The sequence below is a fragment of the Gadus chalcogrammus genome, chromosome 14 (genome assembly GCF_026213295.1).
Source record: "Gadus chalcogrammus isolate NIFS_2021 chromosome 14, NIFS_Gcha_1.0, whole genome shotgun sequence".
Lineage (NCBI taxonomy): Eukaryota > Metazoa > Chordata > Actinopteri > Gadiformes > Gadidae > Gadus > Gadus chalcogrammus.
This window is the reverse complement of record NC_079425.1, coordinates 10,638,138-10,782,316: the sequence shown is the minus strand read 5'-3', so window position 1 is coordinate 10,782,316 and position 144,179 is coordinate 10,638,138. Positions and strand designations below refer to the sequence as shown.

General features: G+C 43.1%; 4 protein-coding genes across 12 annotated transcripts in view; 1 reads left to right on the top strand and 3 right to left on the bottom strand.

Annotated features, from left to right (window-relative positions):
- The window catches only part of sox6 (SRY-box transcription factor 6), a 136,242-nt gene extending 100,261 nt beyond the window's left edge, over positions 1-35,981 (bottom strand). For 5 of the 7 annotated variants that reach the window (XM_056607953.1, XM_056607955.1, XM_056607957.1 and 2 more), the window contains exons 1-4: positions 35,614-35,981; positions 33,022-33,113; positions 15,758-15,828; positions 7,761-7,811 (exon numbers count right to left, since the gene is read on the bottom strand). In XM_056607953.1, coding sequence (XP_056463928.1) covers positions 7,761-7,795 — 35 coding nt within the window. In that variant the 5' untranslated portion in view covers positions 7,796-7,811; positions 15,758-15,828; positions 33,022-33,113; positions 35,614-35,981. The other 2 variants (XM_056607954.1, XM_056607956.1) reach the window with 2 other exon arrangements.
- A 10,360-nt stretch (positions 35,982-46,341) lies between these two features.
- plekha7b (pleckstrin homology domain containing, family A member 7b) lies at positions 46,342-114,640 on the bottom strand. 2 transcript variants are annotated; one of them, XM_056608346.1, is made up of 26 exons: positions 114,292-114,640; positions 114,112-114,188; positions 113,962-114,019; positions 83,274-83,357; positions 78,817-78,928; positions 77,504-77,614; positions 75,720-75,792; positions 75,156-75,256; positions 70,610-70,788; positions 67,875-68,321; positions 67,104-67,701; positions 64,036-64,110; positions 62,205-62,258; positions 60,423-60,491; positions 59,029-59,109; positions 58,604-58,753; positions 58,075-58,176; positions 57,401-57,569; positions 56,641-56,831; positions 55,383-55,574; positions 55,064-55,181; positions 54,621-54,712; positions 52,890-53,141; positions 49,916-50,188; positions 49,299-49,432; positions 46,342-48,270 (listed from the first exon to the last, which is right to left on the bottom strand). In XM_056608346.1, exons 1-26 carry the CDS (start codon positions 114,372-114,374, stop codon positions 48,033-48,035), a joined length of 4,113 nt encoding a protein of 1,370 aa, XP_056464321.1. In that variant the 5' UTR covers positions 114,375-114,640; the 3' UTR covers positions 46,342-48,032. The 2 variants fall into 2 exon arrangements, with proteins under 2 accessions (XP_056464321.1, XP_056464323.1); XM_056608348.1 differs by having other exon boundaries at positions 77,504-77,608; positions 114,292-114,639.
- A 3,418-nt stretch (positions 114,641-118,058) lies between these two features.
- On the top strand, positions 118,059-124,488 carry nucb2a (nucleobindin 2a). Of its 2 annotated transcripts, XM_056608350.1 has the most exons (13): positions 118,059-118,167; positions 118,492-118,632; positions 119,803-119,910; positions 120,025-120,157; positions 120,492-120,595; positions 121,197-121,382; positions 121,628-121,718; positions 122,553-122,611; positions 122,702-122,794; positions 122,904-122,993; positions 123,156-123,326; positions 123,427-123,487; positions 123,600-124,488. In XM_056608350.1, exons 1-13 carry the CDS (start codon positions 118,147-118,149, stop codon positions 123,824-123,826), a joined length of 1,485 nt encoding a protein of 494 aa, XP_056464325.1. In that variant the 5' UTR covers positions 118,059-118,146; the 3' UTR covers positions 123,827-124,488. The 2 variants fall into 2 exon arrangements, with proteins under 2 accessions (XP_056464325.1, XP_056464326.1); XM_056608351.1 differs by lacking the exon at positions 118,059-118,167 and having other exon boundaries at positions 118,369-118,632.
- A 2,206-nt stretch (positions 124,489-126,694) lies between these two features.
- On the bottom strand, positions 126,695-136,685 carry caprin1a (cell cycle associated protein 1a). Its single transcript, XM_056608349.1, has 17 exons — positions 136,528-136,685; positions 134,998-135,132; positions 134,607-134,669; positions 134,284-134,370; positions 133,793-134,034; positions 133,162-133,244; positions 132,862-133,029; positions 131,668-131,717; positions 131,445-131,528; positions 131,182-131,343; positions 130,315-130,423; positions 129,160-129,221; positions 128,536-128,667; positions 127,709-127,868; positions 127,309-127,500; positions 127,098-127,198; positions 126,695-126,873 (listed from the first exon to the last, which is right to left on the bottom strand). Exons 2-17 carry the CDS (start codon positions 135,130-135,132, stop codon positions 126,787-126,789), a joined length of 1,917 nt encoding a protein of 638 aa, XP_056464324.1. The 5' UTR covers positions 136,528-136,685; the 3' UTR covers positions 126,695-126,786.
- Between the last annotated feature and the right edge of the window lie 7,494 nt (positions 136,686-144,179).

Genomic DNA, 144,179 nt, shown 5'->3' with positions numbered 1-144,179 from the left:
TCAGCCCCCTTTCTGTACTGTCCTCCCAGGCTGGACAACATGTGAACTCCGGGAGAGCTGGTGGGAGCAGATGTGGCGTTTCACAGCCAGGCCACCGTCTAACCAACACACACTCCAAACAATAGCTGGGACTCAACAGTCATAACAGTTGATTTAAAGTAGCATGAGTCACTGAGTACCACAGACCAAGGCTCATTGGTCAAACGTCAAGCGCCATAACGGAGAGCCAGTGCAGCACCTGTCGAGGAGTTCTTTCTTATGTACGGTATATTGATGCTTAGATGCAAGTCCCGGCGCTCCAGAGTGATCCGGTCAGTAAACCCATTACATTACTTCAGACTAACTCCTCGGACTGCTGTCGAGCCAACCATGGGTATAAACATACACCATCCTATCAACCCTGATTACATGCAGGGAACAGTTGCGATGGGGAAACGTGTCAAGCCATAGTGCCGTTAACTACACTGCCGGGGAATCACACACCCGCTCACTCTGCCTCGGTCCACAGACAGACAGAGGTGTCCTTCCCATGAAAACAGGCTTCAACTGGAGGACACATAAGCCATGACGTTACTGTTGCTTTTGTCTCAATGTAATTTACAAGCAAGTCAACGCATTGGAATCTAGCAGCTAGAATACAAGTTCATAAATAAAAACAGTGTTTCAATTACCAAACTCTACACCCTAGATGTTTATAGACTGAACGCGCGCTAGCTGTAACTGTAATCCGAGCTTATTTAGATGATGCAATCCAAAACACTTAGGAAAACAGGGAAACAGAACGTAAAGAAGCAGCTCATGCTGCTCTTATGCCGAGTGCAATTACATATGACTGCAATTTGAGGATTAATTTCAATATGGTGTTATATTAAAAAACGAACTACTATAAACTCCCCTGGTCTTTGGCAGTTGGCTCTATATATGTGTCTGTGTTTGTGTGTTGTCGCCGAGGGTGTGTGCGTGCAGGCTGGGGGAAGGGTGTGTGGGGGCTGAGGAGTTGGGACAGTCAATAACCTCCGTGCTTGGCGCAGCAGAGTGGCAGCCCAGCACCACGCCGGGATATCGGCTATAAATGGCAACTGCATCACTTCACTAAAAATACAACTCCCTTCCTTCTTTTCCCTCCATTCTCAATTGTGTCTCGGATTGGACCAAATTGGGCCCAAAATACCCTCTCCACGTCAAGGGCAATAAGTACAAAAGATGTAAACAAAGAGGCTAATGATGGCCGCAGGTAAAGCCATCCGGGTGTACATGTCAAGGAATGGCTAACAAATCCAATTTCCTGCATTTCAAGTCAGTGGGTAAAAGCAACACACGCCATACATTGTATTATTTAATTGGCCTTGATGTACCGTTTTCCCCTGGCACTGGAAAAATAACTTTTCAGAATCCTGTACAAATGCTGCCACTCAAAAACATTCAGAATTTCCCACATCGCTCTCACAGTGGGCGTGCCTGCGAAGAGCTTCGGTCTCTTCCATGAAGCCCTCTGGGGGATTGCATCATGGGACAGGGTGTGAGACTATGGTAGCAACATAGGGTAACATGGGGGGAAATACCTCATGTTGAATGATTCATAAACACCCTGCACATCGGCCAGTTTGTCAACCAGCAGGGACTGCCCGGTTCTGGTTGCTATGGTGGAGCTGGCTGTGCCCATTGCCAAAGCCTCATACACACACACACACACTCACTCACACACACACACACACACACACACACACACACACACACACACACACACACACACACACACACACACACACACACACACACACACACACACACACACACACACACACACACACACAAACACACACACTTACACACGCATGCTCACACATGAACACGCACACACATACTCACATACACACAAGCGCACACACAAACACACACTCACAGACACACAAGCGCACACACAAACACACACTCACACACACACGCTCACACTCATAACCCCACACACACACACACACACACACTCACCCTACAAACACCACACACTGGACTGAGTTCTGTGAACAAGCTAAGGAGAGGTTAAGGAGAATTATGTCTCAGCCACACCACACGTGCACATACAAAGAGCACAAACACAGATTATAGAGCAGTGTGTAGTTATCGTGTTTTAATTGAGTCTCAGCCATTGCGGTGTCTGTTATCCCTGAGTGGGAGCATACATTGGCCCTCTCATTATCGAGCTGGCTCTTTATCAGGGGTGCTTGTTTGATACAGTTAGAGTTAATTCGTTAAGACTCACACACCCAGAGTAAGCACCGATCTGCATATCCAATAACTTCCGTAATTATGTGCACAATTCATCAGATGGGATGTGATTGCAGGGGGAAGAGAGTAATAGAGAAGAGCATCGAGGTCTGATTCCTTGAAGACAGAAGTCTAATCACAATGCTAACATGATAATTGAATTGTAAATTGAAAGGCTTAGCTCTTGGGGAAATGATAGGAGCGCTGGAGTGCTGAGGGGAGGCCCACCATTGAGACCCTACATACTGAGAAAAACATGGCACATTCCCTCATAGAAACATGAGGAAATGTTTAATTTGGAAATGTTAACAAATGTTAACATTTGAATTGAAGAAAATGGGCACTACAAAACAATTTTGCTTAACAAACTGTGCCAACAGCATGAGTTATAGAGACCTTTTTTTCAGATACAGTCTTAGAACCTGACACTTTTACACACCAGAATCAACTCCTAGAATCATCCTAGTCTCACACTGAGTCTGATCCATTCTCTTCTTCGCACCTTCTGCTATCTATCCCCATCACAGGATTCCTATTCAGCTGTCTGTAACTATTAATTAGTTATGCCACAATCATTAACCTGTGCTGCTGTTCCGTTGGCCTGGGCCATAACTTAGCTTAACAGACATATTGCTGCTGTAATAAGGGACATAAAATCAAAAGAGAAACACTGCACTGCCGTAGATCATCGTAGCCCTGCAAAGCCTCTTAGGCACAGCATCAGAGTTTAAACATGACCTAAATGTAGGAACACCATGATGTTTCGTCTTGTTGGTGTCCAAATCCACTGTATTGGGCAATGAGCTGCATCAGAAATCTCTTGTTTGATGCAGTATTTCATTGAAATGGATGAGGAATAACTGCACAAATATACTATGAAGATTAAAAGGTAAGGCCTAGTTTTATCCACCCGTGTATCTTGACTGAGGCCAATGCCAGTGTATTTACGCTCATGTCTCAGTAAAACAGAAGCAAGCGGCAGTCTAAGCAGCTCCGAGCAGCTCCTAATTGGCAGGTTATTCTCCTTCCAAACCTCTGTTTATTTAGCTAGCAGAGGAGCAAGTATGTTACCCCGGCTGTGCTTCTCCCCCTTGGTACGTCTAAAATGGCTGAACCACAGGTTTTGTGTTTGAAGCAGACAAATGGAGGCAAGAACAAACAAAAAGGGGGAAAAAAAAGCATGGTTGACCTTTACTGTCCTTGGATTACACGTTGACTTTTTTCTCTCCACTATCCCCCAGTGATCTCGCCTAACAACTCCTTACCAAAGAGCCTATTAGGCCTGGATCCCACTTTGTTGTTAAGAAAGGGTCTTGTCCTTTCAGAGCACTCTCTTTTCTTGCCATCCATTTTTTCAAGCCTAGGTGGTGGAAGAACACAAGCTCATTGTTCCCTCGCAGATGGAAGTTGGAGTTACTACGGTAACAGCTCTAATCCCTCCATTTACCACTTTTCTTCATATTGTTGGTCTATCGAGTGCTACCTTTTAAGTTGCAGCAACTGCTCTAACTCACTTTGAATTAGCTATTATTTTATTTGCCAAAAGACAACATGATGAATAAATCGAAATTTGCGAAATAATGACGTGCTGCGGGCAACCATGTCTTTTCTCCTGAGGCCTGCTTCAAGAATAACAATAATGAGCCCATTATTGAGGATCACACTTTAAAATGCCTGCCCTGCCACCAAAACAGAGGGCATAATTGTTCTGGTGTTTTCCATACAATCAACAACCCATTGTTGGTGACTTGAGAACTAAGGGAGCAAAGAATGGATGCCATAATGATTGCTCTGTATTGCCATGAAGACCTTGCACAAAATCATCTGCTGCAGAAGAGCCCTGACAGACTACTGATTTGTTTGAAAAGGACTGTGGATGAAGACAACTGTCTGGCTTTTGAGAAAAATGTGCTTTCTCCTCTTTTGTCTCTCTTGCCGCTTAAATAGCCCCCAAGCCGCATTAGAGAGGAGTCTTTTATACGCTGAAAGGCTGGGAGTCACACAGGCTCATGTGAAGGGGCCACAGAGTTGCTGCAAAAAAGAGACATTTACATAACCTTCATCTATCTCCGGCTGCATTTAGCACGTTACAAGGTGAAAGTATGTGTGCCTGTGATTGTTTTTAATCATTCGACAGACCACAACCATTGCGCCCATAGAGGATATATTCATTTATTTTCTGTTATAACGCTGCTGCCATCGATACATTAGATACAAATTTCGATGTTTATTTTAGAGAACTGAGCTTTATCTAAGATGTCAGGGCGATTTGATTAGATTACAGAATATCCATGGAATGAGGGTTATTGCATTAGCTATGAAGCCCGGGACGTGAACAATCCCATCCAGAATATAATATGCTGACAACTGGTGGAATAAGATCGAATGCTAAAGAGGAGAAGGTTCCTGGTCTAAACCTGGTGCAGTGGGGTTGTCTACATGTGGCGCTGTACCTATGAACTGTGTGCTATTGTAAGGTAGTAGAAGAGCAGAGGATGGGAGGGGGGCGGGATTGCTAAGTGGGCCCCTTAGCCTAGTCAACCTTCAGTGGTTTCATTTATCTTCGTCTTGTTAGGCTAAATTAATTAACAATCTCAATGTTGTACACTTTCTCCTTTCATTACGTCAAATAATGGCAGCAATGTAGGAGGAGGTGCTGTCCACTGGGATTAGACAGACACTGCTAGAGACGTCTCTCTCTCTCCTTCCCCATCTCTCTCTCTCTCTCTCTCTCTCTCTCTCTCTCTCTCTCTCTCTCTCTCTCTCTCTCTCTCTCTCTCTCTCTCTCTCTCTCTCTCTCTCTCTCTCTCTCTCTCTCTCTCTCTCTCTCTCTCTCTCTCTCTCTCTCTCTCTCTCCTTCTGTCACCCTACACTCTACATTCTTGTTGAATCGAAACTATAGGCTAATAATTATATGACAAAAGCCAAACAGTTTGAGGTGAGCATATTTGTATAAAGGCTCTGCTGAAATACAATTTGCCTACTTTAGAATTCAGAAAACACTCTGCTACAGTTAGGAATATATTGCTTGTCATGAACTGGAAGTCCCAAACAGCTCAGTCACTTCATATCAGGATTCAGTGCGTAAATAATGAGCCCACCTGGTTCATTCTCCCTCTGAGGAGCTTGATGTCTTTCTCACAATGACTATGACCGAGTCATTTTAAATTATTCACATTTCTCAAAACTTTGAGAGTATCACTTCTCCAACTTGCCAGCAAAGTGTGTGTGTGTGTGTGTATGTGTATGTGTATGTGTATGTGTGTGTGTGTGTGTGTGTGTGTGTGTGTGTGTGTGTGTGTGTGTGTGTGTGTGTGTGTGACTCAAAACCATAACGGCTGCTTTATTAGAATAACGTTGGTCTGCCCAGTCTGTTCCTATAGACATATGCTCATGGGACTAGAAGAAGTTAAGTCCCGTTAGCTGAACACCATAATACTCATCCTGGATTAACATGATAACATGTGCCTTTTGAGAGCTACACAAAAATACATGTAACAATTAAAACACAAGCTTGACTTCATGTCATACGTCACTGCCATGGCACTAAAATAACTCCTTTTGACCCAATTCAACTTATTTTTCTCTTGTTTTTTCTGCCACCAAGTCTACTCGCCCTATCCATCCATCATCCATGTATCAACATCTTGTTGCTATTGTCTCTGTTTTTAACCCCACTTGTCCCCCCACCCCCACCACCACCGTATCTTCACCAGGCCCTCCCTAAAGGACACCAGACTCAACCAAGTGGAAAAAGGGCTAGCCCTAAAGTAAAGCCTGCCTTTAATCTTCGCCTGATTTTTGAGATGCCCATCCTCCAGTCAGCACTCAGTGCGACAGAACATCATTCAGCTGTCCCTCGTTGCATTGAAACAGACATTGACAGAGGGATGTGGATTAGGAACTGTGTTAAGTCAAGAGTCATCACTATGTTGCCTGTTGTAATGTTGGATATTTTAGGTTGTCTCTTGGTTAATCTTTTCTTGTCTTGTAAGAATATGCAAGAAAAAAAGTAATCATGACATTCTATGCTGCTGTTATGATACACGCCTAGGACAATCTCCAGGAAGTAGCATTTGTAAATACAGGTACATGTTTTTCAATGGAGTACCCTACCCAATATAGGACTGCATCAATCAAATCCAGGAAAATCCTATAAGGTATGGTATAATGCTTAACTAATAGAGAAGGGTTGTATGATACATATATGGATTGTTTTTTTTTAAACACAATTCTTATGAGACATGCCTTTGCTTACCCAAACGTTTTACATGGATCATTAATTGAAAAACGTCAATGTTAAGGTCATGGTCAATTTATTTTTGTTCTATTTGGGATCCCCTGAAATTACCTTATGCAGCGTGCTATTAAGATGACGCAACAGGCTATTTTCTGATTGGGGGTCTTTCCTATTTGTATTAAACTGTCTTTTCTTATTAAAATGCCCCCAACAGTTCAGAGGGGGAAAAAAAAAACGGGTTAATTTAATCAAATAAGTGACCTTTTGAAAAAGAAATCAAAGCAGATTCATTAGCTTTAGTAAAGTTTGGCTGACAACAGCTTTGAAAGGCAGATGCTGCTGCGGTGGCTTCTAATGAGCAAGGCCTAATTAGGGAGCGATGCTGGAGGTGGCTCCCCAGCTCACACACACACACAAACACACCAATTGTAAATACACTCATATTGACTTCCTCTTTTTGTGACAGCACACATACTTAATTAGTATCACTGGGTATGGGGTAAAGACAACACCAAAATGGTAATCTCTCTGGTAGGTTTTAATACAAACACAGCACAGGAGGAATTAAGAGCCCACATCCCGTGGCTGGTAGCCCGGCCACGCCCTTAACCCCCACACTCCCCCCATGTAGATAGTCAGTCATCCAGAGCAGACAGAGAAGTAGATGTTAGACAAAGGCATGCAGGGACGAGACGCAAAATAAGCAATATATTGGACTAAGCTGTGGAGAGCATAAGCAAACATGAAATATAAGCCTTGATCTGAGCTAGGAGTGAGCCGAGATGCACTCTGAAGCTGACTGTAGGAGTGTAAGCATGCTGCTTGTAACACACACAACAGACAAGGTAGTATCCCCTTCACTTCCGTCTCAACTACACACATGCATGCATGCGCACACACACACACACACACACACACACACACACACACACACACACACACACACACACACACACACACACACACACACACAGAGACACACACACACACACACACACACACACACACACACACACACACACACACGCAGAGACACACACACACACACACACACACACACACACACACACACACACACACACACACACACACACACACACACACACAGAGACACACACACACACAGACAGACACACAGGAGAAGCTCTGAATAAACGATGGGGGTGTCGGCTACTGTTGGTAACCGGCCCTGTGGTTCCATCCCCTGTCCTACCCGACCCTTGATCCGATAGGGGACAACAGAAAGGAAACTAACCTCAGTAAATAGCTGCTACGAAGAAAGCCCTCCATGTCAGCGCGTGGGGTTCTGCGGCAGGAGAGATACACAGAATAACCGTTTAAACTACGGTGACATTGTCAGAAGGAGAGAGATAAAGAAGAGGCTAAGACGGAAAAGCATGGAAGTAAGAGAGCAGTAAAAGTAAGAACGAGAATAATGTAGAACGTACGCTCGGGCTTGTCTCTAATTAAAGCGGTGCCAGCACACAAGAACAGAATCTTTCCTTTTTATTTATTTTTTCATGAAACTGACATCATTAATTATACCTCTCCCCATCCAGGGAGTGGATTTGCATACAACGTTGGTTTGAATTGAGAGGTTAATGATATGTCTGCATTAAATAAACTCTTTCTACGGATCTCCATATAGCCTTCCTCCAGCGCCGTGCACAACAATATCTGTATGTTTGTGGCCACAGAAGCCAGGGCAGCAGCCCTATTCTGCTCAGATTAGGTCCTACGGTGGTCCAGCTGCAACCCATGTGTGGCAAGGGAAATGTGGCTTCTGGGAGCCCAGCCACAAGGGACTCGAGCTGGGACGGGGAGGGCCAATCAGGCAGAGGGATGTGGTCATGATGTCATCACTTGCAGGGGTCGTTCAGAAGCCTCACCCTCAATTTATGTTAGTGGAGGCACATGGGTAAAAATGATTTCCAACAGGTTTCCATTAGCCTGTTATTAGTCTGTAGATATACGCAGTTATGTTGTTGAAAACGAGCTAGGAATTGATTTGGTGCTGCTCTTCCGCTACCATCTTCAGTGTTTCGAAGTAAGGCTTCACAATCTAGCATGAGATGTGTTTTGATTATGGTCAATAGACGTGATTTCTGGGAAATGATATCAACGCAAAATTACAGTGTAATGGCAGAAAGTGTTATCATATTGTATATTTTTAAGTGTTACAAAATGCATCTTTTTGTAAAATGTGCAATGCTATAAGAAGAGAAAAAAAACAGCAGCAGGATCATTCTCCTGAAGGTATAAAACCCAAGATGACATCATGCGACAACAGAGTCCTTCCTGAACACCTTTCATTCGGGTGACATGAGCAATTTGGCATTTTCTGTGTGTTCTCCACTGGCTCTTGAGACAAAGCCCGCGAGAGAATGAATAGAATGAGGCCGGCCCAAGGACACTGTGCCTTTCAGACTGGCCCGCGTTTAGTCAGGCAATGGAACCACAGGGCCCAGAGGGCTCGCCTGAGACTTTTCTCACAATAAAGTGTCTTGGGGAGGGGGGGGGGGGGGGGGGTAGCGGAGGGGGGAGGGCCGCTATGGGGCTCTCCCCCCCCCCCCCCCCCCCACCACTCAGGAGAGCCCAGTGCACAGAACGCCATCAGCACCAGCGCAGCACAGCACAGTGCCGGTGACAACGTGCGAAAACCACCGTCAAACAGCGCACGGCATAGTGCCCCGCAAATAAAGCCTGGTGCCTCCATTCTCCGAGTGTGAAAAGCATATACAAACACTGCGGCAGGCAGACACACACACACACACACACACACACACACACACACACACACGCACACACACACACGTAGATTAAATGCAGAAGCACACATCGATGCACGCACATCTCAAAATGAAAAAAAAAAGAAATGTCTACGGGCTTGGCCTGATGCTAGCTAATTACATGATGGCATTTGAGGCAGAACCTCCAACGTTGCAGGGTAACGAAGGGGACAGAAACACTAGAAGACACCCAGAGGATTTGGTAGAATCACAGAAGCACACCAGTTTAAGGGAAGGAAGTGAGTCAGTCTCTATTTCGATCTTTGTTTATGTTCTGAAACCTCTCTATCAGTCCTTCTTATATCTGCCATTTACGTCTCTCGCTCTTTCTTTTTTTTCTTTCTATTTTCCTTCTGTGCCAGTGTTTCCTCAGCTGGACCTGCTGTCTTGTGGTCATGGAGACAACTGAAGTTAGCCTATGGAAGCAGAGGTGCGGTTTGGAGACCAAACTCAGGAAAAAGTGACTGAGCCGCATTGTAGTTGCTCTTCTGTACGCATCTAAAAAAGAAAAAAGGAAAAAAAGAAAAAAAGGCGAGCATGGGTTTTTAAATTAAGACCAGGCCACAATCCAAGGGCAGTGTTTTTGGTGAAGGAGGAGAGACATCAATGTTAAAAGACACAGAGCTGGCCCAGGATTGGTCAGAACAGCACGGCAGCCCTTGCGAAGAACGTGCCTCTGCCAAAAAAGCGCTCGCTCTGCCTAACCAAGCCCTCTTCACCATCTGCAACAAATGAGCTTTATTAAAGCTGTACCATATGGACAACAAGCTAGCCATTAACACTGCCTCAGCGCATCCCCTTAACCTAGTGCACGTTTTGGACTTCCAGTCAGGTTGACTGCTGATTTAATGTGCTAGCGGCAGCCATGCGGGTCTTGGCATGAGGCATTCATCTGTGCCTCCACTCTCCCAGAGAACAGATCGCAAGACACGACACACGGCCTTGTGTTATTCTAAGTTGAAACACCAAATATCACTTATTCTAACATTTCAAACAGGCCCTGGGGTAAGCGATGGATGGACAAGACCAATCAGGCGATTAAGTCTCCAAAGCAGAAACGCAAAGCTCAAAACCTGTGTGCCTAAGCTGTGGAGCTTCCCCAGCAGTGGTCTGACGAGTGGTTTTGTTTCTCACTTCTTCCACAATGATGGAGAGAGCAATTGTATCCTCTGCATGGAGCCAAGATGGCAGTGATTAACCCTGTGGGGTGTGGAGGAGGGGGGGAGAGAAGGACTTTAATCCCTGTAGGCCGGGCGGCCATGTCGACGCCTCTCCACTCTCATGAGTCATGGGGGCACCCACCCACTGCTCACAAAGGTCTGCTCTCTTCTCCACGACCATGACCACAAGGGTTACGATGAGCCACGATGAGCCTACATGTGCTCTGATCCAGACACAAAACATCCACAAATGATGCCACAGGCACACAACAATCATTTATGTAAAGTAAAGACAAAAACTTGCAGGCCAATAATCAACAGGCCAATCATCATTTTCTAATACGGCAACATGGACAAATAAAATAAAGCTTTTGAACTTTGATCTTCTAAAAATCATTACAATATTGTCGCTTCAGTGGAACAAATTTTGTAATTTCATGAATCTGAATCTTTATAGTACTTAGGACTAACTAAAGGCTCCTATTTGGAAAATGGTTATGTGTCACTCTTTGTGGTAAGAAATAAATAATCATTTTCTAACGTTATTTTCTATAACTGCATCATTTCCAGGAGCCTCTTTGTTTTCATTTACTAGCCAAATTAAAGGCATTTGTTAGGAAAAGATAGAATATTTGCTTATGCACGTCGCCCAAAAAGGTGCCTGCGACTGAATTACAGTTGGATAATTGTCTTTGATCAATTTAATAGGGATTTATGCGTCACATGCTGCTGTCAAAGATACGTTTATCCATACAGAAATCTTAACATGTCCATTAGGCTGTGTGGCTGGACAAATGCCTATTCAAGTACACATTTTAAAGTACTGGTGCAAATCATTATTTCTTTTAAATATATCACTTTACTGGCTGTAGCCGTAAGGTGTACCACAACAAGTGCTCACCCTTGGACACATGCCACTTTGTTGCTTCCCTATGCAGATTTCCAGTGATGTGGTAGAGACTAGCTGATGACAGTGTAATTAAATAGGATTCTGGGAGCTCCCAGTGGTGCAGGAAACATGTGTGAAAGGTACCATTAGAATAAGAGAAGAGAGATCCAGGGAAAAATACTGTCCAAGCTATTCCCATATCCCTCCCACCACCTCAACACAAATCACACACACACACACACACACACACACACACACACACGCACACACGCACACACACACACACACACCTTAACTAGTGGCAACAGTGAGCCTTCAGCCCTTCCCCATATCCAAACACACGCACACTTCCACACACACACACACACACACACACACAAACACACACGTCACGTCAGAGCTGCCAGATAAGTAGTGAATTAATTTGTGTGCGCCACTCCAACATTAGGAAGGTGTGTTGAAAGGTGTCTGCTCATGTTTCAAATTAAACGCACTGCTGGTCAGCATTAGCACCTCGCCACCCGTCGCCAACTGACACTTAGGGGGGGGGGGGGGGGGGGGGGGCACCGTTCACACTGGAATAATTAGAACATGTCAGGAAGAATTAATTTCCTCATTTTTCAAAAGGATACACAGAAATTACCATGTTATTATATGACAGGGTCCCTGGGAGGATTGGATTAAATTTGATTTCTTGCGCAGCCCACACAACAAATTAAAGTCATAAATAAGATGGAAAGAAGCAGGGCACAGAGCATATGTTTATGGCAATGAGGGAAGCCAGGGGACCAGAAACAACTATCTTCATTTCATTTGGTGTAAATCGGGCGGACACTGTGTGTCTGAATGACAGTGCTGGCTAATGGCTGCGGATTAGAGGCTCCTTGGTAGGAGCGCAGAGATCTGCCCACTTAGCTATAGGAGCAACATGAGGTGCTCTGGGTACGACACTGGGTCTGTTCCAGGCAGAAGGCGCATCAGAGGTGGCAAATTAGCGCATGTACAAAATTACGCCCAAACTGATCCAATAATTCAATAAATACATAATTGCAGAGATTATACTCATTGGTAAAAAACAGTGATTTGATTTTTTTCATTCATCATTCTTGAACATATGGGCTAGTAATTTCAACCTGGATTTTGATCCCGCATGCTGTTTTGAAGTCATTTGATTTCTGTTATAGCCTTAGAATATGAAGCCATAGTCCAGAGTTAAATTGTATTTGCATCGGACAACGGCCACATTGCTAGTTACTTGGTAACTAAAAACCTGGCAGCAGCATCGTTGGACTATAAAAAACGACACTAGAAATGAGGTCTGTCCTCGACCAAGATTTCACATTGTTGAATCTCAATTGTCAGGCCAGACCCATTGGCTACTGAGCATCGAATCCTTTATCATATATTTTTTCATGTATTACTTTACTTTTGTGTGGTAAAAACGCTTGAAAATAATCAATTGGCTTCAGGGTTTCCCACAGCTGTCAATAGGCGCCGATCAAAGGTTTGAATCGTGGAAGATTCGAGGTCACCCCTGCTTGAAATACTATCTACTATCGCTAATGTATAAATCGTTAGGGTAAGAATAGTATGTGCAGATATGTATAAAATTGTCTGCATGTAAAGTGGGCTGCCGACCTACCAAGGCTGGTTTCCTGGTGATATAACATGTGGCATTTAGATGTTTAAGGAATCTAGATTCATAACTGATTCACAAGAATGAAACAGCCCTGTTCCTCAGCCATTCTGTATAAGTTCAAATTCAAAATCTAAAGTCAAATACAAATGCAGCGGTCAATTGCTAGAAATTAAATGCTCATCTTAAACAACTGTGTTTTCTGTCTAAGATTAGACTTGTTAGCATATTATCACATTTGAATAGAGGCTTCCCAGGGAATAGTTTATTCAACTCTGTGGAAACGGGCTGTCATTACAGCCTAGCACTCCCCTGGGCACCACAAACTTTAAATAATTTGCGAATCAATTAACTGGCTACTCTCAACGCAACAGGGATTTCACACTCCAGGGTCACAAAGCATTATCAGCTGAAAGACGATTCATGGCGTTTTGGGAGAAAAGTTCATGGTTGAAATCATTAATTAATTTTACCGGACTTTTAGTTATGCATTACTTTCCGCAGCTGGGGTAGCAAGAAGATTAATGGCATATTATTTGGTGCTGTTTTTTTTTTTTGCCGTATATCGCTTGTAGGTGAGACGCTGTCCTCCCGTGCGAGGAGTGTACCTTAAAATGCAGGAAAGCAGCCAAGTCCATATTAGGTTTTTATTCTCTAGCGAATGAAATAAAGCCCATGAAGACATTCCCCCCCCCCCCCCCCAAAAAAAAATGGAAAATCAATCTTATAAATCGCAGAGAATATAGTGCCTAACTTGAAAACATCACAGAACGTGTTCAATTATATCCCTTTAGGGCCACATATTAAGAAGATTAGGCTATTGTGTTTGAGCAGTCTGTGCAGTAGTAGCCTGATTTATTTCAAATAATTATGCCTTATCGTCCAATTGAAATCTTGCCATCTATTTGTTTCTTTGCTTGATACTCAGAATGGTCATTGCACTAAACGATTAATAAATAATACACATAAACTTTCTAACGGTTACCATTGGAATTATGCAGTAAAGGGATAAGCATTTATATTTTCACAAAATGGTTCCTTTTCACCGCTCACATCAGGTTTTGCCATCATTGCACAGAGCTGCTGTGTGAAGCCGCGGTCCCATCGCTTATTAGACAAATGCCACACACTAACAAAGCGTGCATTTCTCCTTTTCAGACACTCCAACATATCCCCAGGTGTTTCCAAATGGGATCGCAAAAGAGTGATTAAACATGTCCCACGGGTGCACCGTACACAAACAGAATCACTCTCTGCCTCATTTTATGATTAATTAATCATGTAGATTAAAGTTGCACAGGACCTAGATTCATGGTTGACTGTGGTCTGGCTGATGGAACTGCACAGGAGACGGGGATGCTTCTGCTCGGAAGAGGAAGTCAGCTTAGGCAGGAATAAAATGTGAAGGCCGGCCTCAAGGTACCCACGCCAACGTTGCCGCTTCCAACTAACGCACATCAATGTAGAACGACAACACAAGGAGGGTGATTTCATCGTACCAAAGATGTCAGTGGTAAATAAGTGCCTTTCATCTTCACACAGATACAATGCTCATGGTGAAATCTGAGCAAATAAAAATAAATGTTGGATTTGAGCAGGGAAGAAGTCAACAAGAAAGACCTGAGACATTAGGAGTGCAGAAAAAAGACAACAAAGACCAGAACAAAGACACACATGCTTTCAGCTGACACACCATGACCACAGAAGTTCAAAAAATTTAAGTTAAAAGACATATTTCACAGCTCAATAAGTTTGTTTCATGTCTACGCTTGGAACCATTGTTGACTATTTCTGTTTCATGCTTTCTCTCCTCTGCGGTGCGCAGTATGTTGTTGAGTTGAAAACAGTGCTTTTGAGGCATAAGTGTGCCTCATTGATTAGAGACCTCGAGTTATAGTCATAAAAGCCTGCGAGATGTCAACACCCTGGCTAACGGACATACCTGCTACACAAATACAAAAGATTTCTTTTTCTTTTTTTTTTTTTTATATTACCTCACTGTTCCCGAAGATCAATTGAGCAATTCATGGCAAACTTTGCAACATTGTTGGACTACGCCGATGGAAGTCCACACAGAACACACAGGTGAATATTCATGAGAGCTGAAGAATGTTAAGGTCATAAATTTAAGAGATAAGAAAATGACAGATCCTTTCATCAACAGCATTATTATCACCTGGTCCTTTCTACTGATATATTCCTGAGCTGACATTTAAAGAGAATATTAATATCACCTTACTAGGTAGGCTTTGTGTGCCTAATATGACCACAGCTATGATCTTTATTAAAGAGTTCACAGGAACAGCATCAGAAAATAGGCTGTTGAAGAAAAAGATAGTAGGAGGAATATTCACTGAGCTCTGTTCTGCTTTATAGGCCAAAAACACTGCATTGTAAGACTGCAATATGTTCTAATGAACTTTATCTTTTGCAATTTGTGAAAGGATCTGCAAAGTGACGGCTTGTGAGTATCGCCAAAGATAGATTCTGGCACATCTCCAGAACTCTTTAGAAAAATAGTGGTTTATAATGAAGCACGAAATAACAATAACAAGTGTTGCTCTCAGAAAGGAAGTGAAACGTGTACCAGTTGATGCTAAAGGTGTGATTTCTGTCACTAACCCTACCACATAGTCCTGTGTAATTGTGCATACATTGTGTGACTGATATCCAATTGTCCAGCTCATTGGGTGCAGGTGTTTAATGTGTATGGAAAACACCAGGTGTGAATGACACGTGGCTGAAAAGCAACAACTGAAGAGGCAAATTGATACTTACAAAAACTAAAGGACTCAATCCCCAGCTCCCAGTTATCACTGGTTGGTTGACTTGGAACTTGTGAAATTGACCTGAAACGTAACAACAAAAAGAGAGAAAAAAATACATTTAATTTTGTGAATTTCTATATTAGACTTAAAGCAAGAATTTTCTTTAAAATGGTATGAAAGACTTAAAAACAACAATATAATATAATCAGTAATCAGGAATTAAATAATGAGAATATAAAAGATTATGCAAGATAGAGAAGAGAGCAGTATCAAAAGTATCAAATGTTTGAACAGTCTGAACATTCGAGACACTCTGAACAGTCTGAACATTCTCAACAGTCTCAACAGTCTATGCTACTTTGCTGAGGACTGTATTTTGGTCCACAGTGCTCTGACCCTCAGGGATTAAGTTAGGCCGTTGTTTAAAATGCACGTCTCTGCTACCTCATTAATCTGTCCCAGCGTCTGTGAATTTCTCTCATAAACATCTTTCATATAAAGTGGTTTGTTTTATTTAATTTTTCCCCCCCCCCCCCCAACAGTGCTTTCCCTGCTAATGATTTATTTGGTGGCATGCTCTGCTCGTTGCGCCACGTCTCTTGAAGTCCCGCAACCAAGAACAAACATGGAGAAACGGTCGCATGGGCCATTCTGGCGTAGGCTATTCCAACCCAAATACCACACAAATTATTTTTCTTCAACAAAGTAGAAGGAATAACAAAGTATAGAAAAAATAATTATGCAAATACAGTTCGTTATCTTCTATCCTTTCTACTCGTACAATTGATAGAGATCTCATTACCCCCTCATTTATACAATTAGCCTGCCTCATAACTGCCAATTAAATAAGGACAGAGGTTTAGAAGGTTATGCTTAATTGAACCCTCACTAATTTACATTGCTGTACTGGGTTTCCTGTGACTCGGGCCAAAAAGCCACCGACAACAAGACCAGATAAACTACCATTTTTGGCATGTGCAGAGCATGGCATTGCAATGGAGAGAAAAAAACTGATAAAGGCAGATGCCGTAGCCTCAAGGTTTGTTAAAGACAACAGAGGAGAGGGAACCCAGTGACCTGGGTGGCTGAATTAATTCAACTTCAATTCAATTAAATTCTATGTTGTGTTGTTGAATCAAAGACCCAACACCAAGGCAGTGCATGCAGGACATGCATTCAAAACACAGAAATAAACTCAACACACACACACACACACACACACACACACACACACACACACACACACACACACACACACACACACACACACACACACACACACACACACACACACACACACACTCATTATGACCTCATATTAGTGCCTGTGATATGCATTCAACAAATACTGCCTGCTGAATACAGCGTTTTATACATTATGCTAAAAACTTGTCATTTTTTATCAGTTGGTACAATCAACAAGCCTTTGAATGTATAAAGTGATGCTAATTGATAACAATGAGATGAATAGAAAATGTAGAGTATATTCTTACTGCCTTATTGTTTAAATTAGTCTAATCATACACCCCATGATGATAGGAATATTTAATTGTAAATAATGAACGATTCCACAATTCGATTGCGATAAAACAAGTGTCGTGTTCCCAAGGGTGCCTGCTCTGAATTAGGCGGAGAGTCAGGAAAGACAAATATTTCCCTTACTTAATGTAATCACATGACTAAGTAACAGAAATATTAGCAATTAATCGTACTTATGTAGTTCAATTTATTTAACTAGTGCTTCTGCATGAGATATAGACACACAGACAATATGTGGTTGGTAAATAATAAGCCATTGTGATGCAGTTGATTGATTATGGGAGAAAAATGTGGTCTATTAACTACATTATGGCATGAAAGAATGTAAGATAACCGACGCCCCCCCCCCCCATCAAACACACAAACACACATGCCCGCGAACACACACGCGCAAATCAAGACATAAGCATGCTCTTAGGTCCAAAGAGGCACTCTAAAATTAAATGACGGGTCAAATTCAAGGCATGTGTTCATTGACAGTATGGAGTATACTTTATTTGATTAGCCCTGCTGAACAGAGTGTTGTGTCTTCCACCATCATATGACAGTGGATCAGTATCAATCGTTTGAACAAACCTCCAATGTAGTCATAGCCAAAAGTGCCCTAAAGAGGGAACATGAACTATTGCTGAGAATAATATGTGACAATAAATGTATTTCTAACATGAAGTTATTTCTAACATTTCAGAGTTGTCAAATATGTTGGTGTGATGTTATTTTCATGTTGATAAACGTACATATGTGACATTGTCATATATGCATGTGTGCACGGACATTGTTTGTCCGTGCACACATGCATGCCTGTGTGCACGTGCCATGTGCCATGTGTTGTCTGGATATCTCCAAAGCAGGCCAAAACTTGCACTTGAACTTGACTATTTGGAATTCATCCATATCTGGAACAACATATTATAAAATGCGCTCCCAATTCTCAATTCCATATCCTCTCTCGTTCTCCATTCATCTCTCTCTCTCATTCTCCATTCCTCTCTCTCTCTCTCTCTCTCTCTCTCTCTCTCTCTCTCTCTCTCTCTCTCTCTCTCTCTCTCCCTCTCTCCCTCTCTCCCTCTCTCTCTCTCTCTCTCTCTCTCTCTCTCTCTCTCTCTCTCTCTCTCTCTCATAAACACTCTGAAGTAGGAAATTTGTCGATGCAGTTATTTTGACAATGGGGGTAATCTAGGCCATCAGCAGGTTGGCCCCCCACCTGCCCGCTGTCTGGTTATCTCTGTGGAAGCAGGAGCCCCATATAACCAAGCCTTGGGACCTGGGCTGCGGGGGTAGTTTAGGATGCAGGGAGTTGGATCTATATGAGGGAGCACCAGGGTAAGAAATGCTAAAGAGGGAGGAGGTACAGTTGTGGGAGGAGTTGGGGTGGGGTGGGATGGGGTGGGATGGGGCTGGATGGGTTTGGCCTGGGTGTGGAAGTGTGGAACATCCCGGCACGAAAAATGTCTAATGCCCCATTTCAACACAAGCGATTGTCCGATTCAATAGCCAATTCCACAAAGTCAACCCTCCCTGCAATTCCATCAGCTGTGAAATACCAAATGACAGTTGCCTTGGATTGAATAGATACCAGAGGTCTTGGTTGTTTGAAGGACGGGGAAGGCTCTATCGCTGGGCAAGGTAGGCCTGCTTAGTGGGGGCATCTTTGGGGGAGGCAACCAGAGTGTTTGTGTAAGCAAAGCCTGATCATAACCTCATTAACCCAGGGCTCGGGGTGCCTGCCTGTATGCTGAACTACACACAGGCACACACAAAAGCATGTGGCTCCAGTGCAGTGTCAGAAAGACAAGCTTTATTTCTACTCAAATCCACCATGTAATTAAGTTACTGGGTGCTGGAAGGCAGCCAATCACATGCAAACAGCTGTTCTTCGCTGCTGCACACCGTTACCTGTCATGGCCTCTCTTCATCTCCACTCTTTTTCATCTTGCTCTTTTCTATTTCCCTTTATCTTTCAACCTCCTTCCCTGACACACACCGTCACACACACCTCCACACATGCGCACACACAATATTGTACACATACACATAGGTGCATGAACGCAAACAAACGTATCAAGGTTTATTTTTCGCGCGGCTGCAAGCTGTTTGTCGTGACACTGAATATACAGTGGACCGGCTGCAAGAGAATTCACAAAGTGTCCGGCACCCGTGTGTCAGCCATTACTAACTAGGTGACACTAAAGTCAAAATATCTCCTTGGAGAGGGCCTGAAAACAGTGACAGGCATTTTGACTATTGCCAATGCTTAAGTGCAATCGTGTCGGATAAAGTGAAAAGAAATGGGTAATTGAGCATCCGTCTTTCTGCCCCGTTTTTTTGTTACAAGAGACGGCCTGACTTGGTGCTGGGGCTGAACAGGGCTTTCATGCTGCAAATACATTATGTGTCATTTCCTCTGCCTCAAATAACAAGAAGAAAAGTCCATTTACTGAGCATCTGGGCAGGGGTGGGGGGAGACGGAGAGAAAGGGCGAGCGAATAGAATGTTTTCCTTCACGGTGGGTAACCATTCAGGTGCTTAACGCCAAGGCACACAACCAACCTATCAATTCCCTTTGATTCTTGCACAAATAGTCTTCTCTCAAAAAAGATCATACGAAAGATCACGCAATCGTACGACCCTAATCCATTTCATTTAGGTCTTAAATCAGATTGCATGAAATCCCGTTCATTTCCCCTTATTTTGAAATTATTAATATTGAAGGATATTTAATTATTTCTACCTTTGTTTGTTTGTGTGGCTCTTTCCTTGGTTCTTTCTTTCTTTGTGTCCGTGGCCGCTCGTGTGCGTTCCAGTGAGTTTAGGGTGTATGAATCTATCCTAGTCTCTCCACTCCAGGTAATGTGTTTATTTTACAGAAGCCATCTTCTAGTTTACTGGGTGATGGTGTTTCTCCCTCTTATCGCCCGGTCCTCGCGGGGCACTTTAGCCTCTCAAATCCTGTTCACCACATACTGCTTTTTAGAATCTGTGAAATGAGTGCCAGAGAAGCGTGGCCACAATGTCTGCCTGTGTTGCCACCGGACTCCAATGGGCTCTGTGCTTTTTTTGTCCAGGGAAATGCATAAATGGACGTTTTTAACACCTCAAAAGGAGGCAGGGCCTTTGTGTGGCCACACTAGAGCCGGCTGCCGGTCTCCTGAGGAGGCCGACATGCTGAGTGCTGGGGGACAAAGAGCTGGAGGAGCAGGAGCAGCGAGGGCATCACTCTGTGTTGGGCAGCAGTGGCGCCACACACTGAAATACACAAGGTGGTTGAAACGCACGTATGCTTTTCCGGGGGGGGGGGGGGGAAGAGTTTAAACATACATTGGCAGTAAAAAAAAAACATTGAACCCTAATGGGGTAGTCAAACCATATCAATTGCCTACATACACATAGTCAAATGTAGGTTACATATAATGCACTAAAAGGTAATAATGTATTTTGTATTATATATATATAGAAATATTTGCATTATAAGCCTTAGATGCTACATACAGTTGACTACTCTGTGTATGCTGGCAATTTATATGGTTCGACTTCCCTATAAGGGTTAAATGTTTTTTCATATATATTTGTGCAGTAAGAAAAAGCAGAAAGAGTCACAGAAGGAAAATTATTGTGGTATCAGCAAAGTAACACTATGAATGCTAAATTTAAATATAATGACTCTTGTTCTATAACCAACCATGAAAACAATTGTTGTTAATACATTCATGCCTAATCGAACCCCCAACACATTCAATAGACACTAGACAGTGGCCAGTGCAACAAACTCTGCCATTTCCGACTTATTGATTTCAGCTCCACAATTTGAAAATAATTTCCTAATTTCCATGCCAGTTTCTACCTCATTTGAAGTTTCTTTCTTTTTCCCATGGACAATTCAACCCCCAGCCATTTACAATCAGTGTTTATGCAGTTTAGATGCCTACAATAAGCATTTAAATGCAAATATCTGTGGCTTGTACAAAAGAGTTACAACTTTGTCTGTAGCGACATAATCAACCTGCAATAGTCTCCTGCCTAAGTGGTTTCCAGTGACAGGGCCTTGCGGCATCTGTATTCAAATGACCTCCCTATTTTCGGTCTCTGCATAGCGTCTGTATGTTTCCTGCAGTTCGGATCTAAAAATCAATCCCATGGTGAATTAAACCAGAAAGGAAACAACTGATCCATACATGATCAGGTTAAAACAAGACATTGGTCTCGGCAAATGATCTACTGTTGTCATTTAATCGAGAAAAAAAATGGCATTTGTTGTTGAAAAGTAGAACTTATCCGGCTGACACTGAATCGTACCAGTTATATCGGCATAACAAGATGGGCTACAATTTAAGCAGCTAACATGTTACTAGTCTTTGTTTTTGTCTCAGTAAGGTTGAGATAGTATATATATATATATATACATGTTATTTACATTGAAATCCCTAAAGAGCTGACTTCTGTGGCCCGTGTAAGATTACAACTTCCTTGTGGCGCAAAGCTCAATGGAATCCACCTACTATTGTGGTGATGCTAGTTTGAGTAACAGTACTAAATGGCCTGACAAAGACAAGCAGAAGAACAGAAGTCCTCCATTGGTTTGAGCTCATTGACTCACATACTGAGAAAAACCAAAGGTCAAATAAACAGAATAACATAACACACGCACATCGTGCCATTGTGTAAATGGGGAACTGATTGGTGCATATGCTCTGCTCGGGCTCGGGTGGCATTTGTGGTTTGTTTTTCACAATTAACATTAGAACTGGTGCCTTTGTTTGCATTTGTATTTACAGGTCCAAAGATCGTTTGTCTTTTATGAAACCTGACGTTTTTTCAACCAATTCCAGTCAAGTCCTTTTAGGAGGAGGGCAAAATGATCGGTTTGAGAATATTTCTGCCTTCTTAATCTTCTAAAGAGGGAAATGATTTAAAGGGAGGACACAAATCTCCTGTGACATGGCAGGCAACTGTAGGCCAGCCCCCCCCCCCCCATCCCCCTTTCTCCACTTACTCACCCCGCGCCTCACCCCCACACAGCCACACACACACACACACACACACACACACACACACACACACACACACACACACACACACACACACACACACACACACACACACACACACACACACACACACACACACACACACACACAGATCAGCATTTCCCTCTCCTCTAATTTCCCACACCCCCTCCTTGTTCTGCAGGCCTGGGAGAGCGGGGAGAGGGAGAGACAAGGGTCTGAGAGCAGGCGTCTGGTCGGGCTTGTCCCTTTAGAGGAAACAAATGCAGTGTTTCAGTCACTGATCACTGGTGTAATTGAGTCTAACACTCTTTTTCTCTGGGTTGAAATAAAGAGCCTTTGAAACGAGAAGGTCAATTTACCTCCACCGTCAGGCAATAAATAAGTCAAACAAGGTAAGGGGCTCCTGCCGGCATATTTCACTGGTAAATTCAATTAGTGGCAAAACTGGAGATGTGTGGTTTTCTATTGGACTCCCATCCTCCCCCCTCTCTCCCTCCAATCCCCCCTCCCTCTCTGCCTCCCATCCTCCCCCACTCTCTCCCTCCCATCCTCCCCCACTCTCTCCCTCCCATCCTCCCTCCCTCTCTCCCTCACCCTCCCTCCCTCCCTCTCTCCCTCCCTCCCTCCCTCTTCAGAACGTTGCACAAGAGGGTTGGCTGGTGGTGTCAGGGCAGACTGACCAACCCTAGATCCCACCTGGAAGAGGGTGACTGGGGGACGACTCCCCCCCTCCCCCCCGCCACCACCACTCAATTAGGGATACATAATTGGAATTTAAGACCAAATGTTCCAGTGATAGTACAGCCAAGACATGCCTCTTAGGTAGTGCATTAGAATCAATGTTTTGATACCACTTACTGCCACTAACTGATAAATTCCAAACCTAATATTTTAACGTTATCAAGATGCCCACATTGAGTTTGCACATAATGTAATTCAGCCAAAGCAAATACCTTGGGGAGAAACGTTAGGGAGTGGAACACTCAGTGACTTCTATGCTCACACATATAAATATGTCTTGAGGTTTTTTATGCCATTATGCATGGCATCCTATAGAGCCATTGTGCATTGATTCTAGTTCACGGAAAGGAAATGGGCATGAATCAAAGCTGTAGCCTGGCCCGGTTGCACAGAAGGTGGTCACAAAATGCATGGGACAAGAGAGAGAGACAGAGAGACAGAGAGACAGAGAGACGGAGAGAGGGAGAGAGAGAGAAGGAGAGAGAGACATACTCTGAAACCAACTTGTTACAATGTGGCCTTTGTGACATAATGCAGTCTGCGTTGCAGATTTTTTGGAAAATAATCCAACATTTCCTTGTATGCATATCCAGCAATAACATCTGACATCACATCTCGTACTATATATTCCATGGTCCGTGGACACATTTTACATGTAGCGTAGGGTGGCAGGGGAGAGGAGGGGGTAGAGAAAACATAGTGAAACTGTTATAATATACTGCCCGTGCCACGGTGGAAGCCAATTACACCGTGGCACAGGCTACGGTAAAGATGAGAAACCTAGCAAGCTAGAGCCAGCGCGTGCGTGGCGTTCGCGCACACTTTAGCATAATAATAACACAAACCAAGTGCCGGGGTACTTCAAACAAACTGCTCTTGCGTACGTCTGCTCTGTATCTATATCTACGTGTTATTTTCTTGGCTGCTGTGTGAAAAGCTAAACATTAGCCGTGGCGATAAGGGTGTTGAATGTGTTTTAAACAAACAGGCCCAGCTGCTGTAGCCGGGCCCCCTGAAGCAGAACAAAGAATAAGAGGAGTGGAAAAGCATCTCTGGGTATCTGTATCAGAGTGACGGCCAAATAGTTACATGTGGTTGGTGTTCACATTATTGAAAGCACAACAGGTGGGTCCTGTGACACACTAGACATTCTTGCAGCCAGTTAAACACATGCTTCCCATTATTTTAGGAGGAAAACTGTCAACGCTCCAAGGGAAAGGGTGAGGGCTTTACTGACCGCAGCCATTCATCGCAGAGTGAAATCTATCAAATATAACACATGGACATACATCGTAATACAGCGTGTGATTTCAACAACACGTTACGATGATGAAATTGTGCCTTTGTTTAACAAATGAGACATTGGAATGGGGCTAGTGTAGAGGTGAGGGAAGAGGTTGTAAGTTTGCTCAGAAAGACACCTTTTTGATGATATTTTGGCCTCCTGCACCTGATCTCACTCAGCCACAGTGAACACTTGGAGGCAATCAGCGTTTTGCAGAACATGTATCCAGCCGAAGAAAGAAAAAGTTAATCATTTAGTGGATGGATCATTTAGAAACATGTTCTGTTCAATGTTGAACTGTCTACAGCATACAGCCAGAACAGAAACATCGAACAATTGATGCTACAATTAACGGACATAAATATAGCACTAGCAACACTAGAAACACTAGCATGTATATTCTAACAGTGTGATTGTGTTGAAATCGAAGGTAAAGAATCACAAAAGGTGAAAAAGTATGTGTGTGTGTGTGTGTGTGTGAGCAAAAACATGTTGAGTGCATGTTGAATGCATGCATGTGTCCACAAAGCCATGCGTGTGCCTGTGCTCAGAAACAGCTCCCTTTAAGTTGGTTTAGCAGTGGCCTGACCGAAAAAACTCAGAAATCGAAAAAAAGAAATGCCATTTTGTTTTCTGAATAGCCTTGAGATAAGCAGTATCCAGCAAAAGAGTGAGAAGTTTGAGGGTATTACAAATACCTCTTAGAGCGCAGAAGCCTATACTGTACAAATCAATGGGGCAATAGCCACGTACAGCAGTGTCATTTTAAGAAGGAAGTCAGATGTGAAATTGTAAAATCGCAAAGCCCTTCTGACTATGTCCTGGCCCCATAACATTCACACAAAAATAATTTATAAATGGCGATGGCTATCGCATGCTTCACACCCTATACGTTCATTGTGGTGAGAAGAAAATAAAAGACATATTTATTTGCACTTTTAATTTACACAGAAAAAATTATAGTAAAATGGGCCCATTTATAGATTAGTTTAAATATTGCAAACGTTACAGCTCATCACAAGGTGTGATTCTTTGGAAGAGCTAGCCAAGGTAAACCAGCTTTAGCTGCACGCTTCATGTGTTTTTCCTGTTCAATTGGCTGTGAATGCATTCGCATTACTCTTGCATGCCAAACTTATACCCTACCAAAACAAGAGACATGTCGGGAACATCGATATGCATTAATATCAATATGTTGTTTCTGTTCAGACCTCTGTTTGTTTTCTGTAATCAATGAGGGCCGCAAATCACTGAAGAAGGGTTATCAGATTTAGTAGATTAAACAAGAGAAATATAATACATTTAAATTAGTCAGGTGAAATTCTATATAAAGGACATGAAATACATTTCTTCATCAGTCAAAGAATCAACCACATTAATCTTGTTCCATATACAAACAGACATACATCCATAAATACACATATGCTTTGTCTCATCCTGAAACAATCTCTCTCTCTCTCTCTCTCTCTCTCTCTCTCTCACACACTCTGTCTCTCTCCCTTCCCACACGCACATTCACACACACACTCACACACAGACACAGACACAAACACAGACATAGACACACACACACACACACACACACACTCATGGTTCTGCTTGTCTATTCTCTGAATATTCATCCCATTTTTCCCCATCATCCGCAGCCCTACTAATCACAGTCACTTCCCCTTTAATCACAGGGCTCTAATTAGGTCCTAATAAACCATTTTGCCATCCTCTCTGAGCGCCTCAGTGTCACTCACACATCAAACCATGAAATACTGCATTAAGGAGGCCGTCAGCCTCAAAGAACAACCGCCTCCAGTGGTACTGATACGGATACTGCAGGCCCACCCTCTTACACTAATTGAAATTATCGAAAAGCTCCTTGCACATGTAACACTTGGCCATGCCTGAAACCGTGGCTTGAAGTACGGCAGTCAAAAAAAAAACAGAGGGAAAAGACGATGACTATTCCAGAATGGAGGCTCTGCTGGGCTCTGTGATATTGTGTAATTGTTTAAACCTGAGTGGATATGGCATCAGGCCTTGCGCATGCCAGGTTCTGCCAAAAAGAAGAAGGAAAAAATTGAAAAAAGAAACAGGAGGCTGCTCCCTCCTCCATCGCTGCTTTCTCCTCCGTTCTAATTCAGTCCAGCAACACTGGCTCAGAGGAAAGCCTCAATGGTTGCATGTTCCTCCTGGTGCTCCAGTGTTGGGGATGAGGATCACTGACCACAAGTTGATAATGATGACTGTTTAATTAGAAGCCTTTCTCTGGGCCGCAGCCCAGCTCCTCCACCCTGCAGATGGTGACCAATGCATTTAGCTCTGGTGCTGAGGACGAGGAGGGCGGACGCACCTCCCAGCTCCACCCTTTTAACCAGCGACATAAAGCCTGCTCCCCTGGCTGCCACCAAACCGCAACCATATGCCTCTGCCTGCATATATATATGCACGCCACTCTTTGACGGACATATGTTTCAGTACACTGGTTACTGTGTAAGGGTATCTTTGTGTAGCACGTGTTGAATTTGTATTGATATTAAAAAGACGATATGAAGACGTATCCAAATCCTGTAAAAACATCACCATCTTAAACATGGATGTCTTTATAGGTTTATGAAATTCACTATATCTTCAAGATGTCTGGGGATTTAAAACTGTGCCAGATATTTTTTTGTTTCTTGTCTGTAGTGCAGAGGATCTCACCCGTCTCTCCAGATATTAAGGGGCAGCTGTCTTTTAACGGCATAAATCACTCTGCCAATCATACCTCCTCACAGGGGTGTGTGTGTGTGTGTGTGTGCGAATGCGTGCGTATAGGGGTGTGTGTGTGTGTGTGTGTGTGTGTGTGTGTGTGTGTGTGTGTGTGTGTGTGTGTGTGTGTGTGTGTGTGTGTGTGTGTGTGAGTGAGGGAGCATGTGTGTGTTTGTGCATGCTTTACTTGAGTGTATCTTAGCATGTGTTCCTGTATATGTGTGTGAGCATATGTGTGCGCTTGTGTGTGCATGTGTATGCATGTGTGCATGTGTGCGCGCGCGTGTGTGTGTGCGTGTGTGTGTGTGTGTGTGTGTGTGTGTGTGTGTGTGTGTGTGTGTGTGTGTGTGTGTGTGTGTGTGTGTGTGTGTGTGTGTGTGTGTGTGTGTGTGTGTGTGTGTGTGTGTGTGTGTGTGTGTGTGTGTGTGTGTGTGTGTGTGTGCATATGGTTATCATGTGGTGGGTGGCGTGTGCCAGGGTGGCTGTCCCGTAGAATTGTCAAAGAGGCTCATGGGAGATCCCTGACGGAGCCAAACCACAAGCCCTCTCTATCATTTCAGCCGTTCGTCCTTTTTTGGGCTCATTCAAAAAAAATAAAAATACTGTAGACCATACGCTTGTGGGTTTCTCTTGGGTTTATTTTATTCTGTCTTTTTGATGCTGATGTTGTTGATTATCTGTTATCTACATATTTCTTTTGTTTACAAATGATAGAACTAGCAACTCGCAGAATTTAGTGCATTTCCATGCACGGCATTATAGAAATAATTGTCCTTTGAAACACTTTAGCGTTTATTGAGGGAAATGCGCTCATGTGTCAGATTAAATTGTCGTTGCACCAATGCCGCCTTAAGACCAATACTTCTCACTCTAAGATACAGAACAACAAAGAAGAACACTGATACAAACAAAGAGTCTTGCAAATGATGAAAACAAACTTCTGGATTCATTCTGCTAAATAAATGTTTTACAATGACGTGAAGCGAGGTTACCAATCCAAGTGATGTTTTCTATAAAATACATACATGTATTGATGGAAAATACCTGGTTTTGGTTTAATTCATCAGAGTTCTAACCACACAATTCTTTTGCTCACTTTGACTTATTTGGCAAAGCCCATTTTCCACACAAAAACTGTTGAGAGCCGAATTTTTGGCTGAACACAACCTTTCCTTTCCATTTAATTTCCCTGCCTGATGCAGACGTCACAGCAGCTGTTCCATAATGCTAGCACATGAACTATCCACGTTTCCATTGCACTGGACTAATGCTAAATAACTAGCGGTTAGCATACTGGAAGAATGTTTCAAATAAATAAATGCGTAATGCTACTTGCTAATACTTAGTGTGACAATCCGTGATAGTGTAAAATGTCTGGTGGAACCTTTGTCGTCATAAATCGTAGTGCGGCATTATGTTAGAATCTTCACTGAACCCAATGGCTCTTTGATAATGATGTCACGACATTCAAAAAGCCTTCCAATCAACACAAAAACAACACCAGAATTGCTTGCACATATTCCCTGATCCTGCATGCATACACACCGGCGTGTAGACGCTAACACTCAGTTTGATGTGAGCACAAGGAACACACACACACACACACACATCGCAAACACACACACACTTAGTCGCCATATCTAATCTGCTAAAAGTAATTTGCCAACCAAGCGGCTTCCGGCTGGACGGAGAGGTGAGGAGGAGCCCAGATTGTCTGGCGGAGTCACAGCCATGGAACATATTTTACATCTCATGTCAGATCAGGCTGGCAGATACCAGGCGAGCTGTCAGCCTCTACCAACTGGCTAATGTCTAATTGTTGGGCGTCCACGGTGAATGGGGACGTATGAAAGGGCGCTGGGAAATGGCTCTGCTCTGCTCTGGAATTCACAGAGGCACCGTGAAGAATTTCTGCTTCAATAACAAATTTAAGCGCTGAATTTATATCATATTTGCCGGCGACCTTTGAAGCTGTTTGGTTTAACGGCATTGGCTTGTGATCATCTGCGTTGCAACCAAAATCATTAATTCTAGCTTGACGCATTAATTCAAAACTAAATAGATATGCTTTCTTCTATGAGATGGAATCAATTCGAATACAAACAAAGCTATTTTTAAACAAATGGAAATGCCCTCCATTTACTTTATGACTATGTGTATCACATTGTTGTGTATGCTATATACATGTAATACGTGTTGTAATACATGTGTGATGGCTAGAGATCACTCACACTCTACTGCCAATGTAAATCCAAATGTGTTATTTCATGGAATCCCTTTGTGCTTCCCCCCAAGCCGGCTGGCCCATGGGAAGTCTGATCCAATAACAATTGGGGGAATCACAAGGAAAGGGTTGTTCTGCAGCCTTTTGTGTGAGGGGAGCAAAACGGCCCACATTACACTAATCTCTTTTCCCTCGTTTGCTCACAAGACACAGAGTCAGATCTTCAGAGCTTCTCCAACTCCACGAGGACGACATCACAAAGGGCCATCCTACAATCCAATAAGGAGCCGTTGACCTCGGCCTCCGGCTTCGTAATGTGGTTAGTTGACAACAAGGTCGCTTAGGGAGAAATACATGGAATGTGCATCAGGAAAATGTGCACTTTCCCATCGGTTCGTGCCCTGGTTAAGTGAGGTGGTGTGGGTAGATAAATAGTCAAACTGGGAAAATATTAACACAGTTTTTGATCAGGTTGAGGTTAAGAGAAACGGATTGCCACGTACACTTGCTGTCCTTGAAATGGGTTTGATAGACTTGCAAAGGCCATGCAAACGAGAATTATCTATTGGTATGTGTGTGTCTACGGTAAATGTTATGCGTGGGATGTGTGTGTGAGCAAAAGTGTCTGCGTGCGTGCGTGCGTGCGTGCGTGCGTGCATGTGTGTGTATGAGGATGTGTGCTTTTTTGTGTGTTTGTGACATGAGCGTGTGTGTCATGAGCATTTGTGCATGTGCATGCGTGTGCATGTGCATGTGCATGTGCGCGCGCGTGTGTGTGTGTGTGTGTGTGTGTGTGTGTGTGTGTGTGTGTGTGTGTGTGTGTGTATGAACATGTGAAAGAACTCAAAAATCCACCACATTTTAATTACTGCCCGGCTTTACTGTGAGGTCCTTTGATATGGAAATAGGGGCAACCATCTTCACACGGGCATGGTACAAATCTTCATTTGATTCATAAAAACAATGAGCCCGACTAATTCATCCACCTGATTACAGTTGCAGACCTGTGTCAAACGCACGCGGCCACCAAGACCCTGCCAATTAATTCTACATATAAATGTGTGATCTCAAAAAAAAAAAGGGAAAGAAAAAGAATTCAATAGAGGCTATTTACCATATCCAGGACTGTTGCATTTTGAAGTCCAACTTAATTATGCACAACTATGCTATGGACTAAAGAAAATGACCAATTATTCTGAGAAAAACATATTTAGTGGGCGAGTGAATGGTACAGATCAAAATGGACCACTTACGGCGACGTGTGCAATTATAATTTTTCAATGAAGAAATGCATATTCAAATGTGAGTGTGCTTCTTATCTTCTAACGACTTAATGTCAGCAGTACTGATAAAGCAGACGGACAGAAGGAGGTCGACCTCACAGTAAAACAATCCTCTTATAAAACACATACGGAACTGTTCCCTAATCCATTACAGTAGATTAACCAAAGGAAAAATAATTACGAAAGGAAAATTGGTAAATATTAAATGTGCCTTTGAATCAAATGGCATCAAATGAAACACTCAAAGCATAACTAAATGTATGGTGTGAATACGGACCTCATGCACAAACCCTGATAATCCTCAAATCCAATTGATTCCTTCATGTCCCTGACAAACGGAGGGGGGGGGGGGGGTCAGGGTGGAGGCTGCTAGGATGGGAACAGAGCAGAGGCAGAGTGGAGGTGCTCTGGATTTCCCATTGTCTGACACTGATGCCTGACTGAGACTTTCCTTCAATACTTTTAATGATGCTCATCTATTGATATGTGTTTTTTTCCTCTGACGAGATGGCTGCATTCAAAGGAGCAGGAAGGTTGTTTTTTATTTCACACAAGGTTCTTCTCAGAGACTGTGTGTGGAACGACATTCATGCTTCCACGATATGACGCATTTCCAAGTGAAGACAGATACCAAGGAGGGAATTTAGAAAGGAGGGATCTGAGAGAGGTTTATTGATCCTTTTGGGATTGGATTCGCGACGGCAGGAGAACTAAGACGACGGTCCAAAATGCATGTCTGCTGTGCTCGGTACCACACACAAACACACACATGCTCGCACGCTCACATACACTTCTTTTTTTTGAGGCAGACACACACTCAAACACTGTGTGTTAAGTCAAACACGCACACACACACACAAACAATCTCACTGTCATTCACAGACACACACATTCACAAACACAGAGGACATGAACTGTCAAAATAAAGAGTCCATGTCTGTTTCAGGTTAGAGAATGTCATCAATTGGGAGATTGTATGACGTCTTGATATGATGAAACGTTTTCTCTCGGAAAAACTCTCTCTCGCACTTGCTCACTTGAAAACACAATTGGTCTTATATACTACAACATCGTATCGGATAAAAATAAAAAAGAACTACAGATTCCTCGTCCAGGACCATAAAACAGTTCAAACACTCGAATGGCAAGAGTGCAGGATCGCCAAATTAGGGATTCAGTGACGACAAGGCTGCGTTCCCAGCTGATCATTGTTCCAATGGGCCGTTATCTCAAACGACGTAACACTTAACAAAGACAGATGCCAAGACATGTGCTTCCACATTTAGTATCTCCGTCATTCCCCCTCCCCCCTCCCCCCAGCACCTTAACCAGACCTGCTATTGTTTACCTCCTCGCGTCTTGTTGATCATGAGGTCTGCTCTTACTGCTCCACATGCCCCCACTGGCTGGAGGAGACCGGGAGGCTTGCCTGGTACCTCAGCCCCCTCCGGCCCCCCTATTCACTGTTGCTCTTTGCCTGCCTGCCTGCCAGGGGGAGGGGATAGTGGTGGGGGTGGGGGGGTCTGAGGAATAACTACATGATAGACTGAGGCGGCTGAAGAGATCTAATACATGTCCGGGACCACCTCTTTTGATTTTGACATTTTTTCAATCAAAGCAGACGCCAGGGACAATACGCTATTCCCAACAAGGCACTTACAAAAGCATACACAAAAACACACACCCACACCCACACCCACACCCACACCCACCGTTGCAACCGTTTTCCGGAAAATATATAATTTGATGGTATGTAGCATGGTATATTTGTAGTAGGTTCAGAATATTCTAATTATTTTCATGAGAATAATTATTTTGAGTATGTTTTTTTAATATATTTATAAATGTCCAACATGATATCTAACTGTGAGATACATTTTCAGAGCCAGAAGAATATCATAACACACTCCTCTGTTGTAGGTTTTACTATAGCAGAACAAAAAAGTATTTCACTGCACAAATCAAAACGTTCACGTTCTATATAGGCCTATATAAAAAAAAATATTCAAACAAATCTCTTTATGATTTTTTCTTTAGTTACTACAAATCTGTATGTATCTGTATGCACGTCTGCAGTCTGACCTTGATTAAACCTTCAAATAAATTTCAAAGAATTTTTGTGGGCTATCTTGTGTTGTTTCATGAAAAATTATTAATCATCTTTCTTGACAGAAAAGAATATTGAATCGGCATAGTGAAAACTATGGGGTTCATTGCAAACGCATAGCTTTACGTTTAAAAGTATACGTTTAGATGGGTTTTAATGGATACCTATAGGCTACGCTGCGTGATTTGACAAGGAAACCTAAAATCATCTCACTTCAAAAACCGCAACTGATTTCACAATTGTAAATAATAAGCGCAGTAAATGGGGACACGTGGCTGGTTATTTTCTCAAGCGGAGTCTGACCACAGTCAACGAGATGAGGCGTAATGATAAATACTTGAACTTACTGGCACATGCGTCCGCAAGCCTCTCTATTCAGGTCCAATCCGGAACTTTGCTCAGCTGCAAAAGTCACCACGAGATCCACTTGCAGAGAATCCTAAAAAAAAAGGGTACAATAATTGTTAGGTCAGATGTAAAGTAACTGTCTTAATCCAAACACTCTAGGAAAAAAATCACGGAGCTAAGCTCAAAAAAGCACAGTGCATATAAAATAAAAACGTAAGGATTACATTTTCATTCATGAAGCCTCAATACGAAAAGGTGGAGAGTCGCTAAAAGCGACATGTCCCTAATAAATGAGCAGGGTTTCAATCGAGGACGGCAGTGGGTGTATGATATATATAGCGATCAAATGCTTCAAACACTTTCAGTTAAACTCTAAAGTGGTCGAAGAAATGATGGAAAAACCAAAACATTTTTTATTTTTTTGATTAATGATTGTTCAAACGGGCTTTGAAACATGCAAGTCACAGCGTGTGCAGTCGCGTCATCAATAGTCGGGTCATCATCAATAGACATAATTGCCAATTTTCCCCTCTTACTTTTTTTTAACAGTGGCGTGCTGCGCTGCGCCGCCAGAGACGCGCTCCTATAGAGCGGGACAGGGCGAGCGTCCCTGTATAGCAGCCGGGACAATGTGCTGAATGGACAGTCTAATTATACATGTGCCATTTAGACTTCCATCGGTCTCCAGTACCACCTTACCTTATGAGGGAACTTGCGCTCACAGCTAACAGCAACTGTTCAAAACAAAATACCATTACGATATCAACTTTACTGCGACATACGAACGAGCGGCGGATTGTTTTCCCACTCCGTTGAGTTTGTGCGTGCGTGTGTGCGTGTGTGTGTGTGTGCGTGTGTGTGTTTGCGTGCGTGCGTGATCATGTGTGCGTGCGTGCGTGATTTAGTGTGTGTGTGTGTGTGTGTGTGTGTGTGTGTGTGTGTGTGTGTGTGTGTGTGTGTGTGTGTGTGTGTGTGTGTGTGCATGTGTGTGGGTACGCGTGTTCGTGTTCGTGTGTGTGTGGGGGGGGGTAACACGACGTGTTATTAAACGCTATTAACAAACGCCCTACTCTCTAATTAGGAGATTTTATTAGGATGTCTAAACATGCCAGAGGTTTAAAAACAATTGTTAGATGCTTATAAACATATTTTTTCCCCAGATATAGTTAGCCCCTAGGCCTAAATCCAAGTTCATTGCTGATTATATTATTTATATAATTATTATCATTATTATTTGGTATAATTATTGTCATTTTATTTTGATTAAAATGTCAAAAAGGATATTCTTCTGTCGCAACTTTAATGTTAAATATTTTATTATCGTTTTCATCATATGAATTATTTTTTGTAATTGTAGGCCTACCAAAAAAAGAATAGGGTTTATTGCGCAAGACACAAGTGGAGCTCGCTGTGTCTTCCTCTGTGCAGACCTCTCTGCGAACCGTCCGTGTCGGAAGACAAGTTCATTTAAAAGTTTAGACGAGGGAACATAAATTATCCCTCTTAATTGATATATATATATATATATATATATCAGAAGCACGATATAGCCTATTAAACTTTTCGAAGTTCTTCGCCTGATATCCTACATGCGGGTGTCCATATGGACTCCTCACTACATTGACAAGCGTCTTGATTGTTGGGGTTTAATTTATCGCTCTCGCATTCTTCTAAGGTCAAGTCGCCTAACCCTCCAGAGAAAGTTGGGGACGAGCACATTCCTACGGCTAAATGGGGACAAAAGTGCTCGGGTCTGACATTTCCAGAATGTACCCCCTTCCTTTGTCCGGCAAAAGACGCGAGCAGGGGTTAACGCAAATACAACCAGATACACCGATACAAATAATTGAAGGAAGATTCAAACATCCTGGTAAAACCACCCACTATTCTGGAGGCATCCAGGGAGAGGGTAATGCACATGAACGTCACTCTCTAGATGAATACCGCATTTGGACCCCAAATAAGTACCCAACCAACCGCGGAAAGTCAATGGACATCTCAGGGGGCACATTAAAGGCTGTCAACACGTTTTATAAAGTAATGACAATATGTCCGCAATGTTAACTATTGCTATTTAAAAAACATAGCTGACACGGGATGTGACATGTTGGGTCACGCAGTGAAGTTACAGTACAAAAGTATAGCCCTCTAGTTCCGTGCGCAGAGGATTCATTAAGCGCACAACTTTGTTTTGCAGACATCCCCCCCCATCCCGTCACAATCACTACTAAGTTCACGTTAAATAAAGTAAGAGTTGGCGCGTCTTTGGTTTATTACGGTAGGCTATACAAGAGTTCCAAGAGTAGGCTATAAAAGATGTAAAGTTAAATTGCGCCGCTCGAGCGTCGCGTTTGCTCCTGTTCCCGTGAGAGCGGACGCGCTAAATAATAAAAAATGTCCTTTTAGATCTGACATTCTGTCGTAGGCTCACCTGTTAAGTTCTCACAACTGGCTTCTACTTTCGCTCCAATCACCCCGACATCAAGTGCGCTCAACAACCGAGGCATTCACTGACACCACGCTAGCCCCTAGTGAACTCCCGGTAAACACGGAGCTGTTGTTAAAGTAGCCGAGAGAGAGAGACACTTTACCTTGAAGACTTGGTGTGTTGGAAAAGAGGGGGGTGAAAGCAGGTCCTTGCTTCTGCGTTATCCCGCCGTTTTAAAAACTACTTTTGCAGGAAAAGGTTCAGCTGCGCTATCTGTTGAGCGGAAACTAAAGTGTGTTTACACGGGAGCGCGAGAAGGGTATCCCGCTCTTCCTCGTGGAGTTCAGCTGTCAAACTGCGACTATCTTTTGTTGTTATCTGTTCTTTATCTCATCCCTCTCGCTAGGCTAAGACAAGAGAAGACGACGGTTAGAGCTGTCAATCTTGGCAATCAATGCGAGCAGCCATGTCGCAAGTATTCAAAGCATTTCCCGTCGTGCAACATCAGAAAGTGAGTGGCCGAGGCATTGATCTGAGGAAGGCAAAGAGGCAGGACTCCCCCCCCACCCCCTTCTGCCCCCTCCCTCCCACATGAGATGCGCGCGAGCAAGCGAGCGAGCGAGCGAGAGAGATAGAGCTAAATGGAGAGAGGGAGAGAGAGAGAGAGAGAGAGAGAGAGAGAGAGAGAGAGAGAGAGAGAGAGAGAGAGAGAGAGAGAGAGAGAGAGATCAGAACTACATTGAAGACAGTGGAGGCGTTTGTTGCCGCGCACAATTGACGTGCTATAATAGGTTAAGTGTGCTTAGATGTCCATCAGTCAGTCAACACGAAGGTTATGAAGTTTATGATGTGAAGTTATTTCAGGATCTAGACACTATTGTCATTATATGTATTTTAAGACAGTGTTACAAATATAAGAGTTTGCTCCATCACTTGAGTTTAAGAGAGTGTGAAAACCAAAAAGAGCAAGGACATAGCTTTCATTTTGATGTTCATTTATTTTATTTTATATATATGAGAATGTCACATTTGACGTAGGAATTAATTCATCTGAAAATATTTTATTGCGCATCAGGCAATATGGTTCAGTTTCCACGAAGGTATGTCGTCTTGTTTTTAAGGCGATACAACAAAACAGGATTTGTTCAAACAAAATATTATTCAAATTATTCGACATTTCCTTCCTTAAATTATAAGCAAAGAGCTCCTTCTCGATTTAGAAGGTTTCAAAAATGTATTTTAATGCATTTGTTTTCTAGAATAAAAAGGCCTTTCTTTTCATTTGGCACCCTGTAATGTTAGAAAACTGTAAAAGATTTTCCAATTTGAATATCGTTCATCTACTCGCTATAATAACCCATTGATTCAATATATTAAATTGATTTAAATCGACCCTACCATAGCCTATATTTTTTATATTGAAAAAAAATGATATTTAGTATAGGAATGAATTAACCAATAGACTTATGACCACTATATTATGATTCATGAAATTCTATCTGCCGGAACAGGTGAATAGGCTAATAGACTGTAAACAAAACATTTGCACAAACGAAACAGGAACAGTCCTATAGCTGCTTAGGGAATACTGGTGGGGCTTTAGAATAGACTATACTTTGTTTGTTCTGTACTCTGAAATGACATTAAAGACCCGGCTGCCGACAAAGGTGACCCACAGGTTGCACTCCGATGATCAGAAGAAGAAAAAAAAAACGTGTGTGTAGCCTAATGCCTTGCTGATCCGCGGGTTAAATTGGGCTTAGCTCAAAAGTCAATCGCGAAATCTTCAATAACCCTGCCTTTAAAGAAGGGGAAACACATTGGCAAAAACAACGCTGCATTTCTAAACGAATTTCTGAACGGACAGTATAAGAGCAGGTAAACATGCTATTTTTTTGACAACCCACAGTTCGACAATTTTAAAAGTCTTTCTTTCCCAAATAGTATATAAATTAAAGCATATATAGCAGGATATTACTTACAAAGAGAGGAGATAGCTTAAGAACTCAGTGAGTTCTCTGAAGTCATATGATGCTGGAAGGTGGGGAGGAGAAGCGAGGAGCGCTAGAGGAGTAAAGTGGAGAGGGAGAGAGTGAATTGTCCGCACATCTGATGCACATCACACTCAGCGCTGCGATGACTCTTGTGTAGAAACACACAAACTGCGCAAGACAATTTATTCATCAACAACAATTATTTTTAAAATTAGAAGAAATAAAGAAAGATCTTCTTTTCACCAACGAGCCAAAACATTACATCATATCCCCGAACAATACTTTAAACATGAGTCCTGGGGGAAAAACGAGACTAAAATCATAGAAAATAAATCACCTCTATAATAGACTACCTTTATAATTTTGGAATCTCACATATTTGGGGTGAGGTACGAACCTCCCTGAAATGAGGGATAGCTTTAAGCAGGGAAGGGCATTTGATGACCCATATTGGATTTTGGTTGGAGTTCAGCCTTTACCTGTGTGGCGGAATGAACCCATCCGCGTGTTGCATGTGTCTCATGCGCCACCTTTTGGAGACTTTGGGAAATACTATCAGAAATGTCCAACGGGCGTGTACGCGCGTGTCCCCTAGTTCTAAACTCAATACATGTGTTTCTTGGAAAATAAAATAGCTTTACTTGACCTTAAATTAATAATGACAATAAAGGTATTTGTATCTTTATTCGACTATTATTGTCATGTACTTTTTCAAACATAAAAACTAGGCCTTACCTTCTCTCTTATTCTACAGTCATCTTAATGATGCATTGGGAAAAAAATATATATATATATATTCCAACCCTGCCTCTCAAGTCTAGGCTATATTTCTGCACTGGAGCTTTGTACGAAAGATTTTTAAATAAAAAAATAGGTCTGTCTATTCAAATTGAAAGTGTTCCTTTATCTCTGGATTAACAAACCCCCATCAAGTCATGGCAGTCAGAGGATACAGTATAACTATTAGTCATGACCGCATCAGAGTCCCAACATGTAATAGTTAACACACGGGACCCCCGATCTGCACATCTAAAACCCCTTCCGAGCACTTATATATAAAATAGACCTCTAATGGAAATCCCACTCTGTATTCTCACACCAAAAGTCAATTACACAAGCGTGGGTCATGTGGACAACCATAGGACACTGTGTCTGGTTAGTTCCAGGATATTTGCATATGCGATGAGTCTTTGATGCATCTGGAAATCATCCTCCAAGTCTAGACCATAAATATTTGAAAAGGATAGCGCATTAAAAAAAAATCAACATTTTTGTTACATTAAATTAACATGTGTTCTTCTCCTGCTCTGCATTGTTAATTTGCTAACAGGCAGTGACTGTCTGTGGCCACACTCAAAGGTCAAAGATTAGTCATGGGAGACATGTTGAGATGGCTTTGAATTGTCCAATGGAATTGTATAATTTGATTGTATTCTAACAATTCAATTGTAATAAGAAAAAAAAAGAATTCCCAATCCAAGCCTTGAATGGTCTATTCACAATACAAAACAATTTAACAATAGTTCTGTGGTTTTGATCAATCTCAAATGCGTCAAAATTGTAAGCCTAACGCTAACCAGGTTTGGGTGAAGCCAAAAGGTTTTCGATGGGGCAGTGGGGTGCTTTCTCCATTTTATTTGGAGACCCCCCCAAAAGCCAGGTATAATTCTGAAACTTGTCCCACCCATATAGAAATGAAAACTGTGCCACTGTCTGGTTTACTGTATGTAATCACTGCTAGGGTTTACTGTCTGTTACTAGTAAAGCTTATATGTGAGGAAAATAAAATTACAATCTGGATTTGGGTTTAGAATATTAGGGATTATGATGATCAGGAGGTCTCCTGAACTAAGATATAAGTGAAAGCTTTATGAACCTAGTACCCTCAACTTCCATTCCATATTATTTTTACTATTCTTACAATTGGACCACCCTTAGAAGGGATTCCTTGGTACTTCATAATATCATGCATATGCGAAACCAGCAATCTAACATTTTATTATACTTATGCACTCAATTGTTCTGTCTTGTTTTATTTTCTATTGTTTTATGATTTATCAATAGAACAAAAACCTAGTCTAGTTCTTTATTTCTGAAGAACAACACATCCAAAGTGTGATACAGTCTGCCTTAAATGGTGCAGTCCATCAACTGGGAATCTTACACACACATTTCATTAGAGAGGTGAGAGCTGGTGCTGCCGGGGGGTAAGTGCCTTGCTCCAGGGCAGTGAGTAGGCAGAACATATCTGCTGCTTGGCCCCCCACTGCTTCCCCATTCAATATCTCAACATTGTTTAGTCATAGAGAGGCAACATGAGATAACTTAATCATTAATGAATGCCAAGTTATGCGATTAACTTCGAGACTATTTGCATACATGCAAATGGTCTCCGCCACCATCAGACTTGCAAAGTGGGACGCTCTGTTCTCATTAGCTGACCCCAATCTCTCACTTGTAACTCCGGATTTCATCAAAGTTTAGCAGGATCTAATATTTCCTTTCAAGTGAACAGAGAACCACTGATTAACCATGTTGAAATAAGGAGCGCAACATGCCAATTCTAATTATATGGCTTCAGCGACATTAATGGACGGCCTGTTTCAACACTACAACTACTACTTCTACACCTACTACTAGTACTACAATCGCTACTACCACTACTACTATTATTACTTTGATTCACGTTCATACATTTTCAAGGTTCTTTTACTTTCTGTAAGATAGGGCCTGCAACTTGCATTGTTTGAAGGTTCAGTTAGGTATATTGATTATTGACTAATTTGATGAGGAATTCCCCATTACATTTTATATTGGTTCCAAATTATACAATTTTTTCAACTTCAAAAAGGCATTGAATGTTAATAAAGCAGTTTGCATCATGAGGTATTATATGTTTACAGTCGACGCCCATGTTGAAATTGTGTTCAATGGTCAGTCAAAATTATGGAAAATCTCCTTATTTCAAATTATGAATGGAATTCAAAATAGATTTTACTATGTTAATATTATGAAGTTTTATTTATCTAAATCTTTACATGTACAAGTTGTGTATGTAAAGAAAGACTTGTATTTTTGTATCACTTATGAATGACTTTGCTCGAGGCCCAGGGGCATTGGTTAATTTACAAAGCGATTGCTTTTAAGTACAAAGAGCCCAGCTGGCTGTAGGTATTGTAAAAAGGCTTCCGTTAAAGGGACTGCTTTATTGTCTCATGCAAAACAATATGCAATTAATTGCTCAAAATGTATTTCTTTTCCCTCACTGACTTTAACATGATTGTTGTATCCCATCAAATATTTCAACAGAAATTTGACACACAAGGGCAATTTGATTAAAAACTTAGAGATATTTCCAACATATTGTTTTAGGAATGTGCATAGTTTGGTTCAATGCACCACATTACTCAGTACACAGTATAATGCAGCTTTATTCCCTATTCTTTTTATAGTATGCCGACATACTGGGAAGAATATTCAGTGATTCTGAGCTCTTCAATTATTCAGCTATTCAGCATCCCATTTCTAAGGCCTTCAAAAAATGTACCATTTGTTGCGCTTGAGATAATAAAACAGCATAACATACCGTCTATAAATCAAAGTGCCTTTTGTATTGGATTCCTAAGTTGTACCATTGTAAAAGCGGACTGCATTCTCCATTCCCCCGCAGTGTACAGAGGTGTGTACCATTGTGTGTTCACTGTAGTCTGGTCATCAGACATTCATAGAAATTCACTGTTTCATTGATGCAATGGAAAATAGCATCTTGGGAAATGGAGGCACTATTTTTCCTTTCTCGCTCTTCTTGGAAAAGGAGTCTTGTGTATGTTCTCTGGGTACATTCAGTGCACAGTGTTGTGAACAACACAGAGCCATTAGCCATAAGGGCAGAGGGGTCAGAGCTCTCACTCACTAAAGCGTTCCATTGGTCCTCCTTGTCCTGGAGCTAGTAAACATCTGACAGCATTAACATCAAAGTCAACAAAAAAACGTGCACGATCGCTATTAAAGTGAGATATTTATATGTATATATGTTTTCAATTCCTACAAACGATTCAATGTTAACGATGCTTTCTAAGGAGGAGTGTGTTGGTGTGAATCTCCAGAAGCAAAGCGAAGCCAGTGAGTATTTAGTCAAGGATTAATGTATGAGGCCTTGATTGCATTTAACAGAACAGGACCCAATTAGCATAATAGGCCCTCTTTCATTCTCTTTGAAGTCCAGATCCTAGAATCACAAATGTACACGATGCGCCAGCCAAAACAGCCAAACGTCAATTCATGGAAATGCCACAATCCTCAGCGGAGAGTCTTGGGTGGAATTTCTTCTTCTTTTTTTTTGCAGGAGGAGTGGAAAAACATCCCACTTTTATTGCAAAATAAGCAGAAGAGAGGATGCGATGGGTGTTGTTCAGGCACCGCGGGGGCCGGACTCCATCCCGGAGAATGGATGGAGGCTCCTACGGTGGGCACTGAGGGAGGTGCATCCGCTCTCAGGTGTCTTCAAAGCGCCGCACATGAAGGAAGGTAATTACTCTTCAATTAAAGAGATATTAGCCCACTTGGGAAGGGCACAGCCCACTCTAAGTGAAATAAGTTAGAGGCAACACATGTCCAATAACTAAGAAGCATCATCACACACCGGGAGTGAGCGGGACTAAACAATCTGGGGGTTGTTTTTTTAGTACCCCTCAAACTCCTTAAGTCAGTTTGTATTAGTGGAAATCCACTGAGTACGTGGATTGTGTTGAACCTCGGTGCAAAAAAAATTTTAATCCTTATTTTGATTCACAAGTTCAATACCATGTAGTCTAGGGAGCTTTCTTTTACAATTGCAATGGAGACATAGTTCATGATTTAAAGATATGAATTCTTTGCTACAGACTCCAGAGGTATTAATGTCTATACCTTCTTGGTTGGAAAATGTAGACACAGAATTAAAAATGCCCTTTCAGATAGGAAAAGCTTTGAACTTAAGTAACATTTCAAAAAGACTGTTTTGAATTGAAAGTTCACCTCCATGGAAGCACGGCATTGGCTTTTCAAATAATAGAATGAAGTTTAATAGGTCAAAGCAATCAATGTGGCGTTCAAAGAGAATCCGCCAGCTATGATGAGTGTGCATTTTGTACTTTTCCTTTTGTACATGGCCAGAATGAAGATATGTTCCATTCATCAATAATATATAATGGGCTTTACAAATGTGTGTTTTTTTTATGCCAGACTTCATTAACTTTATAATTGTCAGTTCATATAAAGAACATGTTAGCAAGCTATCGAGTACAATCTATATATCAATGTATATATTTACTGACAGGTAGACAAGCATGCAGGCTGGTAGGTAGGAAGCTAGGCAGGTGGTAACCAGCAGGCAAGTAGGAATCCTAATTAAGTGGGCAGTCAGGCATACATGAAATTAATCAAACAAAGTAGTATAAAGATTAAAGTATAAAGTGTATAATTTATACTTTATAAAGTGCAAGCAAGTATTTTCAAAATAAAATATGTTTACATTTAAACAAGAACATTTGGGTCGACTTAGTTCAGGAGGTAGAGCGGATAGACTTGCATCCCAAGCACCTCCTAGCAGTGTCAAGGTGTCCCTGAGCAAACACCTAACCCTATCTACTCCCGACGAGGTGATAACAAACATTTTGAGGTTGTTGGAAGCAGATGGAAGTTTAATCTAAGGACCTAAAGATGGAGTCACAGGCCCTTCACAGAAGACAACCACTGATCTAAGCTTGATCTATGATCTATTTTATTTTTTCAATAAATTCATTAATTCACTCATTTTCAGGTTTTTGTTGTTTACCTGGACTGTTGCCTTGCATGGTTGGTCAATTTATGTATGAAGTCGGTTTTGCCAAAAGTGAAATGACAGTATCCTATATATCTATTTGAAATATAAACCAAATATGCTTCCAAATATATATATATATATATATATATATATATATAAGCTAAATGTTACATATACAGTCCTATATCCTTTTCTCAAACATCACTATCTGAAACTGCTTAATTTACAATGAACGGGCAATCGTTTTTTCCCATGCAGAAGCTGGAAGGGTATAAACAGGTTTCACACTGGTCATATTTGTACAGTGAAGAGTCAACAGTCAACTTTTTTGTAGAAAAGTCTTTATTGCCTTATGAACTAAATTGCAAAAATCAATACATGTGAATGTTGAAAATAAAAGGTCTGGTGATTTAATAGTGTTAATATATTTAATAATATTCACATTTTTTATATAAATTCCCATTGTGCAAACACTTTCTCTCAGACGAAAATGTGTTAAAGGCTATTTTCATTCTGATGTAAGCAAAAATAAAAGTTCATTTTGGCAAGCTAATAAGAGACTGGCAGTGTAGACACACATCATATATTTTCAAGTGATTTGGAGTAAGAACGTCATCATAGTTTTGAAAAAAATACTATCCGCATTATACATTTGTACCTTATATTTACATTCTATAAGATGGTATCTCACGCATTCCATGTCTGAAAATAAAAGGTTCCAATCTGATATAACATCGCAAGTAAAAGTGTTTCATTTTCTTATCTCGAAAATATCCATTTGAACTGTTCTCGATTGTATCATGTACAGGTCAAAGTGCAAAAACATGTAGAAAATAGTTATGAGTTATTAACATTAGTTTTGACACCTCACTGTTTCGCAGAATGAAACAGCAGCCTTGTGGTGTTCCAGGTCTCTTTTTTGAAACTTCTGGGGGAGCGACGCTGCTGAGCTGAAATGCTGGATGCCGTCTTAAGCCACAGCGCGCAGGTTAAATGGTTTCTACTTGTCTTCTACTATGTACCAATGCAACTGTCCCAATCAAGCAAAACAAATGCTATTTCCTTCATGACTCCCGGGTTGGAATAGCACCTCATTGTCGAGAAACAGCTTGAGCTACGGGAGAAAAAGAATAAGAGAATAAGAGTAAGAAAAAATTCATTCTAACTTTCCATTCAAGTCTACCTAAACAAGAAGGAACGTCTGTGTGTTTGTCTGTGGGTGCATGCATGCATACACGTGTGTTTGTGTGCATGTGTATTTGTTTGTCCATGTGATCAACAAGGAATATATAATGTTTAAATATTGGTTGAAATGCATTCACTGTGTAACACTGCAGTACGACACATTTATTCGATGAGGTATGGAAATGCTACTGTCAATGTTTATACAGTGTTATGGTGATCATGCACTTAGATTTTGTCAACTGAAAATGTAACCAGAATTGCCAAATCAACTCAAATAAAATAAATACATAAGGGAATGAATGAAGACACACATTGAAGACTTTCCCCCATTTCTGTTTGCACTAAAGTGAACAACTTAAGAGTTTCAGCATTACTCTGTCCACAAACATTGTACTGTATAAAGCTCAATATGTTCACAACTTTCATAGTATAAAGCTTTGTTTTTTTTGAGGTCTGTTCAAGTTTACTTCATATTTTCGAATTAACTTTGACATTTATAGTCATTTGTTACGTTGGTTTATATCACAGTGACTACGTTTGTTTCTCCATTTCTGTGGACACCAGATGTTGTTGTTGACCTGTTTACACAGAACTGTGTCATACCACCAAGAGTCATTTTAAAACCAACTGCACATTTTGGTCGACCTCTAAAAGCTGGACTGGAAATGACTTTAGGAAATCAAGCATCACCCAAACCAGATCATGCAACGATGTTGAAATAAAAAGTCAGGGATGAAAGCTACCAATTCAAGAGGCACTAACTTGTTTGGCACTTAGCCTGAAATCTTTCTATAAAGGTTTGCCTGTAAATGGTGAGGAGTTACAGAAAGTCTAGCTATTGTGCGGCAGCGCTTGAAATGCAGCATAAATGAGCATTCTTGTCTGCATGTGTTCAATATAATGAATGTTGAGACACTGCACTGTATTTGTGTGGGTGTGTTTGAGTGAGTGTGTGTGTGTGTGTTTGTGTAAACTGTAACAGTGTGTATCTGTGTGTGAACTGGAACAGCGTGTCCCTGTATGTGTGTTTGTGTACTGTAAAGGCAGGGCCCTGAATATATGTGTGTGTGTTTGTCTGTTTTTTTGTGCGTGTGTGTGTGTGTGTGTGTGTGTGTGTGTGTGTGTGTGTGTGTGTGTGTGTGTGTTTTTGTGTGTGTGTGTGTGTGTGTGTGTGTGTGTGTGTGTGTGTGTGTGTGTGTATACTGTAACGGCGGCAAATGTCTTTTTATTGTCTGGTTGGCGTCAGGTTACAGATGGTGGGCTAATTAGTGTTGTGGAATGCAGCTGTGCCGACGAGGGAGCTGTCAAGGTGTGAAATCAAAAGGTGTCTCACTCCTTTTGTTAATTACACACAATAACGCCACGCCACGCCGTGTTTGTTTCATTCCCGTCTCAAACGTCCATAAATATTTTGGCAGAGCGAAACAAAAAGGAAACAGAGGAAAAAAAAAAAAAAAGATAAATAACACAAAACAAATTGTAAACAATTATCAGTGCGGGGGTTGAGAGAGGCTGTCTGGTTGTTGATTACAGTGAGACGGCATGGGGCTGCTACCTAACCTAGATGACGTTGTGAGTTGTTTACAGCGTGACGGCACAGCAGCGGGGCATGCAGATGCAGGGTGGGGAACAGAAGCAGAGGGAGCGCGGCGGCGGCGGCGGCGCTGGGGAGAAAGAGTTGGAGGCCCCCTGCGCCAGCCATTAGCACTCAGCGTCGCCATGCGGTCAGGCCTTACTTTGGAGTTCTCTGATTAGACAAACGTGTAGTGAATGCCGTTGCTTAACGGCGGGGGAGGCGCCTGAGATACGGGAGGAGCGGGAGGAGCGAGAGGGGGAAGAGGAGGAGGAGGCGGAGGAGGTGGGTGGTTAGCCGGCTGCGGGACTACAGAGGAGCAGAGAGAAGGGGGTAAAAGGAGAGACACAGATGGGACGTGTTAGACGTTAAGGTGATCGTCAGAGATACACTACCCAGGTGCTTCCAGGCCCTGTAATACAATACACACACATGATTGTAACGTTGTACTCGTAGTGATTATGGAGTAAGAAAATAACCATAGTGATGACAGTGCCACTTATAATAATGATGATGTAAACGAGCGATGAAGAGGGTACATCATTATCGTTATTTGTGACAAATATCCACCCATGAACGTAAGCTCTTATTGTATTTCTATATTTAAAAATATAGAATAAAAGCTGCTTTCACACAAAGAAATAACCAACTTCATTCATTTCAATTAAAAATCCTTTTTTTTAAATGTGATTCAGTATATCTTTTTATAAAGAGACTTTTTTTTTTTTCATATTGTAAATAGTTTAAATTTGCAGGGAACACAGCACAGCTTCAGTGATCTCACGAACATGATCCATTGTTGTATGCACCATCCGATGATAACCATTGATTTAATCCAGTATTAAGGTATTCAGTCTAGATGCTTGATAACACGATTTCTTACTACAAAAAAATCCCTCCTGGTAGCTGTTGATTTGGTATGAGGAAACCTTTTTTTATTTTTTTTTATAAATTGGGATAAAAAAACCAACGGGGAGAGTCTGGTGCAACATCAAACACAAGATTCTTCTCAGAATTGTACAGATAAAATACAGATTTTTCTTCTTACGAAAGATAAGTATTATTATCTACCATATAATAATATACCTCTTACTTGCACCCGAAATGCTTGTAATTATTGAAGTCTCTCATGCATAATCCCTTGGAAAAGAATCTTCTTTTTAATTCAGAGACTTGAAAGGGCACCCGCATACCTTACTCTTACACCAAAGGGAAAGAAACATCATTGAGTCAGACTCCGCTGACAAGATGCCACAAGTTATATTCTCTGACATTTCTCTACGCTGGAAATAATGTTATAATTGTTGACTTTGCTTCACTGTGCATATTAAAGCTCCTTCACATGCTTACGGCTTGAGCGATACTGTGCGTGACACTCCAGTGATGTGTGCGTGCGTAAGTGTCTATGTGTGTGCGCGTCTGTGTGTGTGTGTGTGTGAGGGTAAGAGAGAAAGAGAGAGAAAAAGAATGAAACAGAGACTCGTCTGAAGATACTCCAACTCCTGCTTCTCCTATAAAAATGAACTAGCCCGCTCGGCTGCGAGCCTACGAGATAGATGAAAAGTGGGGCTGAGTGTCTTTTATGCAGGTTCAGAGCAATGTTCAAAGAGCCAGCTATACGGGATGCATGAGGGAGAGTCCTGGCCCTAGTTGGACTGGATCATTGATCAGCACACAAAATGGCCTCATCAAGAGATCCCTCCCACCGTCTCAAAGATTACAACATGGTGCACAATTAGACACGTCTTAGTTCAGACGGTTTTCCGCTAACAAGGAATAATGTTCAGTTATTAGGGGATAAGGACCCTGTTTGCTTCGCTCTGCACCTTCTCCCTCTCATCTTTACACCGTCACTGATTCTTGAAAGACTGCTTCCCCACTTTATAGTTTTCTTTTTCCGCAACCAAAGAATATCAATTCATTGCCTGGAGAGTTTTACTGATCCAATCTGTAGTCATTACCACTTTCTTTTTTCAAGACACATTATCATCATAACCGAAGGTCTTTCAAGGTAAACAATGGGCATGTCAGGAAGAAGAAACCTCACTAAAGACAAGGAGTCTTTGAGAAGTGAGCTGGAGCAGGTGGTTGAACAGACGAGCGGACGTACCTGTGACCTGTTTGCTCTTAAGCGACGCCTCGGAAGCCAGTGCATACGACATGGTGATGATCCTCTCCTGCTCCTGCAGGGCCGAGTCCAGACCCCCGAGACCCCCTACCTCGGGCTTCTTATCCATGGCCACGGCCAGCGCCAGATTCTGCACACTGAAAATGAAAAGAGAAAACCAAGTCTGGTGGGATCACTGCTGCTACATTCTCAGTCCCACATTCAAGGGATGGTTAGGTTTAGTTTTTTAAAGGTAGTGAAGGCAATATATTTCAGAATACATTGTTTTTTGTTTGATTTGTTCAAGATTTCTTTACAAAATAACCATATTCAGTTAATCCAATGCTCTGAGAGAAAAAACGAAATAAATCCGTTATCAGTGGCAGGCCTGTTAGAAGCCCAGCCAATCATTGCACTCGGTCTGAATCAAATGACCGGATGGCTGGTCTACTTGGCCTATCCACTTATCCGGCTGCTTTTGAGTACACTGTGCACTCATTGTGATGACCGGAGTCTTCGTAAAGGCTAGAGAGTTCTATTGTTTTGGGGTACTATCTAGCTTACTCAGGCTGGTTTATCCAGAGTTGCCTATCTTAGCTTTAACCTAGGGCTGGGCGATTAATCAAATTTCGATATCGATTTCGATTTTAGCCTCAAACGATCAAAAAAACTAATATAATTGATTTTTTTCGATTTTTAGAACAGCTGGGTACATATCTGTACATTGTTTTAGATTTGAACAATTTATTTTTTACCATTTTGTGCATTTTTTTAATGGCGAAATTTCCAAGTTCTCAGTTACAAAGTGTTTTTGGGAGGGACATGCTGAATAACTACATGTTTTCAAACTCAAAAATAATCGTTTGAATACACAATATTGACTGAATCTGAAGGTGTTTCCTCCGTTATATTAAGAACTAAGTAGGAAGTGCTATGACTGAATGATGTTCTTCTACAGATTCTCCTATTTTAAAGAGGTTAGAGAATAATGGAAACAGTTAAGGGGGAATCTGAGGTTTCTAGCGATTTGGCATCTCATATAAACAATCGTCACAAACACAAATGCTAAATGACCCCAAGAATATTACAGAAGAGAACCAGTGATCTAAACTTATTTTATTCATTCAATAAATTCATTCATTTATTATTCACTCATTTTCAGGTTGTTGTTGTTGTTGTTGTTTACCTGGACTTAGCAAGGATGCTTTTGATGCGCTCCACCTTGCGATGACGCTCCTCCACCTCCTGGGGACTTAGAGTCTCCTCCGGCTCAGAGTCGACATAGCGCTCAGGGATCAACACCTTCTGGGGCGTGGATAGCTGTGAGACGACACAAAAACATCCATCAAAAATACGTAGCCCATAATGGACTTCTAAATGTGGCATCAAACTGTACCGGCCTTTATTCGTCCAGAATGGAATTGTGTGCTATAGGACATTACACACATCAAAGATGAGTTAAAGCATGGACGTGTTGGGGGAGATGAGGGAACAATCGTCACCCTCAACCTAATCCTCAACGTCATCATCATCATCGCTCCAACATTGGTCCAATATGCCGTAGTAGGTGTTGGTGTTTTGATGGGGCAGTGGACACCCTCCTTTACGTAGTGAGTGCGGTGGATATCAAACAGGTGTGGTTGTTTGTTTGGGCAGTGTGCAAGCACCATTACACAGTGAGTGTGGTGGAAATCCCCGTCCGCCCTCAACCATTGCCTTCCACTGCCCTTTATATCTTTTCCCGTGTGGTCTCAGTGGAGGGTTTATTGCGATGGATTGTTCCCGGTACTGTTCCCGCTGTACCTCTTTGCTGAGGTCCAGGTCGTACTCCAGGGGCTCCAGCCGGTGGGGGGGTGTGCCGGCTGTGGCTAGGGGCTCGGGGGCCCTGAAAGTCAGCCACTCGTCGGACCGGGAGCGGGGTCTCTCCTGGTGCTCCTCAGGGCGTCCCTCCTCTCCCTGGACGCTGCGACGCTCGGGTTCCCACTCCTCGTCCCCGCGCGCCTCCTCGCCGCGCGCCTCCTCGCCCTGCACCGCCCGCTCCAGCAGCTGCAGGTCAAACTCCTGCTCTCTCCTCCACTGGACTCACACACACACACACACATACATACAAACGTACATGCAAACACACATACATACAAAACACACACACATACAAACATACATACACACACACACACGTAAAAACGATACAAACAACAAGGGAAATACAACGTCTATGAAACCATTGGCGATAAGACGATGACACAAAATATGTTTAGAATAGGTGTTTTTTGTGCACTTGCCTTCACACACATAACTCCATGTAGAAATATTGCGGAAATATATCACCCTGTAGGTTGCAAGGCCGTGTGTGTGCGTGTGCGTTTGAGTGTGTGTGTGATTGAGAGTGCGTAAATAGAAAAAGAGACCATGCATGAAAGTCATGCATGAAAGTTCCAACATCACAGCATGCTGTAAGTCCTTCTGGTGCAGTAGTGACAGAAAAGACAAGAACAACACGTGAATAAGAAAGACAGCAACAGCAACAACAACTACAACAACAACAACAACAGGAACGAATCGGGGAGTGCTCTCCCTACATCAACAAGCCCTATGGATACACTTTGGACTTCTTGTGCTGACTCGACAAAGTTACTAAAACACTCTAGGGGTTTCTGTATTCTGTAAACAAACGTGATGAGGGAAAGAAAAAAATACATGGCAATATGTGTTTATTAGACAAGAATTTATTTCTTATTTGCAAACTTCTACATGAAAAAGTGATTGGGTTCTTAACAGTGAAATCTCTCTGTTATTTGATACAAATAGGATTTCACTAACATTAGTACATCTAAATATACTGTTTTACCAATAATGTTATTGCTTTCCTTGTACAAAGATTAGAAAGTCATGGTTGGTATGCAAATAAACCCAAGTACACAGAGTCCTTAAGTCAGTTATTATCCTTATCAAATGGCACATACACCATAATAATTATGAGTTATGTATTTGAATGTGTAAGTTAATGCTTTTGTCAGTGGAAAGATAAGTTAAGTAAATCTTGATTTGAACATATGGAACAAAAGCAAGAGTTAAAGACAAACACAGACATACAGCGACAAACAGTAAAAAAAAAAACACCCGCACAGACACTAACTAACACCCACACACACACACACACATTCTCTAGTCAGTTCCAAAGAAAAAGAGTGATTTAGATTCTTGAACTTAAAAAGCAAGTGAACCCAAAATTGTTTTTGTTTCAAACATGGTAATACATCTTATATGAACGTCAACATAGTAATATATGTAATTTTTTCCATGTTACTGAAATAAGACGCAATTTAGGCATTTAGAGAAAACAGGAGAGAAACCCATGTTTTTGCTAGTCTTCGCCAAACAATTTGTGAACATTTGACTCTGAACTTGGTCAGACTGCGGGGTCCGAGAGAAAATGTAGTTTCTCGGACACTTATGGTATAACGCCCACAGTGTGTGGATGTGCAAAGCTCCTTTTGGGCAGCCAGAGATTATGACGATCGCCTCTGAGAGAGGGTTAGGCTTCCCGGAACCACCTATAGTATAACACCACTGTGCGTGGAGAAGCCAAAGCCCTGTCTGAGCAGCCAAGTCAGGGGATTTCATATAAATCCATTCTTTTGGATTTTTTAATCTCATCATTTTTTAATTCAAGCTGAAACAGTATGTTCACTGACACTTTAAAGGGACAATACCGACATGGAAGATTAAATCATTCTGAGCATCTCTCCTGGCTTCACTAAAACATCCCTTACCAATATCATCAGTGTGCCTTGCTCGGGTAACTAAATGCTCTTGTACAATGAAGTAACTTTCAAAAAGTATGTTGGTAGTGAAGCCAGGAGAGACGGTTTGATGGTTTTGATCAAGCAGACCGGTATTATCAAGTTCAGAGAGATAGTTAGTATAAACACTATAGGTAGTAGGGCAGAGGGACTGGGGAATAAAAATCTCTGGAATACTAATTTGACGATGTCATATTCGAGTAAAAACAATACACTAAGACTCACATACTGTAATATACTGTAAGAGAGAAAGGCAATGAGGCAGAGATGTGGAAAGATCAATGAGAGAAAACAACGCTATGACTTTAACAGGTAAGAATCATAAAGAATGAATATGGATTGAAAAAATCAAGACATTCCATGAATGATGTTGGAAGATGTGTGTACTGAGTTTGAATATTATATGCATTTGTTAGTGTGTTATTGCATGCAATTTGTTACCTGTTTCCTGTTATGTCATTGCATTGATCGCTTTTTAATTTTATCAATGTAGCACTTTATGAATAATATCGACATTATGAACAGATAGTTCTCCGTTTTAAACTGTGCTATAGGTCTTAAAAAAACACATGTATGACAACCGTTACTTGTAGATCCTCAAACAGACGACTCTGCAATAGGTCTTTCTGAAAAATGTTGTTTTACAAGTAACTCAAAAGCGAGACCCATTATAATGAGCGGGAGTTGGGGGTGCACGCAACTGGGATCTCCATGAAGTCCATGATGTGATCCATGGGACGTTTTTAAAAGAGAGAGAGAGAGAGAGAGAGAGAGAGAGAGAGAGAGAGAGAGAGAGAGAGAGAGAGAGAGAGAGAGAGAGAGAGAGAGAGAGAGAGAGAGAGAGAGAGAGAGAGAGAGAGAGCGAAAACGAGGGAGAGAGAGAGAGAGAGAGAGTAAGCGAGCGTAAGAGAGAGAGGGGAGTGTGGTCGGTCAGTCTGTTTGTGTGTGTGCGATACCAGCTGCTAGTAACGTACAGAGCCCAGGTCCGCTGAGAGCGGCCGCTGCGTGGACGCCGAGGAGGAGGAGGCGGCGCGGGACGCCGACCCGTGTGCACGCGCGTCCCCATGACTCAGGGTGCGTTTGCGCTGGCGGACAAGCGCCTTCTGGTGCCTCTTCATCCTCTCCAGCTGCTCGTCGGCACTCATCTTGCCCCGGAGCTGCTGCTGATGCTGCTGCAGCGCCGGCTCCCCGGAGTACAGACGCTCCAAGGCACTCTTTGGTCTCTCCTGGGATCGGGGGGTGGGAGAGCAGTAGGGGGGAGAGAGCGTGAGAGGGAGAGGGAGATGGAGAGAGAGTGAGAAAGGGGGAGGAAGAGAGAGAGAGAGGGAGGGGGGAGAAAGAGGGGGAAAGGTAAAAAGAGAGAGGGAGATGGAGAGAGAGAAAGAGAGTGGGAGAGGGAGATGGAGAGGGAGGGAGAGTGAGAGTGAGAGTGAGAGTGAGAGTGAGTGAGAGTGAGAGTGAGAGTGAGAGTGAGAGAGATGGAGATGGAGATGGAGATGGAGAGAGAGAGAGAGAGAGAGAGAGAGAGAGAGAGAGAGAAGAAGAGGGAGTGAGAGAGGGAGAGGGAGAGAGAGAGGGAGAGGGAGAGGGATGGAGATGGAGATGGAGAGAGAGAGATGGAGAGAGAGAGAGAGAGAGAGAGAGAGAGAGAGAGAGAGAGAGAGAGAGAGAGAGAGAGAGAAGAAGAGGGAGTGAGAGAGGGAGATGGAGAGTGAGAGTGAGAGTGAGAGTGAGAGAGAGAGAGAAGAAGAGGGAGTGAGAGAGGGAGATGGAGAGAGATGGGGAGGGAAATGGATAAAGAGGAAGATGGAGAGAGAGAGGGAGATGGAGAGAGAGAGGAAGAGAGAGAGAGAGAGAGAGAGAGAGAGAGAGAGAGAGAGAGGAAGAGAGAGAGGGAGATCAAGAGGAAGATGGAGAGAGAGCGAAAGATAGGGAGAGGAAGAGAGAGAGGAAGATAGAGAGAGATGGAGATGGAGAGAGTGAGGGTGATGGAGAGGGATGTGGAGAGAGTGAGAGGAAGAGAGAGAGAGAGAGAAAGATTGAGAGAGGTAGAGGAAGAGAAAGCAAAAGATAGAGGTGTAAATTTTAGGCTAGAGAACCCACAAGTAGAGAAGGAATGTTTATAAAACATGCACTATGGGCAGAGATAACAGAACTTTAGTTAAAAAAGCATCAGCCAGAAACAATAAAATAATATTTTAGACACATTTAAGACTCAAGCTCTGATTGAGGGCTACAGACATAACTCATTTGACGATATTGAGTACAAATCCAATTTAAATCAAATCTGTTCAGTCATGCACACTACGCCGTCAGTCAAGGAAGAACTCAAAATAAATGACAGAAGGAAATTTAGTGGGGATGGAAAAAACAGGGCGTACAGAGAACCATAGAAGACTGGAATGCCTCATTCAGGATACAGAGCCAGAGTCAGAATGTCACAATAGTCCTCTGTATTGACTTGAATGAATGAATGTTTATTTAAAAAAGTGACCAAAAGTTATCCAAAAAACACAACTAACCAAAATATTTGAAGAAAGTTAGGAACAGAAGTTAAAAGTGCATTTTCATGTTGCTGATATGCAGCGCAGTTGTTACAATGCATAATGTAAGTTGTATTCACTTCATCGCAAGACTTAGTATACGTAATACAGTGTTTTCATTGGATGCCAGTGAGAGTAGACCATGATGGTTCTAAAGCTTACCGCCCAGCCTACAGCAGAGGCCGCCCGTCTGATGGTCACGTAGGAAGAGATGTTGGAGGACTGATTCACCATAGAAGAAGAGCCGGACATTCCTGAGGGGACAGCCAGTAAACAACAACAGCTCATGGCTTAATTTTCTGTGTTTATGTCCATGAATGGTTTTCAATATTTGATATGTTTATTCCTGACAGTTTTTGTGTCTATATTATGACTTTTATATTTGATCTTCTTTTGCATATTGTATTATTATCTTCAAACGTGAGCAGAGAGTTCTGATAACTCCATTCTTGATGAATAAAGTACTCTGAAATCTGAAGTCATCAATGCAGCCAAAAAGACTACCTTCGTAATAATGAGTGTGTCAATAAAAGTTTAATAAAAAATGTGTGATCAATGTATCAATGTTAATGTGTGATCATGTATTGGAGTCATCATCCTATTACCTCTGCTAGGTAAGGTCTGGTAACCTCCGTCTCGAGATAATGTTGTAGTCCCAATGTGGCTGCTATTGCCTCCAATTCCCAGAAGCTCAGGCTCACTGAGGAAGCACCTAATCTCCAACTGGGACACAGGACAGGAAGTTATGGTGGTGGTCATGATAGACACAATAAACAAAGACACACCACACACACACACACACACACACACACACACACACACACACACACACACACACACACACACACACACACACACACACACACACACACACACACACACACACACACACAAACACACACACACACACACACACACACACACCCTGCCGTCTCCATTGGTGAACTGGCCGGTCTCTCGGTCTCTCTTGCGTTCGTCTGACTGTCTCTTGAGGCCTCGTACAGATGTGTGTCTGATGACGTTGGTCTCCCTGGGCAACGGGGGCACAGCGGGGGGGTGCTCATCTGGACTGTAGAGCTGAGGTAGGGGGGGTCTGGGTGGGGCATCTTCCTCACCCTGCACACACACCACCATCCGCCCAGGTCAAAAGCTCAATCATTGATGCATGGAAATATGAAGTTTGTTGTATTGTTTATTCGACTGGACTCCAAACCCAATAGCTAGCCGTAGATGTTGTTGTTTGAAGTGCTGTTTGACGTGTTGTTATCTGTGTGTAATTGTTATTCAGGCTTGATTTGCACTGCAACAATTTCTGCTGTACATCCTGCTTTTCCATCACAGGATTAATTACGTGTCGCATTTCAGTCGCTGTATATAACAGTAAATCAGCAACGATCAATACCATCAGTCATTATTAATGATATGAGGTGTTTAAAACAATTCTAATTGTTATTGTATAGTGTCTGTACAATGTCGAACCACCTTATTTAAGTGCCATAGGAGGGCACACAGGTGTGACTGTTAAAACTAATGATAGGTTTTTCGATGAGGGTGTGCCAAAGTGCGCCAGTAAAAATACCGGACCAGGGAAGTAACCGATCAGGGTCCATAGACCCTCTTCACAGAGGTGTCATCGTAGGACAAAAACAGGTGTTCCTCATAATGCTTTATTATGGGTGTGCTGCCTTTATGTACCAGGGCTCTTGGTCCATGTGTGTGATCCTCACTAGTTTGAGTCTACCATAGACGAGGCAGCCCCATAATCAGAGATACGAGCGACACCTGTATTGGTTCTACGACGATACCTCTGTTTAAGGGTCTATTCTGCTCTCGAGGCTGGGGATTGTAGTAGGTTAACTACAATGGAATAATTGCTAGGAGCTTCTGTGTTCAGTTCTGTGTTTGCCCTACGAGCTGCCTTTGTGAAAAGTTTCCATAAATGATTTCAATCTATATATTGCGTCAACTAAATGTACTTTTTGGGTACACTCGTTACCCATTTAGATTCCAAACATTTCACATTTTAACGGTGAACCGTTTAGAGTGTTGACTGTGTACAAGCACACATTTCCTTGTTCAGGTTAATGCGATTGTATCTTACCTATTCATGCCAACTATGAGTTATATAGATAGATAGATATTGATGCTACCCATTCCTCTAACCTGGCTTCCTGTAACTTACCCATATTAGCCTGGTGGAGATGGGCGCGGTGGGGTGAAGCAGGGGCTGTTGCCCGGGTCTGGGGCTTGGGCTCGTGGGACTGAGGTGGGGGCTATGTTGTTGTTGCTGCTGTTGCCTCATCTCCACAGCGGACGGACTACCACACCCAGAAGGCACTGCTGACGCCGAAACGGAAGGCACAAATTTCCTCTCTGGGGAGTGATGTGTACACAGATATACAAACCATTTTCATGTTTTTCCTTTTTAGCTTTTTATCCCCACGTGAGGAGCCTCTCAAGGCCTGGGACCCAAGTGTATCGTTTGAATGGACGGCACTTCCTTTGAATTTGCATGGCTCCTTGCATACAGCAAACAGTTAGAACGCGTGGTTTAACCGGTGTTTCATTCATTCAGATTCAGATTAGAGTCTTGTTTAGTTTCCAAACATCAAGAATGAAGAAAAATCGTCTTAAAGGGCTATTATACCACCAGGTGTGAGTTTGATTAGTCGTTACATGCCGTTTGAAAAAACTGCCTCTTCCTGTGCCTCAGCGACATCAAAAGAGGGTGTGTCCGCCTAGATGTACGCTGAATGGATCAGTCGACCTAGCCTAACCAGTGGAATATAGCGAATGCTGCACATCTATCCATCATACATCTCGGTGGGCACTCCCACTTGTGATGTCACTAAGGCACAGGAAAAGGTGGTGGCATAATAGGGGCCCCTTAAGGCGTGCCTCGGTAAATAACAACATGACGAGCTCCAGGTGAGTGTCTCTACCTCTCTGTGGGTCCCAGTGCGTGTGGGTCGGGTTGGCGGACACTGCACTCCTCTCACCTGGGTTGGTCACAGAGGAGAGGGTGACCTTGTAGTTGGCCTTGCTGGAGCTCAGGCCCGCCATCACGTCTTCCATCCTCCAGAGCTCCTTCCTCAGCTCAGCCTTCTCCTGCTGCTCGGTCGAGGACGGCAGAGGACGTGGACGAGGGCATGGATAAGGGGAAAAGAGATGGTCAGGTACGGATGAAGACACACAAAAAACACACACACACGCACGCACATGCGCGTACGCACACAAACACACACACGCATGCACACAAACATTCACAAACACATGCTCCAATCAAGTTACTAACACCCATAGGCAGGTAAGGTAAGCATTTGGTGTGTGTTTGTGTGTGTGTGTGTGTGTGTGTGTGTGTGTGTGTGTGTGTGTGTGTGTGTGTGTGTGTGTGTGTGTGTGTGTGTGTGTGTGTGTGTGTGTGTGTGTGTGTGTGTGTGTGTGTGTGTGTGTGTGTGTGTGTCTGTGTCTTTGCATGCACATGTGCGTGTGTATGTATATTTGGGTTCAGTGTGGATCAATGTTTTCCAGCCACAGACCTTGTGTGTGTGTCTCTCTTGTGTGTATGTGTGTGTGTGTGTGTGTGTGTGTGTGTCAGTGTTTTCCAGCCCCAGACCTGAGAGATGTCATTGCGGTTCATCTGGGCCTGCAAGGCTGAGCGGAGCCAGTCCACATCGCCCTCCAGACGGCTGTACTCCCCCCAGGCGTTCTCCATCTCCTGCAGAACACACCGCAGCAACATGCCACATGTCTCCCTTTCTGATGCACAGCTGAATGACGGAGGACTCCTGCTTGCTGTTATTTGTTTAGTTTAGTCTTTTGGGGTATATTGCCATATATGGTCTGTCTGTTAGACGACCGTACTGCACTTCTGCTGCTTATCTCTGCCAGGATGCTCGTTGAGATTTTCTTCTCAAACGAGCCCTTTCTTTTTCAAATAAACAAATAGAGATTTATGACATGTACCATTTCTTCTTTTGTGTCTACTTTTCTCATTTACTATGTCTGAGTTCGGAAAGGTTTGTGAGCGAGTGTTGGGTGGAGGCGTTTGGACTTCGCCTCGAAGGACATGTTGACCTGGCGGGGTCGTGCGGGGCGTCGCCTTGAAGGACATGTTTAACCGGGTGGAGGGTGGGACGTCCTACCGTGGACACCTGGGAGATGTCGGCGCGGATGTGCACCACGTCCTCCTGCAGTAACCTCTGCTGGTAGGCGATCTTCTCAGCGTGGGCTGGCTGGTCCTGATACTGCTCCATCTGCTGGTGGGAGATGTCCAGCACCGACTCCAACTTGTCCTGCTCAGGAGACGACATCAGTGACCGGTAGTCCGACAACCTCATCAGACCACGTTCACTACAACGTTCACAACAACACTTAAACATTCATAACAACCGTCAAACATTCACAACACTTCAGCATTCACAACATCACCACACACTCATAACATCACAACAACCAAACAACATGCACAACAACCTCACAGCAGTTAGAAGACAACAGAAAAAATGGGTTATCATTTATAAGTGCTGTAAACAAATCTACGCAATCAACATAAAGTCCCGGCACAAACCTTGTCTTCCTTCAAGGCGCGTATCGTTGCTTCTAGTTCCTGAAGGATCTTGTCCTGCTCACACAGCCTACTCAGTTTCACCTAGAGGACAAATACATTCCCAATATACTCTGGTCAAATAAAACACAATTCAGAGACACAAACAAGCCTACCGTCTGATTAAATAAAACACACACAAGTCTTCATTCTTATATAATAAAACACAAGACGTGATAAGCAAAACAGTCTACACTCTCTGATTAAAGAAAACACAAAACAGACACACAACAGTACTGTCTAATTAAACAAAAACTAGGCTGTTGTTCAGAGGCTTTCTTCTGAGCTAGCTGGTAGTGTCTGAGGAGATTCAGCATTTGGCCTCCTTCTCCTACTTCTGTCAACTGTGCTCTAATAACAAGACGAATTGATCCCCGACTGCAGACTTCTGGGTGTCCATATGTCAATATGGCTCATCTACGTGAAATGCCCTGAGGAGTTGCAGCTCTCGTCTGCGCACTGGGAGATATCAAAGAGAAGCTATACGCCCGACTAGCCGGGCTGGTGAGGATGCCCATTATGAGTAATCATAATCAAAAATCCATATTTTCTAATTCATTCTTATTTTTTTTTAGAAAGCCATTCTGATTGAGGGTGGCATATTTGTTTTCCCAGAAATGGGTTATGTGTTTATGAAAACAACACAACTGCCAGGCTTGCAGTGTTTTCCGGAGTGCATATTTTTTTTCCAGCTCTATTTATCATTCTGTTCAATTAATAATTAAGCTGTTTTTATTTTGCTGCCTTATATTGTTGTTTTTAATTGCATGAAATATTCATTGTTCCAACAATTTCACGCAAAATTTTGTATAAATTGTTAAAGCAGAACAATGCTAATGATGAAAAGACAGGCCATCCATGTTATTTACCTTCTATTTAGCACAAAACAAAGACGAAGAGGAGAAAACCCGGGCAAATCAAACTGAAAAATTTAACAGCCAGACATCTAAAAGTCCCATTACATGTATTTTTCCCTTTAAATTGCAGTGCTTGAAGTAAAAGATGTGGTCGGCCAACAAGGTCCTCACTGTGCAGCGAGGAGAAATGTCCCCACAGTGTAACCATGTGTATGCACACACACCCATACCTCTTCATCCTCTGTTTACCAAAACTAAAGAACACACACACCCAACCTCACATCCACAAACACACCAACACCCACACACATATACGTACACACACCCACACACACACAAACACACACACACACCCACACACACACACACTACAACAGTCTCTCTGTAGTGACTTGTGTGTGAAAAAGAATATTCTTAAAGTGAAGAAGCAGGCGAGATAAAGCACTTGTTTATCAGTTTATCAGTCTCTGTAGGGATTCTGTGGGAGTTGAATTCACTTACATCAGCATCACTTTCTGCTATTTTGACGGGTTTCAATGCTCTTTCCTTCAGGCTTTCACGTCCAGTCACCTGCATTGAGCAGACACAGACAACTCCTGTTTCAACAATAAATAGTATCAGCAGCAATATCTTACAGAGGGCCACTTTTTCACAGTCATTCAATAGAAGCTGAGGACATTCACCGAATGATAGTTCAGGCAAAAGCATACTGTACGGCTGCATCACAACGTCAAAATGAGTGCATTTGAACTACGCAAGGCTTTTAAAATAAAGGGGGGAAAAACAACACATCGCTGACACAAAAATGCAGAAGCTAATATAATGAAACATTATGCAGAAATTATTTATGAAGAGGCAGCATCTGCAATCTTTGATTTGAGGCAAGCCAGAACGACAGACAACCACAAAGCTGCTCTTTCCTGGCTGCTCATTACTTTGGCAGTTTTGGCACCTTTGTGATCCATTCCAACCATGAGGGAGGGGACTATGAACTCTACCTAATGCTACAAGGATGTTTCTGATGCACAACCTATGAAAACAATGAGGAGTTGTTGTTATTTTCTAACAGCAGGGTGGATTACCCAAAGCTATGGTTCATCGCCATAAAGAGATATTTTGAAATACCATGGATAGCTTGCCCTCGTAACCGGTTACAGCAGCACATTTGTTTGAAAAGAGCACCCTTGGGTGATGTCGCATGGTTCTTTTAGATGAAGGTTGTGTTTGCAACATACACGGAAAATACATTGGGGTGGGGTAGTGTACACCAGCATGCATGGACATCCGCGTGCCAAACAATCCATCCTACATCACAGTTACCCATATGGACAACCAGGCCAACAGAGTCATATATGTAAAAAGACAGGTGGAAATACATTACATATTATTCTGCGGTCAGTGAACATTGCCAGAGTACGGGTACATTCCATTCGTAATGCAGCGGGAGAGTTTCTCTTTGTATGCACACCATCCTTACATTCCAACTGTACCCAAAACCCGGAGTGGAGTTTTCAAGCACACTGTGTACTGAAACAATCATCGGGTCAATATTTTGGATCTGTTTTGAAAACAGGAAATGGAAGAGGCGTTACAGAGTGAAAGTGTATGAATGCACAAGGTGGGATGACCGCACCACACACCCCTCCACTCTGCAAACAACCGACACGCTGCCCAGTGGGTTATTGATGGGGGATGTTGTGATGCTATACATACAAAACCATTCATACAGGTCCAAAGCTTTGCACTGTTGTGAAACATAGCATACATATAGGAGAAACATCAACGTAGCAACTCTGTGTTAAGCATCGGCCACTATGTAGTTCGATAGGTTTGAAGTTCAATTCACCTCAACATTCCTAAGATCAAGTTTTAGGCATGTGAAAAAATCAAATATTTTCACATGCGCTTTCTTTAGATTGAGTGCATGTGAAAAGGCCATCTCATACTGTGTTGCGATCTCCATCAATCTATGTGAATCTACTGTTACTTGTTCTTTAAAGCACTGGTATTAATTGATTAGATTATTTGTACATTGCCATCAGAACACTGAGAACAAAGGTTAATTTCAACTTTTGATTTGAAGTGCCTCAAGCCTGCTAGGTAAGTGTTCCTAACATTATAGTCACCACCGTTTCCAAGTCAACATAGAGATATCAACTTCATTCCCAGCGTTAGAAAGAGAAAGCCTAAAGGGGGAAGAAGAAGCGGTGAGGGGGAAGCGCCTGGAGTGGAGGGGAAAGGAAAGGTGATGTTGGGGGATTCTGGGTATAGGATGAGGCCCACCTTCAGATCTAGATAGTCCAGGTCCTTCTTCAGTTGAATGTATGTGTCGTCAGCCTTAAGATGAACAGTGGAGAGACAAAGCAAATGTGATGAAGCTGCAAAAGGATTCTGGGTGTCTTGAAGGCATTGTTCAGTGTTTTTTTCTCCGGCTTTGCATGGGCCACACTAAAGACCGCGCAGACGAAGCACTGTACTGTACATCATCCTGATGTACAGTAATGCGTGAGTGCTTTTACATTGAAACTTTTCTTCAGCTCAAGAAGCGTTGTATGTATACATGCAAACATGAGAGCTACAGAGAGAGGCCTTACATGTGTATGACTCAAGTTTTGCATTGGGCTTTGTACACCAATGTGTAAAAAGCAAGGCTAAAGCATGGGGACATGTTTGGAGCTGGAGATTACAGTGCACAAGTCAGAGCAGTGCACACATCCTCAGGGAGACAGTAGCCAATAGGGGCTTTGGAACGCTTTGACGCATTGTCACATGGAATTACATATCGTTGGGGTGATACAGGGTGTGCATGACTCAGCATTACGTTACTGTTTTTTATTTATTTTAATCACAGATGTATTTGTGTTGTTTGCGCTGACCGAAGGCAACATCCTAATCCGAGGATCGCCGGCATCATGCTCGCCATTTGGGATCATTCATATTCAAATTAACGAAGTCACACAAAGTCAGAACACTTTGTGAAAATAGTTTGTAAAAAAAAGTTAGGACTTTCCCTTAGGAACAAAGTCCAAAAAAAATGGCAATTCACAGTCCGTAGTGCTAGAATCTGTTCAACACTCGAAAGATCCAATGAAAACAAACCAAACACAAGGTAGCAATGCCGACACACTGCCCAGTGTGATGGAGGACGTGGAGGGGAGAGGTGGGCTGGCATGGGGAGCAGGGAGGGGGACCACACCATGCAACGATGATGAAGGGCAAGCTGTGTTGCACGGTATGTTGTGGGATGGGTGCTGGATGGGGGGGGGGCGGAGGTTAAAGGGCCCCTGACCTGAAGGCTGGGGCCCAGGAGGCCGTTCTGCTGGAGGGGTGGCAGTGGGGCAAAATCATCAGCGGGGCTAAGAACACCGGCCATCTTGGCCTGGTGCCTCCGGAGCTGTATGAGGAGCAGGGTCAGCTCCTCTGGCTGCAGCCAGGCCCGGCCGGCGTGACGGGCAACAGAGGGCAAGAGATGCAAGGGAGCAGATCGTTCAGAACCATGCCAACCCGTTTACAGGACACGTTGTGGCTACACACAGTGGCTGCACCATAGCAGAGAGAGAGAGGGAGAGGGAGAGGGAGAGGGAGAGGGAGAGGGAGAGAGAGAGAGAGAGAGAGAGAGAGAGAGAGAGAGAGAGAGAGAGAGAGAGAGAGAGAGAGAGAGAGAGAGAGAGAGAGAGAGACCCAGATGGTGGAGGACTGGCCCGCGAGCGGGAGCTCATTTGGTCACTTTGCAAGGAATTCCATCAGGTTCATGCAAGGTGTTGGGTGGCCCTCATCATAGCCTGCTCTAAATGTGGAAAGAGCTGGAATGTTTGTAGTTATTATTAGACTGGTGCATTTCTGATGCACAGAGGCAGTGTGTGTGTGTGTGTGCGTGTGTGTGTGTGAGGGAGGGGGGGGGGGGGGGGGGGGGGTTATAACTGCTTTTACAGTGTATTAGTTTGATTGGATTGAAGTGTGTCTTTAGCTCTTGGATCAAGAAGTTGATCTTAAAAAAAATAAAAAATCCCAAGCAGTATATTAGTAGTCATGTAATGTTAAGTGGCACATGCATTTCAAAAAGTTAGGCCACATTGTGTTAGACATGCAGAATGTGTATTGCAGAGAGTCAGACCGTTTTGCCGTGCAAGCTCGGAGCACTGACGGTGTGTGTGATGTATCCCATGGCTGGCATCGACCTTCTTTCCATCTGTGGAGACACACAACACATCCCCTCGCCACTTAAAACAACAACAACAACAACAAGCCTCTATGAAAGCGGCATAAAGAATTGTAGAAGTACAATTTGGAGTGTTTGCACTCCAAACACTCATCTTTCTAATTCCACTTTCATTTGGTTCAAAAGAATGAAAGAAAGTTGTGTGCTCAAGTTAACATTGTGGCTCAAGTCAATGCATTCCTGATAAGTATGTTCAAAGAATTCCACGGACACAGCACATATTCCTTTTCTCCCTCTCATTATTTGATGTGTCCTGCGTTAGCTTGGAACAAGGTGTGGCGTAACTCCTGACGCTAGATGGCTTAGGGAAATTTGACATTTTTGCTTAACACGCAGAATTAGTAAGGCTAGGCCCACCGCACAAACATTAAAAGGACACAAACAACAAGAGATTTAATTAACTACACATAAATTATCCCAAACCTGCTTTCTTAAAATAACATTTGTTTGCTACCAGCAAGAGCAGCCTCCCCTCTGAGATTCCCCTGCCACTATTTTTTTTGCTGCATAATAGGTTTTTTATTCAAATCCGAGATCTGAAGAAAGAGCGAGAGCGCTTGCTGATGTTTGAGACACGGAGTTGAGATGTTTATAGGTTGTGTGTGGAGGAGGCCCTGGGCTAGTTGCATTCGCTGTTAATAACGCACACTCTTTAATGGTATTCCTCAGAGGTGCCTGCGCAACGCCAACACACAGGCCTGCTGGCCGCACACTGAGCCCCATCAGCCTTAAACATGCTGGGTCCACCAAAACTTAAGTTCATCTGACAACTATAATTAGTTCCCATTGCTCCCGGGAATGGCCCTGCGTAGCCACTTGCCTCACACTTTGTTAGGAAACCCTCTCTCTCTCTCTCTCTCTCTCTCTCTCTCTCTCTCTCTCTCTCTCTCTCTCTCTCTCTCTCTCTCTCTCTCTCTCTCTCTCTCTCTCTCTCTCTCTCTCTCTCTCTCTCTCTCTCTCTCTCTCTCTCTCTCTCTCTCTGCGGCTGTTTTTTATAATTGTGTATAATTGTCATGGAGACGTGTCTAATTAGTAACCTAGAGCGACAGTAAAGGAAAGGCGGCAATGACGACAAGGCAGCAGAACGTATGTGACAGTTTACTTGTGCACAGCCAGCGTTCTGGTTACAAGGGCTGGTGTGTGTGTGTGTGTGTGTGTGTGTGTGTGTGTGTGTGTGTGTGTGTGTGTGTGTGTGTGTGTGTGTGTGTGTGTGTGTGTGTGTGTGTTGGCTGATGTGGCAAAGGAGTGCACAGAGACGTTCTCACATGTGGAGGGTGTGGTCGGGAGCTAGCGCTGGGTGTGGATGACAGGCGAGACTTTGAGCGCGAACCCGCGGTGGCGTGGCACTGTGTCTGCATGTGTGTGTGTGTGTGTGTGTTTTCTGAACCTCAGCGGGAGAGTTGGGGAACATAGGGAGCCTTTGCCAAACTAAAACACACAGTCACACACAGACACACAGACACACAGACACACACACACACACACACACACACACACACACACACACACACACGTCACACACCACCTGTTGGAAGAGGCCTGGGCGTGGACTGTGTGAAATGCAGTGTGATTCACATCAGCTTCAAAGTGTTGTGCGCTGGGAATGCTGAGACTGGGCTAATCTTCCCAGGGCGACCCCTTGTTTTGCTCCGCAACTCTTGCACCCTCCACGTGAAGATCAGGGGGAAGCTCTCAAATTAGAATGGCGGGGACGGCTGAACCTTTGTGCTTTTTGAGATGTTGCTGCTTTTTCCTACATGAGAATCGTTCCGCTTCCCCACCGTCCCATGCCAGTAATAGCCGTTCCCAGTGTTTTCCCGGTGGAAGTGGCCGTCTGAGCTCTGATGATCTCTCACTCAAAACGCCTCACGAGAAAGGACAAGTATAGACCGGACTTCTGCAGTATCCCTGATTATAAATAACTTGGGATATTTTAGCTTGAAAATTAAGGCCACTATTTTGCCATTTCTTTATCCAATTAGCATCTGCCTAATGATTCATTATATATAACAGTACATTCATATACTCAGGACACATCAGGACATTGCCGAGAAATACAATTGTAACTATGATCATTTCCACAACAAATGTCACTGCATTGTTAAATTCAACCACTATTACCAAGATTTTATATATTTATCTGTCAAAGACTGAGGTGGCCAACCAACTTCAAAATCCCTTCAACTTTAAACCCAAAGATGGAGCAAAACATCAGTATTTTCTGTTCCACCACAGCTGGGTTCATTCCGAAATCCACCGGGTCTGAAGAGTGAACGTTTACGACCGGCTTAACATCCATCGTTAATCACACAAACGATCCGACCCATTCACGGAAGGAGGTCTTGATGGCCACAGAGAGAAGCAGAGCCAAACCGTTTCCCCTCTAGCCAGGCCACCGGGCTGATATTATGTCTCTGACATATGCTGACTCTCAGCTTTCATGAGCTTTCAATTTAGTAATAGTCAACCTGAAAACCCACAGTGATCGTCATAAAAGATTTCAAGTTTGTGAACGTTGTTAAGGTAGATAATTAACCATGACGGAAAAAAAAGGAAACCTTCAGAATTAAACTCTATAATAATGTTCATAATGTTAATGTTGATTATTAATAACTATTTACACATTTGCTGTATAATACCTGGACAATAAATGGTGAAGAAGTCCTCCAAACAAAACCACATCCCCATAATCTAGGTCCATGAGAGTTCGGTGATAGAGGTTAACCGCTTCCTAAATACTACTGCGTGCTGCAGGCACGGATGTGGTTAACTCAAACGTACGCCTTAAGCAAGTTAGGTAAAGAGCTTTTCCTCTTGTAAACAAGCTTAAGTACTTTTGGTTACCCTGCATCATTTATGCATAATAGGGAAAGGAAATCGTATCATCGTTAATGGAAAAATTATTAATATAATTATTAAAATCGTGAAAAATCTTGAGATGCATGTGGTCTCTATATGCTTACCTGAGAGAGCGGCGCACAGACGCTCCTGGGCGAGTGGGACATTGTGCTGTCCCCAGGAGGGGGCGCCACCGCGCCGTCGTCCAGGGGCTTCACCGTCACGCGGCCCAGCGGGGTGTGGGGCCGGCGGGGCGACAGGGGCTTGAAGGAGGCGGGCACGCGCGGCGGCGGCGGCTGCAGGTCCGAGGGCGACGGGGGCACCGAGATGGAGCGGGGCATCTCCACGGTGACGCGGAAGGCCGAGGCGTCCAGGAAGCCCGGCCCCGGGGTGTAGATGGGCGCGGTGGGGCTGCCGTGGCGGAACTGCTGCCGCTGCTGCCACTCGTACAGCTGCCACACCATGCCCTCCTTGGTGGCCGTGCGCTCGTCCGTGGACATGCAGAAGTGGCTGAGGCGGTCGTGGGCGTACTTGTAGTCGCTGGTCAGCTTGCTGGCCGCCGGCGGGGAGCTGGCGCTGGGCGGGAGGTGGGCCGCGCCCTTGGGCAGGGAGAGGTAGGAGGGGGAGGGGAGGGAGGGGAGGGAGGGGTCCGCCGCGCCGCCGTTGGCTTTGGGCTTGGTGGGCGGGGTCCGGCGGGGGAGGTGGTACTCGGCCGACGGCGCGCTGCGGGGACATCGGGGGGCGGGGGGGGGGGGACAAGAGACTCTTCATGTCACGTCAAATTTGTTAGAGGATCTTATTCACTACTTATCAACCTTTTAATTAATAAACTTTAATAAACTAATAGTGTTAATCATAGACCCTCAAAAGGTGTGGGTGGAATTGGTGAAGCTGACCTCATGGGGGGGTCCCCTTTCTGAACTTTGACCCAGTGCTCCACCTGGGCCAGGGCCGTCTTCCTCTGCACCTCCTTCTCCGTGCTAATCCGGGGGCCCGGGGCCCGCTTGTACCCGGCATTCCCGTTGGCCTCCGAGGGCAGCGACACATGGGCCACGGTCAGGTGGCCGTTCCTGGGGCCGGGGCCGGGGCCCGGGTCGGGCGAGCGGCCGTCGACCCTCCCCTCCTCCCCGGTGGCGGGCTGGGGGGGCCTCCCGTGGATCTCCAGGCCGTACCGAACCTCCTCGCCGGGGGCCAATCGGACGCCGTTATCCTGGGGCTCCTCCCTCTGGGCTCGGTGGGGGGCGTCCCTCTGGCCGGGCGTCTGCTTCCCACCTCCGGAGTGATGGCTCTGGGGGACGGCTTGCTGCTGTACCACCGCTGCCTTCTCAGGCCTCTCCAGCTCTCTGGAACCCACAGAGACCAACGATCCTTAAGTCCTCACAGAACTGCAACTTCTGACGCAGTCAATTTGAATCAACGATAAACACAATAATACACTGAAGCGCAATGACAAGGATCCAGACGGTCATGGTCTATGGTCCTTGAAAACGTCAAACAATGTCCGTAGCAAATACAAGTATGTTTGAGTTAGAGCGGGTGAGGGTTCTCAGTGGAAGTGGAAGGGAAATTGAAAGCCGCAAAGCTCTCTTCTTTAATTCAGTCCTGAGACGAGGGACAGACATAACCTATCATTACCTGTACCGATTTTATCATATTACACCTAATGCCACAAAGGGTGTTGGCACAGATTGTGAAACACACCGCGATCAAACTAATCTACCACGATGCTTGCTCACTCTTAATTCACACTACAGCGACAGAGTGTAATATTCCTGCAACAGAGAGATGGGGTAACATGAACCACAATGGGCCACTGATGTATTAACCTCATGACATGCTGCAAGTAATGTTCCACTCCAGGGAGGGAAGAAGTTACATATACAGCTGAATCTTTGCTAATTTCTCTGTGGAGGGACGAAGGCACCATAGGGAGCATTTCAATACGTTTTACACCCACACACTTTAATTATTTGAATGGAAAAAAATAAAACCCTAAGAGCTCTTGGCAGAGAAAGCCAAACAGACAGAATCCCTGGTGATTAGAAATGACAGCCATTTTGTTCTAAACTAATAGCTTGGGGTATGCCAAGTCTCTCTTCAATCTGTTACAGCAAAGACGTGTCATTTAAGAAGACCCATATTGGAGTTCCTGAATCATCAGTATTTTACTAAAATTATGATTTGTGCATAATCAATCAATGGATTAACAACTATTTCTTCTTTCCTTCCGAACTCTTTGAAAAGGTACATTTATAGGAATAAGTCTATACCAAGGGAAACAATAATTGAACACAGGATACGATGAACTATTTAACCTCAATAATTGATAGGGGTTTGAGTATTATTTCAATATTTTGTTAATTTAAAATACAATTTTATAGAATAGAATAAGCGGTAGTAAGCAACATTGACCACAAGATGGCGATAAAAGAAAATAACATAAAGGAATTGTGTCCTCAAATTATGAAATGTGTCCCCCAACTTATTTAACAGTCTTAAACATTAGAATTAGGGTACCATAGTGACAATTAAAGCATTTGACAGTTTATTGCATTACATAGCCTATGTGGATTCTTCAGCAACAACGTTCACGCCTGTTTCCATCTGGCCGAGATTCAGATCCATTCTGTTCTCAACAGCAGAGAACAGAATGGATGCTGCAGACCACTGCAGTGCAATAGTACTCACAGCAGATGGATCAGACTGCGTCTTACTACTGCTCAGCCCATATAAGGGCCATCGAGTCTGGGGACGTTTCACCTTTAAGTTGTCTCAAGCAGTGCTCATCCAGGCAGCACTGAGACGCAGTGGAAAACAATGTCGCAACACTATAACAAACGTCAACATGAATAATTAAACATGAGGGATGAAAGAAAAATGTGTGGGAGCTACAGTAAGTGTACTTCCTTTTTATCTATACTTTTGGGTACAGTATTAGTATAAGGATAATATGTGTGCGGTGGAAACGCGGCTAAAGGTATTTAACTTAGTCGTCTCTATATAGGGTACAATGTATTAGTAACCCATGACCGAGTGGTGCCCAGATGCATACGCTTCAGAATTAAACCCTTTGGGAGCCCCTGTGTAGCTGGTTAGATGTGTATTTATGCACTAAAAAGTACAACTACTGCTATGAAACAAAGATTAGATGAGTCTGTCTGTATGCACTATAACATACAACTACTGGTATGAAACAATGATTAGATGTGTGTTTTTATGCGCATCAACATACTACTACTGGAATGAAACAATGATTGGTTTTTCACCTCATTAATGCATTCATGAATTAATGTATTTATACATATTTTTTTATTATTTGTGGGGTTCTTTTATGCATTTCATTTTGTATCCAATATTCTTCTTGTTATATTCCATCTTGAGCAGAGCCATTTTTGAAAAAAGTATTGAAACCGAAATTGGATCTAGGTGTTAATGGACCCGGGCCTCAAGGACAAGATGTTGTTTTCATTCGAGAGAGAAAGAGACAGATTCCGATTCCGATCGATACGGCTCAAAACGTGAAACACACCGCATAGAACCATGCTCTAATTTAAACCAAACTCCTGAAAGAGCGTCACGGACGAAGACCTTCCCGAGGACAACCTTCGTGTGGAGGGCGGGGACCACAGACCTTTTGACCGTGTGGCTCTGCTGCATGCGTGCGGCCTGATTCATGGCCCGTATCCAGCCGTTCAGGTCCTCCTGAGTGTCGGCGCTGAAGAAGTACGTTCGCATCCCGCAGTGTTCCGCCTGCGAGCCAATCACAGAGTTCTTATTGTAAATGTAGGAGCGCATTCCTGTGTGGCTGGCCTACGGGAGAGAGAGAGAGGGGGAGAGAGAGGGGAGTGCGTGTGAGAACTGTACGGGGACAGAGAGCAGTGAGGTAGTACAGGTAGTCAGCTTGATGAGTAAATACATCCAAGCACTAAGCAGCTCAGCAAGGAGCCGCGCTTAGTTAGCGTTTTTGATGACCAAAAACTGTCGTCGCATGGGAAACAAAAATATACAGTTACACATGACTGGAGAAGTGAATAACTGGGGAAAAAAAGGCTGCATTCATCATAAAACGGCGTCAAATAAGAGCTTTTCGCCGTCATGCACAGCAAAAGGCATGCAACATATAGCTATAATCAATTTTCTGCTGCATCAAACCAAAGCCAAAATGGCAGCACAATACACAATGCCTTCGGTAAGCATATTGGTAAAGGGGCCCAAGCAACTGTACAGCCGACGACCAACACGAAAGAGCCTTACAATGCAGGTACGCACACGCACACGCACACACACACACACATCTCTCTCTGTTGTCTGCTGAGTTAATCATTTTCCACTCTTTTTTATCCTCTCGTGATATAACCCTGCAGTGTCCCTACCCGTCCAAACAACCCCAAACAACCCAGGGACAGAGCCCCCCCCCCTGGGGAACAACGGGGCCACCGGACAGCCTGGCGACCTGGAGTCAAGGTCGTTATTCCACGACGGAGAAGGATTACACTGGTCTACTCTTGGTTTACACGGTGCTGGATATGTTATGACCACGGTGTTACCTGGGATCTCGCTGACCTCACTGTGTTCAGATGACTCTGATACGCATTAGTCATTGGGTCATTCATCTAAATCTGGGTTACAACAGCCGGGGTTATGGTCTGTGTCAGAAATATTTTGCATCAAATGGTTATGGACGGGCCATTTTCTATGCCTGGAAACAAATCAAATGATCTCCGTTCTGTCTGAATGAGATTGATGAAGTAGTAAACTTCAACCGTATAGAGGGAAATGTCACTTTGTTGAACACAATAAATCATCCAAGACGAAGAACAAGAAGAGGCTTTTGGACAGTTTACTCAGCGGCTTGTGGAAAGCATAACATGAGACACAAAACCAGAGGCAACACGGGCTGCACGTGGGATTGGGGATTCTGGAGGAATCGATGAATCATTCCATGTGAACGTGCCCACAGACCGTCCTGGTGGAGAGCGCCTTGATGGCATGACTTGAATCACATGCGACATGGAGGCCAAATAATATGCTATGGTGACATGTGGTGAAGGCCTCGAAGAAAGCCGATGAAGACAGAGAGGAGTGTGGGAAACGTAGGCAGAACCACCGTGAGACTCGCCGACCACACCTTTCCCATGATGGGCCGAATATGATGACTGATGTAGAGCGGGGGTGGGGGGGTGGGGTGCAAATGCCCAATGACACTGAATCCATAGTGGGTCCATGCAACCCTCTGATAGGGCTGCTGATCGGCTATGGTTCCCATGGTAACCTGAACCTGTCGAGGACAATATTAATGACAAGGCCCGGTCAGGAGTCTCTTCTACTGTTCCAAACGATGCTACAGAAGTGCTGCTTTCAAACGTACACATAGCACACGGACGCACATTCAAAATTAAAAACCAAAAGTAACTAAACTTGCATGAAAACAAACATTCCATATTACAGGCTGGCATTGTCCATCCATGACTTCTGCTGCGTCATGTATGTATATGTGACATAAATGCACACAAGATATTGTACATTCAGTGGCACAGAATGAGCTGGGGGAAGGCGAGACGCCGATGGGGATTGGTGACATCAAATACCTATTCATGCAAGACAGGGGCTGCCAACTGCTGGCAACAGAACTCCCTCGGTACGCACATACACACACACACACACACACACACACACACACACACACACACACACCAATGTACACAAACACACAGACGTATACACACACAGACATACGCACACACACACAGACACACAGGGGAACAACAGGAAGCAATTGACCAAACAGAGAATGAGAGCGCTGCAGTGAAATGAGACAAAACAACAGGAAGTCTCTCCAAATCATTGTTGACATGATCAAAAGGAGTGGGGATTGTTCTTCGGTCTGGGCTTGGGAAAACATCAATGAAGAGCGGTTCAATGAGGGAAAGGAAACCATCCTATACCATGGATTAGAGTGCATGTTGCTTTGTGGCAGCCTGAGGGGTATCTGATAGGAAGCCCTTGTTAAGCTCAACCACACTCCTTGGATTCCTTGTCTGAAGGCTGCAGTGTGTTGTCATTTTGACAATTACTAAACTTGCTGCGTCAACTATGTCATTCCAAACTCACACTGGACAAACACTCCCATCTATTTAACTATCAGCTCATCTCAATCCTGAAAACGTACAACAAACACATGGTACAGAACAAACCAGAACCGTCCAGCGGGATGGGTGGGCTGTGGCCCGGTCCAGAGACGTAGCAGTAATAACACGTCGACAAAGCGGCCATGTAGGATCTAATGAAATACCCAGCTCTGATATGGGGCCGCCCAGACTGCACGGCAGGGGCGCAAGGGCTCGTTCAACGCAAGGTGAGTAATTAGCAGAGCCCGCCTCACCTCAGCTATTAGATCTACTCCCCTGAGAACAGGCAGGAGGAGAGGTAGAAAATAGATGATGAGGGATGTATAATTAATAACATGAACGACTGATCATCATACCTGCCTCATTCTAATCCAAGGTAATGGGAGTTAGGGAATCTCTCTCCTTCCCTCTTCCATTTATTATTTCACTCCCTTGCTTGCTCCTTGCTCCCACACACACACACACACACACACACACACCCACACACACATTTCATATGCATGCCTTTCATATGCAGGCCAACACCCATATGTGTGTGTGTGTGTGTGTGTGTGTGTGTGTGTGTGTGTGTGTGTGTGTGTGTGTGTGTGTGTGTGTGTGTGTGTGTGTGTGTGTGTGTGCCTATGTGTGTGTGCCTGTGTGTGTGTGCCTGTGTGTGTGTGTGTGTGCTCATACAAACACACGTAACGCCCTGCAGCCCCAAGAGGAGCAGGTACAAAGCAGTCCAGAGGATTGTAACAGACTGCCCCGAGGCTGCAGCGCTGCATTAAACATTAATGCAGGATTGTGGGTTTTTTTCTCAATGGGTGCTACGCTTGCAGCAAGACAATAATGTCAACACTGCAGCTGTGATAAGAGATGATACATCAGCTCTGTTCTCCAGTAGACCATGACAGGTTTAACAGAATATTTTTCTTTTATGTGTTGCAATATTCAATTTGTGGGAGACACAGAGATAGAAAAAACAGTGAGCCGTAACTAGGCATTTATCTTTTACAGTCACTATGACTACATAATGGATTTAAAAAATGTGGCCCATGTTTTCCATCGTTTCAGCAGTTCACATTTATGCCAATTTTTCGAAATTTTTATTTAAATAATAAATCTATGGGTTAATTGATACCACAGCCCTTCCATTAAAGCCGTAGCGTGAATATCATCAGGAATATTAGACTGCACTTGGATGGGAGTTAGTAGGATATTGTTTTTTTGTTTCGATGTACTCTGTACTGTAATAACAATGACATCAGTCTACTAACAGAAACAGTAATGCCGACCGGACAGCAGGAGAACACACAGCATTCGGACAGGCTTTCTTTCCAATATTAATTCTAAACCTTTGTAGCATGCACCACTGACAGCATTTGTTTGGCTGGCCTCCCGCATGCTACAGCTGCAGCTTCAGCACAGCCAATCGATCATGAGCACGTCGTGAAGCTGGAGTAAATCACAACAGTTGTCAGCTAAATAATGACCTCACCCCTAATAAACAATTTAATTTTCATACAGATGTAGAATTACAATAAAGCGTGGAGAGATTTATTTGAATAAGACAATACCCAATGAAAGGTTGCAGACAATAAGTGTCACATGTTTAAACAATTAGACCAGCAGACAGCCGAGCAGCATCAACCAATTTAATTTAATTTAATCAAATTGGTGAATCTTACGCAATATGTATATATTCTGGGAGTATTTTATGATGATTGATTGGTTGATAAAAATTGTAGAGTAGAAGTATTACTTTTCGTCACATGAAGTGCTTTGTATTATGCAATAATAACTAAGCTGGAACTATTTAAAATAGTCAACACAAACTATGACATTACCACAAATGAGATAATCAATAATACTTTGTGTAACAGCTAGCTCAACCAGCAGGGGGAGACATTGTATGACAAACGCATTCCGTCCATGTGCGCTGCCAAGAACTGTCAGCAGTCATCAGTGCATGTTGGTTAGCCATAAGTATTTATACAGTAGTCGCATTCATCAACTCTGGAGACGGGTTATTTGAGGAGGTACCTTGAGTGTTCATGAAGGAGTTACCTTGAATGCGTATTTCCGGCTTATGTGATCATCAGGATCCACTGGAGTGATGACATAACTGGGTAGGGGTATGCTACCAAGCACCGTCTCTTCTCGACTATCTGTAAACACACACACACGCACACGCACACGCACACGCACACACACACACACACACATTGGAAAGACACATTGTAACTGTTAATGAACCAAGCCCTTCCAACATCTTGTATTATGCCTGCATGTCACACAGCACCATAATTCAAGGTTAATTCAAGGCTGGGCATTGGTGCACGAAACTGCATGGCAAGTATTTAGGTATGATTAATGGAGGTGGGGGTGATAACAGGGTCATAGCAACTACGCAGCAGATCAAATACCATACTGTTATGGTAATATTATGACGAACATTTTGGATGGGTGATAAATAGAAAACACATGTGAAAAATGAGATAACGAGATGACTGAGTTTGAGTTTGTTGCGTATTGTTGGTCGTGTAATTGAGGTGATTCAGGGTACATGATGCAACTAATTTGCTTTATAAGTAAACCATTGCCAGGGGCACATGTATTATTTTCACTCACCTTTGTAATAAAACAGGCAGAAGTCAGACAAAACAAACCACTTCCGTTTCCAAAGCCGCATTCCAGAGCTGTCCTGTAGGGTGGGGGACAACACTGTGTTCACAAGCGCGTCATCACACACACACGTTTTAATTGGGGTTATAATGAAAAGGCTGGGGAATACAGCACTTGGCATGAGCCATTGGGATTGGAGGGGGGGGGGGAAGCACTCCTCATGCATATCAATGAAACATGATGCGTCTCTAGTTCAGTTCCTTGAGAGTTCATTTCTGGTGTAAAAGCATTCTTTTAGGAGGCCACACGCCTGGAAAGCCTGCTGATGTTAATTCTACTGGAGAGATGGGATTTAATGTACAGCACCTCTCTACAATACGATCTCTGGTGGCCTGATATTAAAACCACCAATTTCTCCTCGGGATTCCAGCCAGATAGCGTAGCGCAATAATTAATGATGTTTTTACACAATCTTGGTAATTTGCAGCTTCAACCACTGCCTGTGTGTGTGTGTGTGTGTGTGTGTGTGTGTGTGTGTGTGTGTGTGTGTGTGTGTGTGTGTGTGTGTGTGTGTGTGTGTGTGTGTGTGTGTGTGTGTGTGTGTGTGTGTGTGTGTGTGTGTGTGTGTGTGTTTGTGTGTGTGTGGGTGGGTGTGTGAAAACGCGTGTGTGTGTTAAATAGGTTAGTCTTCATTAACACCCCCACCCCTCCACACCCCTTTCCCCCCCAAGCTGTTTCCAGGGTGAGATTACTTCCCAGGATAACCCAAATAGCAGAGAGCTGTGCAAAACAAACAGGCTGGAACACCAATATGCTTTTAAAAGCAACATATTATCCACTCAACACAACATCTACGATACTCAAATGCAAAAAAAACGGGAGTACGGGCTGCATCCCAAAATATCTGAAAAAATTGAATACAATGAATGAAGTGATCAATCTACCCATCATTATAATAATAATGGATTGAATTTATATAGCGCTTTTCTGGACACTCAAAGAGGCTTTACTGTGAAGGGGGGACCTCACTAACCACCACCAGTGTGTAGCACCCACATTAGGCTATTATCATATTTTTCCAACTCAATAGAGAGGCAGCATGCAATTTTTGTTGTGTTTTCTGTTCCATTTAGCCTGCACTTGGAAGCAATGCAAGCCTAATTACACAGTGTAATGCCAGCGCTGTCAATGTTATTTGCGGATGGGATGTTAACGTTACACATAAAGTTAGCTTGTTTTGAACAATTTCACCGTTTGTTATCTGATCTGCGGTCCGTATTCTCTCCAAAAATACAAGCACACGCACCCTCAGTTGTGTGCCCGTGATACTCAGGGATATCAACACATGATATGTTAGTAGAATTGCGAATACAATCTATATCCCATCATCATCAAACTAAAAACTAAACAAGGATAAACTCTCATACAAGTCCTTTGTGCTCCTATCAATAATGTTTAGGGGGGCCACGATTAGAGTCTCGCCACCTGTTTAACCAACCCTCAAGCAACGGAAGGTGACATGGAACAGTGCTGCAAGGGAATCCAATAGAGCCTTTCTGAAACGGAGGGGTTTCCTCGCGTCCACGGGGGGCCGGGCTGGTGGGGGCGTTGAGATCAGTCAAACAACACACACTTGACATTCCACAGCGCGGCCACGGCGTCATGTTTACTCGTGATTAACGTGTGCTTAAAAGGGGCCACACATCTACACAGAGGTAACACTCCTCCTCACACAGCGCTGTCCATCACTCTGAAGAGACAGCCGCGGGCCCAGCGGAGGAGGGGCTTACCTGTTTGTAGAGCCAGCCCCTCACCACCACCGGGACGTTGAGGTTGCGTTTGATGGCATGGTCCCGCTTGCCAAAGCTGTGGACTTTCCCGGAGGCCCTGAGGTTCTGCACCTTGGGGGGGGGGGGGGGGGGGGGGGGGTAAAGCAAACACTGTAGCGATCTCTGCCTCTAGAGGGACCTTTGTTGAGGGATTGCTAGTTTGTTTTTAAATGAACTGTTCCGGGAATTGCAGTTTGAAGCTGACTGATGATTAATATCGCTCTCTCATTCTCCTTTTCCGCAAACTGCTTCCACAAAATGAGTATTTACCAAAGATATATTTTTAAATATGTATATATACCCACCTAAAAGAACAACAATCTGAACGAATATTCAAGAATAGTCTGTTTTGTCTCTGATTTGTTTCCTTCCGTGCAGGAATTTTTCTGCACTTTTTTCCTGTTTGGCTGACAGGACTGGCTGAATGCATGCCTATGATTTCCAACTTCCTGCTTTTGATAGCATGGGTCCTTCCAGGGAAAGTTGCATATGTCACTAATCGACTAGAGTGTGGACATTTGCCAAACAACTTCTACGTGGAGCGCAGTTTATCTCAGACAAACAGGAAAGCTATCTGCTTGTACTGGCTGGCTAACAGCAGGGGTTACCTACCGTTGTAATAAGTCAAATGCATAACAAAATCCCCTTACGATATAATTTTATCATGGATGTATTACAATATCATCGGTCAAGCACACATTCTCCTAAGGATTGAGTTATTGCATAATGATTCATTGCATTTTAAATGAAACTATGGCAATCTAAACTAAAATTAAACGATATAATGAATCAAAACTAAGACTGATGAGCAGTACATATAATAAGGCTCAAACAACTGCCTTGAGTGGTCCAGAAACGTTTTTTTTCCGCCCAATATAATTGCTCGTCTACTTGATTCAAATGCCCGGATTACCGTAATAGATTACCATACAGCAGAAATGTCCAGCCCCTGGAGAGTTTTGTAATTGAGTTCCCGTATGCTTGAAAAATAGCCAACCTTTTCCGGTCGAAGACTATTAATCAGACTGAGAAAGTGTTCTGAGTCGTATACTAGCGCATATTAAACCATGTGGGCCCCACGAGCACCGACAGTCACTCTGAGAACTATAAAAGCAGAAATCGTTCAAAGCAATCAATTTATTTTCCTAGTACGAGTACTACAATTGCTTGTGATTCTTAACTGAGTCAGATCAACCAACGGTTTGCGACACAAATCCTCATAAAGTAGGAGTTTAATTAAATGAAAGTTCAGGTCGTGGTATCATGTGACTCACCCTTGTCCCCGGGGCGGTGTCCACTGCCGTCGTAGGGACACCCGTGGAGGACTGGCTGACCACACTGGGGGTCCTCTGATTGGCCAGTTGCTTGGACATGCGGGATTCTATCCTACAGGGGAGTAGTAGGGGGCAGAGCACAGCATAAAGATCAATGAGCCGAGTGGGCAGGTAGCACAGGGACTACTTTCTTCGCACTTTATCCTCTCTGTCAGCACAGCTCGGAAAAACTCAAATACAGTTGATGCCCGAGTTGTCAGATAGTGGCGGATGTGACTCCTTCCTGCCCCTGGCCCGCGATCCCCCAAAGAGCCAAGGGCTTTACACTTGATGAGCTGTCTGTTCCCTGCACTCCACTGGGCCTTGCTCAGACAAAGAGTTACAATCATCATAGATCATTGAACAAGATACACACAGACACAAATTGCAGGAAAAGTGCTAAAGCATGCGCACACACACACACACACACACACACACACACACACACACACACACACACACACACACACACACACACACACACACACACACACACACACACACACACACACACACACACACACACACAGTCTGTATAAGTATCTTCATTACAAATCACATTTCACATTGTCATCAGAATTTCTTTGAAAAATATTACCTATGTAGAAGAAATAGAACACGGAACAAAAAGTATATACATATATCTTGTCATTTGCTATAGTTTTCATTTCATCTATCTATACGCTGTAAGATAGATAAGCAGGAATCAGAGCCAACTGTGGAATCCAGCATTCCCGCAGTGTTGTGAGCATAGACGCTGAAGAATTAATGGAGGAAGGCAAAAAAAAAATCGATATCTTTGTGATGCAGGACCGCGGGGATGTGCTGCAATGTGGAGCAGGAAAGGTTTAAGCAGCCAAAGTTAAGCAGAGCATTGTCGCTTCTATTGTGTTGTAGACAAAAAAACGACAGCAAAATAATACACCTCATTTGCTTAGCAGCTCCCGTTATTGTCTGTCCAAAGACCCTGTTTTTTAGAAAGATGACACATTTACCCTGTACTGTGTGTCTTTGGTTAACATGTGGAAACATTAGGAATGCACATATATAAAGGATTTGTCATGTTGATTTAATGTATATAATAGAGGTGTTTCACTTCTTCACAGCCACATAGTGAACTACGTCAACAACTCCTACGTCAGCATCTCCTCGGGTTGCTCAGACAGCTAGGAAAGAAGCCGGATGAAAATGTGACCGCAGTCGGGGAGAACAATAACATGTTGACCTTGGAAGGTCAAACAGTCTGTGAGGTGTGGAACGTTCCACCCATGGCATTGTGCTCAGTTAAACCTCTACATGTGTTTGCTTCTAATCACAAAAGCCACGATCCTTTTAAACCTGCAATATGTCTCGCCTTTACTGCAGTCAATCGCTGTTGTTCAAACATAGTTCGTACTATTAGGACTTTCCAGAGAAAGAGTAACTAAACCAATCCACCAATGCCTCAATAAGCATCATCTACTATTCTCGTAGAATCTTGACTGCATATTTGGTCTGCAGTGAAAAGTACTGAGACTGTGTGATGGCAATGGCCCAGGTAGTTCAATAGTATTTAGTGCTTGGATGACCCAGAAGGCCAAGGTCTTCCTGGCTTTGATGGCCTGCTTGCGACAGGAAACGGTGTGTGTGACCCCTACAACAGCACTGCCATTGGAACCCTGCATTGTTCTGACGGAGGCAGGGAGGGGGGGTTAAAAGGAGCACTATCCTTCCTTCTTTTTTCTGCTTTGTATTCAAGCCTAAGAAGCTAAAGACTAAAAGAGAAGGGCTGGGCTTTTGAGACGAAGAGACTAAGGCTTAAAAAGTAGAGGTGGAACTTTGCTGAGCGGGGTGGATCGCCTCTGGATTAAAGCATAGCAACGCTCTGCTCCTGATGCTGGAGGAAGGCCAGTGTTTTTTGTTTGTTTGGGGGACATTGCTATGACGACTAGGGCGCTCTCTTTTTTTTTTAAAGATTTATTAGTATTGACCACCAGTGCCACTCAAACAGATCCTCTGGAGAACTGTTGTGCGAGAGAGGGGTGATGTTTTACATCAAACAGCGCCTTTCTCTCCCTTTTATTCCTCCTCTCTCCCTCCCGCTCACTGACACAGTTTATCCTTTCCCCCAGCAGGTGGACCTGGGGAGTTGGGACTGGTGATATATTGTTCAAAGTGCACCAATCAATAACCAACTCAAAGACCCCAGGACAAGGAACCTTCTGCCAATAATGGAAAAGAAGTTCAGTATCGACTCTCTACCCTCTCTGTCCTCAATTTGAAACCTTCCCTTTGGAATAAAGGAGGTCTGCACCATTAGAAATTAGTCCCAGGGACTTGGGGAAACCTACTTCCCTACTTAGACCACGTGGGTCTGTCAAACGTGAACATCATGAGGGCGTGTGCAGTGCTTCAATGCTGCGTGTTTACATGGGGCGCTTCATGGATGGAGGTCGTCCCTGCAAATCATCCATGATTTAGCGTGACTCGATCACAAGCATGACCTTGACCAAGCATGTTTGAAGTAAGATTAATTATATTTTTATGAAGATTAGCAACACCAGTAGGATGTGTTACAACTTCCCTGTTGACACCCTTGCACAAGGGCATCTACCCGTTGGTAGTTGTCGGAACGAGTTGTTCCAATATAAATAGTATTTATATTCTCAGAGGGTCATACAGGTCTATTCTCTCACGGCTCCATATTTAATAACGACACACTGCAACATTCAGCCCTTATAAGGGCAAGCTCAACTCAAAAACCCAAGGGGAAAAGGAGGAGCCCTTCAGAAGTTGGAAAGTAACAATACAGTGGTATAAGGCAGCGGTGAGCTCGGGTAATCATGACAGAGCTTGGCTTTTCCTCAGTAAATATAGCCATTCTCACATTCTCGGTACATCTCGATCTATTCTCAGGATGTCAAGCTTAAAGAGATCAGCTGTGGCATTATGAGCCAAGAGAGCGATTATGTTACTATTGCAAGTATGCGCGTGAGTTATGCATTAACTTTTGCCCTCCGGTGAGTTCGTGGCTTGAACACACACAGACAAGAGAGCAAGGCACAGGGTTGGACAGAAGTTTCCGTTGTGGGTGGAGATGAACCTCCGCCGTTACTGTACACATCTCCTAATCCCAGAGACGGTGGAGGTCAAATACTATGCCCTCTAAAGCTAGCTACATTAAACAGGATCGTACACCTGTTGCTTTACATTCTGCCATAGGGTTCGGCTTTCTCAAACACAATAACAACACATGCTGGCTTCACCTAACCACACGAGCAATAACTAATGCAGACAACTGTTTTGAACCGCACGCTGTTGACTGACGGAGCAAATTATGCCTCTCTGGGCCCTTGAGACTAAGTGTACTAATTCAAATGGAATGCTGCCTATTTAAAGTCACATGCCTATTGCTGGTCAAGTGACGAAAGAAATAATAAAATAAGAATGTTGTAAATGTAGGTATTTCATGTGTAGAATCCCAACTGGAGTGAACCGAACATTGGTTGGATGGGTCCTAATTACCTGAAAATCTCCTCTAGTAAAATGACAACCATAACCAACTACAACATTTTCAATAAGTTAAAATTCATCTACTATTATTATTATAGCTTTATTAACATATCATTATTCGAATAGTCAAAGTGAACAACATAAGATTCACGATCCATGCAGAGCTCTAAATAACTTAAACTAACTTATAAATCATCATTTGGACCACCATCTCTTTCTGCAAATCAATAGCCCTTTGAGTCGATCAACTAAAGCGTTGAATTAACTTATTGTTTCCAAGGCAAGGCAACTTTATTTATATAGCACTTTTCATACACAAGGCAGACTCAAAGTGCTTCACATATAAACATTGTCATGCAATAAAATAAAATAATAGATAAGTCAAAGAAAACATATGCAAAGAAATTAGTAAAATAGAAAGTTTAAGAGGCATTTTAGCAATAAAATAGAAAATAAAGGCAAAGTTAAAAAAGCTTTTTAGAAAATGGTATTGGTATTTAATGGTATTTAAGATTTAGCCGAAAGCTAAAGCAAACATAAAAGTCGCCAGACTTGTTTTAAAGGTGCTCAGAGTTGGGGCAAGTCTTAAATCCTCAGGGAGTTTATTCATTTGTATTTAAATAAAAAAGGCACATATAAGCAATAGTTGGGTCATCAGCACCTAGTCTACATATTGACCTTAATGAAAACACTGGAAACTCCCATCATCAGTTAGTATGAGTACCACCATGGGTCTGTGCTACTGTGAACCAGGTGGTTAAGATCAGTCTCTCATCTCTGGCCTGTGCTTTTCCCCGTAGACCAGACACCAAACCCTTGACTCCATCAGGCTGTATTTTCCAATGCCTCCGCTCAATAACTCCAAACCTTCACAACAGTACAGACCAGTGCCGCTTTCACCCTGAGAGGAAGAGAAACTCACTCACCTGTCCTGCAGTGTGTACTCTGTGTTTTCAGGAGATATCTGACCGGTCACTGGGTGTCGGAATGATGTACTCCTCTGGTTGTGGCTGCAGTGGGGAGGGAGAGAGGAGAGAATGATAAGGAGGGGAAGATAACCTCCAAGACAAAGTGAAGTTAGTGTAGGATCACCACCATCCCCCACCACCACCACCACCACCACCACCACCCCCACCACCACCACCACCACCACCACCACCACCACCACCACCCCCACCCCTCCACCCTCTCATCACATCCATCAATCAGAGGGGGTTTACAGTGGGCTGTTGGTGGGGAACGTTTGACCATGACCACATGTTGTGTCCATAACAACCACATCCCCTGCCAACTGCAGAACGGGTGATGATGCTGAACCCTGGTCATGACCGAGGGGCTTGTATTTCACACAAACGGTGAGGGTCAGCACTCCTTGGTCACCACCCACCATCCCCTGTATTGATTTCAATTTCATGGCTCCATTCATCGCTGTAACTAGGACGTTAAAACGTGTCAGTGACGACGGGGAAACAGAGGCAGACAGGTGGCGGCTGTTGCTTTTAACATTTTATTAATGTTTATGTTTGTTTACACACCAGATAACCGTAACAGATATCGCTGTGTGTAAATCTACCGTTGGTTTTTCTGCTTCATTGACCGCGCACACATAGTCAGGTGGAACAGGCCTGCTATGCTGTTAGGACAGGTAGAGTTAGAGTTAAGAAGTTCTGGTTACTAACTATGTCTGTATTGGATATGATGAGATAATATCTGAATAAATAACATACAATGCACAAATAATCTCAATCAATACAAGGTGATTGGTGTCATCTAATTATTAATTATTTCAGATTATTCTCCCTGGTTATGATCACTATCTTTGCCTTTTATTTGTATTGGTCTGTGTGCTATCGTGGTGAGTGGGGGTTTGTCCATGTGCTGACTACGGCTCATTACATCCTGAGGGACTGAGATGACAGAAAACAAACACAAGCATTTCTCACACTGTGCCGTGAGGTTCAGACGCCCATGAGAAATATTACAGCTCTTTGGGCAAACTAAAGAGACATGAATGACCGGCCATGCAGCCAAGATTAAACAGGGTTTAATTACACAAAGACTCATGGATATTTGCTTCCGCATGTAGGTTATTGCTACAGTAACAGTTCACAAGCATGAAGGAACATTTATTAACCTTGCTTTGGCTGAACAATTCAAAAGCGTATAATCTTTCTTCTATATGACAGAATATCCGTAGATATCTATTCGTACTATACTGCATTGCCTCCAGGGATATTGATATCATGATGAGGAAAAGAGAACCATTAATACAAGCTTCATGATAACCATTCTATACTTTGTGGAAAACCTTAGGTCTGAGTACACACACAAGTGAAATAGCGATGTGCTTGAATATCATGCAGGCTGTATTGCGCATAGTGCAATTACTATTGCCTGTCAATGACAAGCGTGAATGCAACACTTCTCATGAGGGAGAAACCTAAGGAGGGAGGGGGCAGAGAGGGAGTTGACAGTTATTTCTGGTTGTGTATTTGTCAAAATATTTTCTTCTCCCTCTCTTTACTCACTGATCTTACCTACAATACCTTTATCTATTAATTATATTATATATATAAAGTATATTTTTCCTTTATAATCAATCTGTTAATGTTTATTCCAACATGTCAGGGATACTCTCAAGTCGCTTTTTTTTTTACGATGATAGCACACAGCATCATCTCAAATAAATAATTCTAATTACATTCACCCTACCCTGCTCGTGTTACATTTCATCTATGTGTGAAAAGCTGTGATTTACCAGCAGTGAACAGGATATGTTCTGCAAGATCAACATTTAAGACAGCACGGCATTCTCAGTGTCCACTGCAAACACACTTAGGTGGGCTGTCCAGAGTGGGAGGCCGCTTGGACAGTCCATTCATCTAGGACAGTTACTCTATGAAGTACAAGGGGTCATACCTCTGGTGCTGTAGCTCCTCATGCATGCCTTACTCACCCATCGTTAGATCATTCCCTTTCATTACCCTTTTATTAACTATCATTACAAATCATTAACTTTCATTACCTAACTTATCAATGCCTTTCATTACCCTCATTGCCATGAATTACCTATCAATGCCTTTCATTAACTTTCATTACCTTTTACTAACTATCATTACCATTCATAACCTAGCATTACCTAGCATTACCTAGCCTTACCCATCCTAACCTTGCATTACCTGCAGCTCTTCCTTAGGTATTTGCGCTCACTCTTCATTCTATACTTTCCTTGCTATTTTTTATTCTTTACCGTTGAAGAGACAGCCAAGTAACGCTGAGAGAGAGTGGACCCATGTTTGCAGGATAAATACTGCAATGCAGTTTGAATCCGGCCAGAATGTTGCAGCGGTTCAACTCAGAAAACAGGCTGCTCCAAAACACAGTCACACACACTGGGGCACACACAAGCACAGACCGACTTTCCCCGGATGTACCAAGGGTATAAGATAACGACGTGTGCATAATGAATTTGAGTAAACACATAACGCTCTGAAGGGCAGCCTATGTGCTTTGCTTAAAGAAGCGCTGGATGAAAGAAAGCGCTGGTGCCCTATAGCGACCCCAGGCGGCAGAGGGAGGTACTACGGCTGTAGAGCAAGGAGAAGATGAATGTATGCGTTGACATTTAGAAAAGGTGGATGCTGCATTTTAAAGGCGTCATCAGAATTGCTTCTCTACATGCAGTAGTTCACATAGAAGACAAACCACAGCACGTATGAATTAAAATAAGGACATTGAAGGACACCGGCACGTTTACATTGCAGTATACAAACACACGCGCCCGCGCACACGCACACACACAGTCTGCAGAGCATTGTTCTGGTAATAGTGCATCATTTGCGGAGCTGCACTGGGCCCTCGGAGCCCCACAAAAGCCTCCCCTGTTAATTATGAATATGCATTCTTTTGAGGCTTTTGTTTCAGCCGCATTACTTCTGAGCTATTTGTCAAGGAATTCACCACATCCCCATTTACCGAGCAAATACCGCAGCGCCTCCGTGGCTCTGTGCATTAGCAACAGTTTACATGAGCCGTCCCGACCAGAGAAGCACTTGGTGCTGAGGGAAGGTTCAGCCCCCCTGCCTGGGAGAAGGGGAGCCGTGATGACAGTATCAGCAGGAGAGATCCACTGCAGGGCTTATGAAAAATGCATACGATCATTACAATATAGAATGACGGTTGTAAATCTTGGCTTACCGGCAATTAAAGTACAGCTCAGCGTAAAGCTATAACAAGGATTTGCTGTATATGGAGATGATAATGTTAAATGTGATATACATATTCAACTATTTGTATCTCTCTTTAGGTTATATCTTAACCCCAAGTAAGAAACAAACTAAAGGACTAAAGATGTAAAGTCTGCTCGAGATTGGACCAGTGATAAACCAAAATGCCCATATGAGGTGCCCATATGACTCATATGTCAACATCCAGTGTAGCAACCCTAACATTTCAGTGGGAGGGGGGGGGGGGGCGTGTAGGGGTACTTCGCTGGCTGTACGTCATGGAGAAGCTGCAGGTCAAGTAGAGCTAGAATGGGGGCATCCTACACCGTGATGGGGCCCCAGGGAAGAGCTCCCCCCACCCTGTGGGTTTACAATGCAGTGACACTGCAGTGTAAACATGACCTGGAGGTTAAGGTGAGGGCCGAGTAAGGCTACTCCTCACATAGATCAACACAGGTGTTCAATGCGCAAGAGTTTTGTTGTTGAAAAAATTATTGAAAGAAATACAACTTCCAAAAGAGGGTGAATATGAGGCTCTTAGTGGGATGGAGCTCAAACACAGGTCCAATAAACACTCCAGCAGCAACATGTAGGAGAGACGTTGGAAAACAATTCCGATAGCTCCAACATCCAATATGTCCTCCATCGCCATGCCTCTTTTCCCGCCGCCGCTGACCAGAGTCCAAAAGTCCAGTCCGTACAGAGCGTACCAACTCAAAGCATAAAGCAACAGGCTCAACAGGGTGATTCCTGTTCAAATAGTGGAGTTCATTTTTAGCAACAGGGCGATGAGGGTGGCTTGACCCCCTCAGAGCCAAGCCCCAAGCAAACAACAAAAACAAAAGCAAAATAACCGCCACAAAACCTCACCCTCTGAACGCACACGCCCCCCTGGCCATGCTCCGAAACAAACGGCCAGCCAAACACTTATCAACGTCGGGTCGCGGTCAAGAAACTTTAGCGGAGCAGCTATTTCCTCCCCCTGTACCCGCCTGTGTGGCTCCGTTGACCTCCCTCAGCTCTAGCCCCAGAGTGAATCATTGACTTGCCGTGGGTCCGGGCGCTGGGCAGGGTGCTGCGGGGGTCCGGCGGGGCGGCGCGGGGCAGGTGTGCGTTTGCAGAAGCAGACTCTCATAGCATACCTGCCCGGCGTCCACACGGAGCAGCGGTGTGTGGAGCAGCGGGGGGGCAGCAGCCGTGCACAGCAGTGGTGCAGAGCACTAAGTGGAGAGCACTGAGCTAGAGCACCGGGCGGAGGATACGCAGGACAGCCGTGGGGCTAGCGCTCCCTCTGAGGCATGTTGTCTCGTCTCCGAGGAGAGCTTTACTCCACAGCCAGAGATCAGGCCGCCTGCCATGAGAGGGCTTGGTTGCTTATCTTTCCCCCCCCCCCCCCCTTCCTCCCTTCCTGCTCTTTACCTAATTCTCTCTCTCGCCCACACTATCCCACTCACTCTCTCCCACACACAATCTCTCTCTCTCCCTCTCTCTGTGTCGCTCACTCTCTCTGAATCTCGCTCTCCCTCTCTTTCCCCCTCTCTCACCGTGTTTCTCTCTCTCTCTCTCTCTCTCTCTCTCTCTCTCTCTCTCTCTCTCTCTCTCATCTCTCCTCTCTCTCTCTCTCTCTCTCTCTCTCTCTCTCTCTCTCTCTCTCTCTCTCTCCCTCTCTCTCTCCCTCTCTCTCTCCCTCTCTCAGATTGTGTGTGACCCTCTCTTTTTCTCTCTCACTTCCTCTTTCTCACTATCTCTCTCTCTCTCTCTCTCTCTCTGCTTCCCTCACGACTATAAATTACTCTACCTTTAAATTAATCAAACATGGATCAGGGAAAATGGGAACAATATGTGACCGTGTGAGAGGAACTAGCACAGTTTCCGTTGAGCTGCGGGAAACCGTTCATCTTTTCATCCCATTCATTCTGCTGTTATTTTCCCAGCACGAGATATCTCTACCATTTTGCAGTGATTTTATTTCCCATCGCAATGGCTGTGTGCTGTTATTTAAAATCAAGGTGTTGGAGCATTTAAGAATGACTTCTTGTCATTCTCTTAAGAATGAGAGAATTGGTTCGGAATCAAATTCTGTAGATAATATTGGCACTGGCAGAATGAACTTTGGAAGCCTACTCTGTAAAAAAGGGAAACCAAAGATCTTGGCAGGGTATCATAGCGAATGGGTTATTATTTATAACAGCTAAATATTTGGCAATACTTAAGTCATATAGCTCTATGACCCACTATGATAAACGGTTAACAGCCTAGAACAGAGTCACCCTCACCCTGTTATATTTGCTGTGCGGTTTACTTAGGTGAATGGAGAATTCCCGCTCATTATGCCCAAAGAACACAAAGATGACAAAGATATTGATGTAGTTGATACTTGGAGGAGTCATCTTCCCTGAATCATTGTGTGTAACAATGCTGACCCAATAGACTGCGGTGATCTATCAGAGCGGATCTGAGAAAAAAACAAGGCATAATGTACAATTAACTGGCTCATTGATCATCTAAGTCGTGCACTTCTACAGATTTGCAGAGAACACACAGTCGTTTGAGACAACCGAGCTGAAAGTGTAATCGAATTAGTTGCAGCACATTCAGAAGGAATATCAACTTGAGCTAATCATGCCATTTCCAATGCTGAAATTACTAAAGCGGTTAAGCGGAAAAGCTTTTACCTATGCCAACGGAAACAGAAAAGTGTTGGGTATTTGTATACCCCGTTATTGGCTTAAAAGTCTATCAGGAAACCATAAATGTTCATGAAAATCATCAAAAACAAATAGATAACGAGAGAACATCCACTAAGCATGACAACACAGTATGTCAGCATATGTAAAGTGTTTGCTCAGCGATAATATCTAATGGGATAGCCTTTATTTCACAAGAACGCGTATGGATCGAATACTGCATGAGGCGACGCGAGACATTCTCTGGTTCTGAAATTCTGGCCTCCGCTGTGCCTCACTAATCTGGGCTGGAAATGCACCACATTTACCAGATTTAAAAAAAGGCCTGTCCCTTCCGCAAAGGGAAAAGCTTTCCTCAGTTCCAAGTAGGCCTACGCAAAATCGTTATAAAAATCTTACAATGTTGAAAACTGTGCAAAACTTCTTTCAACACAATACTCATACTCATATACCTTACATAATGGAGTACTATGTAAATATTTAGGAAAAGGATTTTAGGGTAAGATCCTTTTATGTCTTTTCCCACCATTACAATTATACAGAGCTGGCATGAACGGGCGCCTCTGCCAAGCCGTCCAATGAGCCCATCCTTTAGTGAACAATGGCCGAGACCCTGAGCTGGGATGACATCAGACTCATGTTATTACAGCCTCGGGTGAAAACACAGCACTATTCTCTCTAGCCAGGCATGAAGCCATGAGAATTTCAAATGACCAGAACAAAGCTGTGCTCCCCGCAACCCTCCCAGTGGGAGTAGGGAGCCACCCATCCCAGCAAAGGCCCTGCCATGCCCCATGGAGGGCCAACAGAAGAGGGCATCGCTGGGGGGGGGGGCCCATTAGCAGTCCCTACACACGTTGTTGTGACACAGCACCTTTCAATGCAGTGTCAGTATCCACGTCGAAACCTGTTCCAAGAGGGAGGCAGGCAAAACAAATCAATTCCATTGCGGTGATTGTGAAAGTGGCCCAAGTTTGGACAGGGGTGAAAGCATGGGGTGAAAAAAGATAAAATAGACTCCGCCATGATTGAAGGTAATAATTGTGTCAGAATGACACTGTTCCGAACTGTAATGCAGATGTCAAGCCTGGCGATACAAATATGTTTTTTACAGACATTTTCCTTCCCGTCCAGTCAATTGGAGAAATTACCTATTAATGGCCGTCTATAAAAAGAGAAAACGAAAGAAAGAGCGAGTTGAACTGATGGAAGATTAACTGCAAGACCAAGAACAGCCGGCTCAGCAGCTTCCCTTGGCAGCACAGACTGTCTTCCCTTCTCCTCGCTGCAGGCACCTTCTCCAGGGACTGCCCACCCTAGTGCTGCCCCACTCCGCCATGGTTCACAATTCACACCCATACATTTTGGCTCCCCCTTGGTTTCGTTGTGATGAAGGTGTACCAGTGGGGCCACTCCCTGTCATTTCTGGAGCCGCTGGCTACAGCAAGGAGAAGGAAGAACAATTTGGCCAGAGGGAGAACATTAAGGCAACATATGCACATCAGCACTTTCATGATCTCCACTCACGCAAAATCATCCCACACTTAGATATTTAAGTGGGGTGTGTTTGAGTCATTTATCATTGCAGCGACTTTTATCGGCCATCAAATCTGTTACCGTGACTTGCATTTATTTTTTGGAGGATATTGATTTAAACATTCGCTGGTAAAAGAAACTAAAGCATCTCATCTGTAGGTGGGCTATATAAACCCTGCCGCTGGGCTCTGACAAATCAATGGTGGTGGAGCTTCAGGTCAATATTGAACAGCACAGATCGATCCGGCTCGTCTTATGCTGATCATTAATTCACGTGTTCCCCAAACAAAGCATTAAATGTTGCATTCAAAGAGTAATAGAGCCAAGAGGAGTTATTTATCATAGTATCCCGAGTTACTTGTTGCTTTAGGGAAATATTGTTATTGAAGGCAACATCTCAAGTTGTGTTCCTGTTTGGATAACAATGAAATTGCTAACTGGCAAACCACTGTGAAATAAATGAACAAATGATTTATGTTACATGAGTTATAAGACTTTTAGATTTGTTTGTACATACCTTGTACAAATCCTTAGAATATAGTATTTAAATTCAAACTGGGAACCCCAAAAATATAAAATATTCTGAGGAACATTCCTTAATATTATCCTTTGAAAGGATGAAAGCAACTCACTAAATGACCAATGTCTAATGAATGACTCTGGGATGTTTTGTTCCATTTATCACTATTTATAGCTTTAATTGCAATCGTGCTGCTTTAATATAGGCAGCAATGAATGTTAATACATTTAAACAAGATCAAAGACGCAATGTATAACATTTCAACTTAAGTTAAAGTTAAATACACCTGGAAATATCTGTAGTCAACATCAATGATGCTTACAATATTCTTGCTATATGGACCCTCCCAAAACCCCTCCCACATAAAGCCGAGCAATGCTAGTTTGTGCACAGTAACAGTTGCACAGCCAGTAAGAGTGGACTGCTTTAGAGTTTTAGAAATTCTGTAGTAAGTAGGTAAGTAAGTAAAAACTGGGCACAATGCAATATTGAAAAATGCACACAATTAGGTCTCACGGCCTATAGTCTTGTGCAACTTGCTTGGTCTAACACGGGGTATTTACCCATGGGAAATTTGTGGTTTGAACACTAGTGAGATACCAATATGCTTGATGGCTTCTTTGTTAAAGTAACAAGCAATCTCGATGAAGCAGCTGTAGATCCAGCCAAAATATATCTTTTGACAACCCTAACCCCATCCTCCTGAGTAGCATCAAATTTTAATATAACAGAAGTGTCTCTATGTAATGAGAAAGTTAAACTGCCATGGGAGATTTGTTTCAGCTTCAGGAGATCTTTTATTATACCTTACGGACAATAGTTTTGAACAAACTATTATATAGTTTTGTAGAATAGTCTGCATCAAAGGGAGGGACACAGGTTTTTTTCCCCTTCTTGCAGGTCCATTTTCATTTCTTCCTGCCCGACTGATCAGCTAATCCATACTGATGCTCCGATTGGGACTAGAGGTTCCAAAGGTGCTCACCTGACTCATAAAACATAGTCTCAGGAGTACTAAAGGGTCAGGAAGCGTGAACCAATTACGTCAAATCCTACATTCCTTCTGCAAGCTATCCAAATGACCAGATAAAAGCCATGTATAAAAATGCAATGAATACAAAAAAGACCTACAACCCATCCACAAGAAATTAATGTATACAACTTGCAATGCTTATGTATCTGGTCCAAATACAAATGTTTGCTTAGTGACAATAGTCCAATATAATGCAAAGCATATATAATGATAATTATATTGAATAACAAAAGTTGGCACTGCTACAGTCCCTAAGATGTGTACATTTAGATGGTTGTTACAGTGTCTAAACATTGGCATTCGTGTGTTAACGCTGACCATTGCACTCCAGTTTTATGTTTTCCATGACTTAAGATTAAAGCTTACATGTGCTTATTGCAGAACGTACTACAGGTCATTTTTGCTATCGTCGAGGATAATTGCTAGCCTGGCTTCTTTTCTCCAGCTGACACAGCCATCTTTTATAGACTAGTATACTGGCAAATAGAAAGACGCCAGACCTCGCTCTACACACACTCTGCAATTAATTAATCTTGTTCCGATACTGAGTCAGTCTAGATCACAACCTATAGGCAGACTGTAATTAGGACATCTGACATGATGCTGTGATCTTGCTCGGTCAGCCAGTCAAAAGCACGGCTTTATTTAGCAAGGTAATGAGGTGATTGCTAGGGTCTTGTGTGACACCATGACGGGCGACTTTGTTTCATCTTACACAAAACGCGATGGTCACAGCTACACATGGCATCTCAAGCATGACAAGAGACTAATCAGACACGGCACGTACATTTATGAACACGCGAATCAAATGATTGACCTTGCCCTGTCCTTGGTTTATTTATGTCTCAACAACTGAAACAGGCGAGATGTGTGTCTCCTGCATATTTGCTGCAAGGATGCACATCTCAACCCATGGGGAAGCTGAGAGCTCAGGTGGGTTGGGGCGCTGGGGGATAAGAAGACGCCATCAATTCAGGCATAAAGAGGGGAGGGCGTGGGAGTCAGTGGGCGAGAGACATGCTCTGGGCAGTACAAGAGCGCGTGTGTGTCTGTGTGGTGCAGGGATGGTTGGCAGCACGAAAAGTGGAGGAGATAGTAGGGTGGGGGCCATTTATCTCCAGCCGCACAAGATGAAGCCATCAAGAGGCTGGAGATTTAGAGTGAGCTGGCCAGGCGAAAGACAACTCCTCATAAGTCATCGGAGGGCACTGGAGCGTGATTCATTATACTCTGCAGAGACAGTTTCCCACCAGAGCATCATCACTAGGCCTACCCCTCCATCTCCATCCCACTGCAGGGGGACTAAGAGGAATAATATCCATGCATCATAATATACATAAACACGTGTTTTATTGCATTTACCCGATCAAATGTACTGTACATCTGAAGAGACTGCTGAAGAGTGAACCGCTATACATATACTAACGGAAAAACACAAACCACATGAAACAATATGCATTTGAATTTCATGTAGAGCAGCCGATCAGCTGATATCTATAGGATGAGGGAGGAGAACAAGTTCAACGTTATACCTGAGCCGTGTTTCTACACAGGGTCCTGACGCTGTTGTTGGTGCGCTCTACGGACCAAACCAACCACAACCAGCGAAAGTGATTTGGTAGCGTGGAGCCGGCCAAACAGGAAGACATTTATTCCTACTGGGTCATCGACTTCCTGCACACACCCTTCCTCGCCCTCTGATCTCAACCTCCTCTTGGAAAACACAGGAACACAGTGGTGACAGGGCTGCAGGCCAGGGTCATGGTCTCCACACACACACACACCACACTCACACACACATCTATCTGCTATCGCGGTGGCGGTATCCCTAGTTATGCTTGCTGAATATTGGTCATCCTGTTTGCTTGCCTGGTTCTGATTCACGACAGTCAAATTGTGTTGCAGGAACAATATCATAATTGGACCTTATTTGAATAAATTGTTCTGCTTTAGTACCTCAACTGTGAAAGATGCATTACGACAATTTCTGCATTTTAGTTTTACAATTATAGTGGAGTTTTCACCCCGGTGTCAAAAACATTTAAATCTGTGTCATGGTAATCCTTTCACGCGCATGTTAATATTCATGAAAAAACATGTCCTAGTTACGCATTTTCCCCTCTAATACGGTTATGGACTTGTGGTCAAAAAATAACAACAACAACAACAACAACAACAACAACACCTACTCTCAGGACACACTCGCTATTTATTTATGTCAACACTAATATTACAACCTCCATAAACGTGCCAAGCACATGCGCACACACATGCACACACACATGCCCACACGCACACAATCTGGGAGAAGGTCACTGTTCATCTCATCAGCTTGAAAGTGTTTCTTTTACATTTCCCAGAGGAAAGGAGAGGAGTGGGGAGGGAGAGAAGAGGATGAGAGGGGTGAAGAAAAGAGGAGGGAGGGGAAGGGAGAGGAGAGGAAGAGAAGAGGAGTGAAAGGAGAGGAGGAAGCAGGAAGCAAACCCATTAACAGATGGCCTGTTTCTATATAACTCCATTAACTCCCAACATATGAATACCATACGAGACAGAGAACTGTCACAACATCCGCCTGGGAATGAAAGCATCACAGCGCAGCTTCAATGCATGACTCATGTAGATGGAGTCTCTGGACAGGCTGTTCTCAGCCTGACCATAGAGGGGCAGAAAAAATACCTCCTTTTACTAAACTGCTTGGCAACAGACACAGAAATACGACACTCAGTGCTGTGACCTGTGACTCGCACACGGACACCGTAAGGTGATTGGTCCAACACCAGGCTAATAGGCATCCGCTGCTGAAAAACAATATGCAAGATTTTCATCAAAATGATAACTAGGAAAGACAATACCACTTAGAGGCATGTGTGACTGATGATGATTGGATGAAAAAATAAGAATGATAAAATTATCTGTCAATATTAATATTCTAATGGCCCAAAAGCAACTCTCTACACTGTTCATGAGTCCTCTGTATAAGCCAGTGAATTGGCAGTGAACAAATGGCTTCGGCGCATCAGGACGGGGACTATATCGTTAACATGCACGACACTCTCTACATCTTATAGATAGTTGACAGATGTGCCAGGCTCCATCGTAACAACAAACCAATTACACGACCCGAGGTAGCAAACAAGCCATAACTCAAAAATGTAAAAGCTCATAACAAACTTTGCATAATGGCAAGACGTCCGCATTGTATTCCGACAAACCAAAAAAACCTGCAGTGTTCTCCACCCCAAGGGATGGACGCACAGGTTGATGGAGGCTCTTTAAGAAGAGGGGCCGTCACTTCATCTCCCCCACACGCAGCGGAACAGCTTACACCTGTTAAACAGCTTGGACCGCCCCCGTACCCAGCCCCCCCCCTCAGCCTGCATCCATTACACCGGTGAGCGGCACGCACCACGGACCCAGTGCACTTCTGTCAATCCCCCCAGGGCTATGTGTTGATTAGAAGTGCACCCTACCTGCAAGCCCCGAGGACCGCGGCCATGCAGTGACACCCCTCGGCTGCAGGGCCCGCGCACAGCATCCTCGGCTGTCCGTCTCCTCAGCCCGTCTTAGATAAGAATCGCTTTGGTTCGTTTGATGTGTCAATAGATCCATATGAACGAGCAGCCGGTCAGCATGTCCGCCAACCACAGGAATAAAACACAAATTCTGAATCTGCATATGTTCCAAAGTGCACGGTCCCCTCACACAAATTGCATATGTTCACAACTAGATAATCTAGTCTGATCTCTGATCTCGCTAAATCCTGTGACATCAAAAATAAATCAGACCTCAGAAAAAGGAGGGCGGGGGAAAACACAGCCTCGGTGATCTGAATAACCTTTGAAATGCAAAGTCTGCACACATGTAATGAATTAATCATGTGATACGATTAGGTAGCCTGTTGATGGTTAGCCTGTTATCACTCATATAAACTCATAAACTCACCACAACTCATTTTGGAATGTAAACATGCATATTTTAGGACATTGCCCTTTTTTATTTCATATATATATATATATATATATATATATATATATATATATATATATATACTGTATATATATATATATACTGTATATATATATATATAATATATATATTTGGTTGCATTTTTATATGACATTTATTCAATCAAAACCATGGTAAATTCCTAATGGGTCCTAGCTCATGCATCTGCACAGAGGCACGTTGTAGGTGCAGAGGTGGACTAACCCTTATCCCCCGCATGTACAAGGACATGACAAGGGAAGAGGTAAAGGGATATTATGCTGGGATGTGATCCATCAATCCTACCTCTTATGCATTCTAGAAACTGCTTATTTTCCCACCAAATCTGCCTATAGCCTCTGGCAGTCTAGTATCCACTCTGTGTAACCGTGACAAGCTAATTCAGCTCAGCTTCGAGCATCGATAGGTGACTTGACTTCTCATTTGGGAGACGTGCATGTGTTGCGTAATGAAGACCAGCAAGGTGCAGACACACAGGACAGGAGAGCTTCTGTATGATGGCTTATCTTATAGTTTTTTGTTTTCTGTCCCTGGGAGATAGCCCAGGTCTGGTGACCGATGATATCAATAAAATCATCCAACTTTAAAATGAACTGGAAAATCACTGGCCATAGAGATGTAGAGAACCGAATGGTCGCCAAGCTCCACCAGCCTAAAGCCACAAACACTGTGTATTACAGGAGGTCTGGGCCACTGCAGAGGACTGACCCATGCACTGTGTGGATGGACAATGCCAGGGGAGCATGGCTTTATTGCATTGTGCCCGCGGCTAGGAAATGGCGTTATCGAATGTAATCCCGGGTTGTTTTTTTGCTCTTCAATTGTATCCATGGACCATGGCGGTGATCTCACTAGTGGGTATTTAGGCCTGGAGGCAGGGAGGGGGAGGGGATGAATCATGTAACAATCAGATTGACCCCCCCCCCACACACACACGCCCCCCTCCCCGCCCCAGCCCCCCATGTTGTGAGACAAGTCAAATCCCCTTATACTGTCATGTCAGCAACATTAGATCATGGCTGTGAAGGCCCACGCATTTGAAGCAACAACACATCTTAATGTGTGCACTTCTGCATACACATGCATGCACCACCGCTCACACACACAATGCACATCAAAGCTTGCCAATCCAAACATGCACACTTTCCACTCAAGGACAAGTACACAGAGAATTTTTTAAGTGCTAATCGAATGACTTAAACTGAATCGCAAAAATATGTCAAATGTGCAAGATGCTTAGGGAAAAAGACAACAGGGAGTAATTAAGTTTATATCACACAATGAATTTCAGAAGTGAAGTGAAGCAGTTCAGAGTCTCTCGCTGCTTTCTGCGGTACTGCGGTGGTGGTGGGTGTTAATGCATGAGGGCTTGTAACCATCCCTCCCTTCCATACGGTTTACTGCAGTTTGTTTACTGCAGCCCAGCATCTTAGCTTAGCTGGAAATCTATAGCATCCCCCTTCAGAGCCCTCTCGGGTACACCATGAAATTGCATGCACCGTCTCATAGCCGCAGATCAAAAACTAAAGAAGCAATTCCCTTTCCTGCTCTCCTTAGGAGCCCCTGTACTTGGTGCACTGCACTCGCTTCCTCTCAGCTTATTGGACGTTTCATTCTGCACCTCATTCTTCCCGTCCAGCCGGTCCATTCTCTCTCTCTTCTCTACCCTATCCCTCGCCTTTCTCCTTTTGTGCAATGCACACTCAGACAGCTGAGTCAAGCGTGTGTAGGACCGTGCCTGTGCATGCATGTGGATGTGTGAGCACACGTGTGTGTATGTGTTTGCACGTTTGTGTGTGTGTGTTTGCACGTGTGAGTGTGTGTTGGCGCACATGTGTGTGTGAGTGAGTGAGTGTGTGTGCGCGCAACCGCGCATGCTTGCGTGCACGCGTAAATGTGTGCATGCATGTGTGTGCATGCATGTGTGTGCTTTTCTGTGTGTTATCAGCTCTGTGCTGGGAGATGGCTGTGAGGGCTTAGCCTGCAGGGGCGGACCCTACCCTACAGTTGTCATTACAGCGTCCCTGAGCAGAGATGCAGCCTGAAGAGCCGAAGAGCCACACACCCGCTGTGGAGCGAGCCTCACACACACGCACTTAACCTGACCCAGTACATCTAGCCTATTACTGCAATGCTCAACAGCAGTGATGGATACACAGAATCCCTGTTAACACTGCAATGAAAAAAACACACACACAAACACGCACAAACAGTGTTAAAGTCATATATAATAGAATATAAAATAACAAATGCTATAAAAACTGTTACATTTTTAGCGTTGCCATTAAAAGCCCTTCCACAATAAATCAGAGTTAGTGTATTATTTTAAAATATATCCTCATGAGGACCTTAGCCAAAATTCACATACTTCTTATATGATCAGAACAACGGAAAAAGATGAGTTTAATAAATTGCTTCCACCTGGCTGAGATGTTCACTGAGCCCCCAGTGGCAGATGGGTGGGGGGGCTCTTCAGAGGCTGTTCTTCTCCTGCACATTGTTATAGATTTTGGAGGAGAAAGCTTCACCACATCTGGCTCAAATCCCGAGACATTGGTTAGCACAAGAAAGACTTTACCAGAAGAAGAAACAACAATCCCTTCTCTGGAATGTCAGCTCCAACAGAGCAGCTGATCCTGAGAACGCCATCTCCCTAACTCAGAGTTCATGACCTTGATAGGGAGAGAATGTACTCCCTTTTCAACATTGTGAATCCTTCTGTTAGATATCATCATTATGACGTTCCCTGGAAATTAATCTTCCTGGAAGAGACATGGGAGCATTCACAGAGGTCAACTTGTGTTTTACTGTTAACCGAAAGTCCTGTTCTATCCTGGGTCTATTGCCCTCTGCACAATGTAAAGTTCCTCCTTTTTTTCCCACTGAATCGCTCCAGCACTGCATTTAGCAAGGACATGACCTCTAGAGCAGCTCAGCATACAAATGAAGAGTTGTTGGCTGCATGCCACCTGGAGCACCGTGGTGAAGGATGCGAGAGGAGAGGCAGGACATGGACAGGTCGGATTTGGTGGTCCTATAACACAAAACATTGAGCTGGGTAGAGGTGGCCCTTTGGCAGACACCAATTAAGACTACTGGGCCGACAACATGCCCCAAAAGGTCCAGCTCTACGTCTTTAGAAAGCATTTGGCTACTTCACCAGAAATCATATCCAAAGACTAATTACAAGCGGTGTGACAACCCTCCTCACCTATAGCCACAGCTGTTACCCAGTGGTCTGGCATTAACCTATTGCTCAGGGGTAGAATTATCTGTGGCAGAGGAGGGTTTTGTCCTCTCAGCTCAGCTGGACGAAGAACCGAGCACAACATTTATGTCTACATCATAACATGAAATTTTATGAGACCTTTGTATCCGAAATAATGTTAACAATTACCAGAGATAAGGTTGTCTCTGGTAAGATGTATGGCATTTAGACAGGCAAGCCTGAACAAGCTCTTTGAACAGACATTTCTTAATCAAAGGTGCCAGTAATAATATAAATAATGTTAAATAAAATAACCATGCCAATAAACACACAAAAGGTATTGTTCGGAAGTTGGTAAAATATTGTATTCGCCTGTACTGCAGAAGCTACCATATTCATATTTCGGTTTAAGTCGCAAAGGTAAAGAGCAAAGCGCTTTAGCTAGTCAAGAACTACTATGTCTTTCAGTGTGTGAGGAAAGTTTGAGCGGAAGCAGATGTGTTTGTCTGTGTGCGTGTGCGTGTGCGTGTGCGTGTGTGTGCGTGTGCGTGTGTGTGTGTGCGTGTGTGTGTTTGTGTGGGTGCAGGCGTGTGCGCAGGCGCGTGCTCATCCCAGTGAGCAGCTGTTCTTGATGCTAGAGGGGTGTGGAACAGGGACATGTAAACAAGCCCATTCCAGCAGTGCTCTGATATATTGGCTTATAATTGAAACAACAAAAAGGACTAATAGAACTACGGGCCAAACCAATCGACACACACATTAAACGGTATAAAAATCAAATTGAAGTGGACAGCAAACGGCTTTGCTGACATCGACACAGCGGCAATGAGCTGTGGTAATGAAGCTGGATCATAAGCAATCCTGCACCAATACACATCACACAGCCTCGCAGGTCTTCAGTCACAAGGTTAGCCATTCAAATAGATTGCGCTTAAGCACGACTGCAGATGAAATATACCCATTCCCTAGTCCTCTATGCTAGATCTCAGTAAGCCCTTGCCAACAAACGTCTAGCGAGAAACGACAGCTGTGATTGAGTCCAGCATGCCGCAACGTCCCCGGACCCTTGCTGTTTCTCCGGTACGGGAGCGAGGCTGCGATACACACCTGCGAGTTGCGTGGATCGCCGGGTGCCTCTTGTGAGGGGTGTGTGACGAGGAAGTGGAGGAGTGCCCTGGCTGGATCCACATGATGTTAGTTCAATCGCAGGCCTGCTTCTCTATGTGTGTGTGTGTGTGTGTGTGTGTGTGTGTGTTTGTGTGTGTGTGTGCACACACTCTGCTGTTACTGCCTCGGCTGCGTTCACTGCTTCTGCCTGCTGCAGCCCTCCTCTTGTGTGCAGTAGCTCTGATTCATTCAAAACACCTTTCCCGCCTCTCCTGGGCTGGGCTGCACCATTAAGCAATTCATACTGGGTGGAGGGAGCGGGGGTGGAGCCTATGGAAACACGCTTCGCCTGCACCTGATTGCGATGATGAATACCCTCCCCCCCTTAGAAAAAGAGTGGGTCGGGCTGTAAAGGGGCGTGACCGTCAGGGAGGATAAAGGACAGAGCGTTTCTCCACTGCGGTACCTAATAGACTCCAAAGCACTGAGGAGAATGACTGGGGGAAACTGTCTGGAGGAGGAGTTAGCTGGAGAGATGACAACACATGATATTCCAGATTGTCTTCTACCCTAACCCTTCTGCCGTTTCTATTCCTGATCCCTCCTATTCTTGCCGCTGGCATCAGTCGTGTGTGTGTGTGTGTGTGAGTGGGGGGGGGGTGGGTGTGGGGGTGTATGCGTGCTTGAATATGTGTTTGTTTGTGTGTGTGTGTGTGTGTGTGACGGAGTTGCTGTGACGTCAAAGCCCTCCCCTGTGCTATTGCTTCATTCTTGCTGCACTCATGCAGAAAAGGCAGAGAGAGCGAGAGAGAGAGCTTGATCGAGAGGGGGTGTGTGTGTGTGTGTGTGTGTGTGTGTGTGTGTGTGTGTGTGTGTGTGTGTGTGTGTGTGTGTAGTCATTGGCACTTGGCAGGATAAAAAAGTAATCAGAATGAAGAGGATAAAGAGGGTGATAATGATAACTAGATCATTTAGATAGCACGATCAAAAGGGAAACAAAAGGAAAATAAGTATACAAAACATTGGAGGGATAGGGAACAGGATAAGGATTTTGAACAGGAGAGTGGTTAACTAAGACTAAGAGACAGATCACTGGCTCGGCTAAAAACGCCTGCTTATCAGCTAATGAAGAGAGGGAGGGTGGAGAAGAATAGATTTTGCATCAGGAGAATATTCCTAAGATGGCTCACATGCATGCATGTATGCACATAATCACACAGACACAGACACACGAACACGCATGCATGCACATAATTACACACACACACACACACACACACACACGAATGCATGAACATAATCACACACAAACACACACACAGACGCATTCAGATAATCACACACAAACACACATCCCAAATACACAAACATATCAGAAATATTGCCTTTGATACACTCACACACTACCGACACACAGCCTCGGATACACACACACACACACACCAGAAACAGACACAAATACACTCACACACAAACACATGCAGAGGTAACACATCCAGATGCTGTTGCCCTCATTCCCTGAGCTTCACCCTCTGTTGCTGCTCCACATCAATCTATGCTGTCATACACACCTAGACACCTCGTTAGCACAGCTCTGGGGTCTGGGGGCACTCATATTTCAAATCACAACAGTGAGGATTGAGAATTGACATAAGCAGTCTCTGTCCAATGTGATTGTGTTCTACCTGTCGTCAGTCACTTTGATAAACATGCTGATTCATCATTTAGGATTATATTCAAACACAACAGCTTTCTTTTTTTTCTCCTTGTCCAGAGATTGTAAGCAGATTCCCAACTTGCATGTCTAATTCAGAGATTTCTAAAATGTATTTATTAGCATTTATTAATAAGGTACATTGGTTAAAAAAGGGGTAAGATGTTAGCCTTGTGAAAGCATCCCGTTATTCACATTTGCACAATGAATATCAAAGAGGAACAGAATGTGTATGGTGAGAGCAGGATGGTCTCATGAGGCTGGCAATAAGTTGCAATAACAGAAAATATTACTTTGACAAATGTGTTTCAATTCAGGGTACATAGAATTATCCATTAAAAATAAAAAGATGTAAATGCAATGTAATGATGCTGTGTTCGGTTCAAATGAAATAAGGGAATAATTGACCTGATCAACTGAAACAAAGCTCCTACTATGAACTGTGTAAACATCCAAACATTAACTTTAGTGTTCCTCTTGGGCTGTTTTTGGAAGGTTTTGTGCTGCTTTGTGAGACCTGCACTTCCCCTCAGGGATGAATAAAGTGCTCATGTATTTATGTTCCTGCACAATATTGACCCGGATAAGCCAATTTTATGGTAAACACTAATGAAAAATTAGTAGAGAATGAGGCTAGTCGTACCAAGTTTTAACGCAGTCCGTTTGAAAGTATATGTTAATATTGTTATATCATCATAGAGTCATCTATTATCATGTTATAATTCCGGTCACTTCTTCAACTCTGGTTCAGTATTAAGATGTCTGAGGCCAGTGGATGATCTGTGTTTATATATAATTAGGCTATAATTAAGTAATACATACATATCCAGCACTGCTTCCAAGGTTCAATGAGGCATAAAAGGTGAATCACAAAAAACATTTGCCTTCAAGTTGTTCAAAGTCTATTTGCAATAAGCCACATGCTGTGAGTGCCACATTTTTCTACTAGAACTGCAAATTTTCTTTTGTGAAATCTTGTGAAAGGTACACAAAAGTAATCGATGAACATATCAAAAGCATGCACTCAATAAAGCACGCCCTTGGTCTGAACATTTCCTATAACCGCCATTGATTTGCTCACAGTGTCCACTTACCTTGGATATTCATCATCTATCAAGAGACACTCAGCCACATAACTTATCTGAGGCCAAACATAGCCACACATTAGACTGTGACAAATATTTCAATACAGGCTGCATGGCATTGGCCAAGAAGAATTGCATACAAGCTTCAATGTATTTCAAACAAGATAAAATACAGTTTAGTTCCCAACAAGTCTGCTATACTCACCATAAAGCTGCCGGAGGAACAACAATCTATAAATAAAGGCCACAAATATCCAGGAAGGTCCTCAGAAATGTGTCCTCAAAAGACTTCTATGGAGGACACAGCCAGCAACCCACTTCACCACCAAGACCCTTTCTGCTACCTTTTCCCGGATATGTAGCCTATATAGGAGACAGTGCTATACGAGTGTGTGGAGACGTATAGCCTGAGCTACGAAGTGCACAGAGTGCAGTGTCAGATCTCATATTCCTGCAGCTTCAGCCCCCTCTCTCGCTTTCCTCTCCTAGCCCTAGCCCGGCTAGCGTTGCTGGCTCCTCCATTCAGTTCTGATTGGCCTCTCCAGGGGGGGAAGATGATCGCGCTTTATGAGGAGGTGTGGAGGAGGAGAAGAGGGGATTTGAAGCAGTGGAAGAGGCTTGGTGTTGCTCAGAAACATCCATGGGTCTGCCTGTCTTTCTGCCTGTCTGTCTGTTGCTATGGAGCCGTTTACATCTCAAGTTACCACAGATGAGCAGTTACCATCCCGCTGTGCTGTCTCATCAGCGCTTAACGCTGCCCTTGGTCGCGGCTGGCTAGGGATGCAAACATGCATCTGTGAGCACCTGGTTTACTCATGGCAGTGTAAGCAGACAGACTGGGTCCCCTCCTGTCTGTCTGCCTCCCCGTCAGATGAGTAAACCAGGTCCGATTGCCAGACAGACTGGGTCCACCCCCATCTGTCTGCCAGCACTGCCATGGGTAAACCAGGTCCGATTGGCAGACAGACTTGGTCCCCTCCTGTCTGTCTGCTTACCGTCAAATTAGTAAACCAGGTCAGATCCAGTCAGACAGACTGGGTCCCCCCTAACCTGGTTCTACCAGACTCTCGTACTTCACTTAATTTCATTTAATTTGTACAAAGAGTCTGGACCTAATCAATTGACAAACGTTAACTCACTTGAAGGCGGGTGTCTGTTGAAGTTTAAAATGATTGGATCTGCCCAGTGCCACTCTGGATCTGCCGTAACCAATCGCTAACGTTTGGTTGTGACGTATGTCATGCGCCGGGAATCACGCGCAGGTTGTACACAAACCAAACACCTTGCGCGTCTGCACGAAAATGTCCGTCAACGACAGCTGCAGGTTTTGTTTGTCTAATTTAATTTATCAGGGAAAAATTGCACATTGTAAATCAACTACCGACCTACAACAACAACTCAAACTGGCGTACGACTTTATCGTCATTGTTCTCAGACACGCCCTCTGTTCGCTGATTGGTGGCCGCTGTGGCGGCACCAGAAAACCAAATTACATACAGCAGGTCCAGACCTAGTACTGAAGGGAAATTCAAATTGAGCGGAAGTACTTAGGCGGGCGGAGCCAGGCTAGGTCCCCCCCTGTTTATCTTCAGGAACTGCCATGGCAAAATAGGGTCTGATTGGGAGACAGACTGGGTCCCCCCTGTCTGTCTGCCAACACTGCCATGGTAAAACTAGGTGTGGCTGAAAGAGAGACTGGGTGCCACTGTGTCTTTATATATTTGCTTACAAATATTCATGTAAGCATACGCTATAATCTTTCCTAAATTGAGTTTACCATTAGACCTCCCTAATGCTTTGACACCATACCTTTGAGGATTACTAAATGATTCACGGGTTGTATTGTACGACCACTTAATATGCTTCTAGTCAAATCAATACAATTAGATACACATTTGTAATGGCTTAATTATATTGATATAATACTGGTTAGTTTACAACAGTAAAGCAATTTAATTAGTTAATAGCTGCAAGTTAATAGCTGCATGCATGGACATACCAGAAAGGTAGCCTTTCTGTTTTACAATATCCATCTTTGTATCCATGGAATAATACAATGCGATCAGAATGCAACCACATATTTCTACTTAATGTATATCACAAAGGAAACTAAAGCAAAACACACGGTAAGTTATGAACTTCAACAGCAGTACCTAGTGGCCACCAAGAGAAAACACTGCACATCAAAATCCATGTGCAGCTCCCCTACTGGGCTACACAATATAAATGATTCATGCGATACAAACAGATAAATGTATGTTTATCTTTAAGAGTGCTAAAAATAGGTATGTTGGGGTTTAAGCTGTATAAGCAGGGTACAACACAGTGGAGTGTTTGACTACCAGTGCTCTTCACTCACTCAACCCAACAGAGTAGAACCATCAATGACACAGAATGAGCCATGCCTCATGTCTCCGGACATATCACCACACTGGGTTTTCCAAGCTCCCATCTCAGGGTATTCTTCTCTCTGATCACTAAACGTTCTCGGGTCTCAACAAAGAACCCAAGAAGGAACCCCCAGAGGGACTCTAGTCATGGATTACCCCCCAATGTCTAACTGACTCATAATTAGTGACATCAATTACAGCAATCAATGAGACGATTGGCAGTTTTATCGCCAACAACATATTGAAGTTGCGTACACCGAGGAAGATGAAGATGTGCGCAGTGTTGCATATTCCTTATCAGAGACACACACCAGCGTTTCATTAAGGAACCGAGGAACCGATTGTCATTAGACTTATTAACATTATAATTACTTTGAGGTTTGCTTTTAATTATTCAATTCATAGGGCTATTATCTGGATTGGGGATAAGGTGTGAGGACCAAACTCACTGTATTTCTGTAGTGCGAGAGAATCGCATCGGCCCAGGTATAAAACAACACCTTTGCAGTTTGCACAACAGCCCATTTAATTGGATTGATTAGGAGAAGCTCAAACAGCTGGTCAATGTGTTCAATAATTGCTGTAGTGGATAAAACCGCCAGTAACAAAGGATGTGCCTTTAGTAGAAAAGAAAATTTGCATCCGTTCATCCGTCTGTACACCCATCCAATAGTACATTACGAAGAACAACAATTTTCCATCAAGCCATCCATGTTTTAGAAAACTCTGTAAATCCTGAGCTTTCTAGCAGTCCCATTATGTCTTAATCATGTTTGAACAAAGGGAATAACGTCAATGTTATTTAGTAGGTCTATAGAAAAACCCTAATACTAATCCAACGCCAAAATGTTAAGAGGATTGACTATTCCAGTCAAATTTATTTAAATAGGCAATTTTAACAAGCACATTGATTTTCAGCCTCACACAGCTCAGGCTGTCATTATCACAAACAGAGAAAATAAATTGCCAAACAGATTATCGACTCAATAGTACATACAAATGTCTGCAAAAATCTAAATAAATATAAAATAAATTATTTATGTTTCTGTCATTCATTTGAGTTCAATAGGTAGACTTAATAGGCAGGGAATGTATCATTTTTCTAATGAACCACAGAATGTACCAAATGATAGTATAGCGATCTTAAACACTGACAGCAGTCAGCAGAATAGGAAGAGCCCAAAGGAAAGAGGTCTGAGAATTTGACTACACTGTACACTGTAATAAATCATATTCATGTCCACATCCTTAAGGAATAAGTCAGCTGGCCACGCTTCAAGAAAATGAGTTATTACCAATTGAGCACTTACTGAAGTGTGAGTGCAAAAACACCAGGTGTATTTAAGCGGTTATCATGGAGTGTAATACAAAAACTTGGTGCGTCCAATAGATATATAGTAAAAATATTCCATTAAAAACACCCATTAAATGTTACTCAGATGAAAAATGTCCTTTTGTCATTAAAATGACCTCTGAAAATGATAAGTGTTGAACCATTGTTGGACCCTTGTTGAAGATAGAATGCATGGGATAAGACAAATGACAGTCGTAGTGTGTCGTCAGTAAAAGGGACAGGGTCTTTTGAGACCTTTCACACCAATCCCAGGCCTCAAATGAGCATGAAGAAGAGGGCACAACAGTGGCCCTAGTCGCACTATGTCTCTGACAGACTGCGGCACTCAGAGCCGTCATCTGAATCAAATCTGAGGAAGGGATAGGAGGGGGAAGTTTCTTCAAAGGGGGCTTGAAATACAATAGATGTGCATTTCTTTTACCACAGGGACATAAGAGTATAAATATGAGGGCAACATGGAAGACGTTGCACAGGAAGAGTGTGGAACCTAGCCAGCACAGATCTGTATACTGTGTACCTCAAAATAAATAATAAAATTGTATTTATTAATAATGGTAATACAAATATAATAAGTTCAAATACTAACAATGTTCTTTGAGGGAGTGTAATAACCTAAACTATGTACTACCTGTATGTGCATACGCTGTCTTTTATTCTAATCTGGGTCGAAAACTGTGATAACCTCAACTCTGTACTTAAAATAGCATGTACACATTTGTGCTAGGCTAATGTGGGAGAGGTGTGATAATGTTCCAGTTACAGCTATGCCTATGGTCTACATAGGCCTACAAGTTGAAAATACTTAACTCTGTGCAGACTGTAACAGCATTCTGCATTGACTATGCTATTGCTGGTCGAACAACAAAAGTTGCGTGGCTATGCTAATGCAAAGGTGTGCGTCTATAAGGTGTGTTAACCTCTAGAAGCTAGCCCAGGTCGAAAGGAAGTTACCTTGCCTCGGCCTGCCTTCCCTCCATCCCCAGTGAAGAGGCTTGTTGTAGCTCAGCAGCATTTGCTGCTTCGCCGTCAGCACCATCATCCTCCTCCTCCTCCTGCCTGAGAGGCATGCACCAATAGCAGCAGCTCCCCATCTCAGCTCTAGCATCTCCACCTCTCTGCCTCTCCTCTGGGTGCTGCGGCAGCCCCGGCTCTGCCTGCTCTCTTTGCACCAGCCCAGGCTGCGAGGACAGTGAGCCCCTCATTGTGGGCCGTGGTCTAACTCATCCTCACGGAAAGAAAAAAAAATCAGACAACACACCTCAACTCTCCTTTGTTCCCAAAGTATTTATATATGCATTCATTCATGTATTCATTGATGGCTCAGGGATTAATTACCATTGTCTCAACACAGCAGCAGCGGCGGCAGTGGCAGCAGCAACAGCCACACAACAGAATACCTTATTTTCTTCTTCTGCGGTACACAAAGGTTCACTGTATCACACTCTCAACTCTTTCTTTGTCCTCGCCCTTCTTGATTCAGTTGGCTGCCTCAACCTCTACCGACATTTATGGTCCCCAACAGAACATAATGAGTCATTTAAGCGACAGCTAAATCCGTCAACGTTGGCAAGTCTGCAAGACGCTCAGTAGTAAAACAAACGTGATAAAACGTTTCTGCCTCAGGTGAAGGTTCAGGCCGCCTCCCAACCCCAGAGATGAGATGAAGCTCCACCAGGAGAGGTTGTGGCGACGTACACCTGATATGAGTATCTACTGATAGCTAGCAATATCTCCCAATTGTGTTCATTAATGACAGTACCGCATGGGAGACTAGAGCCGACCTCACGTTGATCTGTATCAATTCATCAATCATATCCTCATTAATGTGTGTTACTGAATCTAACTAGCCTGGACCCAGACAAACCTGAGAGCTCATGTTGTATTTGCTCTGGCATATGCATCGGACTCCCTTAGCGTTTAGGCAGATTTCCAGAAGAACTGGCCTTGGTGGGCCAATCACAACCATTTACCTAATATGGGGCAGGTTTAAGACTATCCAGAGAAGTACCCTATGGAAGCAACCATTGAGACATTTTCATAAACAACCACGATAGCTGCCACTGATGGGTCACACGTTGGATTGATAACAAACCCCTTGGAAATTTCAAATTAACTGAAAGGTTCCAGACTAATACACATTTGCGTTTGGGTCGTGCAATATCAGGATACAATCCAACCTCTTTTAGTGGGTAATGTCAGCGAAATGTCTAGTATGTAGGCGATGGCCCTAGTACTCATTCTGCAACCTCAATGACTTTTTAACACAATTTATGACCTTGAGATCATTATAATCGCACTTCAGACAAGACTCAAAGGTATGCATTTATGTTTGCTATCATCATCTTTATTGAGTACACTCCATAGCAGTAAACATGATGAGTTTATTACTCTGCCCGGTAAGACATGAGAATAAAGCAGCCTGCCGTGTTTCACTCCACTTGGGAGGTGAACAGCTGCTGCTTCCTTCGCCCTCTCCTCAGCTGGCTCCCTCTGACACCAGGTGAGGATATAGGAGGAGAAGAGCACTGTTAATTGGTATTCAGCGATGCCGCCATATCACTCTCCTCTTGGACAGAAATAAAGTCCTACCTCAAAGCTTCCAAATATTTAGGGTAAGTGCAGCACTATCCTGAATTATCGAGCAATCTGCAGTGATAGAAGTGAAAGGCGGAGAGACGAATGTTTACCGGGGAAACGCTGTAAGTGCCATTGTGACAATTACAGAGGATGAGGCACGTCTGAGTCATCGCTCGAGGTCTGGAGGAAAGTACAGCTTTCTGCAAGGGACAACAAAACCTTCAAGAAGTCTGTGCACTGAAAATGTGTTGTTTCTTCCTGTCTAGGATGAAAGGGATGGGAGAAGAGTATCAAGTAAAAGTCGAAGCCAAAAACCCACTAAAGTCAGACTGTCTCACCCAGGAAACCAAAAATAAATACTTCTGAGCTTCTACATCCTTCCGAAAGGTCAATAAAACATTCTACCAAATACATGAACTTCTGACTGAAGAATTTCCCGGTGTGAAGTCAAACAACAAAACAGTAACATCATAAAATCTAAATTTAAAAATCTGTTAAAGGAATGAAGTTGGGATCATGGTCGATTAAAGGATACAAGTGTTCATTTATAACACTAAGTGCCTTGTCATTGGTTCTCTGAATGTAACCAAGGTGGGAATCTGCAAATCTTGCAGAAAGAAAGTCTCATTAGGTAAGCCTTGAGATTTAAGCCTTGAGGGAACCGTGTTACCTTTAATCTTATTTTTTTATGCTTGGCTTCAAAACTCCTAGAACACTGCATGGCCAATTTATGAATTTTGCCCAAAGCCAAATATACTGTAAATAGAAAACTACCAATTAGAAAGCTTGATGGCAGCTGAAGTTTATTAAACAAGACTGATATAGAAGTATCAAACCGGCGAACAATATGGGAATTAAGGTTAACAGCAGGCCAATCAAGTATCACCCAGTGTTCAAAGTGCATCCGAATAGTTCTCCTTGGTATTTCAAGAACATTAAACCAGGCCTGGCCAGAGCATAGTGAGTCCATCCACACAATGCAGACTGTGTCCCAGTAGGACACCGTGATAGCTCCAGCGGGATAATTTCTTCCTGGGGGAACTATGGCTTCACATTACCTATGTGCATTCAGACCGTGGTGATCCACTGGTTCTATGTCCAAGACGAAGCAGAACTAGCATCAATTAAAAGATTGTGTTCATTGTGAAAGAAATCTCATAGCTTTCTTTCCTCTCCCACCTATCTATATTTCAATTCTAACACGTGGCTTCACTTGGGAACATAGAGATGCACTACCACTACCACTACCACTATTGTTGTCAATCTACAACAATTGATAATTGATAATAAAAGCACCTATATAATCCATCTTCATGGACATATAAGTACATCCATCGTAATAAAAGAATGTGTAACACTTCAACAATAGTATAATTCAAAAGGTTTAGTTAGGATGTTAATGATTGTCAGCAATACCACAGCAAGACATCCCAACAAGCCTCCCTTTGTACTCCATGACTGGTCTCTACCGGCAACGCTCAATCCAGTCGACCGGCTGTTGTCACGGTAGCATCGTGTGGACTTGGATTGAGCGCAGACCTGTTACTGCTGGCTCCCTGGACCAGCAAGTAGAGTAAGCACAGAGAGGAATGCCCCAACACAGGCCGCTATTACAAAAGAGATCAGCAAAAAAAGGCTGAGGTATTGGTCAATAGATATGATTATATAAGTATTATTATGTAGGGTTAGGGTTCTTATTATTATATATCATTGGTTAATAATGTGCCCTTCATGATTTTGGTATAAATTTTCTGAATTGGGATTTATCATTTAATAATCTTTTGGTTCTCAATAAATTGAACATGCATTTAACATATACAGTTTTATGAAAATATATATATATGCAATATGTATATGAATATATTCAAAATTTGAACCTCAGGAAACAAGAATCAAAATAATGCCCCCCGATTTATGCGATCAAATTAACATTTTAAAAGGACCCCACAGAACACAATCAAAAAACCATCCAAGTACATCCCTCCTCATTACTTAAGTAGCAGAGTGCTGGAGAAGATAGCCAGGTGACCTTTTCATAATTTCCCCTCACACTACGTAGGACAACAACTGGATACCTGGCACCCACTACAATATCAGCCATAAATCAACAGGGATAAATCTGATCCTGCCACTGTGATGAACTGTTTAATAACATCAAGTACTGAAGAGATGAGGCAGACGACATGAAAGGCTCATCTAATCTCAATATGTAGGCCAGTGATAAAAAGGTCCTGATCATAACAAGGTTTAAATCTATCAGTCGTCCCTCAGAACAATTATTTCAAATGAACACTCAGCATAAAGGACCATACTTTGTTGCAAATAAACAGAGCGCTGTGTTTGACTAGTGTAATACGTGAAAGGTGCTACAATTATTGTGACATCTGATAACTATTACAATGTTCAACCACACACTTCTAGCTGGGGGCACCGTATTGTGAAAGAACAGCCGACATTTCATCTACATTTTCATCTTGGAGCTTGAGATAACCTCGGCATGAGTGTCTCTTTGTTTGGCTGTCCCATCAGCACACAGTCACCCGCCAGCGCATCCATACGCATGGAGGAAGAGCCGGACAAGATCTTGACCCCTTAAACTGACAACCCGTTGATTTAGCTTTGCGGTGACATTTCGAACAGCATATATCTTCAGCTTGTACTGCTTGATTGGTCTCCTTATTTGTCCTTCTTCTATAAGAACTAGAGAATGACAAAGCTAAACTTTTTTTTGTTCAAACAGAGGTTTCAGCAAGCCCAGCAGTCCATAGTTTTTGTCCTAATATGCTATGATGGTCTATAGTGGTCCTGACACCTACCTCCCACAACTGCAGACATAAATTGTGGTGTATAGAAGGAACAATGTGCAGACATTTTTATATAAAAAAAAATATTTGAACAAACAGTTGCCAGTGGCTGCTCTCAACATTAGAAAGACAAAATGTCATGCTTATATACATTGATAAAAAAGCGTTTAACACAGGTCTTCTGTATGCGACAAATGGAGCAAAGCAAAAGGGCCATGGCAGCGCACTCTGTAGACCTACTACAGACCCCAGTGGGAGGGGTTTATGCTAATTCACTATTATCCAGTTTACCATCGGAATTCATTTTCTCCACTTCAAGTTAACAGTACACGGGTCACTGGTCACTGGCATTTAGGGCCTGCAGTAAACTGATAATATTTGTATTTATTTAGACTTGTACGCCCGATTGGCTGTTAAACACATTGAACTGACCAAGCAATTTAGAACACAATTTAAATAACGATGGAGGTATATCACTCATTAGTCAGACCTTGTTGGAAATAACAATCTACATAAACACAAAGTGCTTGCATGTGCTTTCTTCAATAGCTTAGCCTATACACACTGCCAAAACCAACATCCTTTTGAGTGACTTTCAAAACCCATGTCCTCCGTACTTCATGAATGTAATCATATCATACATCTCTCTCACAAGTGGTCAAACAACCAAGCCCTGCTCTTGGGTCACTTTCACTTTTGTATGGTCTCCCTGTCCATCATTTGCAATATGTCGAACACACACACACACACACACACACACACACACACACACACACACACACACACACACACACACACACACACACACACACACACACACACACACACACACACACACACACACTGACACACCTATCTAATGGAGAGTGTGGAGGTCCTGCATAGCAGATGTGAGCTGAATTGTAATAGCTTTTCTCCTGCCCTGCACAAGGTAGAAGGCAAGTGTTAATATATAAACTGTACGCAGTGTGTGTGTGTGTGTGTATGCGTATATGTTAGTGTGTGTGTCTGTATAGGTGTATGTGTATGTGTATGTGTATGTGTGTGTGTATGTGTGTGTGTGTGTGTGTCTGTCTGTCTGTGCATGTGTGTCACATTGAGAGATATATTCCATAAGTCTGCTATAGAAAATTATGCCGAATGCCAATATGTGTGAGGTTTTCCATTTCAAATAATGTTTAAGTGGCAGACCCGTTGTAGTGCTCTATCGACTCGATATCAAAGCAAAGCACTGCACGCAACCAAACTCAGGTATAGCGATAAGGCGATCGGTGTATCCACTTCAGAATCGGTCAAAGGCATTTTATGTAGAAGCAACAACACGAACCAAGAGTATTTTGTTTAAAGCAAACAATGCAAGCCACTCACTTGATGAAGTAGCTCGCCCCTTCGTCCGTGAAGCCTTCCTCCCATCCTCTTGGTAAATCTATTGCACGAATAAACAGTGATTGAAAATTCACATACAGAGAACAACCGCGTGCTCGTTTCGAGGTCATCGGGAACAAAAAGGACGTCTACCTGATCTTATCATGTGTCCTGAGTTGACAGGTTCAGCCGTCCGAGGATGTAGCCAAGTAGTACTGCGAGTTTTATCGCTGCAAGAGAGACACCTGTTACAGAACAGTAAAAGCCAACACACTGCACTATCCCTGGACATCAGATGTGAATCGTTGCAAAAAAAAACAAAAAAACGCTCACTTAATAAAGAAAACCCGACCATCTCGACAAACTCCGTAAGACCATTGATCAGGTAAAGTGTCCCGCGCGAGTGGTGCCGCCATGATCTCGCCTCGGACTCGGTTTTATTACATTGCCTTCTTCCCAGACTTTCCAGGGTGCCCGGTCACCACTAGGGCTGCATAGTGTTAAAGCGCTAGACAAAACTTGCGAAGAGCTACTTTACAAACAGCGGTTCCCATACTCTTTGGCTATGAAGGGGGCTGCCACCACACGTCCCATTCCAAGACAACAGTGCTCAAAAACATAGCCAAGAGCCACCACGAACACGAAGCCACACAGAAGTGGAATGCGTCAAAGAGGGTGTACCTTCCAGTATTAATACGTGAACTACTGGATTAACGCACTGTGGCTTAACATTCCGATACAATGTTATTGTTATACGCTAGAAACGTGATAGCATGACACATCACAGCCAGCCGAGATAAACCTGTTTCAAATGATGATGAAAGAATTGAACGTCGATTGCCTTTGATTCAAAGACTTTAGATGAGTGCATAGCCTGCATTTATGTCATATTTATTTTACTTACTTGATTGATACTTATTGATACTATAATGGATATAATAGATTATTATGTGTATATAATATAATCAAGGGAAACAAATATAAAGCTTCCCTCGTCAGATTGGCAATACATAATAAATAAAATACATAATAAATGAAAAAAATCCCAGGAGGAATAGAAGATAAGAACAAAGCTCCCAGCAGAGGGATGTGGGCGGTATCGAAAGCTATAGGACCCTGTCACTCTTGCTGCAGTAACGCATTAAGGACTGAGTGCCTCCCAGTCCATGACACATTAGGCTACAGTAATGCTTACACTGCATCAAACAGACCTGCCCAATTTTCTGATGCTGCCCATATAATGAAATAGTCAGTGTTTGAGGACACGCAAATGTCAGACTGTGTGACAATATGTCTGGGCATACATTTTAGGATAGGCAGGAGGGTTGAGCAGATTCATATGGGTCTCCTTTGGGAGCACAATCCTAGCGCACTACATTTAAGAAATAAGATTCTAGAACAATCACTCCAGAGCTGCTGTCTGGTATAAAGTCGACTTACCCAATATCATTTAATTCAAGTGTTCGCAAGGAAGGAATATTCAGTTCAGTGACTCTTGTGAAATGGAAACTCTTCCTTTCTTTATGGTTTGAGGATGAGCAATGAGAGGAGTGTTCTTTGAAACAAATCACGATACAGTTATCATTGCACAGAACACTTCAAACATGAAGCATTATAAATATTTGATTTGTAAAGCCCCTTAGGGATGCTTTGTCTGAGTGTTGCGCTGATAGTTGCAGCATTGTTCCTCAAACATAGAGGAAGATCAAAGGCGGTTCTTCTCACATGATTGTTGCCATACAGAAAAAATGGTTACAAAGGTTTTTACATATTACATGATTTCCCCAGAATGAATTATCTTCTGATTTTATTTATAGCAATATCATGTAAAGGGTATAAGTCAAGAAAGATAACGGAACTAACTAAATGCATAACTACATCTGTCAACCATTACAATTTTGCTTAGAACCAATGTGTTATAAATCTCCAGTGGCAGAGGCTGTATAAATGGTCTTGAATATGTGACATTCTACAATTTGTTCTCTATGCCATTGTGGATTCAAAGGGAAATCTATTTAACAGCATTTAGGGGCAGCGCAAACTGACACACCTGAAGCCCCTCTGACTTGGTGCCCACCCCACTTAATTTGGAGATTTTTGTTGAGACGCAACGTACACCGAATCCAGATCGACTCACACCGAATCCAGACGGAAATCACTGCCAAAAAAATCGACATATGTAAATTATAAAAGACTTCAGATCATTATCATTAGGATGGTATCAATACTTATGTAATTAAAGTCAGTGAATGACTGCCTATGAGAAGAACCATGCTTCAAGATCACACTGCAGTGAGAGCCCCAGTTCATTAACAGCTGTTATGTGACCTTGCCTTCCCATCCTCACCACCCAGCATGCACATCAAACACACACACCCACAACCACACACAGTCACCCACACACACACACACACACACACACACACACATGCAGCAGGAATACACACACTACATGCATTTAACCATTCATAAGCTTTGTCTGCAGGGTCCTTTGCAGCTCTGCAGCATACACACACAGGCACACGCACACACACACACACACACACACACACACACACACACACACACACACACACACACACACACACACACACACACACACACACACACCACCACCACCACCACTGCTGCTACTGATTCCTGCCAGAGGCTCACAATGCAGCAAGGTGACTCAATGTTATTCTCCTCCTGCTGAATCACAGCACACAGTAGGGGATGTGCTGCATGAACTGTAATAGAGCCTGCGCATCGCACCTTTGATTTCTTACCTTTATGGGAATTTCTCTCTCCGGGCACAATAGCCGGGGTAAAATCTAGCTGCCAGCTCCTATGATGATGGAAAATCAATGTGAATACATCTCTATAGTTGAGTGATACAGAGCGAAGAGTACAGTGTACACAATGTATATTATAGAGTGCTGACATTTAGAAATTGAATATTATATTTGTGTTTTCACTTATTAGATTGCATTGTGCATTGTGCCAAGACAATATATAACACAACTTATGTGTTGTTTCGTTTCAACTCTACATCCTTTAAATACAAAATATGTTGACATAAATATGCACCCAGTTTTGTTTAAACATATGTTTAAACTTTTGGAGGGCAGTTTTGGAGTGCTCTTCGTAGTTAATGTTGCGTTAGCAGTAGTGTGCTTTTTAATAGCCTCTCACATGGCTGCATTTGTATTTCTTCATGGAGTCGCGTTACGAATCTCAACAGCACGATCTGCTGGAGACGGGATGAACTTCAGCGCCAATGCAAAATAAGACATATTTCAACCATTTTGCATACTATGGCTATATAGACCATTGCAAATGCTGTATTAACTATAGGAAGCCTATTTATAATAATCAGCAAAGCTCATATAGTAGCCTAGTAGTAGGCCTAGTAGTACTAGTAGTTGTTTTATAAGTGGTAGTAGTAGTAGTAGTAGTAGTAGTAGAGACCTAATGAGACTTTCTTTCTGCAAGAGTTGCAGATTCCCAACTTGGTTACATTCAAAGAACCAATGACAAAGGCACTAAGTGTGATAAATGAAGACTTTAATCCTTTCATCGACCGTGATCCCAACTTCATTCCTTTGACAGATTTTTAAATGTAGATTTTATGATGTTACTGTTTGTTTTTTTTTACTTCAAACCTGGAAATTCTTCAGTCAGAAGTTCATGTATTTGGTAGAATGTTTTATTGACCTTTTGGAAGGATGTAGAAGTTCAGAAGTATTTATTTGTGGTTTCCTGGGTGAGACAGTCTGGCTTTATTGGGTTTGGTCTTCGACTATTACTTGATGCTCTTCTCCCATCCCTCTCATCCTAAACAGAAAGAAAAAACATATATGTTGGTTTTACAGCCTGATGAGGAAAGATTTCCTGTAACATTCATACGTTAGCTTTAGATCGGCCAATTGGATTGCCTGATCACCAAGAGACCACCCCTTGCTGTGAAGTCATTGCGCCACGTACGATTCAATACAATGCAACGTAGATTGATAACCATGGTTACTTCAGTTGAAGGACAGTTCAGGCGACCACTATGTTACTAAGACTCCACGAGAAAAAGGCGGGTCTAATAGATTGTAAGCCTATCGCACCAATCAGCTACACAACCTCCTTACCTCGTCATCAAAGCCATTTAGCCATCTATGAAACCTCCACCGAGGACACTGTACGATATTAACTACATTAATGTCCTGGGCACGCAATAAAGTAAGTACACATTGACAATTTTAAGATGTCCTTATCTAAGTATGGACGTTACTCCATATTTCGTTTTTGAAGAAAAAATATGTTAACGTTAGTTAGACGAGTGTCTTCTCTCTTTCATTACAATTTGACAGCTGCTAACGTATAAGCTAATTATGAAGCAACCTGCTACTGCTGATGAGCCAATGACGAGCTACTGTCAGCGGCTTGAATCATGACATGGTGGATGCCAGCCCTTCCAGGGTTGGCCATATAAGGGGCTTCAGTGCACACAGTTTGTTTGTGAGTGCGGACAGTGTATTCAGTGTTGCTGTCATGTTTTTCCAGATGTGTAGGAGTCGGACCGCTTTGACCAGCTGGCTTATACTTCTGGTCCAGCTGTTATGTCTAGAGGCTGTGCCTATTAGCATGGACAAGACAAAGATTGAAGATACAGAGCCAAAAGCCGAAGAAGCCCCAGCCAGCGTGGTAAGAACACTGTTGTTATTGCATGGACATGGTAATGTCTTACCTTATCTTGTCTGACCTACTTCCCTGACTGTAAACATAGCACTTTGTCCAGACTGACGACTTGCCGGCTCAATTAGAATAGTAAATAGATACAAAGAGAGAGAGATCCCAGATTGACAGCCTTTGGCACTAAATTGTACGCTTTGTTAGACAAATCTGTTCTAAGTTAAGCAAGGAGTTTTTATAAGATAAATGGCAAACCTGAAGTTAATTTAGCCTTGGCCGTTCTTTTTAATATAGTTTTCTTTGAATGGGACCTTTTTGATACTGATTCGCCAATTTTGTTGACGGCCAGTAAGTCAAAGCACATATTAAGAAGATAGTACCTGGGAATGACATACCCGGGAAGCAGTAGCAAAACATTTTTGCTGAGACACAAAGGGATCCCATCTTTGTTCAGGAATCCTCTACAGAATCTTTACACAATTGTGCTTACTTCTGTCAACATGAAGATGATATTGGGCAGTTGGCTAGGAATTAAATGCTTTATTGTGATGTGGTTGCTTCATACACACGCACACATCAGTAGCACAGCCTTATATTTCAAATGCAGCAAGTGGTCAACTGTCAATTTATTGTAATAGCATTTTCTTGTCATATTTCTTGATATTAACCTTATCCTAATGGCAATAAATAATATGTGGTATCTGTAGCTTTCACAGGCCTGTAATAAGCCCATCCAATAATTTAACTTGGGCCAAATGAAATGATTGGATGGCCTACCTTTCTCTCTCCCTCCCTACCTTTGCATAATCTGGGAAACTCAATGCGCAAATCTAAATCTTCCACGAGTCTAGGCAGGGCTATTGCTTAAGCTAGCAACATTGTAATGTGTTTTGGGTACGTGGATTTGGAGGGAGGTCTGAAGGGAAGTGTTTTTCTTTCCAGTTGGGTAATCTCAAAATCTAGCTTGCTCTGACTGGTTCCTCCAAATGGCCGACCGTATCTTTCCTTTGCAGCAAACAGGATCACTGTAAAATACCTTCTCTCTGGTCATGCCCGGGAAGAAATCAGAGTTGGTCAGGATAATTTAGAAATCTTGTCATTTAGATCAGGAAGTGGTATGATGTAATATGGACTCTTTTAAGCTGCGTTGTTTGAATTTATTGTGTGTCACACTTCCCACAGGACACCGGACTCCACTATGATCGTTACCTCCGGGAGGTCATCGACTTCCTAGAAAAAGACCAGCATTTCAGAGAGAAGCTACACAACACTGACATGGAAGACATAAAGGTAAAGCCGGTAGAATCAGCAGCGTATCTTTGAAACGAATGCTGTGTTCAAATGCAGTGCATTCGATTCTTTTATTTGCCATGATAAACAAACACGTGGGCCTCTGATCCACAGCAAGGCAAACTTGCCAAGGAGCTCGACTTTGTTAGTCACCATGTCCGAACCAAATTGGACGAGCTGAAAAGGCAGGAGGTTAGCCGCCTGCGGACACTGATAAAGGCCAAGCAGGACCTGGAAGGAGGAAACGGTATGCAGAGCTGCTTACTGGACGCTGTTTACAGCCTTATGAAAACAACACACGTCTTCGCTTCAAAGTGGATCCATGTTTGCATGCTCTGAGAGCATGCAAAGATGGATCCACTTTGAAGTGAAAAAAAGCCCCTGGGAAACTCTGTTCATTGTGCACAAAAAAACTGTCTGTTGAGCAGTTTAAGTTTGGAAGAAGTTTTTCATGTTTTATCTTGAAAATAATAGTGGTTCGCTTAGCCCTTCAATATATGTTACTGTTTGAATACCGCGATGTTGTATGGTGCCATTCACCGCAGCCGTCGACTTAACGTGTATGATTCTTCACTGAACAGACATTGCAGTGGACCACCAAGCTCTGTTGAAACAGTTTGAGTACCTGAATCACATGAACCCGCACACCTTTGAAGTGGAGGACCTGGACCGGCTCATCAGATCAGTAGGTGTTGCTTATGAGTGTTTTACCCGAAAACATAGGAAACTCCAGAAGAGACATTTCTCGGCAATTGAAAAGTGCTGCATCACACACCTGTGGTCGAGCTAAAGTCAATGTTGTCACACAGAATCGGGCCAAATCAACCGCCAGACGATAATATTCTCACGCAGCATTTCACTCACCAATAGCTGACGGATGGCTATGGCATCCTATGGCAAATTCAAATTTTAAAACTACAGCCTACAGCACTACTTAGCCCGGGCGTGTTAAGCCCACATGCATTTAAAGTGTGCAATCGATTTACTTAAGGCGTGCGTGCGTGCGACTTACTAAAGCGCACATGTGTCTTACTAAGGCGCTTGTGCGACTTACTAAAGCGCACATGTGTGACTTACTAAAGCTCACATGTGTCTTACTAAGGCGCTTGTGTGACTTACTAAAGCGCACATGCAACTTAAAATCGCATCTGCGATTTACTAAAGCGCTTGTGTCCTTTTAAAAATATATATATACTTCCATGTCACCTCCTTGGCTCTGTAGTCCCCTCTATAATGGCATTGATTATTGAGTTAACATGCATGTGTTGACCTCTTTTATAATCAAGGCCACCAACGATCTCGAGAACTTTGACAAGGAGCGACACGAGGAGTTCAAGAAGTATGAAATGTTGAAGGAGCACGACCGACAGGAGCACCTGAAGACTCTGGACGAGGAGGAGAGGAAGAAGGAGGAAGAGCACTATGACGAAATGAAGAAGAAGCATGCAGACCATCCAAAAGTCAATCATCCAGTAAGGGCGACTCAAATCAACTGTGTTCAAAAGTCCAATGGCTCAGTCGGTTGCCGTACTGTCAACCCACAGCTGGTAGCACGCCTTCTGACTAGCGATGTAGATCTCTGCAGATCTTTACAAATGTGCTGACATAGAAGTGTAATTTGGCCAGTGCCCTTGAACCACCCAGAGAAAGGATTTTTCTGTTTAAATATTGGATGGGACAGAGTTCAAACCCTGTGTGTGTCTGTGTGTGTGTGTAGGGCAGCCAAAACCAACTGAAAGAGGTGTGGGAGGAAGCTGATGGCTTGGACCCAGAGGATTTTGACCCAAAGACGTTCTTCAAGCTTCACGGTGAGCCATCCTTTCTTAACCAATTTGCTGTCATTTATTCGCAATTGGCCGTTTTACCCAGAGTCAGACAAGTCATTTAATTCCAAATTCATCATCATCTGCCCAGAGGGGGAGTAGCTTGTTTGGCATTCATCTTCTGTTACTTGCAGAGAAATGCAGCCTAGCTCCTTTTCATGTAAAGTGGAATATCGTTTTCAATCTTTCAAAAGATTAAAAATGTGTCCTGATTGAATAATCGCTTATTCCAAACGAGATTGGTACTGGCACTCGTTTTGAATAAGCGATTATTCTGAGAACAAATAAAAAAATCTTTGGATTTCACATGCAAACGATTATTTTGCATGTTCCGTATAATCGCATAATTCAAATGAGTGCCGGTAACAACACAATCACAAAAAGAAAAAAATTCAGCTTTGATTATAAGGCTTCCTTTGATGCTTGCTGAAAGGTTACTCTGTTTAGATTTCCCAGCCAGGAGAAGCTGATAATGAAATTAATCCAGCAGTGAAAATAGTGCGGAATTATCTGTGGGTTTAAAGTACAATCTTGATTTTCATTAATATTTTTACTGGTACTTGTTTTGAATAAACGACTTTTCAGAATACATTTGAAATCGTGTACACGTTATGAAAAGGATTGCCCTCTCATGAACAGGAGCTATGCTAGTGTAACTCTGCAAGTCTATGGACCCAACGACTTCCCTTATGGACGCACAATGATTAATTTGGAATTACACTCGTCTTAATCTGGGTACGACAGGCAATCGCAGACTTTACAGATTTCCTGGTGTGTGTGTATCCCTATGAAATGGCCTTTTTATCCTTGATGTTGCAGATTCCAATGGCGACGGCTACTTTGATGAGCAAGAACTTGAGGCTCTTTTCACCAAGGAGGTAAGCGCTTGGCGAACACACAGAAAGGGGCGAGTGCATAAAAGCCGGCTCTGCAGGTACCAAACAAATTTTCTTATTCTCTGAATTCAGCTGGAGAAGATTTATGACCCCACCAACGAGGAGGACGACATGGTGGAGATGGAGGAGGAGAGGCTCCGCATGAGGGAGCATGTTATGAACGAGGCGAGTTCAACGCACGGCTCTTGATGGATGTCGAGGCTGTTGATTTTAAGTGATCAATTATGTTGATTCTTGACCGGCAGATTCTTTGCTAACTGGTGTGTTTTCTCAGGTGGACTCCAACAAGGACAGACTGGTCTCCTTGGATGAATTTTTAGTTGCTACAAAGAAAAAGGAATTTCTAGAGCCAGATAGTTGGGAGGTGAGAGCAAATATTTAAAATGTCTTTGTGGTAACGTTTGATGCGTATGCTTGCAATCTGGTTGTAGCCCTGGGATACACATGGGATATCAATGAGGGTTTCTGTAGCACTCAATGGTTAGGATTTGATGACGTGTTTCGGTAACGTCCCTGATCCGCCCAGACACTGGAGCAGAACCAGGCCTACACAGACGAGGAGATGAGGGAGTTTGAGGAGCATCTAGTGCAGCAGGAGGAGGATCTCAACCAAAAGGCTGTGGACCTCCAGAAACAAAGGCAGGAGCTGGAGAAACAACAGGAGCAACTCAATGCGCAGAAGGTTGAGCTGCAGCAGGTAACCGCTGGGCTACTTGTTTTAGTCGTGCTGGGGCCCAGTCATCGACCTGGACTGCGGACGTGAGTTGAGGAAACCCTAACTTGTCTCCCGTCGACAGGCTGTAGAACATATGGAACGTCTGAAAACACTGAAAGTAGAGCCCCCTCCAGAGGTTCACAGTGAGTATGATTTAAATGCATTTGTCTCACTTTCCCCATACACACTTTGTATCGAGAACCATTGATAATCCATATAACTGGTCAAAATATGGTTTCGTTCTTTCTTCCATAGTTGAAGGAAATGCTATTCCAGAGGTACATGGATATGAAAACGCGTTGCCTCCTGGCCACGGAGCCACGTCAAAGGAGCACCAGTCCCCACCTCAAGGGCAGCTTGAACCCCTGCAGGCCCACCCAGAGGGGGCAGATCAGAACCAGGGCCAGCATGGTCTGCCTCAGATACAGCACCACTTGCCACCGGGACACCAAGAGATCCACAGAGATCCCAATTCCCCCTAAGCTGCTACTTCCTTCTGCTGGATGGCAGACAGGAACGGGACGGTAATTAAAGACAGGTCTGTTCTCATGCCCCCCTCTGTTTTTGTACCCGTGCTCTTTGTTGCACTGTGTTCCCAGTGTGCAGAAGTGCGGCCCTTGGTCTGCCTGACGCCTTGTTTCTGCTCAACGGCATTTTCGATGGAGGACTTCAGGAGTACGATGAATAAAAATAATTTTAAACCCAATGCAAAGACTCTAACTTTGAGGCATTTTAAACCAGTGTTCCCGGGAGAACTGCGACCCTTGGATTATGTGAGCCGATGACGAAAACAAAACGCCTGCAAAGCAAATCGACAGACGCGCATCTTAAAAATGTGTTTGCTTTGACATCTCATTGTGAATTCGATAACATTAGCCTACCATCCTTTCAGATATTTTATACTATTAAGAAAAGTAAACCATACGACAAACTAGTATGGTGTTCGCTTTCAATGTTCAAATTGAGAATACGTAGATGTATTGAGCATGTTTTACAAGCTCATTGTAGGATTTTAAGTTTTGATACAAGTTCCAGTCCAAATGCCATTGCACTCACGTCAATTTTGTTATGTGGTCTTATTGTGCTGAATGTGTGGATGGCTTAACGTGATTTATATTAAGAATAAAACAAACATGTTTTCATGTACAGCCTTACAAATGCTGCAGATGATCTTAGGAGAGGTTCCCATCACTTAATCAAGTTCAGGGGGTTAGTCAGCCAGTATTTTGAGAGCGGAGTGATGATGGTCGTTGAAACAAGTCATGATTTCAAAACCAAACCTAAAATCATTGTGTAAGATTGAGCCCCTCCAAGTTAGTAGGCGGGGCACATTTGGAATTTAAAAGAACTCTTTAACGTGCAGTCTGACTTGTTGGGAGTCTATTACGATCCTTGTCAACAAAAAGTGGTGTGAGCTGGCGTATATTTGTGGAATATATTAATATCAGTTATAGTATGTGATTGATGCAAAAAATTATCACTATCGATCAGGATTGATTGGCTACACAAGTCCAGGTTATTTTAAACGAAGAGCCAAGTGCAATGATGATTTGCAACTTTAATGAGTTAACTTTCCACAACGTGGAGTGAAGTAGTTTGGCTATTCAAGAGTTTTTTAGTGGATTGTCTTTTCGGATGATTCCATTAATATCTGGACCAAATCTGTAATATTTTAGCAGTGTTGCATCATGTGATATCAGAGGGGTCTATTAGTAAGACTTCAGGACAAAACTAAATCAGAATACAGGAAGTACCGCATTAAATTCCTTGAACAAATTGGCTGAAGTGGATAGAATCCACCCATCAAGGTGATATTTGTAGACTCTAGATAGTTAAATGTACCATGGCACTCATTGCCTGTTCATACCACATCACCAAGGAGGGTCAAAGTTAGACTTGTATGATTTTCCCAAATTTGAACTTTTATATGGCGCCAAATGTTTGTTATTTCTCATAATTACTAGAAAGGGATTCTGTACAATATAAATAAAGTGGCTTTATGGGGTGAGTTCATAAAGCAACACTCAAATGGCTTAGTGACAAGATGGATATTTTGGTGCCATGCTAAACATCAACAATCAATCAGAATATTTGGCAGGTGTTGGATGAAGGACTGGTTGGGCCAAAAACACACTATTGGCAAGATATTGTCACGACTCCACTGGTATCTAGGGAAAACCGGCTCTCTGTCTAGGCAGGAGTCGAGACACATACGTGGTATAACCACAGCTGGTAGGCAACTAGCTTCCGGGGCACGTGTGTAGTGACTCACCTGGGTTCCTGGTGAGCGCTGGTCCTCTCTTGCTGTGGAGATAGCCCAAGCGTTGTGGTGAACGGTAGCTGTCTCGTTCAGTTATGGTTTACATGTTTAGACAAACACTTGACAAACAAAGACGGTGAAGGGGCGGTCACGTTCCCCCGTTGGACTCCTTAGCTCTGGTGTGTACTGGCATCTGGGTGAATGGCTTTACAAAGTCTTATCCTGCCGGGCTGTAACCACTGGCCACCATGCTGTGTATATCCACCATCTTGGATCCCCCAGGTGACCCCAATCAACCACTCCCACCGTTACCATGACCACCAGTTACCAACCAGCTTAACCTTACCCAACAGTAGGATCGTGACAATATCAAATTGCCTTGTATGGTCAAAACAGCTGTATGTCTTACCTCTTATACTTTATCTGGAAGGGTAAATATGGGCATGTTCTTAGAAAAATGCATAAAAAGCTATGTGGTGTACTCTGGGAGCAAAGAAGAAATAACTGGGCAATGTGAAGTCTATTGGATAAACAGAGCTTGAGCAATTTAATTCAAGTTTTGACTTGATTGTAATGCGTGTACATCTTTCATTAAGTTTTAAACTTCTAGACTTGACGAATGGAAACCAAACTAGAGAGAAAACTAATACAACACATCTTTATTGAAAACATCTCTCAACCTATGACATCAGCTTACAAAGAGGTGATCGTGTTAGTTGGGGTAAAGAGAAAAAAAAGAAAGCAAGAACTGAAATCAAAAGTGGCCGACAGTATAGGGCAGTTAAAGAAAATATCATTTCTCATGAGACTGGACTGACAGTGACGGGGTATTTTTTGCATTCATTTTGTACAAAAAATAAATTAATGAAATCTTTCAAGTTTACAGGAATATCTATTTTGTCGTTTTAAACACCAAGACCTAGCTGATAATTCTAAATCCTGTGAAGCTCAGCGTTGCCGTGTTAAAACATCAAGAGTATCTACATATACCAAAGCCGACTCCACTCTGATAAAAAAAAAGAAGAAAAAGTTCACAATGAGAAACAAATGAAAAATAAAAAGTTAGAAAAGTGAGCTGGGGGGGGGGGGGGGGGCCGGGGGGTTGGGGACGAGGATGACATTCTTATAGTGTGAATGTTCAGGGGGGGGCGGCGCAGTATGATGGATTTAGGGGGGTCCTCTTCAGGATCGCATCGCTTGGCCATTACCCCGGGGGCAGCCTCGAGCCCCCTGGGCAGCTCCACGCTTGTAGCCTGGCTGGTAACCCTCCTACACGATGAAACGGTAATCACGTTTAAGAAACACATTCAAACGGTTGTCCTGATTGCTTTGCACACAGCCCGTGCTCGGGATCAATTGCCCATTATGCTACTTCAATTAAAATGGGTTTCTACTTGCGCAGGAGGAAAGGCAAAACATGCAATCACCAAGGCCTAGTTACTCATACTACATTTTCATAGCAGTTGCCAAAGCTAATTTGGTGAAGTGCTTACCCGTTGGTAGGTACTATTGGGATAATCTCGAGTCGTATTGAATTGGTTCTGGCCATAACCACTGTTGGGAGCGTTTGAGAAAGGAGGGCGATAGCCTTCACCTGGAGAGATAAAAAAAACAAAAAAAGGTTATAATGTAAAAATCATACTTTTGTAGCAAAATAATTGAGGGATGCGTATGAGACGACGACGACAAACTTAAGTATCCTACCCCGGAAACCGTTGGAGGCCCCGCCGCGGTAGCCGTTGATGATGCCGCGGCCGCCCCGGGGTCCACCCCTGGGCGCACCCCTGCCGTTGAAGTAGGGCTGGGCGGGCCGGGTGAAGCCAGCAGGCTGAGCGGACTGCTGCTGGGCCCCGGCCTGGGCCATGGCCTGCTCATGGGGTTGGAATCCACCAACCACTGCACAGATGGGAACCAACGGCAGAACGTTCACAACACAATTGAGGAGTGACACATGCCGCTGTTCAGGTCAAAATTGTGCCATTGTGCTGCATTCGTATGCCCTCAGAACAGATTGCAATGTGTAATGGAGGCTTTTCTCTATAGCGGCTCAGGTGTATTGTTTAAGGAGGTCCTGCATCGACACTGGCCTAGTCGATTCCATTACCTGACTGCAGAGCGTCCTGTGGCACGTCTGCCTGCTCCCCAGTGTGCTCCGCAGGGCTGCTGAAGCCCTGTGCGTAGCCACTTGGAAACTGGGTAGGCTGCTTCAGCGGCTCCACCGATCCATCGCTTGCAGTGGGGACAGGAGCGTTCATGTTAAATACCTAAAGGACGGAGAGGGAAACAAAGCAGAAACACATTACACCTACAGGCACACACCAACATATACAACACACAAGCTGCCATTATGCCTTGAATATCTCATACCCAGTATGGGAACTTTGTATACCTTGATATAAGTGCAGGATATTCCTTAGTATAATGTGCCATTGAAGAGCGGAAAATAAACCTGATACATATTATAGATCCAACTTCAGCTGCACAACATTATCAATCAACAAGAGATTCGAAAAATTGAGAACAATTTGTCCCATTTATCTCTCCATTAAGGCTCTATGGCTTATTTTAATGGGAGTCTACAGCACAGCACTAGTCAAGTATCTTACTCAACATCTGCATAGAAAGAAACAATTATGTGCTGGGCGAAAACATTAGCTTTCGGCAGCTTCATCAGGAAATATGGGCATTAACAGAACGCCAGTCCTTCAAGATTTGGCCAAGGGCGCAAAATTGCAAAGAATATCCATGCATATGGTAATGATTGGAGTACGTGTGTGCGTGTGAAGACAACCACCAAGGCGCTTGGCGAACAGGGACCTATACACAAGACAGCATACCGCTGGGACCCATATATATATATACACACACACACACACACACACACACACACACAGCCTACCGCTGGGACCTACATATACACATACAGCCTACCGCTTGCATGGACTGGAATGGTGCAGCATTGACATTGGTGCCTCCACTGTGGGTGGGTTTGGACACAGGTGGGAAGGCGGAGGGCAGGGAGGATGGGGCAGGGCACTGCTCAGATGAACGAGACAGCGAGGCCTGGGAAGGCATGAGGAGGAAGGGGAGGGGGGGGGGGGGTTGAAGAGAAGTGAGGAAGGGTGGGGTGGGGGGGGGGGGGGGGGACACAACCGGTTAATGGGCCTTGAGACACATTTGACGGAGGACAAGGATGAGTGCGGGCCACCCCCACGCCCCTCATCCTTGGGTCATTTTGTACGTGGTCACAAGCACATGCAACACAGACATGACTCGAGGCCACGGAGTCCAAATGCACCGGGGGCCGAGGCGTTACCTGGGGGGGGGGGCAGGGGCAGTCCGTCTAGGTGCGGGGCAGTGTTTTGTTGGGGGGCTGGTCAAGGATGAGTATTTGGGGGGGGGGGGGGGGGGGGGGGGGGGCTTAGGCTTGGACTTTGATGGGCGACGCTATGTTTGTTGGACCCAGTCTGTGCTAAGATTTAGAGGGAGAGCTAGGCCTTTTATGGCTAGTGGCCCCACATAGAAGGCCTTGCTTGCAGCTTGTGTTGTACTCACTTGTGAGGACTCCAGGGGTCCAGAAACCATGGTGGCTTGGGGAAGCCGGGACTCGGTATGGGCTGTCCAGAACAAACCGTGAAGCAAAGGATGTGTTAATGTATTGAGCAATATTAGGCCTCTTTCTCAGGCTCTGGCCTGAAATAACATCGATAAATAAGAGTACATCTCCACAAGTACAAGGGATAGAATATGTTAGCTTGGTAGCAAAATAAAGAGGACAACTGTTAAGATGTTGTGCAAGGGGAATAATCTATTTGAATGCTATTGGGTCAGTGTGTATAAAGCTTTTTTTAAACAAGTAATGAAGTGAACTAGGGCAATGAGATTTTTTAGTATAGGTATTAGGAAGGTTTAGGCAGAGTCTCCAAATACACAGAACAATAAATCCAATGAAAACCAATGCAAAAACATTAGAAACGGGATGAGACTTTGACATTGGAACACTATTGAAACGTCAGGCCGAATAGAACGGCAGCAAGACAAACCATAGAAATTGCACCACAAGGCAACCAGATAGCGACAAAAACATTGTTTTATTTTTGAAGGATTGAAGGAATGACAGATTTTCTGTGAAACCCTCTCTTAGCTCCGCTTAATTGATTGTTAACCCAGCGGTTTCAAAACAGTGCCCAGACACTGGAAAAGCCATTAACGATAAGTTTAATGCAAACAAACACCACTTTACTTCACCACCAAGAAGTAACGTTTGTTCAAATTGTTTGAGTAGATAACATGATGTGAAAATTTGTTTAAATGCTTTACAATTACTATTTATTTAGGGGAAGGGGGCTTCTCCCAACTCTCGGGAAGAAGAGGTCAAATACTTTGCAGAATAATTGTGGTATGACCATGTAGTTGGAAGAATTCAATAGCTTTTATTTATCTCCATCTGTTAACCTCTTGTTTCTATATCGTAGCACTAAGGAGCACTTAAAAGCAGTTTTTATTTTTAAGTTGTAGGCACAAATGATTCTTTCCCTTTTTAAAGGTTTATCTTCATCACTTCAGTCGATTGGGACAAAAGCATCTGCTAAATAAATAATGTAATCCCGTTCTTTGAATTTCTCATATTTTCCTGCAACAGATCTGGTTCAACTTCAGGTACAGGACGGACACGTGCAACAGACCAAGAGAGGTTACGTTGACATTCACCTGAAACAAGGCCCATCTGCTGCAGGCCCACAGTCTGCGCTGGCTTCATGGGCTGAGCAGACACAATGGCTGGGTCCAGGGCCTGTCCATCAAACTCCAGCATAGAGTCCTACATGGAAGGAAAGAGAAGAATTGTCGGATGGGTCGACTTCGACTCTTGCGCTGGGCGCCTGGAGGAATACATTACAAAATCTTGCAATGTCTACAGAATCAGGAAGAAACACATAATATGAAAAAATATTTGGTCATGTTTTTTCTTTGTTTCTTTATCAACTTCAACACCAAAATCGAACAGCGGCCTCCAATAATGATAATCAAATTTTATTGTAGTTATTTTTACACCATAAACTATTTTTTGATAAAGAAAATGAGCAAAAAAAACATCACCTAGGACTATTGTGCGCAATTCTGTAGGTTCAGGACTTTCAAATGGATGTCTCAAGCTCAAGGTTTATCGACAGTCAACAAATGCTCTATACATAATGCCTGCCGTTATCTCTACTTTGAAAAATGTGTTACATTGAGTACAGACATGGTTTGTCTTTCAGATAAGATGTTAAAAAGTCAAAGCCATGTCAGACAGTTCTGACCATGTATTTGCTCATTTATAATAATCATCACATTTTACACTTTTCCTTTTTTGATGAGAAGACTCGAATACGGCCTTGGGTTTGGCTTTATGACTGTCAGGCGTGGCCAAGAGTTAAAGCCACCTTCATAGCTGCTACACAAGTATTTCAAGCGGTACGCTTAATGCTCCTATCCAAAAGGTTTCTGCACCATTCTAAATTGGTACAAAAGCGTCACAGCAAGTCCCTTTAAGCGACCTAATGTAATAGTTTCCCGTTGTACACATGCAATTCTGACCTGCATGAAGTTAAAGGTGCCTTGCATCTGTGCCATGAGGTCTTGCACCACCTGCTTCCGGACCACAGGGTCCGCCGGGGGGCATGTGATGTCCTGGTCCACGCTGGCGGGGGGCTCTGGCGTGAGCTGGGCAAGGGGCTGATGCTGTAAGGAATTCACAATCTGGCGCAGACACAACAGACGTACGGTCAGCACGACTGAACAAACCATGTGAGAGAGATACGGGACCAACATGTGGTCACAAAAGGTCCGTCGGGCATTACCTGGGCCTCCACTGCCCAGCCGTCCACTTGGTCCTGTTCTGTTGTGCTGTAAGCCGTTTCTGGAATGAACTGTCTGTTTACAAACTACAACAGAAGACCACACGCTGAAAAATGATAACACAAAAAGAGTGTCCAACAACAAAAAATATATTTCAATAGAAAGTGTTTCTTCAAGACCGGCGAACATCAAGTTATGAATGACCACATTTAGTCCTGTGCTCACCTCTGTGGTTTCCACTTCCAAAGGCTCAGTGTCATCTTCAGTAGCCGTTCCTTCTGGTGAAAAAAGACAAGGCACGTTCTGTAAAGCTGAGGAATGGCTGACGTTCGGAGGCAGGCTGGGCTACAGAAAAAAGCTATCATTTAGGGGGCACAGAGTCCCCTTCTTTGTCCTGGGACGTTGTCGATAGTTCAGAGACCAGGGAGATAAGCCCCCTCTACGGTCCCCCCCCCACCAGCACCCTCTGGTTCCCCATACAGGGTCCGCCCTGATTAGCAGCCAAATAGTTGAGCATTGAGCAACAGTCAGGTAGCCATTAGGGGTGTAAAACTCTGGTTTCATCACGATACGATATTAAATCGATTCATTGGACAACGATACGATATTTGCCGATATCAAAAGTCTGTCATGATACGATTTCGATTCGATTCACATAAACTCACAACCATTTATAATTTCCTCATTTTATTTCTTTGCTCTTCCGGATATTTAAAAAACAAAAACATTCCATTTTTAATACAAATAATAAAGTGTCAGATTGCATTTAAGTGCAGAAGGCTTTTTATGGCTTAAATTAAAGAGCCTGTAATGATCTTTCATTTTGAACATGGACCATTCCCAACCTATGCGTGTGGATAGTTTTCTACTAAAAACAAAACATCCCTCAGAATCATCGTGGCTTTTAAGATAAGCCGTCCGTGTTGCCAGATTGGGCAAATTCTCCTGCCCAATGTGGCTACTTTTAATCACGTTAGGCTGAAAAAATGGGAAATGTTCCCAATCTGGCAACGCAAACCGAAACTAGCCATTATCTCGCTCACACATGTGCTCACTGTAGCTAACTTGCTGCTTGCCTCATTTAACTGAAGAACGGATACGAGCGGCTTGCCGCACTTGTGCAGAACTAGTTTCACAAACAGCCGCGCAAGGAGATTGTCAAAAAAAACGTAAAATACAGCGATATGCATCGATCTTTGGGCGTTGCATCGATGCAGTTGGATCGTTTGCCAATCAATCGATGTATCGATCTACATCGATGGATCGTTACACCCCTAGTAGCCATGGCGGGCAGTGCCAATGGCTCTGTCATTCTCAGCACACAGTTATTTGAACAACATGCAGGGATCGGCAGAAGGAACAGCTCTCTGTAGAAAGGCGAGGCCGTGAAATGTTCAGTAGTGGTCTTGTGGTTGTTACCAGGTTCAGATGGTGGCTCCTCAGCCTTCTGCTCCTCCTCCTCCACTATCTGGCTCTCCTCCTCTCCCTCCTCCACCTCCTCACACACCGCTCCGTTTTGATGCGTGTGCACTCGGTCAAAGTAGCCGCTTAGCAGCACCTTGTCCAGAGTCTCCTTCAGCACCTTGTCTGGAACACAGTCGATGCACATCTGTCAGGGACCACTGAGAGTAGAGACTAGAGTTGTACTTTACGCACTATTGGGCTGGATTCCAGCTTTCACCTTAGACCTTGAGCATTGCAGACAATGGATACACTTACATGTGGTCCCTGCTACGGGCTTGTCCCGGCCCTCTAGCAGCTCCCACAGGTGTAGTGAGGCATCCTCGTACTGGTCAGTCAACCTGGAAGGCGAGAAGAGAAACCCGTTCACATGGCTGTGAGAAGCACTTGCACCAAATCTGACCAAAACCACACACAATATCGATCGCTTCTGTTAATCTTGACTTTTTTACGATGTTAAATAAATGACCTTGTTGTATATAGACCAACTGTTATACAGAGTAGGAATGTTTGCTATTATTGACGGCAATATTTTCTCATTTCTAACTGAAACGTACAATACATGAGCCGATGGCAGCTGATGACTGATACGAGTACACGGTTCTTCAGAGTACCCACTGTACTCTGTTCAGCACTTTTAATTAATAATTAATTTGCATGGCAGTTTCTGTGGCTGCTGCTCTTACAACTTTGCCGATTGAAGTGCTAAAAACTGCCACAGGTCAGCCACGCCTAATACAAAGTCATAAAAAGGTAATGGTGCGTTATCTGTGCATCATTGGGCACCCATCTCTATAAATCATTGCATTTCACCCGCCACCGACATCTATCACGTACTCCATCACTAATAGGTTACCCTCGTCACACCACACTAGAGAGCAAGCCGCACCTGACGTCGTAGTTCCTGTCCGGTCCCACCAGCTTGTAGAACTGGTCCAGGGTTCTGAGGTCGGCATCGGTGAGCACCGAGGTGCCGTCACCTTCGGGTCGTTTCAGGTCCTGCCTGACCTCTTCCTCTCCCAACCGGTCCAAAAGGAACTGCAGCTCCAGGACCATCTTCAACCTCCGCTGCTCCATCTCCTCCCGCTGTAGCTGCTCTCTCCTCACAGACTTCTTCACCACCTTGCTCACCTGCACGCAGCAACGGCCCAAAGTTAAGCCTTGTTCTCGGAAATGATTACAACCGTAGTTCAACATGGTGTGGTTAGGGCTAATCATGACTAAGAAACAACGCATCGACATTTTTTCACTCCCTCGGCTCGGACGATATGACCAGCCGTGGTTGTGATGTCATCTTTAACATAAATCCATCTCCTGTTAAAGACAACACTACTTATTTAACTTCCAATAAGCATTGATTATGTGTAACTGGAAGCGTACCTCTTGGCCCAAAGTCAAAAAGCCCTTTTGCAGTTCCCGGGCAAACTCAAGGTTGTTGGTGATCTCCCCAAACTTTGTCAAAGCATCCTTTCGGTAGGAAATAGAACAAATATTAAATTCAGTCTTATGGCAAGTACAATAATGAGTATCAAGGAATCTTGTGAGGAGATTGTACCTTTTTCAGGTTAGGTATTCAATTCTATAAATAACTACAAAACTGAATAACAGCATTCATAAGTTGTTTAAGAAGGATAATAAAAACTAGAATGATACAATAACAATGGATCAGAGTAATATGAAGGAACTCAAGGTGTTATACGTACCAGCTGATCCTGATTCAGCCGCTCCCCATTGTTCTTCTTGGCCTGATAGTCATCCAGTTTACCCTAAATGATTGAACAGTTATTCAAAAGTTAATGATTACATAAATCCTATCGATAGCATTAAATCACATTTCAATTTGATATGTAAAATAGCTCATATTTACATCAACACTAATGATCCCTATGGTAACTTAATTGGGATCAAATTAAAAATATTAACAGAACAATATGGTCCACAGAAATTCCCAAAATCATTCTATAAATATAAGTTTAAGTCTGTTCTATATTAGCACAATGACTCATAAGATGAGACAAAAGAAATAGCGATTGGGAAATAGTGTAACTCCATTAAATACCAATAAAGACGATTAAAAACGTTCATGTCAGTTACCTTTTTTTTTTCCATATTGCGAACCTTCTTCTCAATCACATTTATAACCTGCTTCATAACCTCAGAATGACTTCCAAGTCCCAATTCTGGACTGGCAGACTGTGCCGCACCATTGCCGACTGTTGCTGAAGGCATCTACAAAAGATAATAATCACTGGTTACATGAGAAAAATACCATGGAAGTATCAACCGAAGTATTGTCAAAAACTATTATCTTAAACTGCCACTTGACCTATTAATCGCAAACATCATTTAGGTATAATTCGTGTGAGTGACATAATAAAAAAAACAAAGTTGGAACATTTTAATTTATTGATTTCACTAATGAAAGCAAAATAAAAAGGGTGTTTTCATAAACATAAATAAAATAAATATTCATAATAAAAGTCCCACAATATGGGGACAGCATGCATGATACTGTCTCTCTTAACTGAACATAAAGCTGTATGCATGGAAAGATTAACAGGATAAATAATGAGACCCCGAGTTGCTTGAATAGACACTGCATAATTGTTTAGCTACATAAACTCAGGACCGTAAAAAGATGCTGCTAGATTGTTTAAGTGTTCGTGCATGACAATCAGCAGATTAGCAATAAAACGCACAAGGGGCAGAAGTATTTCGTTTTCTCAAATGCTACAATGGCAGTAGCTAACGTTACCGTCCTCGGACAACTGACCCACTACGGCACTTCATTGTCTGAGGACCCAATCACAGCCCAGCCTTTAGCTTATCATTAGCTTATATGAAGAAATGAGCTAAATCTGGTTGGATCCAATAAAGATGACCGAGATTTGTTTCATGAACATGTTTGCATTCTTACAGATATGGACTTAGCAAAAGGATTCAGAAGAATGTCACACAACAGCTGGCCTAGACCTCATACAGCGATGCTATCGTCTTATGTAAACCAATTCAGATCCGTTTAACCCACTGTGTACAATAAATCTTACTTAAATTACATTGAAGACCCCAGATGTATAACGTTTTATTGTTAAATGAAAGAATTCCTTCGTGTAGCGTAGAACCGCTTCTTTGATTTCGAACAAACAGATTAGAAAAGGACAAGTCAAAATCCCGGCCTTAATATTCAAAGTGCAGCTTAACCTCATGAAGATTAAGATTGTTATTAGAAAAAAAATCGTGTTTGTCCAACGCTATGTATAATGGGAGGATGATATTATCCGTTAGCGGATGCTACCAAGTGTATCGTTTGTTCTGGGGAAATGTTAAGAAAATCCCCCTTGTTGTGTCCATGTTGCATTGTTAGCTTAAAAGCTAGGGTGTTAGCCAGGATACAAAGTGGTCAACCATTCGAACGTTATGGATCTGGTATTCACGAAAACGACAAACTAGTTCATTCATTTTTATGTTTAACGTCGCTTAATTATTACGAGTCGTTTTCCTACGACGGATAGATGTATGCGATTTCAGCTTCTCGGTTTGCCAAGTTCAGTCATTCTGAAGAGAAAATGACTACCTTAAGCGACTTAAAATGTGAATCGGGTGTCGTTTACCATTTTTCCTTACCTTTATACTCTTTGTCCTCAAAGAGATTCGTTTTTTGCCAATTAAGTTGTCAAAATTCTATTTGTTTCTCGTGATTCGAACGGTATTAAGATGCACGGTGCTCGTGCCGATCACTTGCTGACTAGCTGCGGCTAAGCTAAGGGGAAGGCTAAAGGACCCTTTCAGTACTGCTAGGCTTGCCTGACATTAAAGTCTACCCATCATTGTAATTCATACGATCACAGTCTGTCTTTTCAGAAAGGTTTTCTTCACGTTTAGATAAGGATAATGGCGTTCGATAATGGTTAAATTATATTTTATATGAATTCATGGTCAGCTATAAATATTTTGGTCTGGTAATGTAATACATGACGTCATGATGATGATGATATGGTTGATGATGATGATGATGATGATGATGATGATGATGATGATGATGATGATGATGATGAACCATCTAACTTAAAGATCTATGTCTCTATTCAATTATCTGTTTAAAGCCGAATCAAAGATCTTTCGCGAGAATAAGTTGGAGAGAGTATCAGAGAATAAGTATTGCCATATTATTAATTATTTGCATAAAGGTATAGAAACCCAGGTGCATATTATTCTTATCTATTTAAAAGTTTACTCGGCAGTAAGGTAACCTAATTACAAAGCGAAAATTAAGCATTCTTTTTATTATGTCAATGCTAAATTATTGTATGGAAAGTCGATACAGTAACAACTTTGCAACATAATTAACCATTTACATTAGCCAATACTGTAATAAGCGTTATTACATATCAGTAGCATAGGGTTTAGGGTTAATACTAGATCTGTAGTTAACTGTTGCATTAATGTTGTAAGGTGTTACAATCTATATACATTCTCTATGCATCTGTGCAAAGTACATTTTCAATGGATTTAATAACATTCCTCCTTATCCTAAAAGCTTTCAGTATCATGTGGATATCATGAAACTGTTGTATTTAATTAATTCAATTAAACCCAATTTTATAAACTGAATTCATAAGTGTAATGAATCTTGGCTGAAGTATTTATGTGTTTCTGGACACTCACTTGGTTCCACTAGCATGCATTATTCTGGCTCTTGCTTTGTTGAAACAACTTATAACAATGTGGGTCATAAGGGTCTAAAAATGGTTCTCGCTCACTACGTGGAGACCCCAGCATCGGCTCAAGATAATCTTGTTTTTTTGCTCTCCTGGCTCCACAATTGTGGAATGAGCTCCCAACTGACATCAGGACATCTTAAACCCTACACATCTTCTGCCACAGGGTAAAAACTCATCTCTTCAGACCGTATATTCGCCCGTGAAAATAATATAAATATGTTTGTAGTGCTGCAAATTGATGAATTTCTTTCATTTATATATGCCACCATTAGGGGACAAAACGTTAGGCTGTCATAAAAGAGGCTTTTCATCTCACACAAACACACACACACACACACACACACACACACACACACACACACACACACACACACACACACACGCACACACGCACACACGCACACACACACACACACACGCACACACACTTGTCTTATTCGTATTTCTGGACTGGTCTATAGATGGCCTTTATTAGCTGCATGCATCATGTTTTGCAGGAGAGTGAGAGTGCCATGCCCTCCCTGCTTTATTTAACGTTATTTCTCTCCACGGGCATAGTGCTCACCTGCTTCAAGTCTTCAGTCATCATCCCAGTACCAAAAAAGAGCAAGATGAAAAGCCAAAACGACTGGTGCCCTGTTGTCACCCCCAAAGTGAGCGATTGCTTTGAGGTGCTCATTACTGTAAGGTACTGATCTGCAGAGTGCTGTCGCCCGCTCTGGACCCTCACCAATTCGGAACAAGAGATCGACAGACGACGCCATTGCCACAGCACTGCCACAGAACGCCTATGGGAGGATAATGTTCATGGATTGTTCAGCATTTAACACCATAGTCCCCTCCAGTCTCGAAAGCAAGCTCAGGGACCTAGGCATTGAGCCCAGCAGCCTCTGCAACTGGATCCTTGACTTCCTGTCGGATTGAAAACAGTTGTTAAAGATGGGTTCCAAGATCTTTGCCCCCCAGACCATCAGCACAGGAGCCCACCAGGGCTGTTTCCTAAGCCCCCTCCTATACACACACAATAGCACGGCTACACACAATGATCAAGTTTGCCGATGACACGGCCTATGGAAGCGAGGTTGACCGCCTGGCTCAGTACAGCAAGGAAAACAACCTCACTCTCAACGCCTACAACCAAGGAGCAGGTGATGGGCGGAGAGAGATGCAAGACCCCATCACTATCAATTGGTCTGCTGGGGAGATGCTAGATATCATTAATTTAAGTTGCTGGGGGTCCACATCATCAAAGACCTCACCTGGGAGGAGCATACCAACGTCTATTTCACCTTAGGCGGCTGAATAAGTTTGGCTTGGGGGCCTTCTTCAGAGGCTCAACGGAGAGCATCTTGACAGGATGAATCACAGCCTGGTATGGGAACTGCACTGCCAAAAGCCGCAAAGGGTAGTGTAGACAGCTGAGAGGATCAGCGGATGTGAGTTTCCCTCATTTCAGGACACCTGCAAGGCGCGGTGTGTCAAGAAGGCCCTCAGAATCATCAAGGACCCCAGCCACCCCAACCGCAAACAGTTACTGCCGTCGGGGAAATGGTACCGAAGCCTCGGGGCCAGAACCCAGAGGATGACAATGTTTTTTCGGCCAAGCAGTCAGGCTCCTGGAGGAACCCACTATCCCCAAACCAACCCCACGCACACTGCAAAAACAGATTATTTTAATGTATATTTCTGTACAGAATTTTTGCACATCTTAAAGAAAATAGACTATTTCAACACGTATTTCTGTAATTTGCAAAAAACATTTGCCATGACCACTACCACCTCCCCTTTTTATTTTTCTAATTTACTTTATCTTGTATTGTTGCTCTTGTCATCTTGTACAACAAGATGTAATAAAATCAATTCTGATTCTAATTCGCATAATTAAACAGAATGTAATGTCAAGGTAAACTAAAAGCTAGGGTTACAGATCAATCAATTCCTCCATAATTCATCTTTATCTTGGCTTTCTATTTGTGTTTTGCATCCTCCACATTCTATAACTGTTTGACATTAATTGATTTTACTTGGTATTAGACATTTAGAAAAAAACTTTGAGTCAATGATAATTGTAAAAATATCAGAAGGAACTGCATTCCTATCCAAACAATTTGATCTGATCATTGCTTGATAATTAATTCAATTAAATAAGATTTTAGCTAATTTGGAGTACACTAACATAATTCCTTTATTTAAGTCTCGTTCCCCACTAAACATAAATCTATTTAGTAACATACAAGACAAAAAGCAAATTAAACTAATACAATATTGAATTACATCATGCGATAAATCCATGCAATGGCCAGAAGATGGCGGCACTGTCCATAGATCAAAACAAGTCAGTCCGTGCCTGGATGTTATTGTTTCCCTGAAATGTCATGCTATGTAGATGGTTAAATATAAAATTGGAATAATAAGGCATTTGGTCTCTCAAATCCTCCATGACACAGTGCAAAATGAATGCATTGTGTTGTCTTGTGCAATCAACTCAAATGTAGAGTAAGTAACACAATGGTGGCAATCTGTCATAATGTGTGTGTGTGTGTGTGTGGGCTGTGTGTGTGTGTGTGTGTGTGTGTGTGTGTGTGTGTGTGTGTGTGTGTGTGTGTGTGTGTGTGTGTGTGTGTGTGTGTGTGTGTGTGTGTGTGTGTGCGGGTGACTGTGTGTGTGTGTGTCTATGTGTGTGGTGTGTGCGTTTCTATCTCTCTATATTTCTTGGTTTCTATCTTTTCATCGATAACCCTCTCTTTATTTACTTATCCTCTTTCCCTTGCCTTTGCGTAGGCACAGAGAACTAACAGTGCTGTAGTGCCGTATAGTCAAACAGCATCTCCCCCACGCTGTATCTTTCAGTAGTTCCTGCACCATGTAAAAGCATGCCTTTTTTCAGAGTGCTTTACTCCACTTCCCTCCCTGATCCCTGTTCCTGCCTTGCCCTTTTTCGAGACTGACCCCCCCCCAACCCCCAGGTGTAGGATATAGATTTCCAGACCCCCTCCTCTACTCTCTCTGATGTGAGGTGCAGAGTAATAGCCGTGTATCCTTCTGTGCTCCTCTCATGCAGCACATCTGACTGAATTAAACATGTACTGAGGATTTATTGGCTGAAAACCACAAGGGCCCCACAAACACTTTAGCCCCATGTCACTCCTTGAGCAGCCCGAGCAAGCGTGCACATTTTCACTTTACCTTCTCTTCTGTTTGCCATTGAAAAACCTTTACTTGTTCTCCCCCACCCCCCACCCCAATACTCTCGTAGAAATGTTGCTATCTAAACAACAGATCACAACAAAACCCTCCAAAGAGTTGAATCGGGGTCTTTTACCCTGTGCACGTTTAGAAGGCCGTCTTGTGCTCTCCACACCGCATCCCCTTCTCCAGTTAGTTGGGGAACATTAATAATTCATGGCCCACATGTGTCACAGACGGATTGCAAGCATCTCCAACAAACCACGGGCATTATCATTATTACAGCCAGTGGATATTATGCACCACCATATGCAATGGCAGAGGTTTTGGTTTGCTGTGTGTGTGGTTCAGTGGTAGAGTTGTTTAGGCTTCAGTATTTGGTTTGAACTGTGTACTTATGAAGATGAGGAATAGTGGAGGGCAATTGTTGAATCTGTTAGCAGAACAAATGTTGACCAATAAGCTGTGTAACTTTGTACAACACTGTTAGTCTACATATGAAACCTCTGCTAAAATATAAAAAAGAGAGTGCGTGTGAGACAAGCACAAAGCATCTCTGGGAATAATTTGTGGTCCCCAAGTATGTTTGGTTTTCTAGCATACCCCTTAAAAGGTGACATTGTGCACACACTTGGGGATAGCCGGGGCAATCGCAATGACCAAACCCGTCCTTTGTTTGTCCATCAAGAAGATACATCAATCCACTCTGGGAGCAATTAAATGGTTAGATGGCCTTTACTCTCCCAGAGATTTGTCTTAATGTCTGCCTTATGTGTAACACTCAGATTCAAATCTGGGATCAATTATGATAATAATAATAATAATAATTATTATTATTATTATCTGTTGTTTAATCAACGAATAAATTATGATCCTGACAACATAGATCTCATTTTTTTTGTTTAATATAAGACAGACAGAAGAATTCTGAAAGAAAGAAAACATGGTTACTGTTGCAAAGCAATATCCAAATGCAAAAGAGTAAACAGCTTTCAACCTGTCGATAACTTCAAAGAATGTTTGCATGCTCAGTAGGCCTAGATGAGCTTAAACACTGTCAGCATAAAATAAGATATTCCTTAGACCACAAATAGAAGTTCCCATCAGATTAAAACCAATAACACACACACATATACACACAAATATACCTGTACATCAGTAAAATGTCATAAACGTACTTGCTTGAAGTACAATTCCTTCATTCAGTTGTTAGTGAGGAATGACATATTTATTGTACATGTTTGTCTTAAGGCATATGTTGGGGTATTATATGTACTATGTCAGGCCATACAGATTCTTCATCGTGATCTTTGACCCTGGGCTTCCTGCGCTAGCGTGCCATGGCTAGCACAGGCTCCCTAACCTCCAGCATCAGAGCACGGCTGCTCCAATGGGTCACTGCTAACCTGTTCTGCTCAACGATATGAGGCCGTATGCAGACTGATGTCACCTGACAGCCTGAAACCAGAGTAGGCCTCGCATAGCTGTCCCACTGGGCCTTATGGAGGGCCCTCGGTAGCATCCGGAGAGGGCAGAACACGGAGGTAGGTACATAGTTCTTACCGCCTCAAAGACCTCTTCTTGAATATAACTTGCCAGTCATGGTTAAGAAGGATTCCACATTGCAGCCGTACTATACTGTATGTATTGCAAATTATTTCTGGATGTGGGGACAAAGATAATAATTTATTAATTTTTGTTTAGGGACATGTGTGCAAGATAAACATTGCATCTCACAACAAATAATGAATAATTGGCGCACCAAAAAGAAGCTATCTCAATACAGCTTCCCAAAGAATATTGATTATTTTGCAGTGGGTTGTATCGTACACAGTATTGAATGTGTACTGGGCTGTGCTATAAGCCACAATTCTGTCTGCTTTATCGCCAAACTGCCAAAACAAGTTCCTCAGCACAAGCCTTCATTTGAATTGTATATTATAGCTCAAATGTTTATTGTTGTGCTGTGTTGTGAAAATTAAAATCAGAGAAGTTCAAAAGTGAAAATATGTGAATCATTTAAATCTTTCGAAATATTGCATGCCTGTCTTTCGTTCTCGTCTGTAAATTCAATTTTAAATTCAATGTAAGCAACTGTAAATGTTTACTTTGTAGACAAATGTAGTCTCCAATCGCTATATTTTCTTACTCTCAGCGGCATGATAGTAGTCCCAACAGTAAGGGAGCATAATCATCCACATAACTACAGATGCAACCTTGGTCACACATACACACATAAACACACACACACATACACACACAGACACAGACACACACACACACACACACACACACACACACACACACACACACACACACACACACACACACACACACACACACACACACACACACACACACACACACACACACACACACACACACACACACACACACACACGCATGCATGCCCACACGCACACTCAGGCACTTGACAAATGCCAGATAGATCTGAATCATAAACAAAAGGATGACCAGAAATATCTAAAATTATGTGCTTCTTTAAAACATTCCAAGGTTTTCATGAAAACCTATTCCATTTCGTAATGAATGCTGTGGAATGTGTAATGTTTATGCTGAATTTAGATACATATCAATTTGGATGGGAAACGAAAGCAAAACTTGGAACCAAAGAACCTTTACTGTCGGACGGCATATTCTGTATGGGTCTGAACCTGTAGCAGCATTTGGACTTAAACAGTTACTGCGGGATAAATGAATACATATTACAAAACCCAAACAAAACCCGAAAAAAGTGCAGATAAAAAGAATGGATGCTTTTCCCTAAGAAGTTAAAGTGGAAGCATACTCTAAAGTTCTACACACCCAGCAAAGTAAGGCCAACAACAATGCTGGCCAAAAATGTGTTTGCTGGAATGCCGGAAAACTTTTATATAGTATTCGAAAGATAATCATTTTGTATCAATATCGCAAAAAATATTTGTCAAGATATAAGCCACATCTATCAATACCCTGAAAATACAAGCCTATGAAACAACGTGAATGCAGGATCATTTGAAAATACTAGAAAGATCCCCCAGATAGATTAACAAAAGACGGAGCCTTAATTAATTCAACCTTAATCTTTGCTTCCAACAATTTAAAGGCCTTCGCGGAAGACCAGTGTGGGAGACTAAACTATACGACTGTCTTCGTGACTACATGATGCGTGAATACAAAGCAATACAAAACAATATTTCTTCCAAATTGGTTGAACTCAAATAACATACGGATCTGGACAATGACAAACATGTGATTGGAGCGTTACTATTATTGTGTGGGCCTTTTTTCCTTCATCCTGTGTGCAGGATGAGAACACACAAGCACATGACGTCTGGCATCCATTCTCAGGGACCTGCCTCTGTCATG

Coding starts and splice junctions, on each gene's coding strand:
- plekha7b (XM_056608346.1), bottom strand. CDS start 114,374: ATGGCGGCACCACTCGCGCGGGACACTTTACCTGATCAATGGTCTTAC. Junction 64,111..67,103: donor TCTGTGCGCCGCTCTCTCAG/GTAAGCATATAG, acceptor GTGTCTCCACAG/ATGGAAAGAAGGTCGATGCC. Junction 48,271..49,298: donor AGCATCCTTGCTAAGTCCAG/GTAAACAACAAC, acceptor TTTCATTTTCAG/TGTGCAGAATCTGGCGCTGG.
- nucb2a (XM_056608351.1), top strand. CDS start 118,384: ATGGTGGATGCCAGCCCTTCCAGGGTTGGCCATATAAGGGGCTTCAGT. Junction 119,911..120,024: donor CTGACATGGAAGACATAAAG/GTAAAGCCGGTA, acceptor TCTGATCCACAG/CAAGGCAAACTTGCCAAGGA. Junction 122,795..122,903: donor GGGAGCATGTTATGAACGAG/GCGAGTTCAACG, acceptor GTGTTTTCTCAG/GTGGACTCCAACAAGGACAG.
- caprin1a (XM_056608349.1), bottom strand. CDS start 135,132: ATGCCTTCAGCAACAGTCGGCAATGGTGCGGCACAGTCTGCCAGTCCA. Junction 131,529..131,667: donor TGGAAGTGGAAACCACAGAG/GTGAGCACAGGA, acceptor CTTCTGTTGTAG/TTTGTAAACAGACAGTTCAT. Junction 127,199..127,308: donor GGCCTCCAACGGTTTCCGGG/GTAGGATACTTA, acceptor TTATCTCTCCAG/GTGAAGGCTATCGCCCTCCT.